At 42.8% G+C, this 102,788-nt stretch overlaps 5 protein-coding genes across 6 annotated transcripts; 2 read left to right on the top strand and 3 right to left on the bottom strand.

Annotated features, from left to right (window-relative positions):
- Window positions 1-22,652: 22,652 nt before the first annotated feature.
- On the top strand, window positions 22,653-26,467 carry cox20 (cytochrome c oxidase assembly factor COX20). Its single transcript, XM_080016331.1, has 5 exons — window positions 22,653-22,669; window positions 23,741-23,805; window positions 24,284-24,398; window positions 25,102-25,165; window positions 25,684-26,467. The coding sequence occupies exons 2-5, from the start codon at window positions 23,773-23,775 to the stop codon at window positions 25,835-25,837; spliced, it is 366 nt and encodes a 121-aa protein (XP_079872457.1). The 5' UTR covers window positions 22,653-22,669; window positions 23,741-23,772; the 3' UTR covers window positions 25,838-26,467.
- Window positions 26,468-31,483: 5,016 nt separating this feature from the next.
- On the bottom strand, window positions 31,484-41,886 carry LOC307241882 (high-affinity choline transporter 1-like). Its single transcript, XM_080016135.1, has 8 exons — window positions 41,479-41,886; window positions 40,796-40,909; window positions 39,434-39,589; window positions 35,893-36,041; window positions 35,557-35,700; window positions 34,366-34,519; window positions 33,625-33,842; window positions 31,484-32,069 (listed from the first exon to the last, which is right to left on the bottom strand). The coding sequence occupies exons 1-8, from the start codon at window positions 41,660-41,662 to the stop codon at window positions 31,524-31,526; spliced, it is 1,665 nt and encodes a 554-aa protein (XP_079872261.1). The 5' UTR covers window positions 41,663-41,886; the 3' UTR covers window positions 31,484-31,523.
- A 9,689-nt stretch (window positions 41,887-51,575) lies between these two features.
- desi2 (desumoylating isopeptidase 2) lies at window positions 51,576-72,283 on the bottom strand. Its single transcript, XM_080017149.1, has 6 exons — window positions 72,146-72,283; window positions 66,342-66,414; window positions 64,941-65,034; window positions 55,653-55,794; window positions 54,953-55,224; window positions 51,576-52,130 (listed from the first exon to the last, which is right to left on the bottom strand). Exons 1-6 carry the CDS (start codon window positions 72,191-72,193, stop codon window positions 52,109-52,111), a joined length of 651 nt encoding a protein of 216 aa, XP_079873275.1. The 5' UTR covers window positions 72,194-72,283; the 3' UTR covers window positions 51,576-52,108.
- Window positions 72,284-73,099: 816 nt separating this feature from the next.
- Window positions 73,100-82,551, bottom strand: mtrf1l (mitochondrial translational release factor 1-like). 2 transcript variants are annotated; one of them, XM_080016260.1, is made up of 9 exons: window positions 82,448-82,551; window positions 81,844-82,176; window positions 80,892-80,971; window positions 76,139-76,243; window positions 75,632-75,710; window positions 75,123-75,286; window positions 74,616-74,733; window positions 74,269-74,405; window positions 73,100-74,029 (listed from the first exon to the last, which is right to left on the bottom strand). In XM_080016260.1, exons 2-9 carry the CDS (start codon window positions 82,058-82,060, stop codon window positions 73,817-73,819), a joined length of 1,113 nt encoding a protein of 370 aa, XP_079872386.1. In that variant the 5' UTR covers window positions 82,061-82,176; window positions 82,448-82,551; the 3' UTR covers window positions 73,100-73,816. The 2 variants fall into 2 exon arrangements, with proteins under 2 accessions (XP_079872386.1, XP_079872385.1); XM_080016259.1 differs by having other exon boundaries at window positions 81,844-82,543.
- Window positions 82,263-89,148, top strand: fbxo5 (F-box protein 5; the record flags this gene model as incomplete). The annotated part of the gene is made up of 8 exons (XM_080017056.1): window positions 82,263-82,278; window positions 82,506-82,639; window positions 84,776-84,874; window positions 85,705-86,222; window positions 86,483-86,653; window positions 86,919-87,009; window positions 87,197-87,340; window positions 88,736-89,148. 8 exons carry the CDS (start codon window positions 82,263-82,265, stop codon window positions 88,973-88,975), a joined length of 1,413 nt encoding a protein of 470 aa, XP_079873182.1. The 3' UTR covers window positions 88,976-89,148.
- Window positions 89,149-102,788: the final 13,640 nt, after the last annotated feature.

Raw genomic sequence — 102,788 nt, 5'->3', positions numbered from 1 at the left:
TTTGTTGAAACAGGATTACTGTACGGAGGAGGGGTTGAGTGTATGTTGCATCTGATATATATTTTCTGTAATTTATGCTATTTATGCTGCTTTGGTGTAAACGTATTCCTCTAAAAGCTTTACGTTCCATAGAAACCGTTCTCATACAATGTTTGTCATGTTTATTAGTTTGTGTGTGTGCTTATCCTGTATGGAGATGGAATGATAAATTATATACATTTTGCATCTTTCTTAAAGGGGACGTTTGTTTTGTATGACCCCAGTGGTGTGGAGCTCGTCGGGTCAGAGCACGGCACGACCAGGCACCACCCTCCAAAACCGCCGCCCAAGTGTTATGATCTGCCAATATGGATCCCATCATTGAGATGTGAGCTGCTTATGGTTACGGTCACACCGCCACCGCCCAGCAAGGCGACAAGTCATACAGAGCAATGCAATGCAATGCATTTCAAACGGAGTGCGGCATCGTTCCGGCTGTAAGGGGCGGAGCGACGACCGGCGACGAGCGGACGGCTTCACAGCGACAAGCAAAGATGAGCAGGTGTCAACTTTATGCAGATGAGCGGCGACGGGCGACAGCCAATAGGAGGGAAGATACGCTCTCAATGGCACTGATCCCTGGAAAATGGACGCCCAGACCACTGCATATTGTTCATGATAAGGCAATTTTTTTTTAATGAAAAACATCCGCTCAGCTATCGATAAAATAAGGAAGACGTAATTTCATGTGCTGCGGCCCCGTCGCCGGCAGTGTGACCCTAGCATCAGAGCTGAAATAATTCTTTTGAATGAGCTGAATGTTTAGAAATTCTTGGGTAGGGCAAAAAATGTGGTTGTGGTTGTGGTTATTCACCACATTTTTTAAATTTTTATTCATTATTATTATTTATTCATTAATAAACCGCCTTTTCTGTGGGTGGCTGATGCAGAGCAGGTTCTTCTCCCACCATAGTGCACATGGACTTAGCGGAACTCACTTTAGGTAAAAGCTTTTTGATGAATGACAACATATAAATAAATAAAATCACACCAGGGTCACCACCTGTCCACACTCTGAGGATCTAGTTCACTCCAGGTACATTAAGATAATGTGTTAAAACAAACCTCAGCATCAGATTTGGGTTTGTAGAATTCGGTCACAGCGTCAGTACATCTGCCACGTCAGCAGGCTTTTATAATAACTATTATAATTCCAGGTATTAAACTCATTGTATTGTTATGCAGTTTAAGGAGAAACAGTGAACGCCAGTTGAGTCTGAATCGGTTTTGGATGCAATTCTTTGTCCGTATTTTTGCATCACCAAAAACTTCGTCAGATGACAATGTCATGTGAGTACGTGTTTTGCTGCCACTTCAGTTGGAGCGGGCGTGAAAACAAAAAAACACCAAATTTTTCTTCTCCGTCACAAATTTGGGCGGTTTTTTTTAAGGACTCTCTCACATTGGCTCATCTACAATTGTCTCCCCTGTTTGTAAAGTCTCCTGGAAAAGTGTAGATTTTACCAAGCCTCACCTTTTATGTGACAAAATTAAATTAGTCTGTCTTATTATTTGTTGGCAGAGAAGTGAGGTTGCCAGATTAGATTGCTCCCGCTCAGTCCATCTCTAGCTGGTGCTCACCAGAAGAGGGTAGCGAGTAAAAGGAAACGGTCATTTTTTTCATACAAAGAAAAAATTGAATCGACTGACAGATTTGTTCATTATTCTTTGCGTCCTTTATTTTCTAATAGGTCAGAGGGTCGCAAAAGTGTCAGCTATGCAGCACACCCAGGCTGAAGGAGTGACTGAAACTCCTTTAGGATTCCAGAATGTGTTCCTTTCACATCCCATCCCATGTAGAAACGGGGAAGCGGAGGCTCAATCTGGGCGAAGGGGACGGTGTCACCCAGCCAATCGAGGGCGCGTCGCAGACTGCTGCGCTTTGTGCCCTCAGAGGAGAGTCACACGCTGGTGTCTGGTTCAGTCGCTGCTATATTAGCCGACTGGCGGAGCTGAACGACGAGTGACCTCCATTCATGCTGCCGTTGTGCATTTTAGGTGAGATTATCAGTTGAATGGACAGGGTGGGTGGAGGGGGCAACACTGTCCAGCGGCCTGCAGAGTATTGAGGACACGCTGAGGGCGCGCCCCACCATCTGGAGGAAATTCACCGGCTTTATTTATTAATACTCCACAGCGGCTGAAGGATTTTCCTCTTCACATGGCCTCTGTCTCTCTCCCTCTCTCTTTCACACTCGCTCCTCTCCGCTGGATCGCCCTTTCGCCCCGTCCCCACCCGAAAACGTCCAGTTCAGTTTGGCTTCTCCTTAGGGAGACCTTGACTTAAATCCCAGTCACATTCAGAGTCGTAACATGTCCAAATAGTCCTTGTGCTCAAGCTAAAAACCAGTATTTTACTAGAACTAGAACCAGACCCTGAGGAAATGGGACGCGATTTTCTCAGGTACCCCCTGGACCCCGCTGGACATTTCCTACGGCAGCCCATAGAGGACATACAGACAATCCTCTGCAGGCTTCTGCAGTTTGTTGGTGCACTGCGTGGCGCGATTATGCTACATAGACTAATATCTTTCATAAAAATACGTGAGCTGATTCAGAAGTTGAAATCTTGAATTGTGTTCATTCGAGGCCATAACGACAACCTATTTGTGTGTTGACAACTGACAGCTATTGATATGTTGTATTTTCTGCATGCGATTTGTACTTTTTTGCACTGATACTTTGCATATATTGGTTCAGTATTATTTCATTTATCTTATTGTTCATATTACTAATCTTAGTGCCATTTTTAACAATCACAGATATTGGCTGCGTCTTGACCCGTCTCCTTATTTTCTCCATCTTTAAGATCTTTTCTCTGTTTTCAATTAGTTCGCTGTTGTTTTCTCCAACCCAACTGCAACAAAATAGCAATGAAGAATAGAAATAATAATGAAAATATGAATAAACAAAGACTTGGAATTTGGGCCGTCAGACTGATCCCCAGCCTGGCGGTCTAAACCTAAACCTGGACCGGAATCCAGATGGACCCGATCCAGAGTAGAAAGTCCACGTTCCAGTCCGGTCGGGTCCTCAGGTTCTTGGAGGCCGTGGATCTGCCCGAGAATCTGGTCTCGTCCTCATGTCAACATGTCAAATCAAGCCATTTGTCCTGATTCCCAGGCCGACTGGCTGCCAGCTCGCCCGTTGGATTACTCGCAAACGGGCCTTCCAGGCCCAGGGGCCCTAAGGCCCTGCTCCCCCTAACACCAAACACTTTGGTCCAACCCCCCCCATCCTGTCTCACCCCCAGTGTTTCACCAGTCAGACCCCCCACATCCCGTCCTCTATCTCCGTCCCGTCCTCATTTCATCTCTGGCGTCACTGTCGTTGCAGCAGATCAACAGTGACCGGCACCGAATCAGGAAGGGATTTATTTGCTCTTTACTGACGACAGTGTTGGCCTCACCATGGCAACGAGTGGCACGAAGACCGAGCGTGTCATGTGTTTTCATAAACCTGTCGGCAGGCTGGGCCGAGGCCACAGCGTGTGTTTGTGTGTGCCACTGCATCCAAGACGGTGTAAGTCTGCAGTCTGGAGTTCAGATTCTCAACCTGCAATGCCGCTCTTTAAACACAGAAAACAAACAACAATATGTATTTGACAAAACAGGAATTAAGTCGCCAAAAATTGAGGCAACAATTACAGCACGTGGCTTCTTTACATTTTTTAAGTTGACCTACGCAAAAAGCTAGTTTTTTTTAATTTGTATTTATATTTATATTTTTGTATTTATGTATTTTATGTTTGTTTTGGTTGATGTTTAAAATACCTTTGACGCTGGCTGTTTATTGTGCAAGTAGTTGTTCTGGTACCTCCGCAATCTGAGGCTGTCGGCGTCAGTAAGTAGATCTTTATTTACCTAGCCCTTTTTAAAACACACTGTTACAGAGTGCTTTACAATCAGTCAGGTGAAACACTGTTAAAGAAAATTTTAACAAACAGAGTGGGCATAAAACAAAGTCAACACTTGAAAAAAAGAAAGTATAAAATGCAGAGGGAAAAACTTACTACGAATTAAAAACAAACTACCAAAGAAATTGAAATGAAGACAACATAAAAGCAAAAGAAGGCTTACCCATATAAAAATTGCGTTTTCAGGAAAATAATGAACAGATTCGTCAGATTCAGGGTTTGGGTAGACTGGTGTGAAGAGCTGAAGAGTTTGAAGAGTTTCCAAACTGGATTTATGAGTCTAGTCCCATACGTTATGTCATCACCCGGGTCTTCTGGGGAAATCACTTTTCATTTCATCCCACGGAGCGCTGTGCGTATGGTCTCTCCAGGCCGCAAAGTGGAGCAAAGTCCTATAATTGTTTTTTTTGTTGTTGTTTTTTTGCTCGTTGATGGGTTCTTCTGAGCTCCGTCGTTTTTCTTCCCGACCGACAACTTGTAATCTATATTTTTAAACATAAAAAAAAAACGATTCAGTGTCTGAATGTGAGAGGATTACAGTGGCCGCTGCGGGGAGTTTGGAGCGGCTGACCTCGTCGCTGCTGCTGCACGGACCACCCCACCAGCAGCCCAACAAGTCCAGTGCAGGGTTTTACCAGTATGTGTGGAGGGGAAATGCGTCTGTTTAGAGCAGCACTTTTCAACCACTGGTGTGCCTGGAAAGCCATTCAAATGCCTACCTAATTAACCACGGAAATGGAGGCTTTGTGTTGCAAGATTAAAACCGCAGGGCTGCACCAAATTCATCTCATTTACCAGTTCCAGCCAGCCAGGATAGCAGCCACAGCAAAACCAGCTTGACTCTCAAAGTGAGGACAATACGCAGTGATGAAAGTTTTGAGTCTTTCTGTGAGATTCGGTTCTGGGCAAGAGACTCGGTAAAAAGAGGTGAAAAAGAGAGTTGATTTTCAGACTCTTTGGTCATTTGATTCGGTTGGTTTACGCACCGCGAGCGAGGGAGGACTTCCATTGAATGATGAACAGCAGTTAAATACCGGTATTATTTAATTAATTATAAACGTTGTTTTTTTTCACCGTGGGATTATTTCCTTGTAAAAAGCGTGCCGGTTTAGAACATTTTACGTTTTAAGAACATCTGCCAGACCTGCAGACCCACAGGCCTCCTCCAGTGCCGGCTTTACAAAACACATACCTGTGTGGCTGTAGTCTGGCGGCTCCATTCGGCAGCGCTACATTAGAAAACCAGCACGACAAGGTATTTCGTTGACTGGCCGACGACTACAGCATATTGGGAACTTCCACAGCAAAGCGCAGTGTATGAATCAGATTAGTGAGCGACCATCTTGCAGGCTGGCAAAGTGACTGTCTGGCTGTGAAGGCAGAAGGAAAAGCAGCTTTAACAAAATGCACGCGACACAACGCAACCCCGGCAACTTGTCTGACGCACAAGTAAAAACCACATGTGGCCTGGGTATTTGACACAGTTTTAAAAGACGGTGAATGGTTCTCTGTTTTCTTTTTTCTTTTTTATCTCAAGATCACATTTCTGCACAGCGCCATTTCATACCAGTTCATCCGATGAATTCCTAAATGTGTAGTCTTGTTTCAACATATGATTCTCCTTTGCTGTAAAACAGCGATGAGAGATTGAGCATCTGTGAGCCACAATTTGGATAATTGAATGTCCTGAGTTCTAAAGCTATTGTGTCTCAGCTGGAATAGCCTGGAATATTTAAATGAGTTGTTTTTACGAGACAGCGCTGTGTTGTTGACTGACATGGACCCATCTGGGATCTACTGGACATAATAATAATAATAATAATAATAATAATAATAATAAAAATAATAATAATAACAACAACAACAACAATAATAATAATAATAATAATTATTATTATTATTATTATTATTATTAATAATAATAATAATAATAATAATAATATATAATAATCACAATATATAATACCTTTATTTATACAGCAACTTTAAAAACACAGTTTACAAAGTGATTTTACAGATGAAATAAAACGTTAATAAACAGGAATTAAATCAATTCATTAAATTAAAAAAGCAGTTAAAGAGACAATAAAAAATAATAAATGAATAAATAAATACAATGTGATAATAAGAAATAGAAATAAAAAGGAAGAAAAAAAGTAAATACAATTTTCTCATAAAATATAAAATGAAAAGAAAAGAAAAGGGGGCGACATCACATAACAGCAGATCTATAAAAATGAGTTTTGAGAAGTGATTTAAAAGAAGTTGATTCTGCCAGCCGTATCTATTTGAGGCAACGTTTGGCTCTTTTGACAAGGTTTGCATTGAGGGCGTGGAGCAGAAATAAACGGTTTCATTATGTTTCCTTGGGAGTCTTTGTCTTCATTCCAGTTCCTTTTCTGGCCGTGTAAAACTGATATTTACACAGCTGACATCAGAGCTTCCTCTGTTTTAGACTCTCAGAGGGTTGTTGTTTTTTTGTGCTACTGTTTTATAGCTGTCCAAAGTTCACAAAAGTTTAACTTAACGTGAAGACTTAATTTCTTCCACAACAGTGATTGTGGCCGTTCCGTCCGCCACACACCACCTGAGTAAGGCACTCGGGTGGTGTGTGGCAGGCGGAACGGCCCCCCGAGTTTATTGAAGAGAGTGGGGAAGATGTAACAAGCCTGGAGCAGGTGGACATATGTCATGACAAGGGTTCCTCCTGCGTGTGTGTGTGTGTGTGTGTGTGTGTGTGTGTGTGTGAGGGTTGGGTGATTTAACCTGTGCTCGTTGATTGCCCAGAGGCGTACAGCCCCCCCCTGATCCCGGAGCCCAATTAACTAGACCCAAGACGGGTGTGGCTGCTTAAATCCCACCACCCCCACAACACGGTGATTATTTCTTTTATTTTGTAACGGTTGAAATATCTTCACCTCGAACAAATACCTGACTCCCATCTTCCTCACTCCACTCAATTCCATCCTTTTTTCCTGGACAGATGGGTGCAAAAAAAAGTAGCACCAAACATAATCAAGAGGTTCTGTCGGTCACTTGTTTCTTTCCTTTCGCTGTCCCTGGTCCCTGAGCAGAGGTGAACATTTCAGGCTCTTCCTCTCCACACTTCTGTGTTCTGAGACCCCTGGATCGAAACAACACTGAGGCCGCTCGGTATGTATTAAATATTATTTATGTACATCTTAATATTGACAGAATGCAGCCACGTTTCCATCCATTTTAACTGTCAGCACAGAATCAGAGGGAGTCCCTTCTCTGGATGTTGTTCTCAAAAAAGGCTAGGGCCCTGCTCTCTCCTTCCATCTCTCTCTCTCTCTCTCTCTCTCTCTCTCTCTCTCTAAATCCAGGCCACATCCAGCTGTTGAGCAGCTCATAGTGTGATGAACAGCTGTTAAATCCCCAGCAGGCTGGAACTGTCTAGTGGCCCCGTTTTGCCTCACATTTAATTTATCTTGATAATCACCCTGCGGGTACTTCCAATCCGCACTCGCCCCAGTGAGGTGCTCCGACCCTTTCTCTCTATCTAAACACCGTCCTTCTCTGGTCATCTGGTTCTCTGGATCGCTGGTCCCTCCGGATCTCTGGTTCTCTGGTCCTCTGGTTCCCTGGATCTCTGGTCTTCCGTTCTCTGGTTCTCTGGTCCCCTGGTTGTGTTTTCATTCCACCTGCTGTCGCGGTGATGCGGGCTCTATTGGAGAGCAGCTGGATGAAGTTCGGCCCGGCAGGACGGGACTCCCTGGACTGGTCCCCGAGCCCGTCCGCCCTCCCGTCCACCGACAGACAGTCCGGGGTAGGCCTACATTGACATTTTTTTAATGATTGAAATGATTTTCTTTCTGTTTTGATTATTTTGGTTATAATGTTTTTATTCTTTTTTTTGAATTATTGGTTGTTTAGTGAGGTTGTTCATTTAGATTTTCTTTAAGTTTTAGTTATTTTCGTGTTCATTTTGTAAGCTAGTAAAATAAATATACTCCAATAAAATGGATAAACAACAAATAATAATAAAGTTGGTAAGCTTATTTGAAAGAATAAAAATAACAAATCATAAGGCAAGTGAGGATGACCTTAATTTATTGTTTATTTGTTTGTTTGTTTGTTTGTTTGTTTGTTTGTTTATTCATTTATCTATCATAACATAATATGGATATATTTTAAGTGCTTCGGATACTACCAGATGTCTGTTACCTTCATCTGCCAAGACCTTTTTATGCAATTGAAGTGAGACGTCTCTATTTGTTTATTGCAAATGATTTGTAATAAACAAATAGAGATTTGAAATTCAGAGATTGGTAATTCACAAATCAAATATTTAAAAAGATTTTAGTTACAAATCTTCCATGTTCTGTTTTATTTTAAATCTGTTTTATTTCTTCATTTCTTCATATTCATATATTTCATTTAAAAAATAAAAACATTTGTGTTACCGTTTTTTAGTCTCTCTATATTAGTGTTGGCTACTTCAACTATTAAAACATAATAAAACCTTACATAAAATACAATTTAGTGGCAAAACATTATTTGAAATGCGCACAATAATTGTATAGTTTAAATATCCTAAGTTGTTTTGACAGAGCAAATAAAAGACGGCGAATTTAGTGTTGACTGTCGCCCTCTGGTGGTGACCGTTATATTTGGCCAAGCAGCTCAACTGGTCCCTGCAGCCTGTTTTTGCAGGTTTGGGGCAAATGTTTAAGCCTTAAAAAAAATGCAAAAAAAAATTAGAAAATACCAAATCTCCTTCAAGTGTAAACACACATTATCGTCTCTTGTCTTACGTGCCTCAGTGTAGCCTGTTCTGAATAACAGTGGTATCACATTTGATTTGGAGCTATTGTTTGTAATTTCCTCAGAGCCTTTGGGACCGGATTTGAATGGAAGTGCGAAAGAGTCCACACAACCACAGAAACACAGATGAAGTGCACGGTTTGCATCGCAACCGTTTGTTTCATTTACAATCATTTTCGTTTGTAACAGTTAAAGAATGAGAAAATCCCGACTTTGAGATTTTAATTTTTTTTTTTTTTTTTAAGGATTAAACCAAAGGGCCCCGGGGACCACATCTGGGAGACAATTTAATGTGGCCCCGCTACATGGTGATAATATATTGATTAATCTGGCCCCGCAAATATTTATTTCAAAACATAATGCTTAATTAATCCACACAAATGTGCTTTGTTTTTTAAAAACATAAAACTGAACTGAACAGATCATAAGAGAGCTTTTTCTAACATGTGCGGGAAATAAAAAACTGTCCGGTGGCCCCCGGGTCATTTGAGTTTGAGACCGCTGGCTTAAACGTTTGCCCCATTGAACTGCATATCATTCTTTTCACCTCTTCTCATCTACAGCCTGACGATTCTGTGGTCTTCAAACAGTTTTAAAATCAACTTTGAATCTCCTCTCAGGGGGGCGGTTCCGGGGAGGCCCTCCTCACGACGGGCACCATCATCTACGTCGTGGTGGCCGCCGTCTCCTTCCTGCTCGTGCTGCTCAGCGCGCTGGGCTTCGTGGTCTGGCGCCGCAGACGGAGCTTCAGCTTCGGGGGCAAGCTGGGCCTGGCCAACGTGATCGCCCTGGAGGATCTCCAGGACCCCGAGAGGAACTGTGAGTTGCTGTCCTCCATCCGGCGCGGCAGGGGCCAGCACCAGTTCCCCAGCTCCAGCTCCGAGCAGGACGTGACGGACGGCGTCTTCCTCATGGTCTACCTGCCGTCCCCGTACGAGCAGACGCTCACCAGGATCGCCAGAGCGGCAAGCACCAGCAGCTCCAAGGACCTGGAGCTGCTGCCGCCGAGCCCGGGACCGGATCTAGGGCCAGAGCACGCCAGGCTGGAGGAGGCCACGGCCGCCGTGGAGCAAGAGCACCAGGACTGAGTCACGCCCCCCGGGAGGTGAAGTAAAGCAAAGAGGGAAGAGGAGGAGTGGAAATTAGATGATGGAAGGGGAGATGAGAAGAGAAGAGGTGATGAGCCTTCTTGTCAAGAAACACAAAACATTGTCATTTATGCTCCTAGTGAGACTGTAGAACATTCTAGATCCTGGGAACCTACGGGAGGATGGAGAATCGGGAGGAGAGCGCAGAGGGAAAAGCAAACGGGAGAAGATGAACAGGAGGAAACGGACACGACGAGATGAAAGAAGAGGAGAAAGGACACGTCCTGAATCCACCGTCCATAACTGAGATTCCAAGAGCAGGATGAGGAGACAGTTCCCACTGAGCAGCGGGACCAGGGCTGAGTGGACAGCGGAGCAGAGCGCTGTCACGTACATGAAGAACTTCTGACTGACGTTTAGCAGGGGGATGGAAATGACCTAGAGACGTTAACGATTCCATTATGTAATAAAAATGGACTCAATACTTACATGCTGGGAATGCATGGGAACATTTGGACATATCAGCAACAGCTCCGTCCTCACTGACCCCGCCACCTGTGTGTTAATGCACTCCGAGATAAAGGCACGTTGGTGACTAACAACCAGAGATTTTTTTTAATTATAAATTAAAACGTTTTTTGGGTTGTTGGTTTTCAAAAATACTATTTCTATTTAACAGTATTTAACAAGTGTACGGCGGCAATATTCTGAAAGCAAAGTATCTTTCCAAGTATTATCGTAGGGAAAAAAAATCTTCCTCCTTTTATATTATCAGTTCCCAAGACACATATTTTTTTAATATCAATATTTGTATTTATTTACCTTGTGGTATTTATGTTGTATCTATTGTCCAATCAACCTCTGTGAACAATGATTGTTGGTAAAGTAAAGAATAACCTCCTGACAGCATGTAAAATAAAGAATAACACGTTTTCCTCTGTTCAGTGACATTTTATTTCGTTTGTAGCGGCGTCGATGTAAACCGCTTCACTTCCTGTGCAGGAGTTATATTTCCTGCCAGTGCACTATCCAGTATAGAGATGCCAAGTACACGGTCCAAAATTCTGGTTTCCTTTGGGCTTAATAAGGGAAACTGCAATACGTCATCCCGGAGTTTGCACTACTTAGGAAAGCTGACTTTGCACACAAGTCGGCCTTATAATACGTATAGATTTACATATGGATTTTTACGACCACTCAGAGACGAACTGTGGATTTGTATAGCATTGGTTCATGATGTCACAAGATTCAAGATTCAAGATTCAAGAGGTTATTTGTCACATACATATACATACGGTCATACATATAGGCAGTGAAATGTAATGCCGCCCGGTGATTACGCACAATAAGCTCTAGAAATACTAAAAAACACGTAACGGCCGCAAGGGGCAGCGCCACAATCGCGATTCTGGGTTCTAAAATTATATAATAGTGTTAATTGTCTGTGTTGTATTAAATATACATTTAAATCCTCCTGAATAAAACTTAAATTAACGTCCCTCCAGTACTTACCTCACAGAGTAGAAGTCCTGGCATGCCATGTCACAAAGCTCTCACCCTTCATACAAACAAAGTGACTGTGTTCTCAATGTAACGCTAATGTCCTTTAATTTTTCGGTGCGTGGGTGAAGTTTCGTCAATATTTCATGATACAAATGCAGATGAGAATCAAACTTGGACGCCAACACGAGCTGGGAAGCGGGAAACATTTTGCCTCATTGCTTTCATCCGCCAATAATGGTGCAGGGTTGTTCCTAATGCTGCTGCTGCAGACAACATGTCATCAAAGTGCTGCTCTGATGCTTCCTGTACAACATCAGCTGGTTGGAAACATGTTCCATAAAGATACCATGTTGTTGTTTATCAGTTGATGTTTCATCAACATTTTCATCTTCTGAACTTGAATCGTCATTTCCAATATTATCAATGCACATAGATTCATTATTGTTGCTTTGTGGTTTTTGGATCTTCTTCAAGTTTAATTATTCCCTTCATTGTTAAATTCTACAACCTTATACCACTTATGTTTTCTCAAATACTCCAAGATGAATAACAATAACTTTTCATAACAGTAATCATAAATACATGTTATTTCATGAACATAATATATAAATGTTAGTTTAAATTTGTAGTTTATTGTATTTTCTCTGTTATACTACAATTGAAAAAAATTCAGTTTAATAGATTACTTTTCTTTATTGTAATGCAGACAACATTTATGGACTTTAACGTTAATTTGGTGTTAGAATTATTATGGAAGAACATGTCAGTACTTCACACTTTCTGCCTTTTCATTTAAGTCTGCTACGTTAAGCTGTAGGAAAATGTTTATACATGACGCTTCTTTAAAACAGATGTTTATTTTTTACTTTAAACAAAGTGTTGTCATTGTTGTAACTTACTTTGTGTGTAAGTACATTTACAGTCTCAGTGACGGCAGGCGACGTTGTGTCTCATGCTCCTTAATTATGACGTATTGAAGGAGATTTACGATAGCAGTCAGTATGTAATTTTGGTGGTGAATTTTTTCGTGAATTACATTTGGATTACATTTTCAAGATGTGATGTATCCATGAAATACGAAAAAGATTGTGGTATTTCTGTGAGTAATAACCATATAACGGCTTCTATTTTTCTGACGCCTCGCTGGAGATTGAACGCATCACTCACTTTTACATTAGAGTGGATTCAACTTGAGGTGGTCGTGAGTTTTTGCGGACCACTTTTTTTCTTGTTTTTCATTAATCCGGCAAAGTAATGGGGACCAATGGACAAAATATCAATCAAACAGAACTATAGACATCTACCAGGTAAGAAAGTATATAAATATACACGGAAACACATAGTTTGTAATGTCGAACCACCACAGAGTGCCAGAGTCTACAACGCACACAGGACACGGTCCAAATGTACATTGAGTGAATGAGAAACTCTACATTTATAGTAAATAGTATGATGGACGTCAAAAGAATCTTACTGTAAATCTCATCTGGTTCATTTTGTTTACAAACAGTGGCATGTCAGTCAAGCACGACCAACTGAATATTTGGGGTCAAATTAAACTAATATCTGCTCCGTATGTCGATCCATTTGGAGGAAATTTAAAGCACGATATGCTTGTGACATACCGGTTTAAACGACACCTCAACCGTGTTTGTAGCTTCTGTCAGTCTCGTGTTCCAGATACTTTCAACCCAGTTGAACCTATTTTGGTGTTGAATGCATTTGGTCGGTTTTTCATTAATGTCTGCTCCATATGTGGATCGATTTGGATGAAACTTAAACCACAAGATGTTTGTGACATTCCGGTTCAAACGAGACCTAATAATAATAATAATAATAATAATAATAATAATAATAATAATAATAATAATAATAATAATAATTGTATTAAATCTAAATGTTCATGAAAATAAATTATAAATAAAAAAATATAAATAATTACAGAGAACTAATCATCTGCCTCTACACATGACAGTATGTGCTGGACAGTATGTGCAACATCCAATATATGGTGGATCCTGTGTGGTACCACCACATGGTTGAATACACATACAAAGACGTCTGAGTTTCAAATCATGATAATGAAATTCCAACAGAATGGATGTCATGCTTCTCGATTCTTATTTATTGATCAGTGAACAACTATTTTAATAAAATAATATAATAAGCTTCAATTGCAACTTCCACTTCTGGACAATAGAAGCTAAACTAATCCACTCCAGAGGAACAGCACCAAACACTGCAGCCGGGAAACAGTTCTAGTTGGTGTGGCGTGTGGCCATGCACTTGTCGGGCGCCTGGCTCTGTAGGGTGCAGTCTGTCGTGTCCTCGGAGCAGTGTCCACAGTAGCAGCTCACCGCCACGGGGTAATGCACGGTGGGGTCCACATCAGGGAGGCAGTCCGGCAGCACAAAGGTCCGGTAATGCAGCTCCTTGTACGTGCACGCACGCTGGTACTCAAGCGTCTTAGGCTGCAGCACAGGGTCCTAGAGAGGGGAGGTGGGGCGGAGGGAGGGAGTACAAGAGAGAGAGGGAGGGAGGGAACAAGAGGGGGAGAGAGAGTGAGTGAGAGAGAGGAATTGAGGGAGAGAGGGATAAAGGAAGGGAGGAAAGGAGGGAGAGGTGAAGGGCGATAGCGAGAGGGCGGAAGAGAGAGGGCGACAGAGAGAGAGGGAGAGATGAAGGGAGATAGAGGGAGCGAGGAGGGGGGGAGGGATAAGGGACAGCAGGAGGGTGATAGAGAGGGAGGGAGAGGGAAGGAGGGAGGGAGGGAGGGGGGCGTAGAGCAGCGAGGGAGAGAGAGAGTGAGGGAGGGAGGGGGGAGGGGGATGAGGGACAGGAGGAGGGTGATATGGAGGGAGGGAGGGGGGGGCGTAGAGAGGCGAGGGAGAGAGGGGTGGGGAGAGAGGGAGAGATGAAGGAAGATGGAGGGAGAGAGGAGGTGGGAGGGAGAGATTTTGGCAGAGATGGAGGGAGGGGGATGGAGAGGCGAGGGAGGGAGAGAGGAAGAGATAGTTGGAGAGAGGGAGGGAGGGAGAGAGGGAGAGAGAGGTGGGCAGAGCGATAGGGAGAGAGGGAGAGAAGAAGGAAGGTAGAGGGAGAGAGGAGGTGGGAGGGAGAGATATTGGGAGAGATGGAGGGAAGGCAAGAGAGGGAGGGAGGGAAAGAGGACTGGAGGGAGGGCGAGAGAGAGGGAGGGAGAGAGGGAGGGAGGGAGGGGCAGAGAGAAAGATATGAAGTTCGACTGAATGTATTAATTCTTCAAACAGTAATAATATTTCAAACGATCATACTATGAAAGACTAACTCGTAACTGCAATAGTGACTTGTGATCAGGTAACTCACACATCAGTGAGAAAAGTGCTCTATAAATAAAATACATTATTATTATTATTATCATTATTATTATTATTATTGATAAAAATATTGGACATTTTCATCAATACTGGATACCATTCTGTAAAGGTCTTATGATATGGTAATAGGACCATAGGCCCTGCTACCTTGGTGAAGCAGCGTCCGCTGCAGATGGTGGTTTCCATGGGATGGCACGTGGGACAGCCTTCCTTCTCCAGAGACACGGTGAGGTTGACGAGCCGGCAGCGAGGCAGCTGATCGTCTGCTGGGGACCGAGGCCTCGTCCCGTCAGGATCACAACCCAGAGCTTCCGCGCCAGTGACGGCAACACGGCAACTGGTTGTCCTGGCTGCAAATCCCACGGGCACGTGGGTAAGAAAGCCTGGAGGTCCAAGCACCAAGCCCACAAACAGGAGGATCGTCGGGCCATGGACCAGCCCTGCCATCATCCTGGGGGAGGCGGCACAAAACATGTTCACTAGTTGGATAATTCAGTTGTTACAGAATAGTTTTTTTTATGCCATGTCAGACTAGGCTCTGGAGGCTAGTGTAGATTAAATACTATAAAATAAAAAAACAATATTGGAATGGCCCCATTCAGTCATTTGCTTTAATTGCCTCACCTACTCAAATCTCAATACTCTCAATACTCTCAATCTCAATATTGTTTGGAAAGCTCTACACGCAGTGCTAAACTACATTTAATTCTATATGATGATAATAATAACAATAATAATAATAATAATAATAATTATTATAATAATTATATATATATATATATATATATATATATATATATATATATATATATATATATTCAATAGATTAATAGAATTCAATAGAAATTACAATTGTAAATTGGCTAAAAATAGTCCCAGTTGTAAAACGAAGAGCCTTATAAAATATAAAGGTCTATCTTAGGACAATTTGTCCTACCCAGCATCTCCCAATGGACAGAATTCAAGATGTCAGACTTACCTCTCTGACTGGGGGTCAGTTTCAGTTTAGCAGCAGGCAGTCGCGCTGAAGGGTATTTATAAAGCTCTCTGCTTTATAAATATCCTTCAGCCCAACTGCCTGGTATCCTGAGGAAACGCAGTGACATCATCTACCTGCAGCTACTACCTTCATATCTGAAATAAGATCAGATGGAGGTTTTTATCAGTTAGACAGTGCTCTATGAAACCTGGGAGAATTGCTGTCATTATATTATTTAAGGTTTATTCATAATTTCTGGATATTGTAGCGAATTTACATTTCTGTTGTTTTTGTGGGTGAAACTGCAGATGTTGTGGTGTGATGCATTAGGGTCGCAGGCAGTCTATCCATTTGGCATAGGTAAGCAATTGCCTGGAGCCTCGCACTCTAGGGGACCTTGTGAATTTGTGTGGAATACATTTTTTTTTTTTTTTTTTCATAAAACTCCTTTGCCTTTGTTACTCCAGCGATCACTGATGTGCATCACTCACATCCAATAAATATCCCAATAATTCGAATTAGAAAAATAAAAGCCCTTATACATATATACACCGTGTTCCAAAGTATTATGCAAATTAGATTTACGTGTCCTAAACATTAATTTTTTTGTTTTTCAATTAAACTCATGGATGGTATTGTGTCTCAGGGCTCTTTGGATCACTGAAATCAATCTCAGACACCTGTGATAATAAGTTTGCCAGGTGAGCCCAATTAAAGGAAAACTACTTAAGAAGGACGTTCCACATCATTAAGCAGGCCACAGGTTTCAAGCAATATGGGAAAGAAAAAGGATCTCTCTGCTGCTGAAAAGCCTCAAATAGTGCAATGCCTTGAACAAGGTATTAAAACATTAGATATTTCACGAAAACTTAAGCGTGATCATCGCACTGTGAAGAGATTTGTGGCTGATTCAGAGCACAGACGGGTTGGTGCAGATAAAAGCATAATGAGGAAGGTTTCTGCCAGACAAATTCATGGGATTAAGAGAGCAGCTGCTAAAATGCCGTTACGAAGCAGCAAACAGGTATTTGAAGCTGCTGGTGCCTCTGGAGTCCCGCGAACCTCAGGGTGTGGGATCCTCCAGAGGCTTGCAGTTGTGCATAAACCTACTATTTGGCCACCCCTAACCAATGCTCACAAGCAGAAACGGTTGCAGTGGGCCCAGAAATACATGAAGACTCATTTTCAAACAGTCTTGTTTAATGATGAGGGCGGTGCAACCCTGGTTGGTGGTTGGCCACCATGTCCCAACAAGACTCCGACTTCAGCAAGGAGGTGGCGGAGTCATGTTTTGGGCCAGAATCATGGGGAGAGAGCTGGTAGGCCCCTTTAGGGTCCCTGAAGGTGTGAAAATGACCTCGGCAAAATATATAGAGTTTCTGACTGACCACTTTCTTCCATGGTACAAAAAGAAGAACCGTTTCTTCCGTAGCAAAATCATCTTCATGCATGACAATGCACCATGTCATGCTGCAAAGAATACCTCTGTGTCATTGGCTGCTATGGGCATAAAAGGAGAGAAACTCATGGTGTGGCCCCCATCCTCCCCTGACCTCAACCCTATTGAGAACCTTTGGAGCATCCTCAAGCAAAAGATCTATGAGGGTGGGAGGCAGTTTACATCAAAACAGCAGCTCTGGGAGGTTATTCTGACATCCTCCAAAGAAATTCAAGCAGAAACTCTCCAAAAACTCACAAGTTCAATGGATGCAGGAATTGTGAAGGTGATATCAAGACGGGGTCTTTTGTTAACATGTAACTTGGCCTCTTAAGATGTTTTTGATTGAAATAGCTTTTGATTTCAGTAAATATGACCTACTAATGCTGCAAATTTAACAAATGCCCATTTTCAGTTCTTGTGGCCTATAAAATGTTTTGAAACTCTGTTGTGCATAATAATTTGGAACAGTGCATTTTGAGGTTTTTTTTCATTTTTGAAAAAAATACTGTTATCATCAGGAGGTTTGTTCAATAACATTCAAATTATACCCTAACGGTTGATGACTTGAAAATTATGCTGACTGTCATTTGCATCGACTATTTAGGAAAATCAGAGAAAAACATAATTTGCATAATAATTTGGAACGCGGTGTAGAACGTACAGAGTGGACACAGACAGGGTGGGCGGAGGAGAGGACACAAAGAGATAAGAGATAAAGGTGAAAGGTTTGGCTCTTCACATGAATGGAGCCGGCAACACGTGCCCGGAGACCAGGGCTCAGCGTGAAGGCCATCCGGTGGTGTGTAGGAGTTGTAATTGTAATTTTATCATAAAGCTAAAAACCGCATAAACACTCAATGCTGTTGTTTAGGGCCACAACTGCTACACGATCAGTGTAGGGGCCACACAATGAGGCACGGTTTGGCCCTGCTTTCATTAAGTGAGCTAGAGAGAGGCCTCACATTGGTCCCGCTTCAGGCTTCCAAATCCCTAAGACCGTTCAGCACATTCAGAATGTGCTCTATCCACCCCTCCACTCAAAGTAGTTGATATTAAATGCAATCCAATCCATTCCTGAGTGACAAAAAGGAGAAAATGTGTCAACGACATGAACCTTATCTTTCAGTGTAGACACATTCCCTCCTTTGGTTGAGCTAAAAGTGAGGAGGGTCTAGTTTTTTGTAATTGGATTTCTGATTACTTTTTTTTAATGCTTTTTTATTTTAAATAAAATAAATAGTAAATTACAGGTGTGAAATCTAAATGGAGTGGAGTAAAGAAGAAAGAAAATTTATTTCAGATAAAAATAATTAATTCCACTAAAATGAAACTGCATATACTGAGCTGAAGCAGTCGTTCCACATCATGGCTTTGAGGTTCCATCAACTTGGATATAAGCATGGGAGCAAGTTTTCCCAAAATTATCAAAACTACTTGGGTGACAAAACTGCAAACATGATGTTCACTGACCGTTACAATGATTAATATAAATAATGACTTGTTGTAAATTGAATAGAGCAATTCTTTCAAACTGAGTAATCCCCATTTGCAGGAAAAGTGTCTCCAAAACACCCTGCTGTGTTATTCTTTGTTGGATCTCTATCTGCTGGCTTTTAGTTTTTAGTGCAACTAGAAGCTGGGAGATTAAATGTGTTTGTATTGACTACAGCGTGCGGTACAACTATCCAGAATGAAAACATGCACTATAGCGTCTGCTCCAAAATAAATTTCCGACCACAAGTTTCACAATGTGGTCATTTAAGTAATGACGCTGTAAATTACGTTTCCTCGATGCACCGGATGGGATTTGAGATGTGTTGTTGGTCCCCAGTCTTGTATCTAATCCCTGTAGATCAGTCTGACTTCCTTCTGATTTGTTTGAAACTGGGAGCCAGTAATTTATTTGATTTGGTAACCCTTCCTTCCGGGAGCAGAACTGGGACACTTAATTCCCACCAGGCCTATAAGATCACACTGACACTGGAAAATGGAAGTACAGTAATCCACATAACCCCAAGTGAAACCTGCAGCATGTTAGTCAGACCTAGATGTTAGTTAGTCAGTTGCTTTAACTTTCTTTCTTTATTTTTTATATGACTTATTACAATTATATTATTATTAATATTAGTAGTAGTAGTAGTAGTAGTAGTAATAATAATAATAATAATAATTATAATAATAATAATAATAGCACCTTTCATACATGAGACCTTAACTCAAAGTGCTTTACGTTAATAGGAGGCCATCAGATAGCGACAATTAAAGGAAAGCAAAATGCATTCACAAAGTAGAGTGATAAAACAATTTAAATAATGAAATAAACTAAAAACAGGGTAAGAATAACCGTTCCTCTGCAGATGATTTTCTTATTTCAAGTCTTAGCCGTAGCCAATTCCTCACATTTTGTGACAGATGCTTGGCTTAAAATGTCAGTAACAGAGTCAGGAATAAGCAGTTGGTCAATGGTGGAAAATATTATTTTAGGAGTACTCCCACTTTCTGTAAAAATCTTAGAAAAATGGCCTTTTCTTGCAGCACACACAGCATTGTTATATACAAATAAGGATTCTTTAAAAATGGACCTGGACCTTGAGTCCAGATTTTTTCCATTTCCTTTCAACTGCTCTACGTGATCTATGGAGCTTCCGGACAGGGTTATTTATCCATGGTGATGATTTACCACTTCAACTATTCTTGACCTTGAGCAGGAACACTTTGTTCAATGTATTAATGAGATTGTTATTGAAAGCATCAAGCATTTGATGTACTGAGAGGTTCAGATGAAAAGAGTCCAGTTACCATACACACTCTGAAAACTTCAGTTCTGCTGTTGGGACAGAGCGTTAAAATAAGAACTGGAGTTTAAGGACAAAGGCCACATATTCAAAAGAAGAAAACTCTCCTAGGTCCACCTTAGTACAGTTGAAGTGATCTGAGTAGATGGCGACAATTCCTCCCCCTCGCCTGCGCCGCCTCACTGACTGATATAAGACATCGTTTGGAGAACGTGCTTCAATACATAAGTGTTGCGCTACAATTTTGATCGAACCAAGTTTCTCTTAAAAGCACAGAATCAAGTTTGTATTCAACAAAAAGATCATCGGTTTAAAATGATTTGTTCGTTACTGACCTAACATTCGGTGAACCTAACTTTGACGTGTTAATAACAGGGCCTGAAACTGATTTTGAGCGATGAGGAATACATATCAAATTCAATAAGTTAGCGGAGCGAGTGCAGTACATCTTGTTTGGCCTGGTGCTCATCAAAACAGGAGTGGTGAGGGCTCCATGCACTGACGCAAGCGTCTCTCAATGTTGATAGTGGGCTAGCCGTGTGGGACCGAAGGACATTGGGTCCCGGCTTGGTATTTGAGAAGTTGCAGATGCCATCTCTACGGCAGCAGGGCCCATGAAAACATCAGTTGTTTCCTGGGATTGATATCCGTACTGTTGGCAGCCGGTGGCGATGAACGCAGAGGGGAGGAACGTTGTGGTTGGCGTCTTTCTCGACAGATGTGGGGAGCAGGATGAGAGGGAATTAGTAGAACCCCCGATCTGTTTGGAGAGAGGCCATCGGGTAACTCCAGATGAGCGCCAGAGGGAGAAAGTTGAGGGGAAAGGCAGGAAAAAAGGAGAGAATGAGCTGGAGGACTGGAGAGAATGGGGCTGATAGTTGTTATCCAAAGGTGGGTCACGTGGGATAGCCTGGCTCTCAGTGTTTCTGGTCTGTTTGTTGTGGATACACCGGAGACCGGAGAATGAGTGGCCTTGAGAAACTGATACTGGGGCGGAGAAGGGCGTTAGGGTGGGGGTGGAGGGCAGATGAGTGATGAAGGGAATAGTGGAAACTCTGCATGCGTAGTTTCACCCCAGATCTTTTTGGACCAAGGCCATCGGGTCCAAAAATCGGGTTTTTGCGCCCCCAGAACAAATTAAAGTCATCAATAAAACTCAGCTCTTTTGAAATGAAGGTTGTCAAAAGCCACGAGTTCAGCACCAGGAATCTGCTGAGCTTCCCTATTCCTCTGTCCACTGATGGTAGGGGACCACTGATAAATCACTGAATCTTCAGTTGGACAAGGCTGTCGAGCAATTTAACAAAGTCCTGTTTTAACAGTTCCGACTTAGGTATTGGGTATCATTAGTCCCACATGAACAACGATTTTATCATCGATGTCACTGACCATTGCGCCTGGGTAAAAACATCTTACCACTAATGTCTTTAACAGCGCAGCCTCCCACGATAAGAGTGGACGGCTCACTCGTGTTATCCGATGGGAGTGACAATTTAGTCCTTTGACTGGATGAGCTTTAAATGAGATTTCCTCTGGATGGGCCGTCATCTCTCCTTGTTCTCTCTTGTGCATCTGGTCAGCAGTGCTCTCTTTTTACAATTCTAGCTGATTCAAAAATGTTCTGCAGTAGTAGGGTTGGTCTGCCGGCGCCGGGGTGTAGGACTACAGCTCTGCGTTTTTCCTTTGGCTTTGCTCCCAGCCTGATCCAGCGTTTGGGTTTCTCTCTCGATTCGTAGACGGCTTCACTTCTACTGGCTGAGTTTTACCAAGCTCTGGAAAGGTTAAAATGTCATTTATAAACAGTTCTTCATTTTGAGCCTGCCAAGCTGTGCAAGGTTTTGTCAGCTCACCGGTAGAAGACATTGGTAGGGTGTCGTGAAGTTCTCAAAGCTGTTCCAAATCGATGATCCTGGTTTTGAGTACAGCAATCTTCTGTAACAGTCGAGAGCAGTCTCAAAGACATGCATCTCAAATACTCTGAGGCGAGGGGAGCCATACTTTGCTCACACGCCACATAGTAACTCGTGGTGGTTTAAAAATAAGTAGTAATCCTTTATAGGCAGTTGTAAAATAAGTGTCCAGTTGTTAGACAGAGACACCGATACAGTTATAGTGAGCCTGCTGAAGGAGGGGGAGACGTTCCATGGTTTTGTCAGATCATTCTTTTAAGATGGGGTCAAGAAGCCTTTTTCGGAATTAAATGTGACAAAGACCAAGAATATGTGTATTGATTTTATACGTCATCACTCCAACCCTTTCCACACTAAAATGAATGGTCAGGATCGTTGTGTCATACAAGTTCTTGGGCATTATAATTGATTAAAAAAAAAGCTGAGCTTTGATTGAAACACCAATATGTTGTGTAAAAAAAGTAGGGAGAGCCTTTTCTGTCTGAGGAAGCTGGCTAAGTTCAATGGTGACAGGTCCCTGATGGCTTTGTTTTACAGATCTTTTATTGAGTTGATTCTATCTGTTGCTATGCTTCTCTCAATCTAAAACAGGGGGAAAAAAAAACATTAACAAAGGGGATCAAGGTCTGTAGCAGTATCAAAGGTACTCAACAGAAAAGTCTGTCTGATTTGTATAACAAACAGTTGTTAAAGAAAGCAGAATCCATCCTTACCAACAGCACCCACCCCCTGCGCCTAGAGTTTCACACCTTGCCTTCGGGTTCCCGCTTCAAACACCCACTCGTCAAATCCAACAGACCTTAATACGCCTTCATACCCTCAGCCCTTTCACAGCAAAACTCCAATAGAAAAAGGTAATATCAGCTTGCCTTGGGTGTTTTTGATCTTGTGTTATTACTGTTCTCACTGCTACACAACCAATTGCTCCTCTGGGGACAAATAAAGTTCCACTACTATTACGAATGTTTCTTCTTTAAGCGGTGCAGCGGGGAAAAAGGTGCGGAAATTGCATTGGCACAAATAGAGACAAAAGAGAGAGTGGAGAGAAAAAAGCAATAAAAAGTCTGCTCCGCGCAAAAGACAGACCAGACATTATAAATTGCTATTACTATTTACTGTTACTGAACTACTTTACTGTTACTACTTTTTTTGTTAACAATAAGTGATTGTTATTGCACACTTTTTTTGATGTATGCTAGCTATCTATCTATCTGTCTATCTATCTATCTGTCTATCTGTCTATCTGTCTATCTATCTATCTATCTATCTATCTGTCTATCTATCTGTCTATCTGTCTATCTATCTATCTATCTATCTATCTATCTATCTATCTATCTATCTATCTATCTATCTATCTATCTATCTATCTATCTGTCTGTCTGTCTATCTGTCTGTCTGTCTGTCTGTCTGTCTGTCTGTCTGTCTGTCTGTCTGTTTGTCTGTCTGTCTGTCTGTCTGTCTGTCTGTCTGTCATTTGCATATTTCTATATCTAACTTTTCTATTTTGTATATTTGGCTATTTGTATCTATCTGACATTAACTTGTGATTATATTTTTTTATTTTATCCTATTTTATTTTAGTTTTATTCTCCTTTTTCGGACTGTGAATTATTATTATTATTATTTATTATCATTTTTTTTTATGTTATGGTCTGCACTGGAGCGCGCCGAACACCACCAGGGGAAATCCCGAGTGTATGCAAACGAACCTGGCGAATAAAAGCCATTCTGGTTCAGGTTCTGGTTCTGGTCAATCGATCAACTGTACTCGTTGGGAAAACGGAACCAACTTAACGCGTCGTAGTTTCCCAGCCGGTAATCAATATGGGACGGACCCGTTTCCCCACACGGCGCATGCGCAGAGCCCAATGTGAAAACGAGGATCCTTGTATTTCATTGTTGTTCTGCGTCGTTGTCTGTATGAGCCTTCCGTAGGGAGCGGGCCTGGGAGGGTGAAATGGCGCAAGAAGCAGACGAGAGCACAAATAAGGTAAGATCAAATGATAATGAGAGAAAAGGGGATTTGTTTGCCTTTTCTTTTCCAGAAGGTCAAACTGCAGTGGTTAGCTAATAGGTAACATCTAATAGGCTCCCCTCGGTGTTTCACATCATATGTCGTTGCGTCGTTTGGCATTATCCTTGATCTCGACATCATTTCGTATCTTGGCAAGCAAATCAATTTTCTGAGCTTCATGGACTGCACTAGGTGTTTTAATCAATGCATCTACCTGCTTGGTCACAATATCCACATTACTAATGAATGTTTTGCACATATATCTTGTGTGTAAATATCTTATGAATGCACCAATAGTCAAAGAAATGTTGTCAAATTATTAATATTAAGGCAGGAGACTTGCCTTAACTAATCTAACACCCTCGTTGAATGGATAGACAAGCTGTTTTTTTTTTCTTCTTTATCTTATCTAAATGTTTTCACTGGTGTGATATCTTCTCTGTCTCTCGTTCAGGGTTTTAAGCTGCTTGGGATTCTGGATGTCCAGAAAACTCCATGTGCCAGAGAAGCGGTCCTCCACGGCGCTGCAGGGGCAGCAGCTTGCGGCCTGTTGCACTTTTTAAGCACAAGTAAGTCAGAACGATCAGTCACTGCTCTGGGAGAACGGGGATGATCGTTTAACAGGATAATCACAGGGAATAATTAACATTGTTGATTTATCTCCCATTCAGCTGTCGGGAGAGAGGGTTTGAGCATGCGACAAATAGTTTTTGTTCCCATAAAAAAATGGGCCGTTCTCTTCAATGTCTATCAGGACAGGCATCCATTTGGAATTGTAATAACAATTGAGTTGTTATTTAAATTAGGGCTTTAACAGTCGTTACATTTGTCGTTATTGATGTCATACAACTAATTGTGAGTTGAATTGTCTTGTTCTTCAATTAATGTCACCATCAGAGTATAAGCTTATAATTATGGAATAATACACATACATCTTATGAAGAGGAGTAATTTACTGACATTGAACATTGGAAAATAAATATTCAGGTAGACGTTAATTTGCCTCAACCCAACTGATGTAAGCGCACCTAATTCAAAGTTTGTTATGAGACATTTTGAGCATTGACTTAAAATTCTCCTTATAAGCAGATGATTGTGGATTATCAACGGTTTTACAAAATGATTATGGTCAGCTAAAATAATTTAGATCAGACGCTTATGTTATAATTGTGACATCTCTAATTACAATTGACAATGGCAGTGGTACGAAACCTCATGGATTCGTGGATTGTCCCAGAAAATCATCCCGTCTGTCCCATCTGTCTTGCACAGGTCGAGTGAGGAGGTCATTTGATGTCGGATTCGCCGGCTTTATGCTCACCACACTGGGATCCTGGTAGTTGCTTCTTTTTTCGTTTTTAACCAAACTGTTTGTTCTTTCTCTCTTTGTGTCTCTTTTTCTGTGGTATGATGTGGAGGATGTTCCACATTAATGCTGGGCCTCCTTTTTTTTAAGTTACACATCATTTTGAGCTTCATGAGATCTTAAGCTTGATTAAAAGTTAAAGTGGAACTCAATTTAGATACTTATCAAATTACTGAACGAAAGCTGTGGATTTGTTGAACCAGATTGAACTATTGCTCAATGGTCTCCACGGATGAGCAGTGATGGAGATGGCAGCAGAGAATTGAGCTTTGAAGCTCAAACTTAACTCAGACAATAGCTGCAGTGAGATAACATTAGTCAACCAGGCACTTATATAGTGAATACATTTCATTAATTAAGCATATTTCCTGAAGACGGTAGTAAATTTGGTAAATAGGGGCCCTCTAGAAAAAAAAAAAATAATAATAATAAAAAAGTGTGTGTGTGTGTGTATGTGTGTTTTATTTATTCTGATTTGTTCTGTACAGGTTCTACTGCAGGATGTCCAACGCCCGACTGCGCATGCAGCAGAGGATCATCCAGGAGGGCATCAAGAACAAAGTGGCCTATGAAGGAACAAGCCTGGATCCCAGCATCAGGACCCGAGAAGACATGCCTCCTGGACCCCCTGGACCCCCGTGACCCCCTCCCCACCTCTCCAAACTGTCAGACTTTGAGGCTTCTTTTTAGCAACTGAAAACTATTGCGGCATCATGACAATTTCATCTCAACACGAAGATATTTCAGTGAAGGGATTTGCTGTCACATGTCACACTAACCCTAACCCATAAATATAATGTCCACGCAACAATGTACTAAAATATCCTCTGGTCTGTTTAACTCCACGTTCGATCTGTTGATCTTCAAAAACATACGTGGACTTTTAAAATGTCATGATAAATCTACAGTTGACATGAAAACATTTATATTACCTGAAATGAAAGTAGATATCATACGTCTGGTTGAGACGTCTGTGCAGGTTTTCCGTCAATAAACTGATGAAGTCAGGGGTGGAACCACATCTGTGAATCCTCTTCTGGTGAATTGAATTATTTTCTAACTCTGTTAAGACGCTGTTCCATCCATTATATGTATTAGTTACCAGAATTCACTTCCTGCTTTAGTCCCAAATGGTTGGATCAAAGTCACATCAACATTATTTCAAAGCTTCCTATGTATTTGATTGTCTGCTGGGTGAGTTTACCTATATTGGTGTGTTTCTGTTTTGTTTTTCTGATCAATGTGTTAAATTAAAAAAAACGAATAATTTTTTGCAAAGAGTCAGTTGTGAAAAGGCCGAGTTGTAAATGTGCGTGAGTGTGTCTACCGGGACAGTTAAGTGTCCGCTCTATTTTGTGTATGTCTGTGGTGGTTTGTGTCTGTGTAGGTTGTTTGCATAAAATCTTCCCACTTTTAGGAAAAACGGCCAACATAAATTGAGCTCATCTCAATTCCATCTACGGAATAAGAGTCTTTGCTTTCCACCTGTTTTGTTTCCAAATCCAGCATACGGACCAGACTGTACTGAAATTATAAGTAATATCCCAGTGTCAACAGGTGCCTCAAACCACCTCTGAGCCGGTTCAGTCAAAATGTTATTCGCCCATGTTTTGATGAATAGATTATTAACATGTTTACTAACCCATATTACACAGGAAATGTATGTGACTCCAAACGGAAGTATTATCTGTTGCTCCCCAAGGAAATGATGATTCTTCAATATCTCAGGTCAAAGAACACAGTATAGAATAATATAAACGTCAGGTAAATATATAACAAAAATGATTTGCTGCAATTATATATTAACCTTTTATCTTGCTATACATCAATATGTGACCATGATGAAAACTTGTTAATTATAACCTCATTTGTTGTTTTTGGGTATTGAAGAAGAAAAATCTTACTGATACAAGCTTTAACATTTTACTTGTACTTTATGTGTGTAATCCCTGACCTGGCGAAATGTTCTAGAGGTGAACTTTGAATGGGTTTCTTTTTTTTTTTTTCCATTGGGTTCACTACAGGATTCCCTTGCTGTGAATAATAAAGCAATAAAACCGTTTATTACACTTTCGTCCTATAAGAACGACCTAATTGCAGGATCGATGAGTCAGCGGCGCCACTCTTCTATCGGACGGCTCCGGGATTTCACTGTTCGCTCGGGCGACAGCCGAGCCGCCGCAGGGAGTCTTCGGCTGTGGGTCCCGCCGATGGCCGCTGGGTGACGCGCCGGAGAAGCCGCCGGTCAGTGGAAAAATGCGACGGGTCCGGTCGCGCCTCACGCCGCCGCGGACTCGCCCCCCCTTTTCCCGTGAGCGAGTCGCTCAGTGCGCAGACCTCCCGCCGCCGCGTCTCTCGGGCGTAGCTGTTGTCGTATTGGAGTAGCTGTTGTAACTTTAGCACGGGTGCCACTCACCTTGTTCTCTCCGCAACCACGCGTCCAATCACTCAATTATACCGTAGGCGTATGTATGTGGCTTGAATCTCGAATCTCGAACAGCATATATCCACGAACATACAATAAATGCCATTGATAAATAAACCAGGACGTTATTTGTGGAGCGTCACCGGAATTCGAGTTCAAAAGATGTAACAACACGACGATCAGTTACTTCTTTGAAATCCATTATGGATTCATATATATATATATATAAATGCATGAATATAAATAATACATATATATGTATTTATTTGTAATGTATCATTTTTTATTTGTACTCATTTAAACAACCCGTCCTATGCAGGTTGCGCGTCTGGTCTGGAGTCAGCCACCCAGAGCTTCCGGAATCCTTCGCCGGCGCCTACGGAGCGTGCGCACCGGAGACTTTAGTCGGCACGAGCAGGTAGACGCGGCCCTCGACCAATCAGAGCGCCCCTCACAAGCCCACGGCGGCACGTGCGGCACTCCGGCAAAAGGCCCCAATTCCGGATCGGTCGTCCCCGCTTGTGAGCTCAACGTGTTCCTCCATTACCTCGACAGCGTGACCACAACATGGTGTTTGTGTCACGCTTGTGAAATCTGCGAGCTGTAGTAGTTCAAGTCAACGCTCGACAAGTTTATTCCAATTTAAATGCATGGAATGCCATTTCAGTCAATATAAAATGAATAGATTCGCCTGTGAAATAAATAAATACGCCTATGAAATAAATGAATGTCTATGAAACAAATGAATGGGCCAATAAATACATAAATCAATTAAAATATAAATGTATAAATGAGGAAATATAGTTCCAACAAATGAATACGTTTTTCCAAAGACTACTTTTATTTATTTCTGGGAACTTTCATTTCACCATGACACATTCATTTAATTCAGGGGACCTTAATTTCATAATGCCACATTTCCATCTAGCAAATTCAAATGAATGGGGGCATGGTTATCTCACGGATTCAGAGCCGGAGCCAGCGACAGATTTACGACTCCTGCTGCCTGGGAACAGACTTTGCACCCGGGACCCAGGTGTGGGTCCACTGTCCGGGGAGAAGGAAGGGCCTCTCCCCCGAGTTGTCGAGCCGTGGGCTGGACTGGCCCTTTCACTGTGCTGGAACAGCTGTCGAACGTGGTGTAGAGGATGCGGCTGGTCGGGCGGAAGCGGGTGGCGGCCCTCCACCGTGACCTCTCTCCACAGGCTCTGAATCTGTGACCACGTTCCATTCATTTGCATATAACACGTGGAAATGTGGCATTATGAAATAAAAAATCCCCTGAAATAAATAAATGTGGAATTATGAGATAAAAGTCCCGTGAAAGAAATAAATGCGGAATTATGAAATAAAAGTCACCTGAAATGAAAGAAAGTAGTCTTTTGAAAGGCGTCTTTATAATAAAAACCTGATTTATTTATTTAGATATATTTACTCATTTATATATATTTACATTTATTTATATATTTATTGCCATATTTATATTTATTTCAGGATATATTTCATAGACATATTTATTTATGTATTATTTAATATATACTTTTGCTACACTCCCCCTCTCCCCCACCCACGTTAAACCAGCACTACATTTCCCAGAAGCCCCATCGCGGCAGCCTCTCCACCGCCATGCCACGGTCCTCCATTGGCCAATTGTGGGTTTAAGGATTTAACTGGACGCTCGCGCCGCCCTGGTCTACAGGCCGCAGCCGGACCCTTCTCAAAAAAGTAGAACCTTCTTCCCTTCTGTAAAGTTCAAGACGCAAAAAAAATTAATTAAGCATTAAAGTTTTCGTTACAAAATGAATAGCTAACAACTTTGATATTATAATAATAATAGTAAAGCTCTGAAACGGTCAAGAATAATTCATAGAAAACCATCTGCTTTCTTTGTCCTTATATGTAGCCAACCATTTTCGTTTCAGTCTTCTGAATATGTGAGGAGACAAAGAGAAACCGACAAGGACGAGCTGAGTTGTGGATGATTTGTTCGGTGTGTCAGAATTGAAAGTGAGGTTGCCTAAAAGCTATCCATCTCCACCCAGAGCAATCCATCCACCCGATATCGAAGCCTTTCTATGAGGTGTGTTTCTCAGCGCTGGTTCCTTGTGTTTCCCCCCCGTGGGACCTTGAACCGCCTCCAGGTGAAGGTCCTGTGCAGATAAGTGTGTGTACATGCTCAAACCCTCCTCTTCACACAACCTACTGTACATCCTTTGTGCTTCTTCTCCATACTGTGTGAGTGACTACATTCCTGAACACACACGTGAGGGAGGGGTGAGCACCCACAATGCACTGCAGCCACTTCAAAGAACAGTACCCCATAATAAATGAATGTTCCTCATAATAACACATTATTCCCGGGCCTTTTTGTCTAAATTTCTTTAATATGTCTTTAAGTATTCCATAATTAAAAGATAAGTCGTCTCATAATAATGATAATAGTCATCTATTTGGAATCCCTAAAATCCTACTCAAAATTACAAAATTGGTTTGTTACCATAAAACTGCATTCATATTTTATAAGAACCTCCTAATTGCAAAATAATGACACTGTTATTTGCGGGCTGTGCCCTAGAGTGTATTTATTTAGTATTTGGTATTTGTTTTCATCTTTTTATTATGTTGACATCAGTTTCCATATTTATGCATTCATTTGTTTGTGCTGGTCAGGAAGAGCAGAAACAGGACAATATCCTTATGGAAATACACAAAGTAATGTGAAGATAGATATGGAAACCCATGCAACTAATTAAGAATAAAGAATGAAAACACAAATTTTTTTTCCCTGCATTCACCTTAAAAATTATTTCATTTCCACATAGTGTTATTTATAAACTGTATACTGAATATATATATATAAATATATAAATATATAAATATATATATACATATATTTTTTACCAATTTATTTACCATTGCAGTACTGTAATTTTTTCCTCAGCACGAGCACCTTTGATGTTTAGGAAATAGAAATGGATGGTATTAAGGGTTTGTATTTATTTTTTTTAACAAGGTTGGTTCTGCCTGAACCTCTTGTCTGGAATGAGACGCCACTCGGTATAATGTGTTGATATTTGTCACCTTGCCCTGGTGGGTGTACACTGACGGCTGTCGCCACGGCTGCGGGCCAACATTTCCAGTGGCCAAGAAATGTGGAGGGCAGCTATTTTGGGAAGTCCTTAGACAGTGTAGGATAGATAGTGTGTGTGAGTGTGTATTGTATACTCACCAACTGTCCCGACGTGCAGCTACATTGTCTGTGCGGCATTACGCCGTGCTGGTCGGGACGCTCGCTATCTGAAAAACACAAACTGGGTACAGCACCGCGTGTGAGTTGCTGAACTAGAAGCAATCATGTGTTATTTACTTCCATTGTAAATAGAGAGTTGTTTAAACGGAGAACACCAAGTGTTTACAAACAGTGATTGTTAAAATGAGATTGAAGAAATGTTTAGTCAAGTCAGTAAATACTCAGTCATCGTTTTACAACGCTCTGATATAATTTTGCGATCTGCGTTTTAAAATGTTTTAATGCATTGAATACAGTTCCTTCTTTATAATTACAATAATTGTTTTATAGGTATTTCATCCAAACGTCGCTCTCCAGCATACAGTCAAATCTCGACAAAATTTGAAATCCTAGCTCAAAGCTTTGCCGTGTTAAAATTACAATGAGACTTAAAGATGGAGACCAGCTACTCAAAAGTTTTATTAATGAAATATTTACTCATAAGGTCTCAAATTTGTGTATTTATGTTGCATATAAAAGTATAAAAAAATACCATTGCAAGTGCCTGCTCGTAAAGAACAACGATGTCTTCTCAACCCAGTCCTTACAGATTAAAAGAATACATAAAAATGAATTTAAAATAAGAAATCTTTTAATCTGATACGCTTCACTCACTAACATTTGGAATCTAACATCGGGTCACGCACGTCCGCGTCCTCATTGAGGTGCTCACAGACCACATCCCCAAATTCCTCCTGCGCTCTGGCCTCCTCCGCTTTTGGGCTTTTCACGTCGAATACGTCCCAGCTCGGAGGCAACAGTTCTCTGTCAAACACCGTCGCCGCCAGATAGGAGAACAGCAGGATGGACGCCCCCGCCGACAGCATGCAGATGGTCCTGATGGGAGAGCGCTGGACGTAAACGTCGTTCACCAAGGTGCACCCCGGGAAATGGATGACCGGCGACAGGCCCAGCAGCGGCTCCCCGCACAGCAGCCTCAGCACGATGCCGATCAAGCAGCCCATGATGGCGCCATAGCCGTTGGAGACGCCGAAGAAGAGGACGCAGGTGAGCTGCGGCAGCATGAGGGTGTAGGTGAGGTCGGAGCGCAGCATCCACATCATCAGGACGCTGTTGTCCAGGAAGGTGAGCGACGTGCCCACCAGGCCCACCAGCACCACCGACACACGGATCACCCACTGCACCTCGGTGTCCGACGCCTGGAGGGGAGACACGGGTTGTGACCGTCAACTCCATCGACTCCATCTATCGATCAATTTATCTGTCTAGCCATCCATCCTTCTATCTATTGATCCATTAATCAATCTATCTATCTGTCTGTCTGTCACAATTAATATATAATAATACAGTACATACATACACATACAGTAACAATGTGTAAATTAATGGGCTTGAAATAGTTTCTATCTTGTCCCCTCCTCTCCTCCTCCCTCTTCTTGTCTCCCCCCATTCCCTCTTCCCTCCTGGTTTCAACCTCTCCTCGTAAAAACATTTATCGGAGCTACATGTAGCTCGCCGAGTGTTTTGTGAGGAAACTCGACCCGATTACACTGAAGTTTCCTGGGGCCGGCGCAGGGTTTAGCTCAGTGTGATAAGCTTATGCACAGTGAGCGCCAGACCGTGACTTTGAGTCGCACATCCAATCAAAACTCCTGCGAGAGGGCGTTCCCGATCGGAGTCCGGAGGGTTGCTGAGTCATGTCACCTCGCAGGAGTTGGGCAGAGCGTCGGCCTGCAGATGGACACCTAATCTCTAATACTAACCCTCGTGTCAGGGCAAAGCAGTGAAGATTCTCTCCGAGCGGTCAGGACCCGGCAGGACACTACGGTGTGATGGGATCAGGTGTCGCTGTGACGACAGCCAATCTTTCCATTCAAGTAACACAGACGAGGTTAATAGGATCGGAGGGGAACGCCAGCTCCTTCAAAGTCTCGCCGGTGTAAGAGTTAAGCCGCTGGATGAGATGTTTGCGGACTTGAGGGTTAGATTCCCGAGTGTGCTTTTTGAAGGCCGGCTGCCCGAGCTTCTGACGCATATTAATAACAATTAAAATATGTGCTTTCTTATTTTCTTTCTTACAGTGAGTTGTCAAACTGATTTTTTCACAAGAGAAACTAGAATATTATTCATATTATTAACATAGAGGGTCTAATTCAAACTTTAAAAAAATATTTTCTATGTTTTAAACATAAAGTAGTAATAAATCACATTTTTAACTTAACAATACCTATAGTTATGTTATTATATAAAGATAAATGAATATGCCTATCATTGATGTATGTATAGTTGACCTACCTATTCTGTCAATCACCTTCTTTCCTCCAACAACCAACTCCACCAATGAAGACTCATTTGGACTTGGCCGTAGGACTTGTTCACAACGCGTACTGGCTCATCAGGACTTTCTCTTCCTCCCAGGCAAATAAAGTTGTTCATTGTAGAATATGTGACTCATTAAAACGCTATAGTTGCTACGTTGTTCTCCTGTCGTGATAAAAAATAATGTTGGGAAAGGAGTTCTTGTCTTCTTTTTCCCCCCACGGAAACACAATATGGCGTAGCACTGTGGCTTAATTGGGGCTATTATTTGGGCTTGTATTATTCTATTTTTCATATGGCAGGTGCTTGGGAACCCTCAGCCCCTCTACACATGCCTGCTCTCTACTCCTTCCCCTCCTCCCCCTTTCCCCTCCTCTACTCTTCCCTCATCCACTCATCTGCCCTCCTATCCTCCCCTCCTTCCCTCCTTCTCACCTGGGTCCTCAGGATGTTCTTGTAAATGTTGGAGGAGAAGATGGAGGCCGCAGACAGCAAGGCAGAGTCGGTGGATGACATCACGGCGGCGGCCACGGCTCCGATGCCAATAATGGAGATGTAGGAGGGGGTGAGGTAGTTGAGGGTGAGGGGCAGGACCAGACCCGTCTCCCCGCGTTCGAATGGAGCCGGAGAGCCGTAGGCGGTCAGGTTCCAGTCTGAGCAGAGGAACAGCAGGTGCCAGTTATGGGATACTCTCTGGGCCAATATTGTTCCAAGCATAGAGCCTAAATGGGAAGGGATGCGCGTTGATCTGGGAACTGGATCTGGACGGTCAAAGGACTTGCACAATGCCCTATTGTCCAGTTTTATTTTCATTTGGAATGTTCTCAGGGTGATAATGTTTCACCAAAATGGAATTCAGAGAACCAACTCAATAGGTTAGCAATGTATTACAACATAGGGGAACATTCTAACTTCCTAAGAAACTGTAGAAGCGAACGGGTCAGGCTCCAGGCGGTACCACAGACAGATGGAGAAATAGACACAGACGTTAAAAAGGTACAGACAGTCAGTCAGGAGGACAGACAGACGGACAAACAGACGGAGAGAAAGACAGCAGACTAAGATGATACTGACAAGAACAAAGAAATGTATTTCTGATGAAATCCTTGTATTTCTCTTTTTTTATCTTGCTGTTTACTTATCTACTCGAGTTCCCTGTAGTCGGCCGACGCCTACCTGTGGAGGCGGCCACAGCTCCCAGCAGTATGGGAGGGATTCCCAGCGTGGGAACGATCACGGCTGCAGCGAAGCAGGTGATCTTGGCCGTGGATGAGGACGAAGCGGACAAAGTCCTCTGGTGGAAGTTCTGGAGTCCCAGGTTCCCCAAACCCTGAGAAAGGAGTGGAGAGGGGAGTGGAGGAAGGGGTCAGGCACTGTTTATCATGTGATATCTAATTTCTAGGACAGTTTCATACACATCTATCTATCTATCTATCTATCTATCTATCTATCTGTCTATCTGTCTATCTGTCTATCTGTCTGTCTGTCTGTCTGTCTGTCTATCTATCTATCCGTCTGTCTCTTCCTTCGCTCCCTGCAGCGGCATCTACATTTCCTCAAGAAGAGGAACAACGTGACATCTAATCCAAACGGGTTAAGAAGAGAATTATGTATATAAGTACATGAGGAATGCACACTTTTTGACAGTGAAAGCTTGTGTCCGTTTCTGTGTGTGTGTGTGTGTGTGTGTGTGTGTGCGCGCGTGCGTGTGTGAGTGCTGTGAAACGATTGTTCAATAATCACAATGTACAATGTTATTCTGATTAACATTGACATTAGAATCTGAAAATGAACATTCGAAAAACAAATATGCAGTGTTTCAGCAGAAATGTATTATTTTTTCATAAAAAATGTTGGCCACGTACGTCCACAAAAATACTCTTTGTGCACGCAAGTGAATGAGCCGTGTCCATGTGCCGCGCCGTGAGCAGCAGCCCGCCGGAGGGCGATTACAGATAAATTGACCCGTCTTATCCGCAAAGATATGCGGTCGATTAACATCTCGCAGAGGTCTGGATTTAAAGATTCCATCCGCGAGCTTGAGCCGAGGTACACGATCCCAAGCCGCCCGACCATCACCGACAGAGTGATGTCCTGTAGTGCAGAGGGTTCCCAACCATCGGTCCGTGGGAACACGGGAGGAAATTTTTTTCAGGCGCTTTCTGCGATCTGCTCAGCAGCGGAGAAGCAGCAGGAAACTGAGTAAATGAAATACATCTAGAGTAAAAACATTCTGTTTTATTAGCTCTGTTTGGAGAAAAGATCGCTCTGATCGGAGCTGCAGAACCGTTCCTCACATCACTGAGGGGACATATTTATTATGACTGACTTCTAATAATCATTCATGGAGTTTATGAATCACCTTACCAGCAGTAAAAAGTTATCAATCCACACCCAGGCTCTGTCTGCTTCCAGCGTGCCAACCCAGGGCGGTTGCAGCGTGTTATTGAAAGACGTCACCATGATGTCAGAGGAGGCAGGGCTCATCATGGCAAAGGGGACACACAGCCACTGTGCAGAAAGGGAATCAGGGGGATCCAAGGACATTCAGGTATCGATGTTACAGAATAACTGTAAACTAATACTCCTCGTGGCAATATGATGTCATCAGCAAACAATATGAGCAACCAATTCTGTGCATTTTTTTTTTTGCATCACAACAACTAACGATAACTCAAGATATTACCAAAATAATGAACTCACCAAGCTAATGAATATGAGAATAAGCTGTATGACGTCGGTGTAGGCCACAGAGTACAGCCCTCCCAGCAGGGTGTACGTGATGGCCACTGCAGCGGAGATCCAGATGCTCACGGTGTAAGATAAATCCAGAATAACACTCATGGTGACACCTAGGAGCACGCACACGCACGCACGCACGCACGCACGCACGCACGCACGCACGCACACACACACACACACACACACAGGCAACTATTAAATTAAAAGGTTTCTGTCTTTGCAGTTATCGCCCCTTAAAGAGTGCTGACACCGGATATCAACCCGACATGAACATAAGTCACTTGTCAAACGACGCACAGCCTGGGAGCTGCAGTGGCAACTTTCTCATTACAACGGGACAATACTGCAGTTCACCCATACATTTCAGCCCTAATCATGAAGCGCCATGTGTCTATGTCTGCAAAATTCTGAAATCAATCCAGAATTTCACAGAAAGTCAGACCCCAACGTCAGCAATATGAAAGCTATGGCTCCTATACCAGCCACACGGCCACTTCCAGTAGCCCAAGAGTGTTATAACATACATGTAGAGAGAAACACTTCATACACACACACACAAAAACATACAGTCTTTAACAAGCCTGCTCAATGTACGGTGTAGAATATAAGCTATATCCTAAGGTTTTTTTTTCGTCATTTAGAATGCAATCTTTCCTTGTCAACGTCAAATGTCTTTGAATCTTAAACCACTGGAGTGTTGATTCTACTGGAACAGAGGATCAGAGAGTCATGTGTCTCGCTGTCACCAGAGGGGGTCACCAGAAGTGGCACTGTGAGGCGTTATGATCAGGGTTCGCTTTACAATTGTTTTTATTAACACCCACTGTGTTGTCCCTCGGTTCAAGTTCAAGTCATCTGACCAATTATTCAACGTTTCCAGGCTTAAAGTCCCTGTAAAGTGAATTCAGTGATTTTGTTTCTAAACACCTCATAAATGTGAGAACGTATTTGCTGAAAACACCGGAAAAGACTGTTAACGATGTAGCACTGAAAAACAATTTCCGGAATTTTTGGGCGGGCCTAAATAGACTATATTTTAGATAGATAGATATATTTTAGATAGATAGATTTTAAGCCTATATTTTAGTGGAACACGGTAGGATGACCTCTGTTAGACTTTCTCCACCAGAGACTCACAGTAGTGTGTAACACCCTTCTACATTCTCAGGCAATAAAGGACGCCCATTTGTGACGGAACAAAGACAGCAAGACTAACCATTTGACTCTGTTTTGTTGTCTCGGCCGAAACTAAGTCAACCAATGGCTGCCCCTTTTACCCTCGTCCTTTGCCCTCCTTTTACCTTTAACCCCTTTTGTCCCCTTTTGATCAGGGCAGACCCCCCACGGAGGGCTGGTCTCTAGCCAGGTCTGGAAGGGAAATGCCCACCTGGATCATTTGCATCTGCATCTTTCATCTTTCCTTTGTATTGAGTCCGGATCATTGGGAACAAATGTCAAACTTGTGACATTATTTCTGCAGATGTTTCTATGACGAATGATCCAACTGCCATTACGATACGACGTCAATTGGCAAAGTTACCAATAATACTGTTCAAGGCGTAAACTTTCATGCTGCCAAGTTGGTGATCGACCGGAAAACCACCAAGATTACAATATCCCACTGTGCGTAAAATGAGATTAGAGATAATGTTGTCATGCCTTTTATTAGAAGGGTTGAAATTAGGGTTTTATAGTTACTAATTAGAAATTGTCTTAATAGTAAATTAATCACAAATGTTATGTTACTAAGATTATGGTTCTTAAGACGACTAATGCCTTGACCGTGTGTTTCATTTTTGTCACATAAGTTTATGTTGGTGAAATCATAAATATTTTTGAACATCGTGGTGTGTGAAGATATTAGACTTTTGTGTATATAGTAAAATTACCATCACTAGTCAGGAAATTATCAACAGCCGATACGAATCGCACGCAGTCTAGATTTTACTAAACAAGCCTGCTCGCTTCCCACACCAAAGCCTTCTCAAGCCCGCGAACCGTTCCGTCCGCCTGGGAACATTGGAGCTTGGCGGCCCCGCCCAAACCACCAACCGCTGAAGCCCACACGCCATGGATGAAAACCAGCAGCGGACGAGATGAGCGCGTGACTACCTACGAACTCCACTCGGCCCACGTAAGCTCTGGGAGCCTCTGAAACTACCAACCACGACTCAACGATCTGCAAGACTTTCAAAGGCTTCCAATTATGCTTCATGGCGACGGGCTGACGGTTGAATTTAATTAATTCCCCCTTCAGAGAAGTCAAATAGAGTTTCTCTTTTTATTATTTTCCAATGAGAGTCACATCACTTTCTACCTATTGTTTCTGAGTTAAAGTGTGTCACCATTTTTAAATCCTGAATTCATTGTTTATTGTCTTGATCATTTCTTGCCTTTACGCATTTTATTTTCCTTGTCATTTATTTGATTATTTTCATTTTATTTTATGTTTACTATTATTTCATTTGTTCAAGTAGATTAGTATGATAAAATAAATCCACCTTTTGGAAGGAGGTTGTCTGTCAGTATTCCTTAAGAGTTGGATTCAGAAGTCAATGTAAACGGCTCAACGACTCCTTATCATTCATTGACTGATTAATTACATTTGCTTACACTAATTTAAACCCATTAGCTTCTCCCAACTAAGACAACATGGGTGTGGTGCCCTTACTAGACAATTATTAATGACTATTTATTAAATATTAACAATTGAATATCAAAGTAGAGGTGAAACGCTACAATATAAATCCCAGAATTACATCTTGGGACCCTTGTACCGTCCTTGTTTGCTCTTGACCCACCAGTATATTACAGCTCACTAAATACGGTCGGGAACAGTTTGCAGGGACACCTACATGGAGGGCAACACTGGAATATAGGGTTTGGTTTGCTTGTTGGGTCACTTCATCACTCAACACCGAGACACCATCAACAGCTGCAGCTAACACTAAGAATGAATACACATCGATTATCACACACGCACGCACACACACACACACACACACACACACACACACACACACACATTACTTGCACATGTACATGTTGCATGCACACATAGACATAGAAAGAAAGAAATGTACTTAGACACATATTCCCTCTCTGTCTCTCGCACATACCCACACACATAATACACATACAATACACATACAATTACACACAAGACACACTCTTTCTCAATTTCACACACACATTTGCTCAATTTCACACACACACACACACGGGCACACACACACACACACACACACACACACACACACACACGTGTATTGTGCACATTCAATTGATCACCTACATTATGTAAAATGCACTCAACCATTGAAACATACATACTGAATATACACACCCAACACTTATACTCCACGACACTGTCTGATAAACAATGCACCAAATAAGTATGATAACACTCACACACTCAAATCACATGCATGTCTACACACACACACACACACACACACACACACACACACACACACACACAAAGTGAGGGTCTCGGTCCTACCTAGTCCAATCAGTGTCCCCGCCACCCACATGATCTCTGAGGCGAGCGCCGCCAGTGACAGAGCCGCCGTCGTCGCTTTCCCGTACTTGATGTGGAATGGATCCATCATGGTCACGTACTTCCTGTCCCTCATCGGCTGAGCGAAGAACAGGCCACCTCCACGGGCAAGAGTCAACGTAAAAAGCACGTTAGGGAGGCAACTCATGCGGAGGGGAGTCATGGAAATTTACAAAATATACCAGTGAAAGCATGACCTCATTTATGGAGACTGTTTGAAACTCAGTAATGCTCTGGTCTGCAGGTAATGAATAACTGGATAAAACTGATGAGAAAAATTCTATCTCTACCAATATTTAAGGCATATTACCCTCAATGTCCTTCCAGCTGAATACAAACCAGTGGTTCTCAACGGTTCCGGCCTCAGGATCCACATTTGCCCTGAGTCATTAAGTCATGATCCAACTATAATTTTAGATTTGTACCAATCTAATCATCATTATTGACTTAATGAACAGTGCGGTAATCCACAAACTGATGATACACCTGTCTTATCAAGATTCAAGATTCAAGAGGTTATTGGTCACATACATATACATACGCACATACATATATGCAGTGAAATGTCATGACACCCGGTGATTACGCACAATAAGCTCTATAAGCTCTTCTTAAAAATACTAAAATGTGCGTACTCAACAAGAGGGGCTCGCGCAGGCGGCCGCAAGGGGCGCTGCCACAATGCCGATTCTGGGTTCTATAATTATATAATAGAATTAATTGACTGTGCTGTATTAAATATACATTTAAATCCTCCGAAATGAAACTTACCTTAATTTACCTCCAGTACTTCTACCTTCTACCAGTACTTTATATACCTGTGCAATTGGAAGTGTAAGACAGTCATGTCTGGTGTTGCCTGACAGGTATTTGAAGACACTACGTCAGGCTACTGTCGTGGATACTGTGGGATGGTAAGAACCCTCACTGGTTTATTTCCTGAATTTCCCCCCCCGGGGATTAATGACTGGTAAAGTTATCCATCTAATGTTATCTCATCGTCTGCGGAGAGCTGTAATCAGTAATCAACGAGTTTTATACCTGAATACCCAATGCTGAAATGGGTTAATGACGGGTCACCTTGGGTTGTGTATGAAGGTTAATGGAATAAATTGATTTTTTTATCTAAAGCGCACTATGTCAAACGTGTTGCAATAGATTTCCGCCAACAACCCAATCGGCCCTAACCCTGCCAGCGCTAGTGCCTTTCACTACCCCCTGAGCTACACGGTAAACAGAAACCCAACCCTGGCGGAACCCTGTGAAATCTATATTAGTCTGGTTATTCTACAGCCAGTCTCTTACCGATGATAAAACACAAGGTAGCTGTTATGGGCATGACCGCCCAGATCAGGCCCATAGAGGGATTGTACACTGCCTCCGCTGTTCCCACGATGAAGCCTCCTCCAACCCATGTAGCTGCAGAGAGAGAGAGAGAGAGAGAGAGAGAGAGAAAGCGAGAGATGAACGGGTCCTATGAGAGGTGACATGAAAGTACGACTTGCACCTGCTTGAAACAGGATAACGAGCACAACTGACTTGTTTTAAATGAACAGTGATCTTTAAGGGGAAATCTCCCATTTCCTTTCATTGCGAACGAAACCTGATTCACTTCCTGTAGGGGCAGCAATACTTAATGGTCGTAGTAATTAAAATGGCATGGCCACATGACGTTCGCAACGCATAAAGGTTCAATGAGAATATTTGATTTTCATCACGCTCCCCTCACACACACACACACACACACACACACACACACACACACACACACACGCACACGCAGACACACACACACACGCACAAATGACGCGCACGCGCACCAACGCAACACACGCACTAATCTCGGCTTATGACTTAACAGGGTAATGTTCCACAACTCCCAAATGGCTAGACGTTTCCGGTAAAAAGACACAGTCATTGTTCCCCCCCCCCCCCCCCCTGAGATAAACGGGCGGAAAGCGCTCTTTGCGGTTCCCCGGGAGACGCACCGGTCATGGTGAAGATGCCCACCACCAGGTTGATGCCCCGGTTGCCCAGCAGCGCCATCTCCGTCTTGTCTCCCCGGAGCTTCTTTGCCTCCTTCTTGGATTTAAACGAAGCCCAGATGCCGGTGCCCAGGACCAGCAGATAGAAGCAGATCATCACCAGCACGCCGGGGACGTTGAGAGCCATGGCGGGAGTCGGTCCGTGTCGGGAACTCGGTCTGCGCGCGTCGGTATCCGTCCGTCCGTGTCCGTCCGTGGAGAGTCTGCCGCGGAGTGAGAGAAGCGCCGCGAAGCTGGGGCGCACCAAACCACACCAGACCACACCTCACACGCACCTTGTGCCAAGTCCCATTGTCGCCAGGGAGGAGAGAAAAAAGGCCCGACCGACCGACCGACCGACCGACCGACCGACCGACCGATCGACCGACCGACGTCCGACGCGCCGCACAGACGCAAAAAAAAAAAAAAAAAAAAAAAAAAACCGAAGTAAAGGCGACTAACGGCGTCGTGATGACGTCAGATCCTCGCCGCACGGCGCGCGTCTGCGGCGGTCTCCGCACGCGCGGCGGATCAGCGCGGTATGCGGCGCATTTTTTTTTTTTTTTTTTTTGAATTGTTTTATTTTTAGCTTTCGCTCAGAAGCCGCGCGGTACGCACATTCTTGCCCTTGCCCAAGGAGAAATGCCTGCGTTTAATCCGCGCGGCTCGGCCCCGACTGCAGCCTGCTGGAGGGACGGCGGGACGGCAGGCTGGAGGAGGTCTGCGCTCACATCACCGCGCACGAAGCGACGGGATGCGCCGTCGTACGGTTACGCACCAACCACCACCCCCCCTCATACACACACACACACACGCACACACACACACACACACACACACGCACACACACGCACACACACACAGAATTGAAATCCATATTTAATTATCAAAGTGTATATTCCTCGCAAGGCCAGACAAAGTGACCTAGTTGCCAGCACCAAGGTGCCCACCATCTCTAGGACATATATTATGTAGTCAGACTTATAAATAGATAAAAAGGTTTGCGTTTCATAAAAAAACGTGTGTGTGTGTGTGTGTGTGTGTGTGTGTTTGCGTGTGTGCGTGTGTGCGTGTGTGTGTGTGTGTGGTAGTTTCCTGGTAGTCAAGGTCAACAACAGATGATGTTTTATCTTGCTTCCAATCTGTCACTGAGCCAGAAACGCAGGCAGACAACACTTGCTGATAATAATAGTAGGCATAATAATAATATTAATAACAATAACAATAGCCTTTATTTGTATAGCACTTTTCATACGGAACATGCAAGTCAACGTGCGCAAGTCAATTCAATATAGAACTGCTCATACCACATCTACAACTACTACTAATAACCTTTATTTGTATAGCTCTTTTCAGACACATGCTTGAAAATAAATCGATCTGTAAGACGATTTGAATACTAAAAAAAGAAAATAAATACTACAACTATTCATACTATTACTCCTAATAATAATAATAATAATAATAATAATAATAATAATAATAACCTTTATCTGTATAGCACCAATATAGTATAGAAAGGTATGTGTTTGGTGTTTTAAAAAAAGTATGGTGTGTTTATTTTGTGTACCTAAAGGTTATCAGGTATCTTATCAGTAAGTATTTTATCTTATCAGTAGAGATCAGGAAAGTTCTTGTCTTTTCGTACTCAAAGTGCTTTACATTGATATAAGGCAATCATTAATAATAAATAATAATAATAACAACAATAATAATAATAATAAAAAAAATAATAATAACAATAATAATAATAATAATAATAATAATAATAATAATAATAATACAAGTTTATGTTGTTATTTGTAGTTACTGTATGTAGTTCTACAGTTTCTATAGGATCAGAGTGACACAAGCAGGCCTCAGGCTGCACACACGTGAAACTTAGACTCATGGTAATGTAAGATCTTATGGCATTAGCAATGTTAATGAATATGTCCAGTAACGAGAGCAGCCGAAAGAAAAAGAAGAAGAAGAAGAATATTGAGTCCATACCTTCATACCTGTCAACGCTAAAATAGCCTGTGAAATACATTTAGAACATGAGTAAATCATAGGTCTATCACATATCATACAATATGATATATCACTGCAGTATATGGTTTAAACAGCTGTGGCTCCCAGATAGGGGTAAACAAAAGGTACAAGCCTTGATCTGTAATGAAAGTGAATGTTCACCCTGGCAAATAAAATTTCAGTTTTCTCTCCGGCCACTCGATGCTGGCCAGGCACTCTTTCTCTCCAATGTACATGATGGGGTGTTCCTCTCTATTTACCTTTTGGGTCAGGATGGCCCCGAGCCCGCCTCGGACGCATCCGTCTGCAGGATGAAGTCGGGGGGCCCGCCAGCACTGGTTCAGTGCCGAGAGGCTGTGGCAGGGTCTTGAAGGCCTTGTCCGTCTTGGGGTCCATTTCACCTGTTGCGGTTGTCTGTTCGGCAACAGAGCATGGAGAGGTGCAGCCAGCATGGCAAAATTGCGTATGAATTGTCTATAATACCCCATTAAGCCCAAGAAGGTCCTTACCTTACCTTACCTTCTCTGCCGGAGCCTCACTAGCCCCCTCCCGATTGCGTGTCCAAGGTACTCGACCCCTTCCAAGCCCAGCTGACACTTGACTGACACGGGCTGGCCACCAGCCGCACTCATAGGGAGCAGCGCCAGCGGCTGCTGTACCGGGCTTTCGGAGCGGTGAGTTGGCATGCCGCACACTGCCTACAATAGTCCTGGACTGGCAACCGAACGGCGTGCCAGCAGAACCGTGCCAGGACTCCCGAAGTGTGCCCCCCCAACAGGTGAGAGTGAGCGGGAAATAGGAGCTGGGAGATACACGCTCGAGGCACAAGCACCTGGTTAACTTTTGCCCCTCCTCCCTGCATCACGCGATACAGTGGTCCATTCATGATAGCGGAATGGGGATTAGCCAAAGCACACGGTTGTAGGTTCCCCCCTCAATTATCTGGACATTCTGGAGCGCATTGGGTGGGGCTGGGGTCCTCCCTCTGGCTGGAGGCAAACTGGCCTCTGATCGGTCTCCTGGTGCCACCGGGGGGAATTCTGGGGACAGCTCACCGAAGCCGACCTCCTCCAGGGCGGGAGGAGTTTCCCGTTGTTCCTCCAAGGCCGTCTTTAACACAGTAAGGTTTACACCGGTACGTTACACAGACGTCTGTTGAGCAGTTTTTGCATTTAACCTGACACGCTACTCCCACCTTATATCACCTTACCGTATATCAGTTAATATGTTGACGAACATAAGCCGGTTTTCGACATTTGCACTTCGAACACGTTTCGAAAATGGGATTTGAATGTATAAGAAAATCCACAATTCCTTAACCATAAGATCAATACTTTAATGTCAACAACTCAGTTACCAGGCAGGGCGCTTATGATTTGCATCCGCGCCGAAATCGCTATCTGCCTTTCGTAAAGGTCGAACAGCTTTCCACCGGGCAGGCTGCAGTAATTGTCCTGGTGTGAGAGAACACGCACACACACATCCATCTGCTCCTCCCATGATGCAAAGCGATGAAGCCCGTGCTTCTTTACAAAAAACAACACGCATTGTGAGTTGAGCTGGCAGCGGTCCAACAGGAGTCTCACTCCGCTCACGGTTCCCCCCCCCTCCAGCGCCAGCCGGCGACTGGGCTACGAAGCTCCTTCTTCGGCCTCATCCAGCGGATCCCCCGAGGCGAAGGATGCGGCGCGTCCGCCCTCTGGCGAACCCGCCGCCGCGCTGCGGCGATCCACGTCGACTTACAGTGGTAGGATTTATGTCCCAAACACACCCGGTCCCTTGGTAAGGTGGAACAAAATAAAGTAAACAGCCGCTGCCATTACGGCTAATCGTCGGTCAAGGTCAGTCGAGCAGCCTGTTTAGCCTGGGCAGCACGTACGGCACTGTAAACAATCATTACATTGAGCTATGGGGCGGTGGAAGATGTGACATCAGACCAAAACTCAAAAGATAAATATTCCAGACACCTCATATTAGGAGTCATTTACTGAGGCTACACATTTTCTGAGTTTCCCTCGATGATACAATCTGAAATGGATAAGTTATAATATTCCATTGCCGAATATGGCCAACCATGTGCTCATGTATTGCTGTAGGTATTTATTCAACCTGTTGAAGAGATATGATGTTTTTATTTTTTTTAATTTTTTTATCAACAATCCACTGAGAAACAATGGATAGAAAAAACCCCCCCAAAAAAACAAAAGTGTTGATTGATTCAACAGCAGGTCCGGCTGCGTCGCTACAAAAGGCCAGAGCGCCGTCGGTGAAGAGTTAGCGATACCACACACTGCAGCCAATCTAGCGGCAGCTTGTTATCAAGTTTAAAACCATTGTATGCATTCAAAGCAGCCGATAAGTACACCGGATTTAACGAGGTGCATGCAGGTCCACAAATATATCCTGGAAGAAGATAAGAGCAACAGCCTCGTCTGACCAGTGCAAGCATTTACTGAGACATTTAAAGAAAAGTTAAAAAAAATTCCATTCGGCTCAAGTTTTATGTAATTGCTTATGATGCTTCTCAGGAATTATAATGTTGTCGCTGTACATATACATGGCCCGTGAATTGTACAAGTTCCAGGGGGAAACAAATGAGTAGCATGTATTAACAGCTAATAAAAACCTATAGGAAAGCTTATTAAAAAAAAAGGGGTGGCGGGGGGGAGAGAGATTAGAAATTCTGCCAATAGAAATAATCTTTCTCACAGAAGGTTTGTTATTTGGCGGCAGGAATTTGAAGCCATACTGTGTTAAAATTCCATCGCTAATCACCCTAAAGTAGTTTTACAGCAAAAGCCCATCAAGTTAAAAAAAAACAAAAAAAAACGGCGAAACGCCTCCTGTCTCTGGCCTGCCCCGTCTCCCCCGTCTCCCCCCGTCTCCCCTTGTCCATCGAATAATCACAGTTCTTGTACCACCGTGTTTTAAAGTTTGCGTGAGCGAGCGAGGGAGGGAGGCCCAGAAAAGAAGCATGAGCGTGAACAAACCGCAGGGGCTGAAACTCGCTGGCAAGACAGTGTCTCACTGTTCCCTTGCTTAGGCAAGGTTGTTTCACGCTGTTTTACCCCAAAACAACAGCTTTAAATAAACCTGACCTTCACCAGCATGATCGTTAGCCCGGACGAACGAAACGCCGGCAGTTTGAGCGACACGTATATTGAGACTCCTTCTATGGCTCAAGACAGTTTGATCCAAAGTCAGGATTCTCTCGCTCCCTCCGTGGCGGCGCCCCGCCGCCGGTGCAGAAGCGGCCGCGTTGTTCCTGTAAACAACACCAGAAAAGGGTAAACCCTGTTCAGCGGGCGCCGCTCCACACCACTATCAGCTCGCCGCGTGCAGATAAGCCGCCCCGCTCCCATGGCGCTCCCGGACAGAAACGCAGCGCTTCCTCGAGAGGCGCCGCGGGGTTTTTCCCCCGACAGAAAAAGGGACACATGCAAATAAATGCAACAGCACAGACGGGACCGCGTCGATCTGACATCCAGAGCGCAGACGCGGCTTTGGATCCGTCACGTAGCCAGTTCTCACAGTGGAACGTATTGAAAGTGGAGAACAGTGGTTTTCTACGGCGGCCTGCGTTCCCTCGCAGGAGCCCGGCGGCAGTCAAAGCGTGTGAGTGTGTGTGTGTGTGTGTGTGTGTGCGGAAACAAAGGGAAAAATTGAGTGCATCTGAATGTAACTTGAGGAGAGACAGGGAAGAGGTATACCCTTCTGAGAAAGGGAGGTAGGTCAAATTTCTGCTCTTAAGAAATTCATCAGCGGCTGGAAAAGCCACTTGTAAAGTTACCGAACCGTTCCTGTTTGGTCGAAAGCCTTTCCGTTAAACACGGCTAGATGAACCGCGCCGCCCTCATTGACTCTGTACGAAACGGGTTTTTAATGGTGCTTGAATTTCAACGCACAGCGTCCGCATTTCTTTTCTGGATTTCACGTGACAGTCGTTCCATTCTCGCGGGGTGAGTCAATTCACATTTACGGGGGGGGGGGGGAAGAAAAAAACAACCTCTGACACACTTCCTGAAAGGAAACCCCTGGTACATGTGACATCAAAGCTGCTTCTCTCATCTCCTGATCTACTGAGACGGCATCAAACATTACACACACACTGAAACATCTGGAGGAGGAGCAATAAAACTAATTGTAGTAGGGCAGAAGCAGCAAACCTAGAGCGACTCTAAGGTCAAATTGGTGTTTTAATTTGGGCTTGTTAATAATAATAATAATAATAATAATAATAATAATAATAATTACAACAATAATAATAACAACAACAACAACAACAATAATAATAATAATAATAATAATAATAATAATAATAACAATAATAATAATAATATAATAACAATAATAACAACTGAACTTCATTGTATTTTTTTTTATTTTACCATGAAAGCCCTACCGGCAAAATATCTATGCAACAGAAATTCATTTTGGTAGGATTCGATGAACCACCGAGCCCTGCATCAAGTTCCTTTTTCGAGACGCTCCTCAGCCGCAGCGAAGGCCGTGCATCGCCGGCTGTGTTGACAGTTTGAGAGCAGCAGCTGCCGCGTAATGAGGAAACACAGTAATGCTGTTGATGATCCTGGAATCCGAGTATCGCGTGACCGTCAGGGGCACAAGGAGCTGGGCAGTCACGACTCCACTGTCACTCCTGTCACCGTTAACACGTCCAGGGACCCCCGGTGAATGAGATATCGCGCCGCTTTGACGCACGCCAACAGAAGCGGAATGCCGGCGTTTCGCGTGCGCGCTGACGTCTGCAACGAAGCCGTGCCAAAAAGATATAAATAAATAAATAGAAGTCTTGTTGGTTAATGTAAGGCACGTGTAACAGCACATTCCTCAGCGAATTATTTTGGATGCCGGGACCCATGGAAATTCCTTTGCGGACCCCCAGGAGGCCGCAGACCTCAGATTGGAACCGCTGCGTTATAAAACAGGGGTTTAATGGCTCTCTGTTGGGTTCAAAACTCCAGATGAGGCCACAAAGTAACTAGAGATTGAGAGCTGGTGCAGAGAGTCCACAGTAATGAGCAGGACATGAAAAACTGTAGGACGTAATCTACAGTCAGACAGGGGGAAGTGGGACGGGTTTCAAGCGGGGCTGAAGTGCAACGGGCAGATGGAAATAGTTTGTAAAATCTGTCTGTGATTTTTAAAGCACTTTGTGAGGTATGTAAACACCATCTCGTGGCCCCTACTTTAATATCGAGGAAGAAAATATTTCTGCTGACGATTTCATCCTAAACACGACACCCAGGGGCATTTATGTACGGGCATTTCATTGTATCGTGTCAGATGTCACATTTTGGGGCGAACATTTTTCAGCCAAAACACAAAATACCCCGACTGTTTACATTATGAGAGATTAGCGGGACCGCTATTTCTTTCATGGGCACCAGCAACTGAGCGCTGGGCCATCTGTCCGCAAACCACACCAGGCACTGACCTGTGAGCAGCTTAATATGGTTTGCCACAATTCTTTTATTTTTAGATATACCGAGTCATATCTCGTTACGGGAAAGCTGAATGCACCGAAATAGGATTTGAGTTATTAAAAGAACTACTCATGCGTCTCTTTCATCTATCTTTGTCCAGAGCGAGATGACAAGGTTGATACCAATTTCATCCCCGTGTCCAGTACGGAGATAGCAATGGGCGACTAAGCTCAATGCAAGGCTGCAGAGGGAAGCAACGAGCCTAGCGGCGGTGAAATTGGGGGAAATACACCACGGGAGCTGGGCGAGGACGAAATCGGTATTGACTTTCTCAAACGAATCTGGGTACAGAGAGAAAATAAAAAAACGAGGCGTATCCCTTTAAACATGGCGGCGTCTGCAATCCACAGGCCAGTTTCTGAGCCTGCTCAGGTTCACTGGGAGGTCCAATTCTTATTTCCCATGTTCTTGAATGGTTTCCAATTGGAAACCTTATGCTTTCCATCTCGGTTGGGATGGGGGTCAAATAAAAAAAATGCCGCTGAGGGACGTGGCGAAGGGGAATGAGCCGAACGTCTGAAAGAGGCGCAGTTGTATTTTTCGCTCATGTGTTTACGTTGTGTTGTTCTTGAATGCAGAAGACACGTTAATCGTCACCGTCTGTAGAGTGTCGAACGACTTTCCGATTGGACTCCAGCATCCATCCCAACAGCTGAGCACATAAATAGAACCAAAAGCCGCCTCCTATGGCCGACCTTGCCGGACGGACATCACCCGTCATCATCAACACCACAGGCAACTCGGCCCCGCCCACTGCAGACCGTCTGGCCCAGGTGATAGGCTGGCTGACCTTCAGCGTCGGGCTTCCAGCCATCGGATTGGCTATTTACATTCTCACGCATCAGTCGGCAGGTTGGTCTGAAGAAGCCTTGACTGGAGCATAAACATCAGCGTTCCTCACACAATTACAATCGTTTTCATTCTCCTTCCTTCGAAATGTTTTTCTTTTTTTGTTAGAGATGAACACACAGGTCGGACAGTGTGTGCGGAAAAGTTAGGGAAACAGACTGAGTACTGTTAAGCAAAAAGGACAAAATAAATCCATTTCTCCAAGAGCACAAGAGTAGTTCAGTATTAAGTGTGAAGTTGTGCTTCGGTAGTGTTCTGACTAGTGAGTCATAGGTGTTAAAATAAGAGTTATTACTCGTACTTTTAGCAGTAAAATGTGCTGTACAGTACACAAGGGAGATGAAATCCCCCTTTTATAGTTGTATAAAAGGCTGACCTACTCTTTATACGAGTGCAGGCCATTTGTATAATATTCAAATAGTTAATGCTTATCCTTTCCAATGCCCATTGGACACATAACACTACATATGTTATTAACATGCATTTTTCCCCCCCAAAAGGCGACAGAAAGATTCCCATCCACATCTTTAGTCTCCTGATATCGGACGCCCTCAGTTTCTTTGGGAGGCCGCAGGCAGGAGGAGGCTTGACCGTCACTTCCGCTGACACCGCCACCCTCATTTTCTACTTTGGCATGGTCTCCAATGTCACCTTCATGCTCTGCATAGCTCAGGAACGCCATCTCCTGGTGGCGTACCCGCAGTGTCACGGCTTCAACAGCAGTCTCAGGCGGTCTGCGTTGGTTTCTCTGGTGATCTGGGCGATTCCGTTTGCTGTCGTGGCCTTGGCCGGCCTGGGCTACTTCTTCTGGTTCTCCGTGGCTCTACTGGGGCCCTCCCCCCTCTTCCTGTTCTTCACCGTGGACTCCTGGAGAGCTCTGGTCTGCTGTCCACCTTCCCCTGCAACGCCGGAGAGGAGGAGAATGGCATGGGGGCTGGCGGTCATCTTGGCCCAATACAGCCTCCTCTACTTGCCCTTTATTCTCAGCATTCTGCTGGAGTCATTAGAGGCCGAGGTGCCCTACCTGGGGCTAGTGTCTCACCTGCTGCTCTACCTCGGCCCTCTGGTGGATCCTTTAATGTACATATTAATGACTCAAAGCCCCAGACAGGTCCTGGAGGCCCTGCCATGCTGGAAGAAAACGCCGCCCACCGTACACACTGTGGCTGAAACAGTGGAGACACGACTCTAGAGGACATAGTCTTTTGTGTGAGAGACCCAGTAGTTCTGCCTTCCTAAGTCCTTGTTCCAGGACAGCCTGGCAATGGGAGGGACCCAGGGGGATAGACAATATATCTCTGACCAATTAGGAAGAGAGGCTCAAAATCTCTGAGCAATCAAGGAGAAAGCCCAGAATGTCTGACTAATCAAGAAGAGACACATGGGAGGAGGTAAGACACAGGCAAATATCAAACCATCTGTGCCTAGGGGTTGGGAAGACAAGTATCTCTTTGTTCCTTCACATGAATATGGATATTTTCATGCAATTTAATCAAATCAAAAATCATAGTTATATCCGCTTTAACGTTAACGTTGTTCCACTGAATTACATCTTATCAACTTAAATAAGCCTGAATGTCCTTAATGTGTCATTGAATAAATAATTACTATGTTGCATCAGTGTCATTTTAAACTCAAGATTGTACAATCGGGACAAAACACACATGGGTCTTCTATAGGTGTTAAAAAGTTCTTTAATAACTTTTCAGAGGGTACAAATCTGTACAGCTCCACGGGGTACGGGGGTGGGGTGGGGTGGGGTTAACAAAGTGTAAAAGGTCTCAGGGTGTTTGAGCTGAGGTTCACGGATCTCATAGATCACTGTGCAGCGACTATTTTACTTCGAGCAGAATCACTTGCTATTGTCCAAAGGAGATGGATGCCATCTGTGAAGGAACACCCTCTTACAAAATAACATTTATACGGAAATAATGTAAACCAAGTGTTGAACAATATGGAGCCGTTGTCCTTAAAAATACATAGTCTGAAGCACGCCATGGAATGATTACTGATTTCCAAAGAGTCACGTGTTAGAGAAGATCCCATTTAAGGTACATTAAGGTACAAAGTATTATTATGAGTGAAGCCAATTTTTTGGACGAAGAAAAATAAGCTTGTTGATAAAATAAACGGTATAAATAAACTGTTGATTCACAGCATGTGTTGAATAAGAATCAATCAGCGATTTCAAGGACAGAACACAGGAATCTTGTGGAGTTTCGGAAACCTCACCAACTTCTGTCTGTCTGTCTGTGTGAGGCAACAGAGACAGAAAGACAGACAGAGAGAGAGAGAGAGAGAGACGGTAGAAAAAACAGTGCAGTCTTCAGTGAGCCAGTTACAGTAAAAATCAGGCATACTCCCCAGGGGGTGCTGACAGTGTGTGAGTGTGTGGTTTGTATGAATGCACATGGCAAAAACAATACGATTATTCAGAGATCCAGCATATTCTTCAAGCTCCATTTTACAATGAAATTATATTTTATAACTTGCTGCAAATTACCTCCATTCCCTGTTTTCATGGCCAAACGACCAATTGACACGCTAAACTAAATGTTTGATATTGTTCCTAAATAATTGTTTCGGGAAATCAATTCTTTGTGTTTGAGTAAGAATAGTCATTTTGTCATGAAGGAGGAAAAAAGTTTGTTGGAAATGAACTTGTGGTCCAGTGAGTTTCTCACAATACAAACACACTGGAGTTTTACTGTGCATGTGTGCGGTTGCCCAGATGGAAGCTTCACGGTACTAATTATAATATACAAGAGTGCACACACACACACACACACACACACACACACACACACACACACACACACACACACACACACACACACACACACACACACACACACACACACACACACACACACACACACACACACACACACACAAAATGAAAGCTCTCACCCCAAATTAGAAACAGCAATAAAAAAAAAAAATAAAATAAAAAAAATAAGTACGCCAGAGTTCTACAGAGTATCAAACAGTTCGTCAGAGTGTTGACTGTATTAGAAAATGCAAAAAACTGACAGTGTGAAAAGAAAAACATTTCACCACAAAGTCTGTTTGGAGTCCTGAGTTCATCAAACACAAAGTAAACCAGATTAAACAGTCTGAATAATCTGCACAAAACACAGATTTAAAAAAAAAGATCAAAGCAAAAAAACACTTTTTACAATTTCTGGCTTGTAAAAAAAACGACTCAAGGTGAGTCGTTGAGAGTGCGTCTCCTCTTGAAAATAACATCTATGGGTGTTGAGGGTTGGTGATAAATAAAGAACTTCTGTAAGAACATACAAGGTGTGGTTCCCAAATGACATGGGAGAATGAAATGAGATGACAGAGCAGTGTCAGAGGCAAAGTTATATATAAACTACTATGTGTGTTTTAAAAATGTATATCGGACATTTTGTTTTTATTTATAACTGCTGTAAGTAAAAAAATAGAAAGGTAAAGAAAATGTCCCACCCTTCCTTTCAGCCTGTTGGGTACGGGTCCAGAAATGAACACACACACACACACACACACACACACACACACACACACACACACACACACACACACACACACACACACACACACACACACACACACACACACACACACACACACACACACACACAGGTGATTAACATTGCTCATCTTGCTCGAATGGCACCTGTCAAGGGGTGGGATATATTAGGCATCAAGTGAACGGTCAGTTATTGAAATTGATGTGTTGGAAGCAGGAAAAATAGGCAAGCGTAAGGATCTGAGCCACGATGACAAGGGCCAAATTGTGACGGCTAGACGACTGGGTCAGAGCATCTCCAAAACGACAGGTCTTGTGGGTGCAGTGGTTAGTACCTACCAAAAGTGGTCCAAGGAAGGACAACCGACAGGGTCATGGGCGCCCAAGTCTAGCCCGTCTGGTCCGATCCCACAGAAGAGCTACTGTAGTACAAATAGTTGAAAAAGTTCATGCTGCTATGATAGAAAGGTGTCAGAACACACAGTGTATCACAGTTTGCTGTGTATGGGGCTGTGTAGCCACAGACCGGTCAGAGTGTCCATGCTGATCCCCGTCCACTGCCGAAAGCTCCTCAATGGGCACATTAGCGTCAGAACTCGACCATGGAGCAATGGAAGAAGGTAACCTGGTCTGACAAATCAATCTTTTCTTCTACGTCTATGGATGGCCAGGGTTAGGGTCCAATCCAAAAGAGCATCTCTGGGATGTGCTGGAACAACAAGGCTGATCCATGGAGGCCCCACCAGACAACTTACAGGACTTAAAGGATCTGCTGCTCACGTCTTGGTGCCAGATACCACAGGACACCTTCAGAGGTCTTGTGTCCATGCCTTGACGGGTCAGAAATGTGTTGCCGGAACGAGGGGGAGCTGCACTATATTAGGCAGGTGGTTTTAATGTCGCAGCTGATGGGTGTGTGTGTGTGTGTGTGTGTGTGTAATATATTTATATATATATATGGGATGAGTTGACCGACGACCATTATGTTCAGTGTCAACGTGACGATGTGTCTTCATCCCTGAGAGCTTGGAGGCATGATGGTAACGACGCAGTGCCTTGCTCAAAGGCACCTGAGCAGGTCGCTGAGGAGAGGGAGGGGTGTATGTTTGGTAGGGGATGTTTGCCTTTGGGCTCCTGTGGAGATTGTCTTCCTATTCTATCGCCATCAAGGTCAGAAAGTAGACAGTGCACACACGCACACAAACGCACAAACGCACACACGCACACACACACACACACACACACACACCACAGGCCACAAGGTCCATTCTTCTCAGAAAACAGAGGGATGTGAGCAGAAATAGACTGAAAGTGCCTAAACGCCCGAAACCCTCAGTTTGTTGCTACTCTGAAAGCCATTTGGCTGGTAAAACAGGAAACGTGGCCTTCCAGCCACGTCTCGTTTGGCTGACTTCAGAGTGGCATTGAACCAACCAACAGGAAATGCTTCATGGCCCAGAACGGACACTCCAATCCGAAAACGGACTCTCAGATCCGGGTACCGCCTCTGCATCTCCCTGCGGGCGGACGGGCAGGCAGCTGTGTGAGCGCCCCCTACCTGCGGGGCTGGTAGTGGGGGTTCCGTGGCAACGGGGCAGGGCTGGAGGAGGACGGTGAGACAGAGGCCAGTGAGGCCAGCGAAGCGGAGGCGGCGGCGTCCTCGCCCTCCTCCAGCTGCCCCCCACCGGCGTGGAGCTCCTGGCTGACGCTGGACTGCAGTGCGGCCGGCGTCAGCCACTCCTTGGGCAGGCAGCTCTGCAGGAAGGGCACGCAGGAGCTGAAGTATGCCAGTCTGTTGACCCAGCGGGGAATCTCCCTGCCGCACAGGATCTGGACGGGAAGGAGCGGATGCACAATGACTTTTTATTATTCTGGAAGAATAGTCTGATCATTTTAAGATGTATGGTACCTAGTCATATAAAGTTGCTTTATTTAGTCGTGTTCATGGAGATTAGAGAGAAAACAATACAATGTGGCGGACAATTACAGAACCACAATTCACACAACACAACCAGGTTTAATCAGGTTAAAAGTGTAGGTATATCCGCAATTGCAACTTGGAAGTAGAAAGAGAGATGGAAGCAGAGATAGAGAGGAGGAGAAAGAACAGCAGCGGAAGAGATAAGGAGAAGGAGATAGAGAAATGGAGGCAGGGCTGGAACGATGGATGAGCAGACAAGAAAGATGAAGGCGGCGATTGAGGCCGAGATGGAGGTGGAGATAGAGTTGGAGATCAGAGAGATAATCCAGACCTGTACCTCTGACAGGGTGGAGGAGAAGTGGTTGCAGTTCTTGTGCATCAGATGATAAGCATTTCCTTTGTATTCCTTCCCCATTTCCTCTACGATGCGTTCCACGTCTTCCTCTGTGAAGTCCGTGCTGCCCAGAACGATCGCTTCTCTACAGGAAGAGAGAGAAGCACACTTCCTGTGTCAATGCTGAGCAAGACATTTTATCACCATCTGTACCGTCCGTACAGTACCTTGTGTTCTGTGACTGAATGTTGTGTTACAAAATGAAGTTCACAAAGTCAAGAACACCTAAATAATAAATACCAGGACGGGCTCTTGTTTTGCCCAAAATATGGAGGATGCATCAGTTGCAACCTGGAATGACCCAGATATCTCGCCATGCATTTCAACAACAGTAGAAGGGAGGAAAACCTCACTGAGGTCATTTCTAAAATCGGTCACAGATAGGTTTGGAAGTTGGAAGTGCTGAATTTCTTTAGTGTACATTTTCTGGCACCGCAGAATTATTTGAAATAAGATTATTTAACACTATTTTGAACTCCATTCTGCCCCTTCGAAAAGGTCAACACGGCAAAGTTGTCAACCAACCACCAAGGTTGAACTCGATGTGAAAATTAGCTATGATTTACTTTGCGACCGGAATGAACTGATTGTAACGATCGCATTTCAATGAATTCAATTCAGTGTGAAATTTCACTGTCACACGAGGGCCTTGGGCTGCTGTTGGCCCATATTTTATGCCAAGATTGAGTATCTTTGAATTCCATATTTTCCATACTTTCACACCATAAGATTCCAATCAAATGGAATGAGGCTGAATTACTGCCTTCATACTAAAAAGTTTATTTCATATGAGAGAGAGAGAGAGAGAGAGAGAGAGAGAGAGAGAGAGAGAGAGAGAGAGAGAGAGAGAGAGAGAGAGAGAGAGAGAGAGAGAGAGAGAGAGAGAGAGAGAGAGAGAGAGAGAGAGAGAGAGAGAGAGAGAGAGAGAGAGAGAGAGAGAGAGAGAGAGAGAGAGAGAGAGAGAGAGAGAGAGAGAGAGAGAGAGAGAGAGAGAGACCTGCGTCCGGCCTACTGCACCTCTGCGTTGATCTAGTTTTGCTTTGCCTCTCTCTCCCAGTGCCAGAACTCAAACTCAGTACATACACGACACAATAGGTTTAAGGTATGCGGGGTGTTGGCGGGCATGGGGGCCCCACCGGCTCGCCTACGGGGCGGGAGGTTCTGGCGGGGGGGTCGGCACGGGACCTGGCACTGGGACTGTGCTCCACACCTGGCTCCCACGGCCCAGGTTCTGCGCTTGCAGCTGCATCTTATGCCTGCACATGGGGGTGAGTTGTATGTGTGTACTTCAGGTGTACAGGGTCTCCTCACGCTCTTTGGGTCTGGTTTATGCTCCTCGGGGCCACGTGTGGGTGTGTAACAAAAAAGCTTGCTATCTTGCCATCACACAGGACAGAGTTATTGCAGCAGTTCTTGACGATTAAAGAATTAATAAAGAGTGTCATTGCAGGTTGAGAACTTGAACTTCACTTGCAGACTAAGTCTGTCCTGGATGCAATAAACAAATACTCTTTGTTATATGCCAAGCGTGATGAGATGAGATGAGATGAGATTCAAGAAGTAGTGAAATGTCTTGCACCCGGAGATTATGCACAACAGTTACTGAACCAAACATAATAGATTACCTTATTCCTAACAAACTAACTCACTGAAACAAAGTTCCTAAAACATAATGCAGTTAGTGATTAGAATAACATAAGTAAAATAAAAATAAAATAAGACTAAAAATGTAATACAGAGTGGGGGTACAAAATAGAAGTAAAGGGAATAGAGTTATGTATATGGGATAGGCTATTTGTATATAGAGATGAGATGACTAACACAGCATCACCGACATCAAGTATGCAAGGATAAACAACGAACCTTTCTTCAACTTCTGCATTCAGACTTCATCTGATGAATTTCACAATGGCACAGTGTTCTCAACAGAGATTCACCACAGATTCGCCAAAGTTATGAAAGACAAAACACCAGTACATTTGAGAAAAGTGAACAAGGGCTTACGCACGTTTGTACACTGCTTGTAGTCACAAAAAAGATATTGCAAATTGTTCTTCTTGTACGCAGGCTACAGTCCAGACCGTTAGGAAGTGTTGGTGACAGGAAGCTCACAAATGGAGCCAACAGAATTGTCGTTCACACACAAAACCCGCAGTTCAGAATTACAACTCACAACAGAGAAAGTTGCAGCCCCACGGACCACAAAGACACGTACTGTAGGTCCCATTGGTATTCACATACCGATGTAGGAATCTCAACACAAACAGAAGTTTAACAATGCTTTAAATTATGTGCTCAGCTTGCATTACAGTCTTATTAGTGGTGAAAAAATATATAACTATCAATGCTGACGTTATCAGGTCGGGAAACGCATGTAAAAGTCATGAAGACGGCATTGTCAACCAAAATAGTCAACGTTCGCGGCGAAACAGAGAACTGAGTGTTACGTCGGTGACATGAGGATGGTAATGAAGCTCAGCCTTTGGGAAGACCAAATTTGACATCTCACCAAAGGACAATCGTACTCAATGAGGATGCCGACAGCAAACCATCAGGACGACTGTGTGGATCTCACAAGTACAAAGACCACGGTCGCTGCACAGAGATCACACGTGGAGGTACAGAGAACGAAACCGACATGAAACAAATAATTTTTTTGTCGTGAAAATCACCAATTATATTACATTAGAACTTGATCGTTGGTTGAGGTCACGTTGAAATGGGAACGTTTCGTATGTATTGTCGTCCAAGTTTAATTCACACCAATCTACATTTGTATCAAGAAATATTGATACAACTTTACAAGTTCATCGAAAATGTAAGAAAACTGGCGTTATATTGAGAACATGTGCACTTTATAACATTATATAACCTATAACCTATATAATGTTATTATAAATATATAATGCTATATAAATCCCCGGTTCGTCTCCGAGTGGTCGTAAAAACCTTTATTTTTTTTTTTTTTAACTCATGCTACATTGCTAGAAAAATTGTAACTACATACTACTTCCCTAAAACAAATGAACTGGACCCTGTCTATTGCTGCCTGCAGCTACATTTATTTGGGGTGCAGCCCCGTTGTTATTGTTCCGGGAAAATTCTCGTAATTTTTAAATCTAAAACTATCTGGATCACAACATCAGCAGAACCCACAAACATGTGCCCTGTTTGAACCAGTATGTCACAAACACCTCATGGTTCAATTTTCATCCAAATTGATCCACATATGGAGGAGAAATAAGCAAAAAAAAACAACCAAATTTGATCAATATCACAAACAGGGTCCAACGCATTTCACGCCAAAATATGTCCTAACTGGATAAAAGTATCTGGAACACAACAATGACAGAAGCTACGAACATGGTGTCATTTCAACCGGTATGTCACAAGGATCTCGTGGTTTAAAGTTCATTCAAATCGATCCACACATGGAGCAGATATTAGTGAAAAACCAAACAACTTTGCCCAGAAATATTCAGCTGGTCTTGCTTAACAGACATGTCACTAGTTGTAAACAAAATGAACGGGATGAGATTTACAGTAAGGGGACGCTTTATGACGTCCTCATACTATTTGCTATAAATGTACAGATTATAACAATGCTAATTTATAACAATGAAAGGGTTTGGTTGAAAGTCCAAAATAAACAGCTGTTTTAAGCGAGAAGGGATTGCGCTTGAATAGCTGTTATTCTGTTTTATTGTTCATTTGTATATCATGTATGTGTTTTACATCGTTTATTTTGTATGGCTGCTACCTTGGCCAGGTCTCCCTTGTAAAAGAGATTTTTGATCTCAATGAGACTTAGTGGTTAAATAAAGGTTAAAAAAAAAAAAAAAAAAAAAAAAAGAATAAATAAACAGTTTCCTACAGCTAAACTTAGCAGACTTTAATGAAAAGACAGAAAGTGTTAAGTATTGACACGTTCTTCCATAACAATTTATTATTATGTTAAAGTTCCATAAATGTTGTCTGCATTACTATATAGGTACTCCTCACTTAGTTCCGTTGCAAGGACCAGGTCCTTAAGTGAACTGGTCGATAAGCGAGGACCTGTGTTATTTCACGGTAAGGGGGTATGGCCATTGAGAACGCTAGAGTAGTGAATTCTTACAGACTGCGGGAACAAGACTCAGAACGGTGATGACCTGTATACAGTGTATATAGTGTGTTGTTTATAGTATAAACAGTGTATACTGTATATAAAGGGTGATGCGCGATGAGATACTTCACGCTGAGACGGCACAGTATTGTACACAGCATATGTAGAGAGCTGGTCATCAGTCCAAATGGTCGTTAAGTGAGGAGTACCTGTATCGATAAGTAATCTATTAAACTGAATTTTATAATTGTAGATTGTTAAAAGAAAAAATACAATGAAGTACTAATTAAAACTAACATTTACTTATTATATTTCAAAAATAAAATGTAGGTATTATTATTATTGTTGTGTAAAATAATTACAAAGTTTGCTTTGATTTTGTTACAGATGCCAAAAAGTAGCTAGAAGTCGCTGTTGGCTTATTTGAGAATACATAAATGGTATAAGGACGTATAATTTAACAATAAATGGAATAACCCTCTTTCCAAAATTGATCCAAGATCCAAAAGCCACAAAACAACAATAATGAATCTATGTGCATTGATAATATTGGAAATGTAGATTCAAACCAATGAAGCAAAATGTTACATTGAAAACAGTCACTTTGTACCATCAAGAATCAGTGCTGCAGTATATAAAGCCACGGTTTGTCTAGGACTGGTCATAAAAATATAAAAATTGTAACTCGTGCTACATTGTACAAAATTCAGTAACTGTAAAAAGTTTCTACCACGACTAAACTGGACCTCGTGTATTGCTGCCTGCAGCTACACTTGTTAGGGTCCGAGCCCATAGCATGTGGTCGAAGACCCTATTGTTGTTGCTCCGTTTATTCTTCTCCTTCAGCCTTTGTGAATCGTTTTTTTTTTTTGAGGGCCTTAAGATACTCCAAAAATCACAAGACTTTCCACACTCATCAGTCCCAGTGAGGCATTTGATATTCTATGGGTCTGTGGCAGAATGGCTTGCTAGCGCCCCCTAGAAGATTTAAAAACATTTTTTAATTCCCACTTCCCACCCCCCCCCCCCCCCCAGGAAAACCCATGGAACTAGGTATACATACGTAACATCAATCGACTTAAAAATATATATATTGGCGCCATGACCTAAACCCAACAGGAAGTTGGGCATATTTAATTAAAGGTGCCATTTTAGTCACTTTTTGATCATTTTTATGCTTTGTACTTTCACAAACTCCTCCAAGGTGATTTATCAGATCGACTTCAAACTTGGTAAGTATCTACAAGACACATTCATGATTAAAAGCTATTAAAAGCTTGAGTTTTTGTTACACGGTGTGCATGGCGTGGTGGGTGTGGCAAAGCGTTGAATTTCATATTGGGGAAAAAAGGCACTCTTTACGTGACTTTTGTCACTTTTTGGACATTTTCATGTACCGTAATTTTGCAAACTCCTCCAAGGCGATTTATCAGATCAACTTCCATCATGTCTCCCACCAACATTTGCACATCGAGGACCCAGTCATCGCTGCTTTCTGCATTAATTATTATCATCATCATCATCATCATTATTATAACAATTATTAGTTATTAGTAGTAGTAGTAGTAGTAGTAGTAGTAGTAGTACTATATGTGGAAAGAAGATATACCAATCAGCCACAACATTAAAACCACTGATAGGTGAAGTGATGTAAGTAAGATTGCTCATCTCATTCCAATGTCACCTGTCAAGAGGTGGGATATATCAGGCAGCAAGTGAACAGTCAGTTCTTGAAGTTGATGTTTTGGGCTGGAAGCACAAAAAATGGGCAAGCATAAGGATCTGATCGATTTTGACAAGGGCCAAATTGTGATGGCTAGACGACTGAATCAGAGCATCTGCAAAACGGCAGGTCTTGTGAGGTGTTCCAGGTATGCAGTGGTTAGCAACTACCAAAAGTGGTCCAAGGAAGGACATTCGGTGAACCAGTGTCATAGGCGCCCATGGGCTCATTGATGAGTGTCGGGAGCGAAGTCTAGCCCCTTGGTCTGATCCCACGGAAGAGCTTCTGTAATACAAATTGCAGAAAAAGTTCATGCTGCTATGATGGAAAGGTGTCAGAACACACAGTGCATCACAGTTTGCTGTGTATGGGGCTGTGTAGCCCCAGACCGGTCACCATGTCCATGCTGACCCCTGTCCACTGCTGAAAGCGCCTCAATGGGCACATGAGCGTCAAAACTGGACCATGGAGCAATGGAAGAAGGGGGCCTGGTCCGATGAATCAAGTTTTCTTCTACATCATGTGGATGGCCGGGGTTAGTTAAACAAATGTTAAACAAATAAATGAATTCCCTTCATTTTTCCATTGAGAAAGCTGAGAGAATGAGGTGTGGTTGGAAGCATTGGCAGAGGAAGGGGTTATATGGCGGGAGGCCAAAAGGTTAAACAAATAAATTAGGGCTAGGATTCGATCTGATCGAGCATCCGTGGGATGCGCTGGAACAATTAGCCTGATCCATGGAGGCCCCACCTCACAACTTACAGGACTTAAAGGATCTGCTGCTCACGTCTTGGTGCCAGATACCACAGGACACCTTCAGAGGTCTTGTGCAGTCCATGCCTTGACGGGTCAGAAATGTGTTGGTGGCACGAGGGGAAGCTACACAATATTAGTGGTTATTTTAATGTTGGGGCCAATCAGTGTAAATCTCCGATCAACAAGGGACAAGACTAAATAAATTAATTGAGCAGAACGCTTTCATAAGTTATGAGTAGCTGCTTTCAAAAGGTATTATACAAACCCCAATTCCAATGAAGTTGGGACGTTGTGTAAAACGTAAATAAAAACAGAATACAATGATTTGCAAATCCTTTTCAACCTACAGTATATCCAATTGAATACACTACAAAGACAACATATTTAATTTTCAAAACTGATAAACTTTGTTTTTCTTGCAAATATTCACTCATTTTGAGTTTGATGCCTGCAACACGTTCCAAAAAAGCTGGGACAGGGGCCTGTTTACCACTGTGTTACGTCACCTTTTCTTTTAACAACACTCAATAAGCGTTTGGGAACTGCGGACACTAATTGTTGAAGCTTTGTAGGTGGAATTCTTTCCCATTCTTGCTTGATGTACAACTTCAGTTGCGCAACAGTCCGGGTCTCCGTTGTCGTATTTTGCGCTTCATAATGCGCCACACATTTTCAATGGGAGACAGGTCTGGACTGTAGGCAGGCCAGTCTAGTACCCGCACTCTTTTACTAGTCATTGTAATCATTGTTTTCTGTTTTTATTTACATTTTACACAACGTCCCAACTTCATTGGAATTGGGGTTTGTATTATAACAAAGCTAGATGCCAGCAAAATGGAAATTCCTATTGGAGCACAACAGGGGAACAAACAAGATTTCCATTAGTGTGCCTTCAGTGTGTTTACTGGGACCAGAGATGAATGGGGAAAAACACTTATTCAAATAACATGGTATGATATTTGTGGGTCGATGCCGACATCTACTGGTCTAAAGGACTGTGGAGCCATAGTGACAGCAGGTGATTTAGTGTGTCACTGCAGTATAACAGCTTCAAACTCTGATGTCGGCTTCTGAAGTGAAATCAACAGATCAATAACAGATCAGAGCTTTCGCAGTGTGTGTGTGTGTGTGTGTGTGTATGTGTGTGTCTCTCAGAGTGCCACAGGGCAGATCAACTGGAGTGCGAAATAATACACAGTAGCACTCTGTGGGAGCGCGAGAGAGAGAGCGAGAGAGACTGTAGAAAACATGGTGTGTAATTAAACTAAATGATTTAGATGAAACTGCGATTGAATTTAGACCGACCTTCCACATATTCAATCTCATATGCAAAATGTGATTTCAAATGTGCAACCTCGAGTAGATGAAGATTAAGCTGTATATATCTGGCACTTTTGTTAATATATTATTCCCATTTTATTTTTACTTATGTTTTACAATGTGTTTGGCTGGCTCTATTCATAATGATTTCATGGCCAGCAATATCTGTGTCCGTGCTGTTTTGTTGTGCTTATGCCAAAGAAAATAAAACATGACAGTCCAACAACAGCACCAAAGCATAACCATTCACCTCTGTAGTACAACCGTACTGGAGGGCCAAAGGCATTCAGAAAATGGAATTGAGAGCCGTTTGTTGCATAGTAAAGTCAGCAGGATCAATGTACTGCTACCAGCTACGTTCTGCAACCCTCAGCTTCCTCTCCTCTGACACTGCACTGCACTAAACCATTAGTCGTTTGAGTTCCAAATGCTGCGTTCAGGCAAACCCCTTCGCAGCCACACAGCCGACACGGAGAGACTCAGAAAGGGCTTTATATCTCCGACCATAAGGATTATAAACTGCGGCATGGCCGGAGCCCCACATGTCCCTCACAGACCATAATCCATCTGGACACTAATTAAATCTGTCTAGTCAATACATAACCTGTATATTTTCATGTAATGGTACATCTGAGTCTTTGCACAGATTGCACCCTTACAGCTCATAAAATATGCCTTTACATCACAGTACAGAAAAACTGTGGGTTAAACCTCCTAATAACCCCCCTCTACCAAGTGTTTATACACAAATATTCTGCTGTTATTGTGTTGTTCGGTTCGATCCCCGGCTCCTCTTGGTAGCATGACACTTAACCCCCTAACTGCTCCCCGAGTGCCGCTACGTGGCAGCCCACTGCTCTTAGATACGTCAGATAATAGGATGGGAAAAATGCAGAGAACTAATTTTCCCCAGAGAGACTGATAAAAATGTAAGTATTCAAAAAGGTTTTATGAAATACTCATAGATATTTTTTCTTATATCTTTTACTTGTGATATATGTTTTTCTCATTTAGATTAAATAATTGTTTGTATTACTCTACCTAATTTGTTTTGCACAGCCCATGAAGTTCATCGTTTCCCTACACCATACTAATATGATGCATGTGAAAACAACATCTTGAAGATTGAATCTTGAAGGGTAGAATAGGCCTCTCTACTGTTATAATTGGTAAATTAACTTTTAAATAAGCATATTCTATTTGTAATCTGGCTTGGGAGCCGAAGATCCGAACACAGAGACTGCACTGTGGTGTGGTGTAGTGTACTGAGTGGTGTTTTGTGATGGCGGGTCATTTTGAGACAGCAAGGTGAAAAGAGTATACTGACTTGAACTTGAAGGTGTCGCCGAGCTCCGTGGCGTCGCCTGGTGTGATCTCGAACACTCCTGAGAACGGGTAGGGGTGTCCTCCATAGGCAAACTCTGCACACGCACACGCACACACACACACACACACACACACACACACACACACACATTGTTCAAGAAAAAGCAGCATGAAGGTGGAAGATGGGTGCTGCCCATTTGCCCCTTGATGTCCATGGTGCCCTTTGTTTAAGGCGGGTTTTTGAATAAAAAAAATTTGTAAAAAGGCTTGAGATTTAAGGAAGCAAAACAGCGGTATTATACTGTATTAAAAGAGGGGTCCCCAACCCGACAGATCCCTGTTTTAGTCCGACAGTTGGGAGAGGGGTGCTGATGGGGGAACCGTTTCTCTGAGATAGAGACGCACAAAGGCAGAGCGGAGATGAGAGCAGTCCCGATGAGGCATTTGATATTCTATGGGTCCTGTGCATGGGCGTGGCAAAATGGCCTCTAGTGCCCCCTCGAAAAGTTGAAAAAAATCAATCATATTCACTTTTTTCAACGAAAACTTGCGAAATTCGGTACACATATTGTATGTAACATCACTAGTGTTAAAAAAAAAAAAAAAAAAAAGATGATGTTGGCACCATGACCTAAACTCAACAGGAAGACGGCCATATATATATATTTTTTTTAAAGGTGCCATTTTAGTCACTTTTTGGTCATTTTTATGCTTTGTACTTTCGCAAACTCCTCCAGGGCGATTTATCGGATCGACTTTAAACTTGGCGAGTGTCTACAAGAGACATTCACGACTAAAAGTTATTACAATCTTGATTTTCGTCACACAGTGTGGGCATGGCAAAGCCTTGAATTTCTTGTTCGAAAGAAGGCACTATTCAGTTACTTTTTTGTCACTTTTTGGTAATGTTCATGCTCTGTACTTTCGCCAACTCCTCCAAGGCGATTTTTCGGATCGCCTTCAAACTTCCGTCCCACCAACACTCACACGTCAAGTACCCGGTCATTGCTGCTTGCAGCTTTAATTATTATTATTATTATTACTACTACTAAATAGACTACTGCGAAAGGGAGATTAAAAACAATGCTATTTGCAATGCACAGTAAACTTCAAAGACAGCGCACTTCAGAGACTGCGATTTTTGCAGGGAGAAGTGTTGTCGGCTTTGTTTTAGAGTGATCGTGTGGTGTTTAAGCACAAATTAAACTATTAACGCATATTCACAGGAAATGTCAATTATTGAATACATTTTAGAAAAACTGGTGATTATGACTTTTTTTTGCGTGTGTGTTGATAACCGTCGATAACCGTCAATAGCCCGATTACGAAATAACCGCCGCGGCCCTAATTATGTAAAACTATTACAATATATAACTATGTTGGTAATGTTCTGTTGTCTTACCTCTCCCGTACACCTCGATACCTGAGTGGAAGACACCGATGCCTAAAGAGGTGGTGAAGTCATTTATCCAGTACTAAAGAGAGAGAGACACAAACAGACATAGAAGGAAGGACAAAGACAAGACGTATATTCAGATACATTACTACACATACATTACTTTTTTTTAGAAATTACTACATATAGCACTATAAGTATTAAATCCTGTATACGTTTGACCTTACCTGACCATACCTCATGTATGTAACGTTTGACCTTAAAATAACAACTTAAAAATAATTTTGATGGTACACTGTAGAAAATGGCACCTCTTCCATTCCAACCCAGCCCACCCGAACGCCTGTTCTTGCACACATGTAACTTTGGTGTTCAGGTGCAAACACCAAAGTTTTATTGTAATAAATGTTTTTAATTCATCATAAAAAAAAATAAAATAATAAAAAAACTATACATTATAAACTTGCCTGTCAAAATGTCCAGTAATAATGGTCATACAAAACTAAGCCACTCCACCTCCCCGAGCAAGGATGAGACGGGCCAGTGGTGCGTCCTGCACCCGCACGTCAGTCGCACGTCGCTCACTTTCATTGCACCACAGGGTTTGTTTCACCCTCTGCCTCATGCGTGCGAGCTGATTTGCCAGTCCGAGCACATCTGTTATTGAAACGTGACCGAAAAGGTTCAAATTTGTCCAGTAAAATAAATTATTTTCGGACACTGGACCACGTTTTGCAACAGCGGTATATCAATAATAGATTGTGTAAGCCTTGAGCTCCAGCATTAGGTTGCATCTTCTCAATTCTACCATCAGGCACTGTGGCTGCCAGCTAATTGGCCAGATTGTCGCTAGAGTTTGCTGGGGTGAGGCGGTTAATAAGAGACTCACTAGTGCAGCTATGATGATTTAATGACCTTATCCCAATACAGGTACTTCTCACTTAACGACCTACCTGTTTAACAACTGTTCGGACTAACGACCAGGTCTCCGACCAGTCGGTATTGAATGCTGTGTATAACACCACAGCATGCGCTGTGCGTGCGGCGTCTCAACGTCAAGCATCTCATTGCGCATCACCCTTTATATATTTTATACACACACACACACACACACACACACACACACACACACACACACACACACACACACACACACACACACACACACACACACACACACACACACACACACACACTATATACACAGTATACATCTAAGCTCCTTCTCAGTCTGTCTCGTTCCCAGTCTGTCAGAATTTACTGCACTAGTGTTCGCAATCGCCAGAGTTTCCAGGGAGCATGTGCTGGCTGATTTTTTTTCTGTTAAGCTCTTTGACAGTGTTACTCTGATGAAACTCACCATCAAATGGAAATTTCACTGCAAGCACTTTTACCATGTATTCCCCTAGATCAACTAGACACTATTTTAAAGAGAGAACCTTTGCCGTCTGCATAAGAAAGGACTCACATTACTTGTGGTGTACCGCAAGGTTCTATTTTAGGTCCAATTTTATTTCTTCAACTTTATCTATGCGCTGCCTCTTGGCCAAATTATCCAAAGACACAATGTCTCTTTTCATTGCTACGCAGAGGACACACAGATATACCTTTTTCTGAGACCTGGTGACTCAAACAGCCTAGCAGCTGTTGTAAATTGTCTCAATGATGTCAACAGTTGGATGGCACTGAATTTTCTTCAGCCCAATAATTCAAAATCAGAAATCATATTGTTCACTCCCCCAAATTCTACCGGTCAAATTGAGAGTGGCCTCGACACTCGAAACCTCCTCCAACTAGTTATAAACGCAGCAGCTCGGCTTCTTACCAGTTCCAAAAGACGACATCACATCACCCCAATCCTGGCTTCTCTCCATTGGCTCCCTGTTCGGTTCATAATCGATTTTAAGATTTTTCTGATCACTTTTAACGCACGTCTGAGTCTGACTCCAAGCTACATAACAGATATGTTGACCCCATATGAGCCAGTATGCAGCCTTAGATCCTCAGCGGGGCCCTCCTGGCCTGAGGAGAAACAGCTGGCTGAGTGATTTATTTTAAATCGCTTCTCAAAACCCATTTTCATAGATCTGCTTTTATGTGATGTCGCTGTTTCTTTATCCATTTTATTTTCTTGTTTTTATTTTTTCCTTTTTTATTTATATTTCTTATCATATTGTTTCTATTTATTTGTTTTTATTGTCTCTTTATCCGCATTTACAATTTAGTGAATGAATTTATTAATGTTCCTTTGCTTTTTAAATACATGATCTGAACACTCTGCTTTTATTCCATCTGTCAAAGCACTCTGCAAACTGTGTTTCTAAAGTTGCTTTATAACTAAGCGATTATTATTATTAAAGTGACCAGAGTCTACCACAGCAGTACATAAAGGAGCACGAAGACGAATTAGCACAGGACTGCTATGCATATGCTCACCACTGCAGTGGATAAAATTCAAAACATCTGTGGGAAAAGTTGCATTGTTTCCTCTGCTGGGGGAAAGATATGTTAAGTGAGTGTTATTAGGGTTTTCGCCCACAGCATGTGAGCGAAGACCTTATTGTTATTGCTCCGTATATTCTTCTTCTTCATCAGCCTTTGAGTCTGCTGTCTGGGGGCCTTAAGAAACTCGAAAACTCACATTTGAGATTCTATGGGTCCCGTGCATGGGCATTGCAAAATGGCCATTATACCGTAAAAAAACTAATCTTCTTTGTCAGTCAGATAAGAAGTTAATTCTAAGCTTGAATTAGGTTTCTCACCATTTTTCGAAATGGAAAAATAGAGACAAAAATCGAAATATATATCTGCCTTTTATAGTGTAAACAGGGCATTAACACGAACAGGCACTTGATTTAATTTAGGAAATAATTGCAATTTATCACAAGGTGCACCTGGTGCATAAAAAGGAGGGAATCTACATGTTTCATGAATCCCATATGGAACAAAAGAGGAATTGAGAAAAGCTTTTGTGAATGAGGCCCAATGTGCACTGCAGCACTGACACACTGAAACCGATCTAGACTGTTACATCACACTACTCCTCGGGGGGGAAGTAAGTCTCTTATCTCAACCAGCCCTAATTAAATAAAGGCTCGTTAAAACAGTCCTATGACACCAGTTCACACAGAGTGACTGCTGTGTGATGTTAAGACTTGAAATCACAACGCTGTGTGTGTGTATAGTATATTATGGATGTGTCAAAATGGCTGACAAGGTTAAAAACATTAATAAAGATAAGTTCTGACTTTTTTTTTTTATTTTAAATCAAAATTTACACATGAAAAACATTTTAGATTAGGGCTGCAAAATATCAATATAATTTTCTCTGTGTGTGAATATCTCATGAAAGCACCAATAGTCATCCCAAAGATATAAAATGATCTATATCCAGGTATTTGTAAAAATAATTATGATATTTGATCAATATAACCCAGCCCTATATTGCACTATACTTGTCTGTTTTGCTTGCTTCATTTCAAACAGTTCTTTTAAATAAACGGAAACACGGAGCAACACAGACTTAGCAAATGTTGGCGCTGGTCCTAATGTGTGACTCCAGGTGCAAGAAAACAATGATAAAATCAACACCTCACTTCCTGTTTCTTTTCTGAATGGTCTCTAGCTTGAGGTTTGGGTTCCCAAAAAGGGGTCTGTGGCCACCTAGGGGTCCTTGAAAAAAATTGCAGGAGGTCTACAGCAAGAGCTTAGCCTGGTTAGCCAAGAACTTCGCTGATCTACACAACCTGGGCTAACCACAGACAGGGATAGATACTTTATTAAAAGACCATTCTCAGCCTGATCGATCAGAAAACCATAATGTCTCGGTTGTTCTCGCGCTAAATGATGTGAGAAACACTTTCTACGGGGTTTAACTCTGTTCTCATAAGCTGCTTTCACACATGCACTGCAGCCCTGTGAGTCTAGGGCAGGCAGCAGGCTACATGACACCGTTAATCGTAACACGGAGGCTAAGCGCACACACACTCAAACAACTACACACTCACACATGGGATGAGTATAAACCAATAGACTTCTTAACACAACACATATGTGGACGTAAAGAGAAATTGTTGTGCATGCACATGCGCACACCCGCACGCACACTGCCATGGCTGGCAGACAAGTGGTATGTAGATAATTGCGTCTTATCAGGCAGGTTGCTGATAGTCAAAGTGGACCAAGAAATCCACTTATCGGAGCCCAGATCACTACAGCATTAACAAACAACACACACAGAGGAGCGATGTGAGCCTCCCTCCACAGGGAGTTCAGCAAGTGCCTTGCTCCAGAGAACTGCAACGGGATGGACTTCCTATTAGGGCTGGATATTGGATAAATGGAAACAAGTTGTGCATTTCTATTTGAGAAAGGAAACTGGTGCTTTCACCATTGTTTTAAATGTCACAACTTTGGCAAAGGGGTCATCAGAAGGCAGTTCTACAATTTCTGAACAAGGAGAAGTTAGGGAGAAAAAATATCCATAGAAATTCTTGACCATCTTTGGTCTGAGGACCTAGAAACAACATGCAGCCTTCGCTTGAGACAAATGACAGGAAATGAAAACGCAGATGGTGGTGGATAGACAGAAACCAAAGAAAGAAAGAGAAAGAGAGACAGTGGGGTGTTTTTTAGAATGAAGACATCCATGTTAACACAGTTTGTTAACTATGAATCATGGAACAGCGGAAAAATAAAATGGAGGGCTGGTTGCCTGTTACAATCACCCTAAATGCTGTCTCTGTATTACAGCCAAACCCAGCAATCAATAACAATCAATGATCCACTGAGTGAGTCAGCGCTGCGGGATGACTGCAACCGGACTCAGGCTCAACGGCTCCCAAACAAAGAGACGAGACTTCTGGGAAAAATCTGCTTTGCATTCCCTTAGGCATTTTCATAGTGTCATCATGGTACATGTGGCCACAGTGCAGAATGGCTTTCATGGCAGTTTATCTGACCAATATATAAACCGACAGTAGCTACTGAATCTGGGAATATTGGCTGTCACAGTTTTCTTTTTCACGTGAACTCGACTTGACTTGACTTTCCAGTTTTGGCTACATCAGCTTAGTAGACACACGCTCAAGACATTTTGTGCCACTCCAAATACGGCAAATATCGCTCACAAGATTATTATCACAAGCATGCTCTATGTGTGTGTGAGAGAGAGAGAGAGATGGGAAGTGAGAGCGAGAGAGGCGAGAGCAAGCTACAGGGGGAGAAAGAGGAAGCCAGTGAGGGGGGAGGGAGATACGGTGAGAGAGGGGGGTGGGGTGAGACAGAAAGGGAGATAAAGAGAGCAGATTTCTTTCTCGGGATTATTATCAGAGGCATGCTCTGTGTATGGGTGTGTGTGTGTGAGAGAGAGAGAGAGAGATAGAGAGAGAGAGAGAGGGGGAGACAGGAAGATAAGGAGAGGGGGAAGGAGATACAGTGACCGAGGGGGAGAGAGACAGAAAGGGAGATAAAAAAAAAAAAAGAGAAAATCTAAGATAATCATCACACGCATACTCTATAAGAAAGATGGGGAGATATATATGTATATACTGAAGGTTATTTGACCCATTTGAAGTGCAATACATCTGTTTATCTTGATTTGTTGTAAACACGTCTACCATGCATATGAACACCCTTGACTTGAATTGAATTGACAGACAGAGTGGACGCGGGAGAGAGAGAGAGAGAGAGGAAGATGCAGGTGTACATAGAAGTCCGTATGTGAAAGTGAAAAGTTATCGAACCGTTACACGTCTTCATCTCTCTTTTTTTTTTTTTTTTTCATAACCAGACTCCGTGTCTCTACTCACCATATCATACACGTTCAGTATAACGGGCTCGTTTGCCATCACTGGCATCAGGGTTCAGTCCTTTATGCCTCTGCTTTGCTTTTGGGTTGCCTTCAACCCCAAACGCACACCTCGGTCCCCGCACGGTCACACGCTGCCGACCAGCTGGCGTATTAATTTTCATAACCAGTCGGACACCAGCACACCAGCTCGAGCCGCCGCCGTCGGTCCGCCGCGTGTGCGCGCCTCCATAAAGCACCAGCAGCTGTTAGCGCGGCTAGCCACCTTAGCTAGCGGGCTCCGAGGGGAAAGGAGCACTTTCGGGTTGTCAACTGAGAAGACGGAATGCCATATTTACCAGCGAACGACCCCAGCGGAGACGCCACCGCGTTGAAATGCTAAAAAAAAAATAATAATAATAAAATGTATTTGTCAGTGAACGACTAACCGGGAAGGCTTTTCTTCCGTTATGTGCTAGCAGGGGCGCAGGGAGGAGAGAAGATGCGATTGTTCGGTGGAAGGAGAGAAAAAACCCCCCCCCCAAAAAAACAAAACAAGACCGATCAGCTGAGGAGACTCGATGCTCGATTAGTCAACCTGGGGCGGGGGGGGGTCGTCGCACGCAGGAGGGTTATGGGTAATGTAGTTTAGCGCGATGAAGCGCCTATTTATTTTCTCAGAAAAGTTCAAACTGTATTTCAAATGGATTATTTAAAGTGGGCTATATTGTTTATATCTGGGTGAACGCTTTTGTCATTTTTTTCTGGGTTTCTATTATTTGTATTATTATTTACTATTCCCTTCGACGTGATGCTCTCTCTCTCTCTCACAGGATGAACGAGGTATCGATCTATCGCATATTTAACATGTGATATAAAAATGTTCCGTGAACCGCGAAAACATCACAAACACTTGCCGGCGCTATTTGCAAACCGAAATCACACACACACACGATAAATTACTAGAGCCCCGCAATTTCGATCTTGCAACACGAGTCATTTCTGTTGCGTGTTTATTTTAAAGTGGAATCCCAAAGATTTCATGGCACACGAGTGTGCTGGCACACTGGTTGAAAAACACGGATATAAATATATCATTGACTCATATTACATTCAGGCCTAGCTCCAAACAGAAGTGCACACATTTTCTCACAGATCCAAAACAATGAAGTGCAATTTAACATTCTGTAAAGAACAAAAAAAGGGATCAAAAATGCAATTTGTCGTCTCCTTATAACTAAGTAATGTAACATGGACCCAGCCTCTGACCTCTGTTGTCTTACAAATAAAGTACAATTTCAGAAGCTCCTGATTAATGACATTATTGACAATATTGCATGTGCACACACAGGTTTAGGAATTGGAATCAAACAAACCTAACTGCTCTGATACTGCCATTGCACGAGTGCCCTTTTTAAACATTCAATCATCAACATTTATTTCCCCTAAAATACATTTCCCCATAATTTCCCTCTTCCGAATGATATCAGCAGCCTGCTTTCCTCATTGGTTGTTGGTGGGAGTTAGGTGACTCCGATTCAAATCATCAGCCAAGAATTCTGCCGGGTGAAAATATGACGCACTCAGCTCAGCCCTTCAGCTCTGTTTTCTACCGTTCTATTCCTGGCGGACAGGCAGCGTGCGAGTCAGGTGTGACCATGACAAACAGGACGTCTGTATGCTCATTCATAGCTCAGGCCCATCCCCTGTGGTTTTCTTCCAGTAACTCCATGAGTGTCTCCTGGTTGGAGAACTCCTGCAGGGATGAATTCATGTTCTCCAGAAGCTCCTCCCCGAGTAGGAAGCCCCTCACGTCGTGCACCGTCATCCCGATGCGATGGTCCGTAATACGATCCTGAGGGAAGTTGTAGGTGCGGACCTTCTCTGACCTTCCTTTGGTTCCGACCTGGAAGAGAGGGATTCAAGGTGGATGTTTTAAATGTTATAAAGGGTGAAGTTCTAATTTCACCTTCATAGTCATTGTCAGCCATAGCAGGAAGGTTTGCCATTCCTACTGTAATACTGCCATCTAATGGTAGCCAACAGTACTTTCAAAACCAGCTTCAAGGGTTTCAAAGAACTTGATGTTTTTTTTTTTTTGTTTTTTTTTAAACATCACAAGATGCAATTTTGTGCGTGTCTGACCTGGATTTTGCGAGCACTGTAGCGTTTGCTGGTCTCCTCCTCCAGTTTGATGCTGTACAGTTTGGCCCTCAGCATTTTCAGAGCCTTCTCTTTGTTCTTCAACTGGGAGCGTTCCTGTTGACACTCTGACACCACACCTAACACACACACACACGCATTTTAGTTGAGCACCAAAATGACTAATAAACCAAGCGATAAATTGTTTTCTAGCTATATGAACACTATTTCATCAAGTCTGGTATAGGCAGAGAAGTTAAGTCTATTCCAAACTTCATTTATTCTGCACTTTATACACACACACACAATGGACTGAACATGAAGATATGAAAAGTGAATCTGATGCAGACCCGTGGGCAGGTGGACGATCCTCACAGCGCTGTCTGTGGTGTTGACATGCTGCCCTCCTGCTCCGCTCGCTCGCTTTGTCTCAATACGCAGATCCTTAGTATGGATGCTGAAAGAGATCTGAGAAAGAGAGAGAGAGAAAAAGAGAGAGCGAGAGAGAAAAAAATATATAAGGTGTCTTTTTCCTCCAAACCCTGTCTCTCTGTTGTCAGAATAGATTTGGCAATTGTCAGTGTATAATGGTGGCAGAGAGAAAGACAGAGAGAGAGAGAGAGAGAGAGAGAGAGAGAGAGAGAGAGAGAGAGAGAGAGAGAGAGAGAGAGAGAGAGAGAGAGAGAGAGAGAGAGAGAGAGAGAGAGAGAGAGAGAGAGAGAGAGAGAGAGAGAGAGAGAGAGAGAGAGAGAGAGAGAGAGAGAGAGAGAGAAAGAGAGAGAGAGAGAGTGCAGCGGCACGGTAGCAGAAAAGGCAATAGAGGATGACAATACAGAGCGGTACAGACAGACAGGCACCTCGGTGGGTTGTGGCAGAACAGCCACGGTCATGGTGCTGGTGTGCATGCGTCCCTGTTTCTCCGTCTTGGGAACCCTCTGCACGCGGTGGACGCCCCCCTCAAACTTCATCCTCTTGTAGCTGTGAGGACCGCTGATGCTGGCTGAGGCGTGCCTGACTCCACCTGAAACATGCCAAACAACACACAACCCCCCTCTCAAACACAAAGACTAAAGGGGCTCGCCGAAATACGCCTGGGTGTTTTATTTTATTAATTTTTTTTTGTTAACAAGTTTTGTTAACTCTGCCGCTGAAGGGTTTCAATGCTGCAATTACCAAGAATGGTGGGCAGGTTTTCATTAGTCACATTATATAGTGTACATATAATCTTTTGCATTTTTATTTTCGTCTCTTTTTTGGAATTTCACCTCTCTGTCGACCTCTGCTGCTATCACACCTGACGTTGCCCCCAGGGATCACTAATATGCTATCTTAAATGAACTTATCTTACAGAGAGACAGACTCTTACCCAGCTCACTGGTCATGTACTCCAGGATTTCGAAGACCCAGCCTTGATGATAAGCAAAGCCTTGATACATGTTGAATACCTTCAGACAAGAGAGAGAACAATCTGAACCGATGGCAGCGTGAAAAATTTAAAACTTTAAATGTCAGGAACTTGATCAAATAACTATAAGAACCCATTTATAGCCCCAGTGAGGCAAGTGACCACCCAGGTATGTATCAATGGGAACAATTGAAGAACTGTAATGAAAGATAAGCTTTTAACTTGCAGGGATCAATAAATAAAGCCGAAAAGTAACTACTTCAACTATCTAACACCATGTTATGTGAATTCTAACTCTGTAAGAGATGAGAGAACTGGTTTGAAGTTTTTTTTTTTGCATGACGTCATTTGAAAACGCTCTCGCTTTGCATTCATATGTAACCGTATTTACTCAGTAACTTTGCATTCACTGATGACGCGCTGGTACCATGTCGGCTGCAAGCTTGAAGTGACGCGGGGGCTTCTCACCTCAGCAGTGAACAACATAGCCTCTTGACCACCGACCCCAGCTGTGACTTCCAGGATGAGGTCACTAAGCCCTGCTTCCTCATCGGGGATCAAAAGATCCAGGATCTGATGGGTGTGGTGGGTGGATTTACAGGTGGGTAGAAAAAGAGGAAACATTTATTTCAAAATAAAGTCACACAAATAGCCAGTTCTCTGTATTGCTATGACGGTACTGGTTTTGGTTTCCTGTGAAAATCTAGCAAGTGTTTCACTGCAGTCTAATTTGATCCCAAGTGCTGGTATCACCTCTCGCAAGTGGCATGGTCGGCGGGGTGTAAATAGCAGCAAAGTTAATTCCCTGCGACTCGGTTTGGTGAATAAGGGCCTGGTTTGAGAAACGAGACTGCTATTCAACTTTTAATTTATACTACTCTTGACTTCCTAAACCGCAGAGGTCTTCCATTAATCCATATGAATGTCAGAAGCTTGGTACCAAAACTGGACTCTATTAGAATTTGGGTCCAACAAACCCATCCAGAAATTTTAATTCTGACAGAAACCTGGTTGACTGATCAAATGAAGGATGACGTCATTGCACTTGACGGTTACAATATATATATATAGGGTGGACAGAACTGACAGAGTCATTTGTAAGTTCATGGGTGAGCTTAACCTTGACTAGTTATCTTCTACCTCTGAGGGGCTACAAAATTATTGTATTGAATTACATAATTTGTTCATTGTCCAGTTTTCAGGAATTACAGATTCCAGACAAGGAAAGGTTCCACCACATACTATCGTAAAGAGACTTTAAACATTTTGTTGAGCAGGCTTTTCTTTATTACATTACATTGCATTTAGCAGACGCTTTTATCCAAAGCGACTTACAATTATTCAAACACCGACGGACACAGCCATCAGGAGCAATTAGGGGTCAAGGACACTACAGCATGCTAGCAGGAGGAGCCTGGGATCGAACCAGCAACCTTTAGATTACTAGACGACCAGCTCTACCTCCTGAGCGATTTATCATTTATTTCAGTCTTATCACAAGGTTATGTGCTATTCCTGAACCTGAATTAGCCCTGAATTAGCCCTATTTAGCAAATAAACATGCTCCCTTTAAGAAATACAGAGTAAAAAATATAACTAATCTTTCGTTTTCACCTGAAATCTCAGAGATGTTAAGGGATGTAGCAGGGCCAAATGCACAAGGCTCAAAGTACTCGGATCAGCAGATCTTTAGACAGTTGAGAAACAAATGCGTCGGGGCAATCAGAAGTGGTGAGTTGTAATACCAACAGCCCTTTTTGGGGAAGGTTTTTCCTTAGTCAGTTCTCTGCTAAGGTGGTATTTGATGCCTTGGCCTCAATTGACCCCAAAAAAAAAAGGCTATTGGAGCGGACCTTTTGAATGCAAGACTGTGTTTAGCTTCACTTATTATAGCTTATCCTGTAACACATATTTTCAATTTGAATCTTGTATCCGAGAATATTCCTATAGTGCGGAAAGCAGCCCACGAGCCGCCTCTGTATAAAGGTGGTGACACTAGCGATCCAAATAGCTACCGCCCAACCTCTTAAACTGTAATGTTTAACCAAAATCCCAGATTTTGGTTGAACATGACAGTTCATCAATATTACAGATCATCAATATTATAAATGCGTCCCTCTCTATCTGAGCATTACATTTTAAATCCCCATCAGTTTGGTTTTTCAGACCTGGACATCGGACTTTGACAGCAGCATGTAGGTAGTACATCATATAATATGTTCTCTGGATAAGAAGGCATGTTGTATTGCCCTGTTCATTTATTTGTCTAAAGCATTTATTTGACACAGTGGATCATACTCTCTTTTGGATCGACTTAGATCAATTGGTTTTGACACAAATGCATGTAACTGGTTTCACAGTTACATGCTGGCAGAACTCAAGCAATAGCTGCAGATGGTCATCAATATGGTTTCCTTGTGGCACCCCTTTTGTAGGAAGGGGTGCCACAACGAAGGAGAGCTCAATACTAGGTCCTATCCTGTTCACATGGTACATAAATGACCTGGGCTCATTGGTTAGAACCAGCTCTATTTATTATTATGCTGACAACACAGTTATTTACTTACCAGTGAAAAAGATTTGCCTAATTTAAAATCAGATTTTAGCTAATCAAAAGGCCCCAATTAAACTGAAGCTTTTATGAAGCTTTTACTAAATCCAGATAAGACTAAATACATGCTCTTCACCTGATCCCAAATGAAAAATCCTCCAAGTTGTATTTTCCGTACAATAACTGGTGCTCAATTTTAAAAATGTCCCATGTTATAAGTACCAAGGTATCCCGTTAGATGAAAACCTGGAACTGACTAAGAAAAGTTATTTTAAATAAGGTTCCTTTTTTTCGAAATAAGCCCTGCTTCACTTTTAGCAGCAGGTTGCAGATTGTACAGGCAACATTTTTATCGGTGCTTGTCTATGCAGATGTAACTTACATGCATGCCGCTGCCCATACCCTCAAGCCCCTTGATGCTGTGTACCACAGTTTTCTAACCCATCATTGTATCCTCTATGAGAAGGTAGGGTGGCCATCACTTACCACTCGAAGGGAACAACACTGTTTTTTTTGTTTTTTACAAAGCCATCCTTGATAAGCTACCATTTTATTTATCATAACTTTTAAGACTTAGAAATATGGGATACTCTTTCACAACAATGCATTACGTTTGATATCCGTCCCATATACGGAACTGGGAAAAACTGCATTCATTCATTCATTCACGCTCCTCATAGATGGAATAAGCTTCAGGACTCCCTTAAGTTAGACAAATTTTCAACCTTAGAACAGTTTAAGCTTCTGTTGAACGACCTTTTTGAGTAATGAATGCTGCTGTTTTAATGTGTCTGCCTTGTCCCTGTGTAATGTACTTGTTTTACTGTCTTTTTCTTTGTGTTTTTTGTGTAATGCACTTGTTTTCCTGTTTTCTTCTTTGTGTATTGTTTTAGTCATTTGTAAGTCATTTGTCTGTGTTTGTGTTTTATTTATGCTTTGTATAAGAAAGTTGATTTTACACTTTCTATTGTATAACTTATTTTTGATTTTGATTAGGTATTTGCAGGACACCATTGTTAATGAGAGCTTTGCTCGCAATTGGTCTTCCCCTGATTAAATAAAGTTTATCTATATATCTATCTATCTACACTACTCACAAAAAGTTAGGGATATTTGGCTTTAGGGTGAAATTTATGCAAAATGTAAAAAGTTCACACTAGAGTGATATTATATCATGAAAGTAGGGCATTTAAGTAGAAGCATGCAATGGTGATTTCCTCATCTCAAACAACTGACGGAAACAAAAGCCAACAACAGTGGTGGGTTTACCACAACAAAAAATGTCAATGTCTCAATAACTTGTCATGTGCCCTTGAGCATCAATTACAGCTTGACAACGACGTCTCATGCTGTTCACAAGTCGACTTATTGTCTGCTGAGGCCTGGCACCCCACTCTTCTTGATGGGCGGCCCTCAGGTCATTGAGGTTCTGGGGTACAGAGTTACGAGACCCTACACGGCGACTCAGCTGATCCCATAGGTGTTCTATGGGATTCAGGTCTGGAGAAAGTGCAGGGCACTCCATTTGAGGTACCCCAGTCTCCAGCAGCCGTTCCCTAATGATGCGACCTCGATGAGCTGGAGCATTGTCGTCCATGAAGATGAAATCAGGCCTGTGTTGTTCATGCAGGGGCACAATGACTGGATTAATGATGTTATTCAGGTAGTATGGGCAAAGTGTAGGGCAGTTCTGTATTGACTAGACACACCTGCCCACACTGTAACACCACCACCACCAAAGGCTCATCTGGTGACAACAGTGGCTCATGCATAGCGCTCTACTTGACGTCTCCAACATCGTTGGCGGCCATCATCTCTGCTCAACGTGAATCGACTTTCATCAGAGAACAGCACTGAGGCCACTGGTCCCTCGTCCAGCATAAATTCTCCCTGGCCCATGCAAGACCATGATGCCTGTGCCTGGTGGTGTGGTCAGGTACCCCTGCAGGTCGTCTAGCACACAGACCACGCTGATGTCAACTGTTTTGAATGGTCTGACATGACACTTGGGTGCCTCTCACCTCCCTTAAATGTGCCTGGAGCTGAGTGGCATTCATCATCTGGTTCCGCAGGGCACTGTTCACAATGAAGCGGTCATCAGTGGGGGATGTGGCCAAAGGACGTCCACTTCTATGCCTTTCTGTGACTCTTCCAGTCTCTGTATCTCTGTTGCAACCTGCTGATGACACTCTGTGACACTCTAAGTTCAGTGGCCACTCCTCTCTGAGAACATCCTGTTTGAAGCCTCACAATGGTGAGGTACTGTTGATCAATTGTTAGGTGTCGTCTTGGTCTCATGATGTCAAAATGTGAACAGCATGATGAAGAGGACTGTTTAAATACCAATTCTAATTGAACCAGGAAATGTATTGGTCGATTCATGGATCAAACACCTGTTGTGAATTTTGCCATTCAGCTCCTTGTAAGAGAACAGCAAGTTGTGCAAAAAGTACTGAAACATTAAACAGTTGGACATGTGCCTTCAAAAGTTTAGAGAAAGTCAAATTAAGTTCACCTGTAAAGGTTATAGTGCATTTTAGGTTCATCATGAAATTTCACCCGAAAACCGAATATCCCTAACTTTTTGTGAGTAGTGTATCTATGTTATATTATGTATTTTGGTGGTAAGTTAAGAGTTTCCGCTGGTCAGATAGTCTATCTTGTGTCTACCTCGTGTCTGTGAGACTGAATGTCTCTGAGACATGCTTCTTTCTCCAGGACAGCCAGCTCTCGCAGCTCTTGGTCTTCATCTGTATAGAGAAACACACATTGAGAATTGAAAACATCAGCCTAGCCCCAATACACAGCCAAACATAACCAATAAATATATAAATTATTTCCTAAATACATAGTTGAATACATGGGGGGTGCTGACCGGTGTGGAGCCATTTCAAGATGTAAGATTCAAGAGGTTTATTTGTCACAAATATATACTTATGTCATAAATATATGCAGTGAAATGTCTTTGCAATGCACCCGGAGATTATGCACAATAAGTTCTAAACTTGACAATAACTTCTAAACTGAACACAATAGCTAAGCTAGTTACTACCTAACTAAACTAACTGAACTAAATGATTCCTAAAAAGTAATACAGTTAGTAAATAGAATAATATAATATAAAATTAAATAAAAAAATAAGACTCAAAAAGGTAATGCTGAGTGGGGGTACGAAATGGAAATAAAGTGAATAGAATAGAATAGACTTGTATATGGGATAGGCTATTTGTAAATACAGATATGTGCAGTAAAGTAGCATATGACTAAAGCAAGGTAGTGTTTGTGGAGACATACAGTACAGTATACAACAGTACGACACAGCAATACAGTAACACCGAACAGAACAGCAATACAGCGCAGTATGCAGTAACCCAGAACAGTGATACAGTATGCAGTACAGTATGCAACATACAGTCAAGTAAGGCAGTGGGGCCTATGTGTAGTGTGTCTCAGTGAGGGCCCCTGGTGACCATGCCATGGTAATTGAAATTGTTCCATTCATGGAATGTTTCTGCAGCATTACTTACTAATTTGTTTTGTTTTCTTCCTTTCACCGCCCCAATTTCTGATTATTTAGTAACGTATCAATGTTGTAGATCTGAAGGTAGTTCAGAGCTCTCACCTGTCATGAGAGAGTCGCACTCTGCCACCTCCCTCTGTCTGGTTTCCAGCACCCTGATGCTCTGGACGAGCGGGGCCAAGCGGCTCGCCTTGCTCCTTTTCCCTCTCCGCTCCTCCTCGCCCTCCTGCCCCTCGGACACGCATTCGCGGTATTCCATCTCCAGCTTCTTCAGGTGCTCCTGCAGCGTCCTTCTGGCGAAGATCTCGTCCACAGTCATCAGTTTATCCACCCACCGCTGCCCGGTGGCGTGCACGGCTCTCCTGCTGTGGGAGAGGAGGGGTCGAGAGGGTCCGACCCACGCGCCCGACGTACAGCCACGGTGAAAGGTGACATCTGGAGAGGTTTTGAGAAACGATTTAAACACACTGACAACACGCTCCTTCCCCGTGGGCGCCAGGTTTGCAGCTCTTCGCAAAGCCATGTTCAACCTAATCTGTATGGATAATCTCCAGAGTCCAAACGCAATAGCTCTACAACTAGAATGAAATACTGACGTTCGGCAGAACACCAGACAGGATCGGCTCCGTAAACCTCGTCGCACAAGGGGATGAGCTATCTGTGTACTCGTTTGGTGACATTTCCGACGTTAAAGTAAATGCTTAACCTCGTGCGACGGACGTTTCTTACGACCGACGCTTAAAAGGTCGCTTTCATCCACATAGGGCGAGCAGGCCGCCGAGAATGTGTCTGCTTCGTCCGCTTCTTCGTCACCCTGCAGCTGCTAGAGGGGGGCCGCCATGTTGAAGGCGACGCGCATGCGCGAAAGACAATGACGGCGCATTTCCGCGACCAACTGGTGAGGATCCACCGCCTCCAGAGTCCAGTGTTTTAAATTAATACATAAAATAAAACAGAATAAAATAAATAAATAAAAATCACGATCCACTGCAGTCACCCCTTTAATTATGGCGCATAGGACAGCAGGTCTGGAATACCAAATCCCAAATTGAGAATTAAAAGGCGAAACAAAAATTTTGACCCAAACGTCACAGTGTTAGAATGAAAGTATCACTGTACATGCTGCAAAATTATCAGTCAACATCCAAGTTATATCCTTCTGCTGCTTGCTCGTATGTATGTAGGTAGCCTGATCTGTAATTATACTTCCCTAATGTCATTATTAATAAAAAAACCCAATAATAAATAAACCTTTAGGAATAATTTGTCCAGTGAATGTCCTCAAACGATGAAGGCCCATAACCCATGGATTATTGGGACACAGCGCATTTGGAGCCTGCTGTTACGTTCTGTCTTCTGCCGTGTGGAAAGTCCCACGGGAAACGGAAAAAAACTCTCTTGTGCCTCCTCTGTTGTGACTGTTTTACATGTGAACTGTTGTCTCAGTGGGTCGTTTCTGGTTGTGGGATCATCGTGGAAAGGCCCTGTATGTACTCTGCATTGAAATGAGTTTTCCGATCCCCTTATATGTAAGGCTTTACTTATTTTCAACCAGACATACTGTTCTGACAACGGATTTCGCCGGAGGAGGGTAGTAGTAACAGTTACTACACGTACTCAGTTACATATATTTAAGTAATCTTTTGAAGAAATTGCTGAGTAGATTGTAGGTGCCATTACTTAGTTGAGTATATTAGTAAAGCAAGTAATGGGCTTTTTCCTCTGTTACATTTTGACGACATATTAGAAAACATGTTTTTGTTTTAAATGCGGTCACATCTCTCCTTCTATTTCCTTTGTGGGGTTGAAACTTTCATCAATGTCAGCTGCTCCCTGTTTAAATAAAAGGCGTGCATTGTGTTAAGTTGGATGTGTTGCACTGGTATTTAAATGTTACAATACATAAACACAGACTAGGCTTAAATGATCTTGTACTTGAATATTTGTTTGACTTCTTACTCCAACTTTCAGTCCCTTTACTTATGCGTGAGTAAATATCTTTGAAAGCAAACAAGAAAACAGTGTCTTTACTTTTTTTTCAGACAAGAGAGACCGAAATCTTGGTTCAATGCCACACTGTTGCCTTGCAGAATACAGGGGGATTAAAGCATTTTTCCCATCATGTGCACTGTTCAGTGTATATACGCATATACAGACCGGACCTATTGGATTTTCTACCTATTTTTATTGTGTTTTCCAATTAGCATTCTAATGCTGTTTCACTTTTGTAAATAAGCCTACTTGGCAAACACAAGTAGGCCATATCAGGTTTCACTATTATAGCCCAATTCACACATACCACACATATGGGGTGGAATGTAAATGAGGACCCGTTTGTTTCTTGAAATACTGGCCTGTGCCTGTGGGGACTCCAAACTCTCAAAGCACTTCAGTAGTCCACCAGCTGGACTGCAGTCTTTCCCTGCACTCCAAGGCATAGGCACTTCCTGAAAAAAAAACATGATACTGACAGCATGAATGCAGGAGTATACATGTTTGAACGAAAGACACGCTTCGACACAAGTTTAACCTAAGTTAAGTCTGCTTTGGTGATGGTGATTTTTGTGGCGTTGTGTGTGAATAGCTAGTAAGGCTTTATTCATATTTGACTTTTTAGAAACTTCGCAAAAGGTAAATGGCATAAAATGAAATACGATGGAAAATAATTTAAAACATGAGCGGTCATAAAAACAAAGATGTCATATTTAAAAAAAAATATGATCTTAAAAAATGCAGTGTCTCCCTCAATCACCAGTTTATTGTGAAATAGAGAGTAATTGTGTTCACTAAAAACTGGAAGAACAACAAAAATAAAAAGCAACTAACCAGACTGAATCCCTTATCATTTCAAATTATGAGGGAAAAATCAGCGGGAGTGAGACGTCGGACGCGCGACGTCACCACGCCGACGTGGCCAGCTCCGGCGCCCATTGGCTCACGTTTTAAAGGTCGCTCCGCGCTGCGCTCTCATTGGTTTGCGCCTTTTGGGCACGGATTTTAAACGCCTCCGAATCTGGCGCTCCCGGTCTCGCAGGGAGTACGAGAGCAGTTGAGTTCACCGTGCCCGCAGCGTCTGGAACGGGAGGCGGCTCTGGAAGGGAAACAGTATTTAACCGAACACCCTAACCCGCAGGTAAGGGGGGGGGGGGGGAAACAAGGCCAACGACAAAAAGAAAAAGCCGTCTTTTGACGCGCTGCGGTGGTGTTGGCTCGTGGGCTTAGTTGAACGCGTTTTCGTGTCGGCGCCGTGGGAAGCTTTGCTACGCGCTCACACAGGAGGGTTAAGAAAGAAGCGGGTGAATTCCCGCTGCTGGTCCTGTAAGTACGGAACGCACCTTATCAACCTCAAGTATTTAGGACAGTTGTTGATAAAGTTGGGGTTTGTTTTGCCACGCAAAGTGTATATGCATCGTGTATATGCCGCGCAATCATGGCAGGCCTAACTAGGCCCGACTCTTGCTTTTAACCGTTTTCTTCACCGCGTTTAACGAAGTAAACTAACAGGTCACCTAATATGTCATGACGTTGCACCGACTTTGAAAGTCCCTCGTTTTTTTTTTTGTTGTTTTTTTTTGCCGCGGTTTGAGGTGTTTGGGTTTGAATATGCACCCCGCCAAAACGACCTGTCCGCTTTCGGAAGCGATTGGTGTCAGTACGCGTGGACAGCTTTCTATGCGGGGAAAACAAGGGATGGAAGATGCGCTGTTCCTGCTTGGGGCGACACTGCAAAATACAACATTGTGAGAAGACACAAACACCAGTGTCAAACCTTAGAAGTTAGTTGAATGGATGACGTATGCTTTTTTTTTTTTTTATTATATATAAACCATTTCACTGCACCACCATTTTATGACTTATGTGACAAAGTGTTTCGATGTCAGTTTAATGACTTACTTTTAACATTTTGGATTGTTGGTGTAAGGTCTAATACAACTTTTCTGTTGTTCCTCCTTCTGTCGGCAGTTCTGCGTCTCAGCCATCATGAAGTGTCCTTCTAGTCACCATGCGGCTGGGAACAGAAGTGCAAAGGGAGCTTATGTGGAGCCTCTATTAAAACCCAGCCCTATAAAGGAGCCTTCGCTCAGAAGTAGCCCCGTGAAGCAGCACGACGTGTTAAAACCTCACTCCCCTACCGCGGCGGAGGTGACCGCGCCGCCGCCGTGTCTCAACAGCACCAGAGCCGCCCACAACAAGGAAAACAGCGTCGTCAACGTAGAGCACCACGGGTCCTTGAACGAGGCGTTGGAGGACAGTGGATACCTGTCCCTGCACAGCAGTCAGATCCACGGTGACGCCGACGACAGTACAGGCGGCGCCCAGGAACTGCAACCCGTGACCCCGGCGTTGTGCCGTAAAACACGGCCCGCCCACCCGCTGTGCTCCACCCCCGCCCTGCAGGAGGCCGACGCAAACCTGCCGATACTCAAGTTCCAGCGTGCGGTGTGCCAACAGCTGGCCATGAGCTTCGAGAAGACCAAGAGGTACGGCAATCTCATGCTAATAGGCTTGTGGTATTGTATCATGTCGGACAAGGAAAGTGGCTTGATTTTCTGGGGAGGGGTGTCATCATATGTAAATCAATACACTCCCATGAGCTCAAGCAAACAATGGACCGGGCCATGTATCTGGCTCCAGGACTCTTTTTTTTTTTTTTTTATACTGACTGTGAAGAGCTAAGCCGGTGTTTTCCGATTCCACATGTCTGCACCGGTGCATTAGAGTTTCGCCCCGTCTCTTCCAGGTACGATTGGAGCGTGGTTTCCAGGCTGGCGAACGAGCATCTCCTGGACAGGGTGATCGGCGGCCAGATGGGACGGGACTACGTGGACGTTTTAGCCTCGCTGCTCTCCCGCAACATGAGGACGATCCTCACCCGCATCCTGGGGCTGCTCAGCGACGCAGACCTCATCAGGTAAGCGGCCGACCAAAGCGGTCACCCGGGGGAAACATGCGGGTCGGTGATGCGCCAAGTGGGTTTTGGAGTTTAAATCGATGTCCGCCGGGAGGTGACGATCAAAATAAAATATACACGTTGGTTCTCAAGATGTGTGTTAATGCCGGGTGTAGCTTTTTAAACTGAACTTGTCAGCGGGGAATGTGAAAAGGGTTTAGATGGTTTCGGTTTTGGATTTGTAGTTCTGACCATTTATTTATTTTTATTTTTTCTCCACCCTCAGCTGTAAGAAGGTGAGCAGAACGTGGAAACAGATTCTGTGCGACGACTCCAACGCGCTGAGCCGGACTCAGACAGCCGAGAGCCGCATCAGAGTAAGATCCCACAATCCTTCAACCGCCTTTAAGCCAATTCTATTATTTATTTCCCCCCCCCCGCACAGTGAATACTGACTTGCTGCTCAGTAAAGTGTGCTCTTTTAAAAACTCAATTCGTTCTCCCAGTTGTCTAACCACACGGTCTTGTTCTGCGTGGTTAACCCGTGTCTTTTCTGTCGTTCAGGAAGCAGCGACCAAGCAGAAAGCCGGAGGTCTGACCAGAGACTCCTCTCTGTCCAGAGTGGTTCTGTCCTGTGTGCAGACGCTTGCCACCACCTCCAGCGGCAGAACCAGGCAACAGCCCACGCGCTTCTCTGAATACCTGCAGGTAAGTCGTCGCTTTGAGGAGAACTCAACTTAAGGGTGTTTATGCTGGCTCAATGATAACCGCACCAGCTGTCCATGTATTGAAAATGTCTAACTGAGGCTTATCACCCTAAGATATGTGCATTATGAGACCAAGTTAATTCAAAAAGCCCTTAATCACTGCGCAGTCTCAAAGGCTTTCACATAAAAGCCCCTTTTCCACGGTCAGGCCGAATGGTTCTCAGTGCGGTGGGTGACGGTTACTGCCGTGGTGCCGCTATGCACGATTTGGCATGGAACGGTTGTGAACCATTCCTATTTTGGATTTTCGGAATGCATTACAGCCTGTCGCTTTGCGGCGCCCCGACACCGGTGGTGTGACCGTAAGAGTGTTCAGTGATTGGTCTCATCACATGCGATACGTGTAATGTTTGCATCGAGCGCTGCCATTGTTAAAATACAAATTTTGTATGAGGCGAGCACGGCAGCATTTCCACTTTTCCAACGCATTTTCACCAATCGTGTTGTGAACATTGGCAGGGGAAAAGACTGCGTGTGGTAATGAATGATACGCTTTACATAGATATAAGAGCTGCTTATGTACATAAATGAACAGAGCAGCAAGCAAAACTCGACGTGTGTGTGTGTGTGTGTGTGTGTGTGTGTGTGTGTGTGTGTGTGTGTGTGTGTGTGTGTGTGTGTGTGTGTGTGTGTGTGTGTGTGTGTGTGTGTGTGTGTGTGTGTGTGTGTGTGTGTGTGTGTGTGTGAGACCAAGACAGGTCCTTGTATTTACAGAAATGATATCGATTGACACATAAGCACGAAGGAGACAAATTTAGGCGCATCACTTGTTGTCATCACTAGTTTTTCGTCGGGACTTCCTGGTGCTGATTCCAACACAATCGCTGGTGGAAACTGAACCCCTTAACTGAGAACAAGCATGCTAACTGGCGCGGCAGCACTTTGTCCTCGGAAGGATCGTGGAAATGAGACTAAGTGCACATTTTACATAGAAATCAAAACTTTAGTTATTTAACAAGCTGTTAGTCACGTTTTAATTTCTGGATTTAGAGTTTTATAAGAACCGGCCAGTAAGTGTTAATTTGCCCACAAAACACTTTTGACCCACTTAATACAAATGACCATTAATTAAGCATGAATAATCTCTCACAGTTTTTGTTCCCAAACCCCTCACAAAATCATATTGTCCAGACAACAACTTGTGAAAATATGACTATCCCACTGAGAGATGCTATCATATGCATGGCAGCCATTAGTGCTTGTTTCTGAAATATTCCTTGTTGTTAAATATCTTTATGAAGGCATTCCCGTGCAATCGTCAAATTACTTTGATTGTCCGCTGAGTCGTCTCTCTGAAAACTAACCAGGTGTGTCTTTGGTTTCCTTCCCCCCCCAGACGGCCAGCGGTCTGAAGCAGAACGAGTCCTTGTGCTCGTGCAAGCTCTGCGGCTCGCCCTCCAAGGTGTGCGCGGGAGCCCAGCGTGCCACGTGCACGCGCCTCAGCTGCCGGTTTGACTTCTGCACGCGCTGCAAGGAGGATTTCCACGGCTCGACGCCCTGCCGCTCGGTGCCCTCCAAAGCGCCGCTCATCCTCCCCCGGAGAACGCAAAGCAAGAGGAACTTAAGGCGCCTGTGAATTGGCACGTTGAGGCTTTATTATTATTTTTTTTTTGTATTAATTACTTTTAATAACTTGTCATCCTGGGCGGCGTGCCGCCCAAGACTGTCAGCGCATTGTTTCCATGTCAAAGGCAATAGGACTGTTGTTCTTTGAAAGCGGAAGAAATGTAATTCTACATTTGAGCGCAAGACTCTTTTTATTTTATTTTTTAAACCCAACAACCGACTCTTTCTTCTCTTTTCTTGTGGGTTTAGTAGCTGTATTTTAACAGCCTTAAGTCCACGTGCGCTGCAGTGCACACAGGGCATGGTTACATTCCAAATAGATGATGAAATGCCAGTCAGCTGCACAAGTATTTTAAAGAGACTGAAAACACCATTTGTTGGGCAGACTGAAGTGACAATCTGAGGCTTTCGTTAGTAAGCGATGGCCTATATTTCCAAAAACCAGAAACGTGAAACTATTTTTGAATTAATGCTTTAACGACTTTTATATATATATATTTTTATTATTTTATGAGCGGACCCCTGAACTGTTTGTCTGAATATATGTCTGTATATATCTGTAAATTAATGTAAAAAAAAAAAATGTAAAAAATTATTAGACTTAATAAAAGTTTATGGATGGGGAGTTTTTGTATCTAATGTAAATAAATACTTAAATATGACCATAGATTTTTTTTGTGTTGCTTTGTTTCTGGCCTACATAAATGATGGTATTCTACACTTTTACACATATATATGTGTGTGTGTGTGTGTGTGTGTGTGTGTGTGTGATCCCTTTGCCTAATCTTTCAGCGCTCATTACTATGACAGTGTTGACCAAATTCTGAGATCAGCCACTATTGAGTTACTCTCAAGGAGGGATGAACATCTGAACACAAAAGAGGGGGAACATATAAACACATTGCATCATTAACTTCATATATTAATAACTGACATTCCTTCTCAGAAAAAAACTATTTACAAAGAAGTCTGCCTGGTTAATGTACAATTATTACAAGGACACAAACAACTTGTACCAACCATTCAGAATATGTAAGTTAGGTTTGATTTGTCAAACCTGGGTATGGGGAACGTGAAGCTGACGTCAGATTGACGTCACATTGCTGGCGCAAACCGCCACATTTGGGGGATCACTCGTCGCATTTGGCTGAATGTCGGTCGGCACGAGTTAAAAGATGCTTGGAAGTCTTGTTGGGTGACAATCTTGCATCCATGTGTGTGTGCAACCCCGACCCTTCCCTTTCTCCATTTTTATTTGTTCATTTCGTGTCTTTGAGCGCTTTCTCTGCGCAAGTGATCCTCCAAATATGGCGTCGGTTTCTATGGCAACCGTCAAACTCCACTCTCACTGCCGAGAGAAGAAGATACATATATATTTTTGTATACTATATATTGATGTTATTTTATATTACAGGCTATGATATCTGTGGGACTGAACATATCATCGCAAAAAAGTGCCCACGCACAATATGTACACGCAATACAATTATTTGCGACAAGTTATATTCTTAAAATATAAAAAAAGAAAATGATTAAAAAAAAGATGATTAAAAAAAGAGAAGTTTGAAGTTGGTGTACGCTTCGTATCAGTCTCTTTCTTTCTTTCTTTCTTCCTTTTATAAATGGGTACGCAAGGGAACGCAATTTGGTTTAAATGGAACGTGCTAATCATTTACTTGAGATCAGTTTAAGTGGAAAGGCAACTATAACAAAAACAAATAATAAAATGAAAAGTAAGCAGCTCGGGATCTAGACTATTATTAACAAATTACTTAGAGCTTGATGTAACTATTTACTACAGCTCATTTTGCGTTGGATAACTGGGCCTATTTACCACTAGATGGCAGAATTGGATCGAAACATGTTCAGGTAAAACAAGATCAAATTACACTGCAGGTTGGCAGAACAGTAAAATTAGAAAACAAATCAAAATGACTCTCTCGTCTCTCTCGATGGTAAAAGTGGAACAGTCCAGTCGGGAGCGGTTGATCGCGTCCCCAGAATAAGGTGCAGCTTCACGGACAGCGGCAGCGCTGAGAGTCGGCCGCTTTTTCAACGGCGTATTAGGAACCGTCTACAAGTTACATGACCCAATTTTAAACATTTTAACAGCTTCTCTGCCATGTGACTTAGGACACCTCAACCCGGTCTATATAGAACGAGGACCTGCACTACACGTTGCACAGCCTTTCAATTTCAAAATAAAGGCTCCTGTTTTTGTACATATGATTTTTTAAATTTCAAAGTTCAATAGCATTTCTGTCATGTCATTTAGGACACCCAAACCGGGTCTATATTCAAGATTCAGGATTTTTATTCGTCACTTACATATACATACTTTCATACATATATGCAGTGAAGTGTAATGAAATGTATGAAATGAAATGAAATGTATGGTACAAAGACCTAGATTACATGTTGCACGGCCTTTCAATTTAAAAATAAAAGCTCCTTTTCTTACATATGTGGCGAGGGGGCACACGCCAAGGAGCGTGGTTAAGCCACAGCTGCAGACAGCAGCATGGCTTCCTTCCCCGTGACCGCACAGCTGCCCCGCGCACGGCGCTGGCTGGTTCGATCCGGGGCAGGGAGCTTTCTTCATGTTTGTCCGTCTTGCAGAGGGGATCAGCCGACCAGGAGACAAACTGGAACGTCATTCCTCCTGCACCCAACCTCATTATTCTCTATCATTTATCCTTTTGGCCATCGAGCCTTTTTGTTCAGTTTGTATAATAAAACTCTCGCCATGTGGGCAACCCACGGCAAGAACGACTCCGTCTCCCTCCCTCAACCCCTACCTGTGGGCAGAGACTCCCACAAGTGACGCCTGACCAGGGACTTTCCGGCACGGGGAAGGAAGCCATTCTGCCGTCTGCAACCGCGGCTTAACCACGCCCTTTGGTCTGCCGCAAATATGATTGTTTGAATTTCAAAGTTCAATAGCTTTTCTCTCATGTGACTTAGGACACCCAAACTAGGTCGATATAGTACTAGGACTTAGCCTACACGTTGCACAGCTTTTCAATTTCAAAATAAAAGTTCTTGTTTCAATATATATGATTTTTTTTAATGTCAAAGTTCAATAGCTTTTCTCTCATGTGACTTAGGAAACCCAAACTAGGTCTCTATGGTACTAGAACCTAGACTGGTCACACATACATATAAATACACACACACACACACACACACACACACACACACACACACACACACACACACACACACACACACACACACACACACACACACACACATTAATACATACGTAAAAACATGTCTTTACTTTCATTCAATGTAAAAATTTGTTGTCATACCTTATTATAGAATTATTATTATTGTAGAATGGCCAACTTTATTAACAGCAAAGTGAATACTTCTAGTGAGATCTCTTCACTTTGTTGAATTTTTGTACTCATGCCAAGGCATAGTTGGTGGTACCATCTTTTACAACAGTGACATTCAATCTCAAAGATAAAAACACCAACCATAAACATACACACACACTGCTTGCACCACATGGTATGTTGTTTACAGCGGATATCCTGTGTTGTCAGGAAAAACAAGTACAAGAGCATAATAATAATGACCGAAGATGAATGTCAAATGTATTAGAGATGAATATGATCATAGTGACTGTAAGAGATTTGTCAAATCATGATTGTAATGGGTAACATTTTACATTAACGAATAGCTACTGTAGTGTTTATAACAAAATCACCTACCCAAACTGTTTGTGGTCCTCCTCCACGCGCTTTGTCCGACATACCCATTGCACAGTTGTTTGCATCATCAAAGACTGAATTTAAATGCATATTTATGTAAAGAAAATTACAATTTGAGTTGGACATAAATGATTGCACTTTACATGATGTTATCTTATGATGACATAACAATGTAGAAATGTATTGGAAGATATTTATATTACTGTGTCTTATTTCAGTATTTTATTTATCAATAGAAGGTGAAGATGTTTAAGGGTGTTGTGTGTGTAATATATTTTTAGTTTAAGTAGTGCAATAGCCTTGCTACTCCATAAATTCCCATAATTTGTGTCATTTAATGTAAATTAATTGTAGGTTCTATTGGTAGAAGCGCAATACTTGGGATGCTGGAGATTCAGGTTTACATCAGGGTTGTACTGCCGGTACTTGGCCCTCTTGTAGCGGCGTCCCGATCTGACAAGTGTGTTTCAGAGTGCGATTTTGGACTTATTCAGATTGGTGTGCAGTGCTTATCTTTTATGAGTTCTTCTTATGTTGTATTTGGTCTTGTGGATTTCTGTGCTTCTGCCGCTTTATGACAACGCTACAGGTCCTGCCCCTGAACTTACCCTTTCCTGGCCCTGTTTATTTTAGAACACTGACCTATTTCTGGGTTGTTGTTTTTTGTCAACAGCATCTTTGTATGTCTCTACTCTGCATCTGCTTCTCGGCCTGATTTCCAGGCCCATCAGTATCGGGACCTGTGGTATTCGTCTGCCCTGAGGTTCCTTATCTGATAAAGGAGTGAAGGTGTCATTGTCAAGTGGGACTCTTACATGAAGTAAAGTCATTACAGAGTAATATTAAACAACAAATCGTTGCACCTTTACTTATTGTGACTACACTACACTACACATTTAATGACTAGGATATGCCTGTAAAATGTAATATTTTCTTCATCTATGAAATAAGAGTCCAGCTTCTCATTTTGACCTGCAGGAGCGATGCCAAACACTTAGAGAAGATACTGGGGAGAAGTAAATATTGATCAGCACATTAGAAAGTAAAGTTATTCATGATTTGCTCGAGATTTCTATAGACATCCTTATCAGAAACCTCCGGTGATTAGTGTTGATATTGAGGCAACTAATGGCTGCAATGTAGTCCTCAAAATTGACCTGCAACGGAACATCAGAAATGACTGTAGTAGCGATGAATCATGTTAACCTCACATTTATAATTCTCGCAATTTTATTGACATGTACCTTTGGGAGACCTTGTCGGCGTACGTCTGTCCTCTTTCCATCCATTATCATGCCAGCAGTGTAATGGTTCAGGATGTACACGTCTCGTCGAAGGCCTCGAGTTTGCACAGCCACTATAGCACTCAATGGTCTAAATTGGGACAGCACAAGCATGTTAAAAACTTCAACGAATGTCGCATTATAATTTTTTTTTAGATGAAATCAAAAATAATAAAAAATGTCTAAATGAAAACAAGACAAAAGAGTTAAATATTTTTAAAAAGGAAATAATACATTTTACATACTGTATACATAAAGTCATGAAAACATTTACGTCTTAAATAGACTGTAGTTACTCGAGATTGTAGATTTTTAAATATTATTACATATTAAATTTTTTCTGGCTCGTTTTCACGAGGTTAGATAGACAGACAACATTTGTTGTTGTGGCTTTTACCCCTCCTGTCCGCCGTTGGTGTGGACGTAGTGTGTTGAAATCGGAGTGGTGCAAAATGTATGACGCCCTTCGGTCACTTCCTGGAATCAAAGCAACCACCACCTCCACCTCCACCTCCTGCTTTGCTTTTCCAAAGAGTTGTAACCTGCAAGTAAAAAAGTTAAGAACAAATGAAGTTGATGAAAGGGAACGTCCATTGACTTGTACGCAAAACGATCATTATAAATATTTCTAAGTAATTAACTGAGATGAGATGAGATGAGATTAACTGGTTGAAAGTATCTGGACTTTTTCTTTTTTTGCACTCTCATTTGTGCCTCTCCTTGCCCATTTCTCCTCTTCCTGATCAAGGCCTTGAATGAGAGCTGGAGATCGCTTAGTCACCAGCGTCTCTTTTACCATTTTCACACCAAAAATGAGCTGCAAAAAAAATAGGCGATTGACACATTTCCCATTGTAGGAAGAAATGCTGTTTTTTCTGGAGCGTCACGTTCAACGTCACAGACACGCCGGAAAAGGGGCGTGGCAGTTCACAATAAAACTGTGAAACTTGAAAAAAGGCATTTTGAGCCGTTCAAAATAATTGGATTGTTCACGAATGACCCAACATTACAGTAGAGGCAGCATGCAACACTGGCAGTCGTGGATGTGATCCTCATACTCACAACATTTCATGGTCCCCCATGCGGAAAAAATGTCAATAACCTCTGATTTTGGATTCAAAATGGGATATGAAATGATGGATGAGACACGGATATTCCTGTCTATTTTCGCGGCAGCATCCGTAATTTCAACGAGCGTCGCATCACGCAGGTAAAGGGACATTAATTAGCAGGTCGACCCGGGTGTCCTGTTCACATCAGAGCTGTTTGGAGGTGGAGCCGATTAAAACCGTGGTCTATTGTAGGATAATTTGACCCAGTACTATGACCCGGGTTAGTTCTTTCCTACTGGTGACAAATGCCAGATGTTAGTGGGAGTTACCGGGTTTTTGGTGCAGTAGGAAAGGGGTATAAGTGAAGGTAAGGTGAAGAAGAGTGTACAGGCAGGGTGGTGTGGGTGGAGAAGAGTGTCCAGAGTGATCTGTGACAGAAGGGTTCCAGCAAGAGTGAAGGGGGAGGTCTACAGGACGGTAGTGAGACCAGCTATGTTGTACGGTTCAGAGGCGGTGGCTCTGACAAAAAGGCAGGCGGCTGAACTGGAGGTGGCAGAGTCGAGGATGTTGAGGTTTTCATTGGGAGTGACAAGGATGGACAGGATTAAGAATGAGTACATTAGAGGGACAGCTCAGGTTGGACAGTTTGGTGGAAAAGTGAGAAAGGCCAGACTGAGATGGTTTGGACACGTGTGTAGGAGAGATGAGAGTCACATTGGGAGAAGGATGCTGAGGATGGAGCTGCCAGGCAAGAGGAAAAGAGGAAGTCCAAAGAGAAGGTTTATGGATGTGGTGAGGGAGGATATACAGGCGGTTGGTGTAAGGGAGGAAGATGCGCAGAACAGAAGGTGTTGGAGGCAGATGATCCGCTGTGGCGACCCCTAACAGGAGCAGCCCAAAGAAGAAGAAGAGGGAAAGGGGTTTAAGTGAGCTGATGTTCCATTACATGTTCTTTGTACCGGCCTCGAAGAGAGCCGTACAACATCTGTATAAAATCAGCCGGGAGGAGGAATTTCTTCTTTTGAAGAATAGAATACTTGACCAGAACCACATCTCCACATGACAATTTGTGTCTCGCATTTATGCCATGTTTTTTGTTGGTGAGAAGTCAGCATCTTTAGTATATATGTTTTTGAATTACCGAGCAGTATTCCCCTCCATAATGGAAGTAATGCCAGGTAGCTGCTGAACAGAAATGTGATTTTCATTTCTGGGAAATGTTCCCTGTGTTGGCATTTCCACGAGCCAGTTAGAAAACTGCATTCAATTCTTGTGTAAAGGGGGACTGCCCACACATAGTCTTTGCATGGCTTTCTATGGCAAGTTCTTTGTCTGTATTTTCCTCCGACTGTTCCTGTGGGTTTGAGTGGTGGTCCAGGGTGCGCCTGCTTTTTCTCACCACGTCACCGCCTTGTTTAGTGGTGAAAAGAAGACGCATGGGATGGAACACATTAAGTCCCTTATCCATTGAAGTGCTGTTCAGAAGTAATATGAGACAACATGTGGTATACTCCTTCAGCCCTTGGTCTGTTTCTTTCCTCCCAAATCCCTGGTGTGATGGCTTTAGGCTGGCAGGCCTGGCAGAATACAGGTGCAAAATTTGATTCTATGCACATCACTGCTGATTATCTTTTTGGTTACTATATTATATGTTATCTCAAGGTATGCAGTAATACTGTTTGTTATAGGACATGAGCACACTCTCCATTGAAGCCCAGCTGTAGTCAGTCACCACCCGGCTCACCCTTCTTGTGGTGAAAATGGAAACTTAGTGTTGCGTTTCCATCAGCCAATATGTGAGGTTTGGAATGGAATGCCGGTTGGTTATGAGCTCAGAAATAGGCAGGGGCGGTTTGTCTTTGCGCATTCCTGGATATACAAGGGCATAATACAGAACACTTTTGTTTTGGTTGGGAATCTTTTGGAGAACCCCACCAGTAGCATCCAGATAGAGGGTGACGGGTGTGGGTTTTTTAAGGTGCTCCACCCAAATCCTAATTCCTGCATCCATCTACAGATGTACAGCAAATGGGTCCACCATACCATTTTGCGCGTAGCCACCTGTGAACATGTCCATGCTGCACTGATTTTTTGAGTTTCACATTAGTTCCAGTAAAATATTTTTGTGCAGTCTTCCACTTTTTTTTTTTTCCCCCAATTCTGAGGAGATTACTTTTAATACATCTTTAGTAAGACTGCATGCTATGTTGCCAGCTAAAATTTCCTCCGTTGGTGTTTCCTGGAGCTTTTTGTCGTGGTAGTTGCTCACCCCCCTTTTTTACAGACCTTGCAATCTTACCCCGCCTAACGTTGCTGGCAAGCCGGAATTTTCTTTCTTAAATTGCATTACACACTTTTCCAAATCTAAAAAAGTTGATGTTAATGTATTTGGTTTGCCGTGTTGGTATTCGTGCAGATAAATGGAGGTACAGTAACCTTATTTTAAAGCTATGTCTGTGCATAACATGTTGATATTTAAAAGAAAGAGTGCAGCACGGCGAGAATTGTTTAGAGATGATATATGCCCATGGTTGTCTGAGGCACGTTGAAACTTTTAACTGTTTTATCTTGCTGCACTTATTTCTATTAATGGCAATGGTGAACATCTTTGGTCCAGGCTTTGTTGACCTCAAATCTGACTGTTTCATGTGACTTTCAGAAGAAACTGTCTCAGTCTCTGAAACTTCATTAAGCTTCCCTGAAAACGCCACCTGGGTGGCATGTGGTGGCGAAAGGGCCACAGTGGCGCCCAATGTGGTGCTCCAGCACAGGGAAGGGACACCGAAGACGTCCTGGAGCCACCAGCGGTTCAACGGGTGGCACCAGCACCAACCCTCTCCCGACTGGCAGCAGCAGCAGCATCCAGGGGGTCCGCTGGAGAACTGTGGCAGTTTCGCCACCACACGCCACCCCAGTGGCGTTTTCAGGGACCGTCGGCACAGAGACACAGATGCCGGGGGGGGGGTTAACACCAGTTTAATGTAGAGATGAGGATAGGTGGAATTAGCCAGGAGCAGATGGAAATGTCATGACAGGGCTCCTACGCTGACTGAGTGTGTGGATGGGGTTTTTAAACCTGCCTCTCGTCCGCCCAACCAACGAGCGTCGAGTGTGGCTGCACAAGCCATCCCATCCACCACAGCACCCTACAACAACACACAAAGCCAGCCACGGGTGCAACCCAAACACCCTAACCTGGAAAAATAGCCACATGTCCCGAAACACCACAACACCGTCCAGACTCAGGAATAATCACGTTTTGATGGAGTTGTGTCATCATTTCTTAAAAGCTGTCAGAGCTAAAGGATCTGAGAGAAGCTGAGAAGCTGAGAAGAAGCTGAGAAGAAGCGACCCATGACCCTGTTGGTTGTCAAATAGTAGCAGAATAGAGATGTCATGGCTAGGATAGCTGTTGTGGTCTCCTGTGATCCTCAGAGAATTTGTTTCCTACACTTTTGGGTCGTGCAGCATTGGAGCCTGTGTGGAGGCTCAGCCACCAGGGAGAGGCCAAGACTCTGCAGGAAAAAGATTGGGGAGTTGAAATTGTTTTAAAGACGGAAGAAAAACAGGAACTTGTATTTCAAAATTTAAAGGATGTGCAACATGTAGTCTAGTCTTAGTACTATATCGACCTAGTTTGGGTGTACTAATTCACATGACAGAAAAGATATTGAACTTTGAAAATTAAGAAATCATATGTATATACAGGTGTGTATATATATAAACAGGAACTTTTATTTAGAAATCGAAAGGCTGTGCAACAGTAGTCTAGGTCCTAGTACTTCATAAACCTAGTTTGGGTTTCCTTAGTCACAAGCCAGAAAAGCTATTGAACTTTGAAATTTAGAAAACCATATAAAAACAGGAGCTTTTATTTTGAAATTGAAAGGCTGTGCAACATGTAGTCCAGGTGCTAGTATTATATAGACCTAGTTTGGGTGTCCTAAGTCACATGATAGTTATTACAGTTATTAAAACTTTACAATTGGGTCATGTAACTTGTAGACGGTTCCTAATACATCGTTGAAAAAGCAACCAACTCTATTCTGTCCGTGAAGCTGCACCTTATTGCGGGGATGCGATCTACCGCTCCCCCTCGTGAGGTCCAGACGAATGTCTGTTATGTCTGGTCAGTGATTCTGTTTTTCTATTGGTGAGTTTCAGCTGGGTGTGATTGCCAATTTTTTACTAATGTGTCATCACACCTGAATCTGGGGAGGCGATAGTGGCGCCGCCCCTTGCGGTCGCCTGCGCCGGTGCACCGCTCTAACATTTCACTGCATATATGTATGAAAGTATGTATATGTATGTGACGAATAAACCTCTTGAATCCTGAATCTCTGGTATTCTTTATATTTCAGCTCCAGCTCTTCTTCTGAAAAAGAGACATACAATTAATATATAAAAAAGTGATAAAACCCTGAAAAACCTGATAAAATGCACATGTTGCAACCATTTAGGTATAACATATAAAGACTGTTTGACTATACTGGAGGTTTCCGGTTTTGATAAAGGACATTTATAGAATAAAAAGATGGTGGTAAGTTACAAATGATGGGCTATAACATTTTAACTTTTAGTCCTGGGTTAGAAAAATGTATCCTTTAATTACAATATTAACTGACACATACAGAAAGTATTCAGGCCCCTTCACTTTTTGCACACGTTATTGTCTTTGAGAAGTAATTTTAAACTGATAAAATTGCCCATCAATCCATCAATCATTTTTGCCCATCAATCTACACTCAATAACCCATAATGACAAAGTGAAAACATGTTTTTACATTTCTTTTGAAAATTTGTTAAAAACCTGAAACGGAAGTCTCTCGTTTTTTTTTCCCAACATTGTATTTATTAGATTTTAACAATTTTGTACATACAAAGTCTTACAGATTAATCAGCAAGTTTATATCACACATTAGTACCAAAGTGTAGGACATCAAAAAAATAAAAATAAAATAAAAATAATAATAATAAAAAATAAATAAAAATAATAATAATAACAATATCACAAATACAATAACAAGAAAATAAAAAAATAACGTGAGACAACAAACAATACCAAAAATATATAAAATACAACTAATAAGTCTTGTGATATTTCAAATGTTGCAGTCGGGGAATACATGTGATGCTACATTACAGTCTAGTGTTCATCTTATAATCACGTGAGCGTTGCAGAGGGCCATTTATTCATCCCCAGTTTCTTCTATCAGATGTGCTATGTCTGTCCTCTCCAGATAACTTATAAACAGACCCCGAATGTTATTAAAGAATAACTCCTTGCCCTTGATAATGTACGTAATTTTTTCCAAGGGCAGAGTTGTAGATAACTCACTGATCCATTTATTCAAACTTGGCATGCCCACTTTTTTCCATGACAGAGCAATTATTCTTCTTGCCAACAATATACCAATTTCTGAAAATATGCGGTGTCCTTTCCTAATATTATACTTCTCTGGATATAGGCCGAGTAAGAAAAGTTTGGCATCTAAAGGTATTTGTATTGGAAGAATATCCTGGATACACATCCTCACAGCCTCCCAAAACCTTTTTACTTCATCACATTACCAAAGACAATGAAAAAGAGTGCCCTTTTCCTTCTCACACTTGATACAGATATCAGGAACGTCACTGTTGTATTTATTGAGTTTTTCTGGGGTAATGTAAGTTCTCACGAGCCAATTGTACTGCAGTAATTTAAGACGTGTGTTGATTGTCTGTGATTGTGCTTTGGTACATGCTCTCTCCCAGTCCTCAATGGTTATGTTGTCATGTAGGTCTTCTCGCCAGGCCTCCAGCCTCTTTACCGATGACGCTAAGGACTCAGCTACTCCAAGGTTATAGATTTTTGAGATTATGCCCCGCCCCAAATTGTCCGTACACATTACCTTTTCTGCTTTTGATAAGGGTGGGATGGATAATGATTGGCCTTGTTGTGATCGGATAAAATTCAATTCTGCAATTGTGAAAATTTGAAAAAGTGATTACGAGGGGTATTATAGTTAGCAGTTAATTCTTCAAATGATTTCAGATGTTTCGTGACTGGGTTAAATAAATCTCCAATTTTTTGTATTCCATTGTCAGCGCAGAGTTTGAATCCTGCATCGGATTTACCTGGAGGGAACATTTTTTTTCCCCAGATTGGACTAAAGAGTGAGAGAGAGACATGTTCCCCAAGATGTGTGTTAAGTTGTTGTAACACAGTAATCATATTTTTAACAATGGGGTTCTTTATGATTTTTTTAAGCCTTTTAAGTTTATCCGAGTACAGGAAAAGGGGAAGAGGGAGGCTCAGCTGTTGGCTCTCCATCTCCCTCCAAAGAGGGGCTTCCTCTTCTGAGAAGTAAACCATCAGCTTCCTTAACTGTGCTGCCCAATAATACCAGAGCGGATTGGGGCACTTAAGCCCCCCTCTATCATACGGCAAGAATAGCAGTGACAGTCGCAACCTGGAGCGTCTATTGTTCCATGTAAATCCAATGAAAAGTTTCTTTAGGTGAGAGAATAGATTACTCGGTGGTGGCAGTGGTAAATTTTGAAACAAATACAACAATTTTGGCATTACATTCATTTTAAGGACGTTTATTTCCCTATTAACGACATTGGTATAAATGACCATCTATCCATCGACTTTTGGACTTCGTGCATTAAAGGACTGTAATTAACTTCTACAATATTCTCAAGATGGGGCACAATTTGAATGCCCAGGTATGTAAAACAATCAACAACTTTAAATTGAGCAGCTTCCTGAGGTGGGGATTTCCTTTCTAAATGGTTTAACGGCATAATTGAAGTTTTAGATTTGTTTATCTTATAGCCTGATATGTTTCCAAATGTCTTGATCAAGTCTAACAGAACAGGAATAGATTTTCCCATATTTTTTAGGAAGACAATAATATCATCTGCATATAATGCAAGACGGTGCTCCAAGTCTCTCATTTTAATAAGTATTCAGACCCTTTGCTGTGGCACTCCAAATTGTGGCCGCGTCCACCCTGTTTGCTTTAATTATCCTTGAGATGTCTCTGGAACTTAATGTGAGTTCACCTGTGGCAAATCGAAATGATTGGACATAGTTTAGAGAGGCACACTGTGTGTGTGTGTGTGTGTGTGTGTGTGTGTGTGTGTGTGTGTGTGTGTGTGTGTGTGTGTGTGTGTGTGTGTGTGTGTGTGTACGTGCATGCGTCCGTGCCTGCTTGCGTGCGTGCCTATGTGTGTGCCTGTGTGAATGTGTGTGTGTGAGTGTGTGTGTGTATATGAGGTCCCACAATTCACACTGCATGTCAGGACAAAATCCAAGCCATGAGGCCCAAGGAACTCTCTGTAGACGTCCACGATAAAACTGTGGTGAGGCACAGATCAGGGTGAGGGAATAAAACCAGTTCTGAAGGTTGAGCGTTCCTAGGAGCACAGTGGCCTCAATAACTGTGAATGGAAGAAGTTTGGAAGCACCGGGACTCTGCCTAGAGTTGGCCATCCGGCCAAACTGAGTAACCGGGCGAGAAGAGCCTTGGTTTAGGGAGGGGACAAGAAGTGATGGGCGGGCAAATCCTCGTGATCCTCGCTTTTTACATTTACATTACATTTAGTCATTTAGCAGACGCTTTTATCCAAAGCGACTTACAAGGGAGAATAACATTCAAGCTACATTGCGACAGAGACATTAGTGTAACAATAAATACTGCTAAGTAGTGCTAAGTAATTGTAAGTTAGGAGAGCAGGTACTCTCTGAAGAGCTGGGTCTTCAAGTGCTTCTTAAAGAC

This window comes from Zeus faber (assembly GCF_960531495.2).
Source record: "Zeus faber genome assembly, chromosome: 16".
NCBI classification, from domain to species: Eukaryota; Metazoa; Chordata; class Actinopteri; order Zeiformes; family Zeidae; genus Zeus; species Zeus faber.
The sequence above is the reverse complement of the archived record's forward strand: the minus strand, read 5'-3'. Positions and strand labels throughout refer to the sequence as shown.

Bases quoted from the DNA above. Each gene is read 5' to 3' on its own strand.
- LOC307241882 (XM_080016135.1), bottom strand. From the start codon at position 41,662: ATGGCTCTCAACGTCCCCGGCGTGCTGGTGATGATCTGCTTCTATCTG. The intron at 39,590-40,795 runs GTAAGAGACTGG...TTGCCCGTGGAG, and splicing joins TACCTTGTGTTTTATCATCG to GTGGCCTGTTCTTCGCTCAG. The intron at 32,070-33,624 runs GTGAGAAGGAGG...TCTCCCCTCCAG, and splicing joins AGAACATCCTGAGGACCCAG to GCGTCGGACACCGAGGTGCA.
- mtrf1l (XM_080016259.1), bottom strand. From the start codon at position 82,264: ATGGCTTTGCGAAGAGCTGCAAACCTGGCGCCCACGGGGAAGGAGCGT. The intron at 80,972-81,843 runs GTGAGAGCTCTG...TTCTCTATACAG, and splicing joins GTGCGACTCTCTCATGACAG to ATGAAGACCAAGAGCTGCGA. The intron at 74,030-74,268 runs GTCAGACACGCA...CCTCTCTTCCAG, and splicing joins ACAGTGCTCGCAAAATCCAG to GTCGGAACCAAAGGAAGGTC.
- cox20 (XM_080016331.1), top strand. From the start codon at position 23,773: ATGGCGCAAGAAGCAGACGAGAGCACAAATAAG. The intron at 23,806-24,283 runs GTAAGATCAAAT...TCTCTCGTTCAG, and splicing joins CAGACGAGAGCACAAATAAG to GGTTTTAAGCTGCTTGGGAT. The intron at 25,166-25,683 runs GTAGTTGCTTCT...TGTTCTGTACAG, and splicing joins CTCACCACACTGGGATCCTG to GTTCTACTGCAGGATGTCCA.
- desi2 (XM_080017149.1), bottom strand. From the start codon at position 72,193: ATGCCAGTGATGGCAAACGAGCCCGTTATACTGAACGTGTATGATATG. The intron at 55,225-55,652 runs GTACAGGTCTGG...CTTCCCGTCCAG, and splicing joins TCTCCTCCACCCTGTCAGAG to ATCCTGTGCGGCAGGGAGAT. The intron at 52,131-54,952 runs GTAGGGGGCGCT...TGCCTCACACAG, and splicing joins CCCCACTACCAGCCCCGCAG to ACAGACAGACAGAAGTTGGT.